The following is a 112,147-nucleotide window of genomic DNA, read 5'->3' on the forward strand; positions in this document are numbered from 1 at the left end:
GGATAAGCAGCTAAGAAAATTGATGGATGAACCTTTCTCCTAATCATCATGTCAACCAACTCCTGGGCTTTTCCTGTCATATTCCCAACATTCACAGTCCCTCCAATCAGTTGTAGGCTGTTTCAATTCCTCTTCTTTTTCTCCCAAAAACTCCGCTTTCCTCTTCTTCTTTGTCTTCAACCGACAGTAGCTGAATTTCTACTGACGCCCTGCTGGTTAACGGTGCTGGGGTCAGATGTTGTTAACCCGGGCAATGGCCGATCCAGTATGGGATTCTTCAGATGAACTTTCAGATTGATTTTTTTGGCAACGTTTTAAGACAGATGCTCTTCCTGATGCAACCCTCAGCATTTATCTGGGCTTGAGACCAGCCTAGAGATTGCACTGGGTTGTGCCGCCATCGGGCTGCAATGTGCATCTAGAAGCCTTCAATTTTCTGAAAAGCTGACGGTGCACTTCATAATCCAACGCACCTTATGTATGGATCAATATTAATTCCTCATGGCTACCGTAGTCAGGGGGCGGCCTTGAAGTACAGCGGTTATAACTGGTAAAAACGAATTCCAATACCACACCAATTGTGTGAATGAAACCCCCAAAATGGCTCCTGTCAAGAGACACGGCTTACGACACTGAGTTGAAATTCAAGGTTATCAGTCACGCAATAGAACATGGCAATGATGCAGCAGCGAGAGAATTCCATATTAAGGAATCAATGATCCGTAAGTGAAGGAACCAATAAGATGGTCAACGCCGAGCAAAGAAGACAAGATAGAGTTTCGGAGATCATGAAGCAATATGACCACAGTTAGAGAACAAACTTGAACAGTGGGTTGTTGAACAGAAGAGCAGCAAGAGAAGTGTTACAACAGTCACTATTCAAATAAAGGCTACAGCACTGACATGCAAACTTAACAACGAATTTAGAGGTGGTCGTACTTGGTGCTTTCGGTTTATGAAAAGATGTACTCTCTCCATCCACACACGAACTACTGTTTCAGAGCAACTGTCAAAAGTACGGAAGCGCATTACTGACACACCCAAAAAAAAAAGGTTGCGTTTTACATAACAATGTGAAATGATTCACGTTATGTATGTATGTTTTTTTGGTGTGGCAGTAATACGCTTCCGTATACTGCAAAAACAATATCACTGGGGAAAAAAAATTGTCCGGAGCACATCATCAAAATGGATGAAGTTCCAGTCACCTTTGATATTCTTGTGGAACCGCACTGTGGATAAAACGTGAACATGTACAATGAATGTGTGCACCGCAGGGAATCAGAAATCATCCTTCACTGTAGTTCTCACATTGCAGGTTAATGGCCAGAAACTTCCACCCATGGTTATTTTCAAGAGGAAAACCATGACAAAAGAAAACTTTCCAGCCAGTGTTGTCACCAAAGCTAACTCAAAGGGATGGATGGAATAACCGAATGGCCGAACACTTGACACAGCAGATTAATAAAATTTTCTTGGCAACAACTGTTATTTTATTGTCATTTCAACACAAAACCTCCTCTTACATTCAAGAGTAAGCAGCAGACTTTAGAAAAACAGATATGTAATGGGCACATAGAGAGGAGAAGCAAGACACAAACAGCAGTTTAATATTTGTACCAGACATTTATAAAAAAAAAAAAAAAAAAAAAAAAAAAAACACACACACACAAGACCTCATGGAATTTATATTCAAGTGGATTAACCTGCGATGTATGAGATTGCACTGCACATGCCGTTCAAAACACTTTAAACATGAACAATACGGTTCCTCTCAAACAGTTTTCACACTTCTGGATGTCCACAACTCAGTGTAATATGTAAACAATCCATCAACAGTCTCCTCTTCTCATTCATGATTAACACGTACCTCATGGGAGGTGTTGACATGCTATCTCATACATCACTGCACTATTCTGTGTAAATGTATGTGCAAGAAAGTTCTTCCTCTTTCCAGTTCCACGGTAACTAAAGTGAGAAGCGTGTTTCTTCCTCTGTTCAAAAGATAAAATAAAGTTATTCCATGCGAGATAGCTGCGCCAACAGGAGGCTAATTAACTGCTAATTTTTGTAGCATTTAAGGGATTTGATAAAGGAAAAACACCATAGTATTTATACGTACAAGTAAAAAGAACAAAAACATACACAGTGTTATTCTCACTTTAAATGTCAAAAGTGTTTGGTGTCTTCCGTTTTTTGTTTTTGTTTGTTTGTTTCTCTGGGAGATAAACCAAATGGCTCTCTCGGTATTTAAGGTTTCCTAACCCTAACCCTATGAACAAAATAGTAGAACCAGTGATATTGTCAGTCTCAGACTTCCCAAAACCATAAAGTGGATGTTTCCTATTTGTGTATTCTTGTGGAAGTGGACTATGAAGAGCCATATTGCGGACATGGCATCAATCCAAGGCTCACAAATAGTTGCTGAAAGCTGGGTGTTGGCAAGGTGTTGAAAACTGTGGCCAGCAAATGCACTCTGTACCAGCGTGGGAAGTAGACCACATTGTTTAAGAATGACAGGATTGTGTCACACTTCCGATGCACAGTGTCAAACAAGTTTATCTTTGGCACATCAAAAAATGAGAGACAATAGTGCAGGGCAAACACTTTCGAGCCCAACCACCAGGGTGACATTCAGGTTCAGCAGCCAGCCATGGGTACTCCTTCCCAAGATAGATTATATCTGCATAAAGTAATGGCTCAGCGTAAAATCTTTGTTCATTGATGATGCATTTTGAAAGTGGAATATATTTTCTTTTTTATAAAAGAAAAAGGAAACATCTAATTCATACACATTTTTACCCAACTTGCCATACTAGTCATGTGCCTTTCAGTGTGTCTCACAATGACACAATAAAGTGTGGCTTTAAACAGTTTTCGAAATGCGTGGGGGGCAAAGTCCCTGATCTTTAATTACGTAAATTCAATTCTGTCACGATCCTGCCACTCCAGCCCGGGCTGTGCGGGTGCCCACGCGCTCGCGCTAATTGGGAGGCACACACCTGCGCCTCATGCGGGCTGATTATCCCATGTATATATAGGACCCCGATGACGAATGGTGCTCCGCCAGATCGTTGAGGTTCATCTCCCGTTCCAGCACTCTAGTATCCCTGATTGTCAACCCGTGTGTACCGACCTTCGCCTGTTCTTCGACCGACCCCGTAAGCCTGACTCCCTGGACACTTCTGCCTTCCTTGATCGATCTCCTGTGTACCGACTCCTGCCTGCCTGCTCGCCTGCTCTCTTCGCCCGACATCCCAACTACCGCTGCTGCACCTGACTGCCTGCCCGATCCCCGACCATTTAATTATATACGTTTTTCCCCGAACTACCTTGCATCTGACGAATCCTGCATTTGGGTCCTACCTTCGTTCCGATGGGTTGTAACACATTAATTAATTCATTCATTTTCCAAATCGTTTATCTTTATGAGGGTTTCGAGCCTGCTGGAGCCTGTCCCACCAGACTGGGTGAGAGGCCGGGTACAACCTGGACTGGTCGCCAGTCAATCACAGGGCACAAATACTGTCAACAAATAACAATTTGCACTCATTTTCACAGTCACGAAAATTTTTTGTCTTCAATTACCTACTATGCCTGTTTTTGGAATGTGTGAGGAAACCGGAGTACCTGGAGAAAACCTACACAGGCATGGGGAGAACTTGCAAACTTCACAGTGGCAATACCGGTCGAAACTGTGTTATGTTATTTTAAAAAATAAAAAAAATAAAAAATTAAATATATACAGTCATTGTGTGCTACTAGTCTAAGCAGATTATTTGTTTAGTGTTGTCATTTAAATAGATTATCAGAATACAGTTTATGACCAATTTGTGCAGAAATTTAGGATACTCCAAAGAGTTCATATATTTTTTCTTCCCACTGTTGTTTTTTGTCAGAAAACGGTGGCATGCCCTCTCCGGGTGAGGGATGAGACCATCCCGCAAGTGGTGGAGTTCAAGTATCTTGTGGTCATGTTCATGAGTGGGGGAAGAATGCAGCGGAAGATCGACAGGCGGATCGGTGCACCATCTGCGGTGATGCGAACTTTGTATCAGTCCATTCTGGTGAAGAGGGAGCTAAGTTGGAAGGCGGAGCTCTCAATTTAACAGTCGATCTACGTTTCTACCCTCACCTATGGGGATGAGCTATGCGTTGTGACCGAAAGAACAAGATCCCGGATAAAAGTAGCCGAATTGAGTTTCCTCCGCAGGGTGTCCGGACTCTCCCTCAGAGATAGGGCGACAAGCTTGGTCATCGGGGAGGGGCTCAGTGTGGAGCTGCTGTTCCCCCGCATTGAGAGGAAGCAGCTGAGGTGGCTGGGGGCATCTGATCCGGATGTCTCCCGGGACCCCTCCCTGGTGATGTGTTCCAGGCACGTCCCACTGTAAAGAGACCCCAACCCAGAACATGCTGGAGAGAATATGCATCTCGGCTGGCCTGGCAATGCCTTGGGATCCCTCCGGAAGAGCTGGAAGAAGTGCCTGGAGAAAGGGAAATCTGGGTATCCCTGCTGAAGCTCGTGTCCCTGTGACCCAACCCGGACAAGCATTAGAAGATGGATGGATGTTTGCACTTTTTGAAGGACATTTAATAATTGGAAATTATATTGTGGACCCCAAGCAATGGTCCACAGACCTCAGGTTCAGAACCATTGCTCTACCTAGAACAGTGCTACAATACCTTTACTGTGGCAAGGTAGATAATTGACATAATCACACTCACAACACAACACCAGAAAAAAATGTAAGACAAAAAGAATACACAGGTTAATTATGTACCTTCTGTCTTTAGTGGAAGACCATGAATTGTTTTACCTGCATAGGTATTTGGATGAGGACATTATTTGTATCGGATAAATAATTTTAAAACAATTAAGTGTTTTTCAAATATTTCCCACCGAGCACATGATTATCCCTTACAGTGCATTAATTGTGCCACGCAGTGGTGTCCTTAGGCCAAGTTTTCCCAGGCTTTATCCCCCCTAATATGTTATTAAGCAGCTAAATTAATCGGTTAAAAGCAATCATTGTTTGCCACCTATAATCCATAACTCTTTTTGAAGACAAAAATAAATTGTTCACCAAAGACACTACAAGAGTAGAATGCTGATAAAGCCTATACATATTGCTATATTTTTTATATATGCTGTTTTTAAATGTTTGCTTTTATAAATTTAGTACGTATCCCATACATTCCCAAACTGGATCACTTTGTGACACTAAAATGACAGCGAAAATTATGTATTTTACCTACAAACAGGCAGGAGCGTGCGCAGGCGATACAGAAAGGAGAAAACAATTGAAGTGACATGTGAGAGAAGAACCCCAAAATACGTCCAAGACGTGTCATTAACCTGATCAGTTCTTTAGTCAATTTGTCTCAATGTATCTTGAAGAGGAAGAATTCAGTCTTGCAGTAATGTCAAACTTTAGCATATGATTCACAAGAGAGTGATGGACTTCAAGTCCAGGCTGCAATGTGTTTTGAGCCCTGTTATGTCTACGTGGTATTTTCCGATATAGAAGCATATTCAACCACCATTGTTTTCCTTGATAACGTCGTAATGCAATCTGCTCAGTGTAGTTGCAACCCGGCAAACATCACAGCACCACGGGAGAAGCATTCACAGTGTCACATCCCCATTAAGTACAGGACAGAAGAACGTGCAAAGTTTTTACTGGTCTTTGGTGAAAATATGAAGCTCATCCCTTTTGTTTACTAGAAAGCATATCCTATGCACCACCTGGGGGTGAAGTTCCCCACCACGACCCTAAAAACCAAGTGACATCTCTGGTGCCACGGTACAATGGTTGAAAATCACTTTGCTACAGTCGATTAATTTAATTTATGAAGGGGGAAGTTTGAAACCACATCCACATGCATGACTTGGGAGTTCAGTAATTCCATTGGATGATTGTTTTCTATCAAGCAATGTTAGAGACTAATCTTTTCAGTTAGTATGGACTGACAACCATGATACAATGTTTATTGATGATTAAATTATATATTTTTGGTGGTCATCATTTTTGAGGAAAGTTTAAATCAATACACAGCCACATTCATTAATTCTTTTGTTTTTTGGCAGTGCATGGTCAACGACACCAGGGGTATTTGGATAACCTTGAAAGGGCATGGTGACCAGACGTAAAATCAATATCAAATAAATCTCATTCATTTAAATAACTAGTTGTGTCCTGTTCATTTCCTGTTTGCCTTTTAGGCAGTGATGCCTGTTATTTGTTTTGTTTGCCTCATGTCTGTCCTTTCAGACAGGTCAATAGTGCTCGCAAACTGTCTACCAGTGACCAAGCCAAACAAGTACTTTCGAAAGTACAGTTAAAAGGGCATTGACTAAAGTGGTGCACAAATTAAATCTGAAAGAATTTAACACCACAAAAGACCAATGAAACACACTACATAAAAGTAAATCATAAGAAAACAAAACACAAAACTACTAACTATGCATGGAAGTGGGTCCTGAGAGGGAATGTAAAAACTGCACAACACAACAGAGGCTTTTTGTCTCCTGGGAATGACTGGAAGACATTTTCCTTTAGACTTCAATGATTAAGACAAAACAGGGGTTTATGAGCACTCTCGTGTTCTGCTCTGAGTTTCGGCAAGAGCACACCAAAGCGAATAACTACATAAATGGCATTATAATAATAGAACCTCATAGAGATAAAAGGATGAGGATACACATACAAACCCTCTTTTTATGTATCTAAAAAAGCAATATGTTGTTCCATTTTAAAATATTGGTCAAGTATTACACAAGCTTTAACACTGAACAGCTTTTGTCCTAACTGAGCTGGGTAAGTCGACAGTCTGTGCCATGAATCTGAACAGGCTGAACAAAAAAGAAAATGGATATATAAAGAAAGGCTGGAAAACTTTTATTTAATTTATTTGTCTACAATTGATGTTAAGAAAATTTTCTAATTTTAGTCTTCAACACTTTGGCAAAATCTTTTTTCTGACACCATAGGTAAGAAAGTAATCTGTTAGCACTAATATTTTATATGAAATACATGAGATTTCCAACGCAGCCCCCCCCCTCATTACCCAATCAATCCACAATTATGCAAAATAAAATATCCAAAAGTAATCAGGCTAAAAGTCAGTATATGCAGCTAAAACATATTGCTAAACACGAATAATTGAAGTTAAAACAAAAACATTAGGGCAGGCATGCCACAAATGTAGACTGAGAAATTTGAGGCAGAGAGGATTACGAAACATGGCCCATCATCGGAGTCGTCAATGACATCAAGGCAGCTGGACCGAGGGAAGAGTTAAAAAAAATGTTCCTCAGACAATGAACAGTTTTGGTTGACAAGAAAAAGATGACAAGCTGTGGAGACCCCTAACGTGACAAGCCGAAAGGAAAAGAAGAAAATCCATTTGGTGACTATCATGCGTTTTGAGGTCAAACTGAAAGTTATTTTCACAGGAAAGCTTTCAAAGAAATGTAATAAGATTCTGAGAATAATTTGTTTGGTCAGTTGTGCTATGCCACTTTCAATTCTTTCAGAAACATGTCAACCAGACCGTTTTTTGTAGGTGCCTCAATCATCTTTTCATAATATATATTGTCAGGTTAGTGTCAATATAATTCAGCCTTTTGGGGGCACAAACCACTTCTACCGTGAACCCATACATATAAAAACCTTGTGTTACTGGGCAGCTTTTGTCTTCTTCTTTGGCTATCCTGCCAGAAGACACACGTCTCGGTGCGACAGATACCTAGATAAGACCCGGACGTCTGTACTGCACATTCCTTTGTAATAAATCCATTAGCCGTTAACTTTTTCTAATCATTGGTCATATCTTCCTTGACTCGTGAACACGCGTAGGGTCCAAACTCGCAAACCCTATATTGGTCTGCTGTTTTAATACTCTATTCTCAGCAGAATATAAATAATACTTTAATAGAAGGTGTGGTACTGTTGCTTGCTCTATTTTTACCCAAAATACATAGATGAGCGTAGTTCAGCAGACCAGTAATACCATTTAAAGTTTGGAAATTGTAACCCTCCAGTTTCATAAGGCATATAAAGCAACTGTAGTCTTAATCTGGCTTTCTTATTATTCCAAATAAAATTCAGGAGCATTCTGTTGAGTCTAGTGAAAAAGAAGTCAGGTAATGGAAGAAGTATGGTTTGGAAAAAATATAAACATTTCGGCAAAACGCTCATTATAACTATGTTTATACGTCCCAACATTGAAATTGGCATAATCATCCATCTGTCTAGTAACTGTTGTACCTCCAAGATTAAAGGGTCATAATTAACCTGAACGATATTGTTAACTTTTAACAGGATTAAGTCTGATGACTTTGTATCATTAATCACATAACCTGAGAAACTACCTGTCAGGTTCACCAATCAGACATTCATTAAACAGGACAAAAAAGGAAGCAAAGACACCAGTTCAAGTCTCGCGAGGAGAGAGGAGAGGAACTGTCTCGTACAATTCACCACTGCACTCTCTGATTATCCTCTCCCCAGCACCTCTATTTATTTAGTTTTGAGACGCCCCTTATTTACATGGATGTTACAAAAAGGAGACGGCAAGCAAAACAGAAACAAGGTGTAAATGTTTGTTCATGTCCATGTGCATGTGTGGAAGATTGCTGAATACACGTGTGGTCATCATTTCTTTAACAGGCAGCAGTTCTAACAGTTCTGATTAGATGTTTTTGTTCTTGCTATCTCCTGCTAGGAGGCTGCCACGTTATCTAGGGCAGAACAAAGCATTTCTTTATTGGACGCAAATGTATGATAATTATGATCACAATTATTCCTACATTTCCCCCCTGTTTATCCTACATTTGCTACCACGTTTTCTTGAGCAGAGAAAAGCACAACTTTTGTCCCAAATTACGGAGCACTGAGATTTTCCAGACAAGACCACTTGTAAATCCAGTGGAAAATTGGTGAGTACAAATTTTTAATGATCTTGGAATGCGAATGGGCTATGTCCAAAGTTTACCAAAAATGCGAGCTTATTTTTTTGAGTACGGCGTAGGCCAATCTAATGGTTTTTTTATATCTGAAATATCAAATGATAAAACAAAATTTTGGGACTTCCCTAAAGTGATAACACGTATAAATCCTTACATTATTTTATATTGTGCGTACATTAACACCAAAAGGAATATCTACAAATATTTATCATTACTTGACAGCTTCAAATGTAATTATAGTGCCAAGCTCTATTTCAAATTAATTTATACCCTATTTATGGAAGATTTTAGATTAATCTAGATCAAGAGGTAGGCTCCAACATTCCCATGATTGTCGTGAAGATAAGTGGCTAAGAAAATGGATGGCAAGATCAGGGGGGGGGGTCAAATTACTAACTCATTTTGTAATGAAATGTACACAACATATATGTGTTAAAGATTTCTGTTGGTATCTAAAAATGTTTATTTAAATCTATTGACAAGTCTAACAGACTAGCAGTATCAGTTTACCTATTGGATACATGGAAAGCTTGGACCAAAGAATAGGATCCCAATCCCATCTTGTGTGGTGAATAGCATTCGAAAAAGGTTCCCTGAAGAAGATGGTGTTTACGAAGGATATCACAAAGCCATATATTGATAACTTATCAACATGAAGGCTAATACTGTGTTAGATCTGTGTTTTTTTTGCTTGGATTTGTGATAAATGTGCAATGTGTAACTGTAAACTGTGTGCATGAGCAACCAAAGCTATACTCAGATACTCATGACTGAAGTTTAAAGTTCAAATGAACCAACTTTTACATACGTGCAATTCATGTCCAAACAATATTGGTTTTGTAGCGGTTACATGACTACTTTGCTCGTTTGGTGCAAAACATGTACAGAGGCATCATAATGACATTCATATTATAGGCCAACATTCAAAACTTCTGTAATCACATTACGACTTCAGGAATAATTTGATGCATTATAGTAAAGAAAGTGTGTATTTGAACACCCTGCTATATTGCACGTTCTCCCACTTAGAGGGGTCTGAAATTTTCATCGTAGATGCATGCCCACTGTGAGAGAGATAATCTAAAAAGAAAAATCCAGAAATCACAATGTATGATTTTTTTAATGATTCATTTGTGTGATACAGCTGCAAATAAGTATTTGAAAACCTGAGAAACATGGAGTTTCAGGTCCTCCAAAGATTTTCTATTGGGTTTAGGTCTGGAGACTGGCTAGGCCACGCCAGAACCTTGATATGCTACCAAGACTATAGGCTAGTAATGTTTAAAAAATAAAACTGTGTGATCTTCCCCACAGACTGAGTTCAACAAAGGCTTGTCTGACACGTCAAAACTCTCATCTCATGCAACACTAAAATACTCAAGATTGAAGGTTTGAGTGCAACTGTGAATCAGTAGCCATGATCCAGCCATCCATTTTCTTACCTGCTTATCCTCACAAGGGTGTGTTGGAGCCTATCCCAGCAGTCATCAGACAGGAGGCAGGGTACATCATGAACTGGTTGTCAGCCAATTGCAGGGCACATGGAGACTGACAACAGTCGCACTCACAATCACACCTAGGGGCAATTTAGAGTCTCCATTTAATGCATATTTTTGGGACGTGGGAGGAAACCCAAGTGCCCAGAGAAAATTATGCTCTGGATGCTTCATTTTTTTCCTTGAAGTGCATCTGCATTTATGTGTGTTTTTTTTCAAAGCGGCTGACTTTTGACTGCAAAGTTCAGTTCCTTTTGGAAATTCCAGGTCGATGTTAGCGTGGAGTGATCTGAAATGTTGCTGAAGACAAAAGACAGAATGGCTGGATGTTGCGCTCAACAAAACAATGTGAGCTCTCCTGCTCTGGTATAAAACCTTCTATGTTCATCCACATGTTTTTCATTTAACTGCGCATTTTTTCCTGACATTTTGAGAGCAAATTTAATAAACTATTTTCTCCAAAGATCACAGTCCAACTAGGAAACTTTCAGCTATTTTCATTTGAATGCCCATGACAATTTCCAGAAATACTGCAATAAACTCCAACATATTGCGCACGCAAATACTGTGATCAACTCGTGCAAAGGGCGCACGCAAATACCCTTATGAACTCAAATAAAGCGGGCATGTACACTCATTAAATAGACATTATATGCTTCTGTTAAATGTCTTTGTGTTATGAACGCCCTTACTCAATATGTCCTGCAGAGGGCAGTGTTATCCTGTTATTTGGATTGTATTTTACTTGTTCCGTTTTACCGGTCAGTAAATAAAGGAGTGTTGTGAAGCTAAGTGGAACGCGAGTCCGAACGTTATTTTCCCTACCGAAAATAAATGCGGCTGGATAAAGCTCAATATAAGAAGTTCTCCAAGAGCTGTTACAAAATCTACCGCTGCAAGACACTGCGTTCAATAGGTTATGGGCCCAGGAACGACAGGCTAGAGCAAGGGTGCCCAGACTTTTCATACCACAAGATCAACTTGGGGGGTGCTGACGTCTTTTTTTTTTTTTTTTTTTTTTTTAGAACGACCAATAATGAAATAGAATGACCAAGCCACAAATATCTACCAACCACAAAAATACAAGTATATTGAGGATTCTTTGTGTAAACATATGTTTGTTTGCCTTGCATAACCGCATGAGCCAATATTGCGCAATACAACATAATGAACAATAAACATTTTTGTAACTATCTGAGTTCACGTTGATGATCACTAAACACCATGTGAATGAAAATGCACACCTGGGCTGTCTCACTCACGTCAGTGGATTCGTCCAACTGCAGTGAGAAGCACTCACAATCTCTGATGTCCTTCCACACTTCAGCCTTTGTGTCTTTACTCCAGCATCCATATTCATGTTTGATAAGATTTCTTAAGTGAGGGCTTAAAATAGTGGAGAACTCGGTGACTAGCGTGTCATGCATGGTGAGCTAAAGGTCAGAAAAAAATGGCTGATGTCTTTTTTTTTTTTGGTCAGCCCACCGTTGCAATTGACCAAGACTGCCTTGCAATCGACCGGCCGATGCATTGAGCACCCTTGGTCTAGAGCAAGGTAACGGAAAAAGAGAACTGTTAGCAGCCAAGAGAATGTGGAATGTAAACAAAATGGTGACAGCAGGAATGCCCAGGCAGATGATGTTCCAGGGGACAGATGATAAGTATGACCTGTAGGAGACAAGATTCCTTAGCCGGCTACATATTATAAAGCTAAAGGACACCGTCCTACGAGTACCAACAAGCGCAGAAGCATTAGCTGTAGACCCAGAGAAAAATGCAGACTGTTATGCTCAGATGGTTAATGCGCTCGACGATAAAAGCCAATCTTTGATAAGACATGAAGCTTCAGAAGATGGAAGGAGAGCACTCAAGATATTAAGTAAGCATTATTCTGGAAAGAGCAAACCCAGAATTATGAACCTATAACACTTCATTGACCACTATTCAAATGGTAGAAAATGAAACGGTCACAGATTACATCATAAGGGCCGAGAATATAATTTCAGCCCTCTGTGATGCAGGAAAGACAATGAGTGATGGGCTGCTTGTAGCAACTATATTGAAAGTAATGCCAGAATCTTTCAGACCGTTGGCTGTCCATGTTATACAAAATGAGGACAATGTTACATTTTCAGACTTCAAGAGAAGGCTGAGAGTCACTGAAGAGTCTGAATAGATGAAGGTGACTAGTTGTATTGACAGCGTCATGAAGACTTGCTTGATACAAAGCAGAGGAGACACTAAAACGCACAAGGATGAAGAAGCCAGTCTGATAGGTTACAAGTATGGACAAAAAGGATGTATCAGAAACAAGTTCAACTAAAATGTCTGATGCAGATTCTGCAGAAACAACACACACGCTGAATCGGTATGCAGGAAAAAGGGAAAAGAAGATAGAGAGAGAAAAATTGTTAAAGATGAAGAGGAAGACAAATATTACTAGGATTAATGTTTCACGGCCAAGCGAGCAAGCAGCAAGAGGACATCTACCAACATAAAAATGAAGGGGATGATGGTGGATACTGGAGCAACAGCTCACAATGTGAATTATATTACAAAGTTCAAGAACTTCGACAACTCTTTCCAACCCGATACCCATTCAATCAAGCTTGCAGATGGGATAAAGTGCAGCAGGATGGCTCAACGCTGACATCGCTGGACATCGACAGACACCAACATAGAGCACAGCCAACATACCCACATGACATCTTCTTGGTGGCAAGAGGGACAAATGCTGGAGCTACAGTCACCTTCAAGAAAGGGAACAGCTACATGATCCCCAAAAATATCCACAGGTTTGATTTTCATAAAAGTGAAATCTATTCTACTTTCCAAGTACTGAGAAAATTGTTCGCGATGATAAGTGTAATGTGTGTCATGACATGCAAACTTGGCATGAAATCCTTGGTCATTGCAATTATGAGGATGTATGAAAATTACAATGTGGTAAATGGTATGGAGATAAAAGGCAGTACAGCCATGCCGGCGGAGCTATGAGAAATATGCACAAAAGGGAAATTTGTATAAACAAGGAATAGGGAGCCAGACAGAAAATCCACAGCGCCATTGCAATTGGTTCACACTGACTTAGCTGGTCCTATGAGAACCGCAAGGTTAGAGGGGCACAAATATGCTACATCTTTCACAGACTATTCAGGTGCAGTATACTGTATACTTCAAAAAATCCAAAAATGATATCATATATGCAGCAGAGAGATTATTGCCAGAGTCAGTGTATGTGCAAATATGTGTGTATGGGCAAATAAAATGTATCCACTCAGTCAATGGGAGTGAATACCTAACAGAGAATTTAAAGCCTGTTAACTAAAAACGAGATTAGGCACAAAACCTCAGCACCTTATTCGCCCCATCAGAACGGGACGGCTGAGAGGGGGTGGCAAACACTTTATGAAATGGGCAGATGTATGTTATTTGGATATCAAATTACCAGACAGATTTGGGAATTATGCTATACAAACAACAGCCTATGTAAGGAACCAGTGTTAGAGTAACCACAAAGGGAAAACACTGTATGAGATGCTGACAGGCAAGAAACCAAACATGTTGAAACTTCAAAATTCAGATCTTAGTGTTTTGCCTACAACACACTAGAGAAAGGGAAGTTAGAATCCAGATGTGTGGAAGGTCTTTTAATTGGGCATGACAACTATAGCCTATAGCATTTAGCTATTATGCTGCACACAAATGGATTAAGTTGCCAACAGCGGTGACGTCAGCCCCAGGTTGAAAAACTCTTTGTTTTTCTCATGCTTTTTAGAATATATCCACTTTTTGATCAGATTACTTGCACTGTATGCTGTTTTAATGGTCTTTCTTTATATTTTGACATTTTTATTGTTTTTATGCAGTTTTAAATGTTTATCTCTTTGTTTTCAAATGCCTTTAATCATGTAAAGCACATTGAGTTACCTTGTGTATGAAATGCACTATACAAATAAATTTGCTTTGCTTTGCTTACCCGAGTCATCCTACACACCACCATCCCATGCTCTCAAGCTACACTCTCCCCCACCACTACCTTACAATCAGTAAACTCCTTCAGATTACATTGTCTGCACAAAATACAGTATAATCCACCTGTGTGCTTCTCCCTCCGCTCTTGTAGGTCACTCTATATTCCTGTCTCTTCTGGAAATAAGTATTCACCACTGCCAATGCCATCTTTTTGGCAAAGTCCACCACCCTCAAAGTTCTTTGCTGAACCCATCACTTCTTCACCTCCCCCATTTCCTTCGCCAACATGTCCATTGAAATCTGCACTAATCAAAACTGTCTCTCTTTCTCTGGGATGCTCAGGACTACTCCGTCTAGTTCTCTTCCTTCCCTCCCATTTTCTGCATTCATTAATTTCTCAAAGTTCCGTTTCCATCAACTTAGCGCACTAGTGGCACCAGTCAACACGTTTCCATCTCTGTCCTTAATCACCCTTACCTGCTGCACATCCTTCCCATCTCTATCCCTCTTTCTGGCCAACCTGTAGAGCTCCTTTTCTCCTTCTTTCATATCCAACCTAGTGTACATGTCGTCATATGCCTCTTGTTTAGCCTTCGCCACCTCTACCTTTGCCCTACGACGCATCTCAATGTATTCCTTTCCCCTCTCCTCAGTCCTCTCCGTGTCCCACTTCTTCTTCGCTAATCTCTTTCCTTGAATAACTTCCTGTATTTTGGGGTTCCACCACCAAGTTTCCTTTTCCCCTTTTCTACCAGAAGACACCCCAAGTACTCTTCTGCCTGCCTCTCTGAAAACCTTGGCAGTAGTATTCCAATCTTTTGGGAGGTCTTCCTGTCTGTCTCACCTCTTCCCAAGAAGCTACACAACATTCTTCCTTTCTCAACTTCTACCAGCTGATTCTCTGCTCTACCTTTGCCTTCTTTATCTTCCTCCCCACTACCAGAGTCATCTAAATCCAGGTTGACAACTCTTCTTTTTTCTCATGCTTTTTAGAATATATCCACTTTTTGATCATATTACTTGCACTGTATGCGGTTTTGTCTTTTTTTAATATCGTATTTGTCATTTTTATTGTTTTTATCCCGTTTTAAATGTTTTATCTCTTTGTTTTCAAATGCCTTTAATCATGTAAAGCACATTGAGTTACCTCGTGTATAAAGTGCACGATTCAAATAAATTTGCTTTGCTTTAATTAGGCTGAGCATATAAGTCTTCTGTGTTCTATTGTCAGTTGCTAGTTCGTTGTGTTTGAAACTGGATCAATGTGTGTGTATGTACGCAAGCGTTTTGTTAGTAAACCTCCCTCGTTACAGCGTTCCTGTGCCACTTTAGTCAAGTCTTGTTTTTGCTCATGTTCCAACTTTTGCCTCGTTGTTGTCGGACCTCGTTTCAGGATTTATGGACCTTGCCTTTTTGCCACATGTTTTTTGTGCTTCTGTCTTTTGAACTGCTTACTTGTGTATGTATGCTCCCTGAGAAGGGTTGCGTCAGGAAGGGCATCCGGCGTAAAAATTGTGCCAAACATATGTGCGTTCATCTGAGATGACACGCTGTGGCGACCCCGAAAGGGACAAGCCGAAAGAAACTTACTTACTTGTGTATGTATGTATGTATGTATGTATGTATGTATATGGCAAAATTAAACTACCCTCAAAAATCATGTCCCTGCCTTGGAGTCCTGCATTTGGGTCCTACCGCATGTCGCTTTCTCGTGACATGCAATGCTGCAGGTGAGAGAAATTAAAGCCTCCACGAGTCTCTCCCTCACTGTGCGTTCGTGTGTGCATATGCATTCATGTGTGCGTGTGTATGTCTGTGTATGTACCTCCCCTGGGTTTCCCAACCACGGTCAGGCGACTGTTGCAGGAAAGATTAACAAAGGTTTTACAATTAAAGATTTAAGTGAATATGAGTAGTGTTGTAATCTTAGTCTCAAATGTGTAAAGTATAAACACTGTTTACATATTTCAATCATTCTGGTACCCAGATACTTATACATAACAATCCCGGGGGTGTGTGTGTGTGTGTGTGTGTGTGTGTGTGTGCGTGTGCGTGGGGGGGGCAGAGGGTCCTACTTTGCGGTTTTTCACATTTCACCGGGAGTTCTGGTCCCTATTAACCGCGAAAAATGAGGGATTACTGTATGCTGTATATCAGGAACATATACACATTTTTTCTTATAAAAATTGAACAATTGAAAATAGTTTTTCCAATAACTCATGCGACAATAAATAGTGTTTAAATCCTTGAGCCATTTGACAAATAATCCTCAACGATAAAACTCAAGATGTCAAATCCTCAAATCCGTCTGAATCCATTCCACTATCATTTTCGCAACTTCTTTACCTGCGTCCAAAACAAAAGCATGACGGAATCCATTTTCACACAGTCTGAAATCGCCTGTTGGGAAGTCCTTCTTGATCTCATTGTAAAATTGGACAGGACACCAGTGATCTGTTGCTCCATAATAAAATATAAACTAAAAAAAAAAAAAAAAAAAAGTCAACAGATTAGATAAGTCTCTAATACGGCACAAGGTAAACACTGACAAAGTATATATAGTAGGATAGTTTATACAGTGGAACCTCTATTCCAGGAGACTGGCTTGAATGTGGAATTAAAAACAATTGTTAAGCATTTGTGAAATTTTAAGAGCAGATAAGGCGATTATGAAAGCTGCCTCACAGATGTGCATAACACATCTTGTTTTTCCCATAAACTGTCACACAAGTGTAATTAGAAGTTACCCACTTATATGAACTATGAAGAAGGCAAATGATACTTTTGCAAGTGCTTGATATGTAGCTCTCATCTCATTATCCAAGCCGCCTATCCTCACAAGGGTTGGGGGAATGTTGGAGCATATCCCAGCTACCTTTGTGCGATGAGCGGACTACACCCTGAACTTGTTGCCAGTCAATCGCAGGGCAGATATCGACCCCATCGCTGAGCAGGAATTGATCCCACGCTGCCTGTGCCAAAGGCAGGTGTGTGTACCAGTACACCATCAGCGAATCCTGATATCTAGATGTGATGTATATGGTTTTCTCTGAATGTGTGTAATTTTTAACTGTATAACTTTTCAATGTAAAATTTTATTCAATGTGAAAATATATTGATTGATTTTTAATATCTAAAATATAGATTGATTTGATTCAATATATGAAATCAGATCTTGTTTCATATATTAATTCATGATACTGGTTCCTTACCTTTTCAAGATTTCTCTTAATGGTCATGTTATCTCTTGCTAAAACTGTCCTCATTTCCTGATTCGCCATGTACACAGCGTTAGCTGCAAAGAGAAAATACATACATTTAGTCATCAAGGGTGTTAATATCAATTTCATCATGGGCTACTTTTGCTTAGATTTTCCTCGGAGGGTCGTTATTATTATGAATATCTTATCGTATCATTACACAACATTTGGTCCTGCATTTTATTATACTTTTTTAACAACAAAATTGATGACCCATAATTTTTTCATTAAAAAATAGCATGCTATGCATGCTAACAGTGAGCAGACAGTCTTCTCCCAATTCTACTACACTAAGAATATTTGAAGACAAAATGAAATTTAGAAGGTGGTTTCACAGTTACAACTGATGATCTCAGGACTATCCAGCCAAACCAAATTATTTTAGAACAGCACCTAAAGTGCTTCTTCAGTGGCAAAAAAAAATCCTCATTTGTTTCAGTTTGAAAATGCAACTGTAATAGGCTTGTGTAAAGCGCTAAGGCCGAAGCTGTATTTTGTCTGGTGCTGAAACTTTAGCACTCAAAAGAAGTACAGTACAGTATCGTGTGAACTGTAAGAACACGATGGATCTTCACTGATGGGTGTTCACCGATTGAATGCCATGCTGCATTTTTTTTTTTTTTAAAAAACACACCCCTTTCAACAAATTGCCCTGTTGCACAGCCTTAACAGTGTACAGTATATCATGAGTGCTGGGTCTCGTTGGTTTACTGAGAATCTACTGGTAACTTGTTTGACATATAGCAATAAAAAATATCGTGAACACGTGGATTAATCTGGTTAGTCACATTGGACAGCTATTATTTTGAACACCACTGTACAATACATAATTTTTTTTTCTGTCCTGCTTCCATTCTATTTCTTTCATTTCCTTTTCAAGGTATTACTGCTAAAACGATGAAATTTTTCCCATTGAAGGAGTAAAAAAGGTTCTTATATTTTCTTTAGAAAAAAACAGAAAGGTTACACAAAAATGAGCTCTTTCATACTAACGTCAAGAGACTCTCTTCCCACACACAAACATCAGCCTCTGCACATTTGCGATCATGTTTTATCAATATCAATGTGTGAACATGACTTATTGGGTTCATGTTTTTAAAACTGAGAACCATTTTTCACACTTCCAAGATATTAATAATCTGCAGTTAAGCCCCTTCTAAAAAACAGAGCACTGGACGATTCCATGTTAGCAAGCTATAGACCCATCTCAAATCTATATAAATCCATAAAGCTGACTCAATTTCAGCAATTTTACCTTTCCTCCACTTACCTACAAGACAAAAGAAATTCCTTCACATCAAGCTTTAGGAAGTCAGGATGTAGAACACAATGTGCATTGATATGCTGTTAAAAAAAAAGCCTGCTACACTAAAAAAAAATTACCCCCCGCCAAAAAAATAAAAAATAAAACTAAAATCCGTGTAACAGCAGGGCTGCATAAAGGGAACCAGATTGTAGTGAGGGAGCACGGTATTTATCATGACAAAGTATTTTTTATTTTTCCCGTAAATATACTACTACTATAGACTAAAAGTGAATCCCATTTACAATTTTAAGATTGCGGGAGTTTGATACTGAAACACAAATTATGAAAGTCTCAACGTACAACATTTCTTGGTTACAAACCTGGCACATCAAACTACTAAGCACCACTTCCAGTGTGCAAAAACCACAGGAAAGAAAGCACAAAATAGTTACATTGCAGTTTTTCATTTTATTATATTTTATTTATTACTAGAAAATGTTTTTCATTTAAATGTTTGATGCCATTATGACTTTACTACTGCATTAGGAGAGGATAGTCGTGTTGGTGTATTCAAATGTATGTACAAAATCCTGTTACATTGGTGTCGTATAAAGTGATTTCTGGATTAAACTGAGGACCCTTGTATTTAAATGTTCAATATATTCTTAGATATTTTTGTTTGAACAAAAGCCAATAGTGTTTCTCACCACTATTAACACACAAAGGAAAATAAGAAGAAACCCCAAAACAATATAGACATCAGCATGAAATCATTAAAGAATTACCTGCAGAGTCTCCACTGAGTAGGCCTACAGTTGGTTGGACAACTGAGTGATCCAGAGCACCAATGCCAGCAAAAACCAGTTTGACCAGACGGGCTTTGAGTCTGTCCGGCAGGAGCGAGAGCAGGAAGATTGACAGGTAGGTGAGGTACCGCATGTGACACAGTAAAGGCGTAATGACCTTCCCTTGGGGAGTCAGGGCCATGCGTTCAATAGTTGGGAACAGCATGATAGCTTTCAGAATCTGCAGGGAGGAAAAAAATGTATCCTGAAAGGAAAGTTATAATCTAAGAAAGAGAGTCTGTGTGAAATAACAATTTGCAGATTGTCTAAATTTAAACATACATACATACATACATACATACATATATATATATATATATTATATATATATATATATATATATATATATATATATATATATATATATACATATCTTCTTCTTCTTTTCCTTTCGGCTTGTCCCGTTAGGGGTCGCCACAGCGTGTCATCTTTTGCCATCTTAGCCTATCTCCTGCATCTTCCTCTCTAACCCCAACTGCCCTCATGTCTTCCCTCACCACATCCATAAACCTTCTCTTTGGTCTTCCTCTCGCTCTTTTGCCTGGCAGCTCCATCCTCAGCATCCTTCCACCAATATACGCACTCTCTCGCCTCTGAACATGTCCAAACCATCGAAGTCTGTTCTCTCGAATCTTGTCTCCAAAACATCCAGCTTTGGCTGTCCCTCGAATGAGCTCATTTCTAATCCTATCCAACCTGGTCACTCCGAGCGAGAACCTCAACATCTTCATTTCTGCCACCTCCAGTTCAGCTTCCTGTTGTTTCTTCAGTGACACCGTCTCTAATCCGTACATCATGGCCGGCCTCACCACTGTTTTGTAAACTTTGCCCTTCATCCTAGCAGACACTCTTCTGTCACATAACACACCAGACACCTTTCGCCAGCTGTTCCAACCTGCTTGGACCCGTTTCTTCACTTCCTGACCACACTCTCCATTGCTCTGTATTGTTGACCCCAAGTATTTGAAGTCGTCCACCCTCGCTATCTCTTCTCCCTGTAGCCTCACTCTTCCCCCTCTACTTTTCTCATTCACACACATATATTCTGTTTTACTTCGGCTAATATTCATTCCTCTCCTTTCCAGTGCATGTCTCCATCTTTCCAATTGTTCCTCTGCGTGCTCCCTGATTTCACTGCATATGACAATATCATCTGCGAACATCATGGTCCAAGGGGATTCCAGTCTAACCTCATCTGTCAGCCTATCCATTACCACTGCAAACAGGAAGGGGCTCAGAGCTGATCCCTGATGCAGTCCCACCTCCACCTTAAATTCCTCTGTCACACCTAAGGCACACCTCACCATTGTTCTGCTGCCATCATACATGTCCTGTACTATTTTAACATACTTCTCTGCCACACCAGACTTACGCATGCAGTACCACAGTTCTTCTCTTGGTACTCTGTCATAGGCTTTCTCTAGATCCACAAAGACACAATGTAGCTCCTTCTGACCTTCTCTGTACTTTTCCACGAGCATCCTCAAGGCAAATAATGCATCTGTGGTACTCTTTCTAGGCATGAAACCATACTGTTGCTCGCAGATACTTACTTCTGTCCTGAGTCTAGCCTCCACTACTCTTTCCCATAACTTCATTGTGTGGCTCATCAACTTTATTCCTCTATAGTTCCCACAGCTCTGAACATCCCCTTTGTTCTTAAAAATGGGAACTAGAACACTTTTCCTCCATTCTTCAGGCATCTTTTCGCCCGCTAGTATTCTGTTGAATAAGTTGGTCAAAAACTCCACAGCCATCTCTCCAAATTGCTTCCATACCTCTACCGGTATGTTATCAGGACCAACTGCCTTCCCATTTTTCATCCTTTGTAATGCCTTTCTGACTTCCCCCTTAGTAATCATTTCCACTTCCTGGTCCTTCACTCTTGCCTCTTCAACTCTTCCTTCTCTCTCATTTTCTTCATTCATCAACTTCTCAAAGTATTCTTTCCATCTATTTAGCACACTACCGGCACCAGTCAACACATTTCCATCTCTATCCTTAATCACCCTAACCTTCTGCACATCCTTCCCATCTCTATCCCTCTGTCTGGCCAACCTGTAGAGATCCTTTTCTCCTTCTTTCGTGTCCAACCTGGTGTACATGTCTTCATATGCCTCTTGTTTAGCCTTTGCCACCTCTACCTTTGCCCTACGTCGCATCTCGATGTACTCCTTTCGCCTCTCCTCAGTCCTCTCAGTATCCCACTTCTTCTTCACTAATCTCTTTCCTTGTATGACTCCCTGTATTTTGGGGTTCCACCACCAAGTCTCCTTCTCCCCTTTCCTACCAGATGACACACCAAGTACTCTCCTGCCTGTCTCTCTGATCACCTTGGCTGTCGTCGTCCAGTCTTCCGGGAGCTTCGGTTGTCCATCGAGAGCCTGTCTCACCTCTTTCCGGAAGGCCGCACAACATTCTTCCTTTCTCAGCTTCCACCACATGGTTCTCTGCTCTACCTTTGTCATCTTAATCTTCCTACCCACCACCAGAATCATCCTACATACTACCATCCTATGCTGTCGAGCTACACTCTCCCCTACCACTACTTTACAGTCAGTAACCTCCTTCAGATTACATCGTCTGCACAAAATATAATCTACCTGCGTGGTTCTACCTCCGCTCTTGTAGGTCACTATATGTTCTTCCCTCTTCTGGAAATAAATGTTCACTACAGCCATCTCCGTCCTTTTTGCAAAGTCCACCACCATCTGCCCTTCAAAGTTCCTTTCCTGGATGCCGTACTTACCCATCACTTCTTCATCGCCCCTGTTTCCTTTACCAATATGTCCATTACAATCTGCACTAATCACAACTCTCTCGCTGTCTGGGATGCTCAGAACTACTTCATCTAGTTCCTTCCAGAATTTCTCTTTCAACTCTAGGTCACATCCTACCTGTGGTGCATAGCCGCCAACCACATTATACATAACACCCTCAATTTCAAATTTTAGTCTCATCACTCGATCTGATACTCTTTTCACCTCCAAGACATTCTTAGCCAGCTCTTCCTTTAAAATAACCCCTACTCCATTTCTCTTCCCATCTACTCCGTGGTAGAATAATTTAAACCCTGCTCCCAAACTTCTAGCCTTACTACCTTTCCACCTGCTCTCTTGGATGCACAGAATATCAACCTTTCTCCTAATCATCATGTCAACCAACTCCTGAGCTTTTCCTGTCATAGTCCCAACATTCAAAGTCCCTACACTCAGTTGTAGGCTCTGTGCATTCCTCTTTTTCTTCTGATGCTGGATCCGGTTTCCTCCTCTTCTTTGTCTTCGACCCACAGTAGCTGAATTTCCACCGACGCCTGCAGGTTAGCAGTGCCGGGGGCGGGCGTTGTTAACCCGGGCCACGACCGATCCGGTATGGGATTCTTTAGATGAACGCTCATATTTGTTTGGCACAGTTTTTACGCCGGATGCCCTTCCTGACACAACCCTCTGCATTTATCCGGGCTTGGGACCGGCCTACAGATTGCACTGGTTTGTCCCCCCATAGGGCTGCATTATATATATATATATATACATATATATATATATATATATATGTATATATATATATCAACATTTGAGTACCCAGTTATAGTAATAGTAATACTTTGTTGATCATTTCGACTGATGGTTACCTCGGTACCTTGTTTTTTTTTTTATATATCTCTGAGTCAGTCAATAGATTCTTGGCGCTGAATATTTTTAAAGTGACCTGTAATTTTAAGTCATAGTGTATACACAGTGCATCGAAGCCATATTTTTTTTTCTACATTCCTGTGGGCTTTGGAGCATTGCTGAACTCGACTCGAATTCCACCAGCAAGCCTTTCAATGAGAGACAGTGGAATCTGAGAAAATTGTGGACACTGAGATGGGATCTTCTAAAAGCAACGAGCTTTCCCAAAAATAACTGTCAAAATGCTATGCCCGATTGTAAGCGCCACTTCAACTTGTGTACAAGACACCAACAATTGTGAAAATCAGATGGGATCTCAGGAAATTCACTTTTATTCTATGTCTGGGGGGTAGCCATTTGAGAATTTTTTGTCTGATTTTGTCAGTAAAAAATATGGTCAGAAATGTTTTCAAATTAGGGTAAACCTTCATATATCATCTCAGTGATATTAAAATCGGTTTGATTTGATGATTTGAAACCTGTGTGAGATATGAAAAAGGAAAAAAAAAATCAGGAAGGTGGCGAATACTTTTTTCATGGCACCATATGGAAATTTTAGAGGCATCACTTTATTCTACCATGTATGTTTTTGCGATATGGGAGGAAACCTGGAAAAAAACCCACACAGGCATGGAGAGAACATGCAAGCTCCACACAGCCGACGCAGGATGTGAACCCAGGTCCTCAGAACTGTGAGGCAGATGTGCTAACTAGCCATCTACTGTTCCACCATTACTTTTATTCTTGAATAATTTATTTTCAGATAACATTTGTGTCTGCAGATGGGGAATTTGGGTTTTTTGTTTGCTATGAGCTATAATCAAAATCATTGTATATAATAAATATGAAATATTGCACTCTGCGTGTGCAGTGGATCTCTATCATGACTTCAACTTTTTGAACAACCACTTAAATAAATTAAGATCAACAATATAATTGACCTGCGCATGAGCGTGCTTGATATGGCATGTGAATGCTATTGACGTGTGCCTCAGCACCAGTGCCGTGTGCATGAATGTGATTGATTGGATGGCTAAGTGCCAGTGAGATGAACGGTTGAGCGGATATTAGATGCGTGCATGAGCCCCAAAGACATCTGTGCCCAGTGCCAGTGAAATGTGCGCATGAACTTTATTGCCACGTGTGCATGAGCACAAGTGACGTAAACAATTGACATGTTTGTGAAGGTCAGTGGCATGAACATATGAGCGTTGCAGTGATATGGGAAAAAAAAACTGAACATCTTGCGACATGACAAACCTTGAGACTGGGATCTTTCCTCATTATCTCCAAAATGATATAGCAGCCAATGGAATGTCCCACCAGGATAAGGTTTGTCTCTTTTGGGACATGCTTCCTAAGGAAGGCCAGCTTGTGTTGTACCTGACCATTTAGACCAAATGTGTCCAAGTCAGCTGCTGATGTGGCATCTGTAGAAATAATAACATATATAGAGTATCTCACAAAAGTGAGTACAGCCATCATGTTTTGCAAATATTTTGTTTTTTGTGGGACTTTCATGAGTTTCCTATAATGTAGTCAATGTAAAGCTTGCATAACAGTGTACATAGGTATACTAAACCCTTAATATTAATCAACATTAATATGTAAAATGGTGTAAAACACCATTGCTTTGGCAAGGACCCCGGAAAATGTCATCTATGAAGAGACAGGCTTACAAAGCACAGTTTAAACTGCAAGCTATCAGTTACGCAGAGGAACATGGGAATCGAGCAGCTGCAAGAGAATTTAACAACAAATCCATCGTTCACAAGTGGAGGAAGCAGGAAAACAAACTTCGCCAAGTCAAGAAGAAGAGGCTGAGTTTCCGCAAAAATAAGGCGAGGTGGCCAGTGTTGGAAGACCAACTTGACCAATCAACAACTTGACCAATCGATTTCTGATCAAACAACAGATAAAAGAAACGTCTCTGCAGTCACCATTCGACTCAGGGCAATAACGCTTGCAAAATAAATGAAAACTGAACATTTTCAAGGAGGTCTGTCTTGGTGCTTTTGTTTTATGAAACAATGGCATCTATCCATCTTGGCATGGACTACCGTGGCGCAGCAACTTCCAGCGTTTTACAAGGAAAAGCTGGCCATCTTCCGCTCCTACTGCAAAAATAAATAACATTGCTGACAAACAGATCCAGCCTAATAAAAGCACCAATATAGACAAGGTGCCGCTCACTTACGACATCCCGGTGAACAGCACTTGAGAGAAGGCGATCAGCACAGTAGCAATACGCACAACAGGGGATGAAAAGTCGGCTTTTACTGTTATGCTTGGCTGCCATGGTAATGAATAGTGGTGATTTTTAAGAGGAAGACGCTGCCTCAAGAAAATTTTTCAGCCGGAGTCATCGTTAAGACCGATCAAAAGGGTTAGATAGAGGAAGAGAAAATGAGAGAATGGCTGATTGAGGTGTAGGTAGGGACAGGATGTTTTTTTTTCCCATGCGTCACCATCATTGTTGATCTGCAACTCCATATTAAAGCCACTGTGAAAAAAAACAAGTGCAGCAAATGAACTTGTAACTCGGGTCCCTAGTGGCTCAGTTCTTAGACCCTTTCTGTTCAGTCTAATTAGGTTCCCCTTGGGTCAAATTATTCAGAACCTCAATTTTTACAAATGACAGCTACCCCCTTTTATGTCAGAACTTTTTTTACTGTGACAGTGGAGTATTCAAACTACCGCTGTGGTTTCTTAGTATGCCAAATGGATATTTATTGAGAATCAGAGTCGATCAGTCGAACAGAATAAGCTTTCTAAAGGGCAGTGACAAAAGAAGACACCATAAGACAAAGCACTAACTGGAAACGAAATGAGAAAAGTAAATCCATTTACATCTACATTACATATGAGCGTTGTATGGGGCAGTAGTGCTACCCCAGGGGTGTCATTTTTGCTCAGCCTTATTGTAGTTATGATTTTCCTAAGAGGGCCGTAAAATTTCCAAGAAATTTTTAATCACAAAATCATAGTATTACCATCACACAACAAATTGACTAATTTTGTAATCAGAAAAGGACAATGGTTTCTTCCAGTAATGTTTAAGTTACTGTAGAAAAAGGGTTTGGTAACAGTCAAATGCAATATCTTAACATTATTATTACAGTGAAGAAAATTGGAATTTGAACACCCTGCTATATTGCAAGTTCTTCACTTAGAAATCATGGAGGTGTCTGAAATTTTCATTGTATGTGCATGTCCACTGTAAGACATAATCTAAAAAGAAAACTCTAGAAATCACAATGAATGAATTTTTAACGATTTGTGTGATACAGCTCCAAATAAGTATTTGACCACCTGTCTATCAGCTAGAATTTCTGACCCTCAAAGACCTGTTAGTCCCCCTTTAAAAGTCCACCTCCACTCCATGTATGATCCTGAATCAGATGGGTTAGGGTGGAGGGTAGGGTGGGAGTGGATCCCGATGCAAGATATCCCCTCGTGGGGTCTCAATGATCCTTATAAAGGTGAGGAATCAGCCAAGGACTACACGACAGGACTTGGTCAATGACCTGAAAAGAGCTGGGACCACCGTTTCCAAGGTGACTGTTGGTAAGACACAAAGACGTCATGGTTTGAAATCATGCATAGTACAGAAGGTTCCCCAGCTTAAACCAACACATGTCAAGGCCCGTCTTAAGTTTGCCAATGACCATTTGGATGATACAGAGGAGTCATTGGAGAACGTTTTGTGGGCAGATGAAACCAAAATTGAACTTTTTTGGTCAGAATTCCACTAACTGTGTTTGGGGGAAACAAATGATGAGTTCCATCGCAAAAACACCATCTCGACTGTGAAGCATGGGGGTGGTAGCATCATGCTTTGGGGGTGTTTTTCTGCAGATGGGACAGGACGACTGCACTGTAATAAGGAGAGGATGACCGCGGCCACGTATTGTGAGATGTATGCTCTGAATAATATGGTTATTGTCAGAGCATTCAAGATGGGTCGTGGCTAGGTCTTTCAACATGACAATGATGGATCAAAAACACAGCAAGGAAAACCAAGGAGTGGCTCCGTAAGAAGCATATCAAGTTTCTGGCGTGGCCTCGCCAGTCTCCAGACCTAAACCCAATAGAAAATCTTTGGAAGGAGCTGAAACTCCGTGTTTCTCAGCGACAGCCCAGAAATCTGTCTGGTCTAGAGAAGATCTGTGTGGAGGAGTGGGCCAAAAAACCCTTCTGCAGTGTGTGCAAACCTGGTGAACAACTACAGGAAACGTTTGACCTCTGTAATTGCAAACAAAAGCTACTGTACCAAATATTAACATTGGTTTTCTCAGGTGTTCAAATGACATGCTTTGTTGTGAATTCCCAACCACTGAAAAAAACCCAGAAATAATATAACGCATGCAGCCAGACCAGCTGACCCACGATGCGCATTTTTGTGAATTCCCAGCCGCCGAAAAAAAACGGAAATAACATAACGCGTGCGCCCAGACCAGCTGACCCACTACGCACTTTGTTGTGAATTCCCAGCCGCCGCAAAAAAAAACCAGAAATATCATAACGCTCACGGCGCAACCAGCTGACAAGTTGGAAGAACAACACGAGCAATGGATTAGCAAAGAACAAACATTCGACGTGAAAAGATAAAACTTCAAAACAACTTAATTCACTGGACATCGCCATGAATAAAATAAGAACAAAATAAGTGAAGTTGGGAGCGATGTGGGAGCGATGGATGACAAATGACAAACACAACGTTATTAAGAGGCAGTCCTTGAGCGAGTTACGCCACAATTTTTGAAAGGTATGTGGATGCTTGAGCTAACGTGTCTGCTTCCACTTAAGGAAGTAGGAAAATGAGCTTTGCCAAGTCGAGAAGACCAAGCTGAATTTCTGTGGAAACAAGATGAGGTGGCCCAAGTTGGATGAACGACATGAGCAAAGGATTGATGAACAAAGAACAAACAATCGCCATGAAAGCCCCTACCACCCGGAGTAAAAGTTGAGATTGGTTGTACTTTAATGAAGTATTTAACATTGTATAGAGTGAACTTGGTTGTACTTTAGTATTTCAAAACCGTGCATACATGCTACCATATGGTTTTGGCTAGTATATCTATACAGCTATACTGTATAGCTACATGGTTAAATACTTAATCTCACGATTTACAATGTTAAATATGTCAGTAAAGTACGTACAACTGAACTCTGTTTCCTATCCGGTACCTTTTTAAATAGCGTGCATGGATGCTTTAAGCTAATGTTGCTATATAGCTATATCCTTTGCGGCACTAAACATGTTGTACGTTTGAAGTGCATGGTTTGTCTCAATTATTTCTTCGCTCATCGTTTTGTTGTCTTTTGGTTGTGCTGTTCTGTTTGTAAAGATTTTAGTTTGGTGTGAAACCGTGGGTGAGGATGGTGTGTTGACTCATGACTCGCTCAGGGGGGGGAGTGTAGGCTTGTTCTTCTGCTTACAAAAATAAAGGTGCAATTGTGCCTCACTGGCTTGCGAGCGCCACCCTGCCTGCGCCGAATAATACAGTGCGCCTTGTAAGTGTGTTAAATATTGGAATTTCACCCGCATCTGAGGATGAGCCTTTTAACATGGTGTGCCTTATCGCTGCGAAAATACGGTCCTGAATATTTTCACCTATCATTATTGTAGTAAATGAAAATTTCACAAAACAATGTAGGCTAGAGAAATTTTATTTTATTGGAAAAAATTGTCTATTTCAAATGTGATTTTGAAAATATATGTAGTACAAAGAGATGGAAACATAAAAAGAAAGGGAGAATGGATTTACCCTTCATAAGTTTGCAAGAGACCCGGTTCGTCGTGAAAAATGGATTGCACGGGTGCAAAGGACGAGAGCTTCGTCGATTCCAAATGACAGGTAGGTGTGTATACAGCTTCTAAAAAAAAAATAATAGTTTAGGGCGGACCAGGTAATCGTGAATTTTTTCATATAGGCATTTAAGTGAATAATGTTAATGTATTTTTCATTACAATATCTATTTTAGAATGTTTATAGGGATGACCTTTAAAGTTATTCTGCACTTTTGTTAATTAAAAAAAAATGTTAAAAAAATGCAATGTTAACCCTATGTTTCATTGAATATACTACAAAGACAAGACATTTAATGTTTAAACTGATAAAATGGGTTTTTAGCAAACAGTCATTAATATGGAATTTAATGGCTGCAACATGTTCTATAAAAGCTGGGACAGCTAAGGAAGACAAATTTGAGGAATGCTCATCAAACACCTCTTTGAAACATCCCACAGGTGAATAGACTAATTAGGAACAGGTGGGTGCCATGACTGGGTATAAACTAACCTTCCTTGAATTGCAAAGCAAATATGGGGTGAGGTTAACTTCTTTGTGAACAAGTGCGTGAGATAAGAGTCAAACAATTTAAAAATAATATTCCTCAAAATACAATTGCAATGAAATTAGGGATTTCATCATCTACAGTCCATATCGTCATCAAAAGATTCAGAGAATCTGGAGAAATCCCGGCAGGTAAAGTCTGAAAAACAACATTGAATGCCCATGACCTTTGATCCCTCAGGCGGCAGTCCATCAAAAAACGACATCAATGTATCACGGATAACACCATATGGGCTCAGGAACACTTTAGAAAAAGTGTCAGTAAGTACAGTTCAGGACTACATCCGTAGGTGCAACTTAAAACTCTGGGATCCAGAAGCAAAATCAATTTATCAACAACAGAAATGAGGCCAGCTTTCTATAGGCCACGGCTCATCTAAGATGGACTGATTCAAAGTGGAAAAGTATTCTGCGGTGCAATGAATCAACATTTCAAATAATTTTTGGAAATTGTGGAGATCGTGTCCCCGGCCAAAGAGGAAAAGAACCACCCGGACTGTTATGAACGCACAGTTAGAAAGTCAGAATCTGTGATGGCATGGGTAGCTTCCACATGTCTGAAGGCACCGTTAATACTGAAAGGTGCATACAGGTTTTGGAGAAAAATATGCTGCCATTCGAGTAGTGTCTTTTTCATGGACATCCCTGCTTATTTCAGCAAGACAACACCAGAGCACATTCTGCATGTGTGATAGAACAGCGTGGCTCCGTAGTAAAAGAGTGTTGGTACTAAAATGGCCTGCCTCCAGTCCACACCTGTGTGGCGCATTATGAAGCGTGAAATAAGACAACAGAGACCTAGACTGTTGAACTGCTAAAACCTGTACACATTCAAATTCATTCAGAGGTGAGAGAGTGAGTATGTTGGTAGAAGGGTGCCGAGGATGGAGCTGCCAGGCAAAAGAGCGAGTGGAAGACCAAAGAAAGGGTTGATGGATGTTGTTAGGGAGGACATGAGGACAGTGGGTGTTAGAGAGGAGCATGCACAAGATAGGCTTGGATGGAAAAAGATGACACACTGTGGCGACCCCTAACGGGACAAACCGAAAGAAGAAGAAGAAAAAATTGGGGAAATAATTACATCGCTTTTTCATGAAAAACCGTCAGAGAGTAGAGAGTGAATTGTGACCAAGTGAATTACATTCATCAGAATATAAAAATCCTTTACAAACAAACTTGTAACAGTCTCAAAGTAAATCTAACTTACCTGTGGAATATTTTGTCAGAGCCACAAATATACCGATTAACGCACAGGTCGGCAAGGTTGTTTTGGGAGTATCAAGGTGGCGGACATCTGGGAGGCCCCATTCCTCAGTGGTTAGAGCATTGGTTTGGTAAACCAGGGGTCGTGAGTTTGTATCTCACTGGGGCCTCTACTCCCCAAGAGGGGTTGCGTCAGGAAGGGCATCTGATGTAAAAACTGTGCTGAGTTGACAGGCAAAAGAGCGAGAGGATGACCAAAGAAAGGGTTGATGGATGTTGTTAGGGAGGACATGAGGACAGCGGGTGTTAGAGAGGAGCATGCACAAGATAGGCTTAGATGGAAAAAGATGACACGCTGTGGCGACCCCTAACGGGACAAACCAAAAGAAAAAAATTTAAGTTTATGTTTTTCTGCTCAATGTACACACACCACCCCACACTGATGGTTAAAGGAGAATTCCAGTGCTTTGCATGAACAGTGTATCCAATAGGTCATGTAATATGTACCCTATTTTAACTGTGATGTTAAATTCTCTCTCATTTAATGGTATTTTGAGAAGAGTTTTATCAACAATTACGAATTTTCAGGGTCGCTGCCATTTTCGCGAGTCACATGACCTATGTGCGCAGATGTAACGTGTACCGTGCCGCAACAAAGGCTCGATTACATGGGACACCATTTATGCCCAGCGCCGATTTCTAGTATTTATCCTCATCTGGTGAAGAAATGGCAGTATCGGTCGATCGGGAAGAAGGAGGAATATTTTCATACAGATTTGAACCTGTGGCTGTAATTAATTTTGAATATTCAGATGGTTCATCAGGCAGAATGACGTGGAGTCTGACTACTCGGACATCGGTGCGACATAAGTATAAACAAAGGCCCCCTAGAGCTCCGGGCCGGCAGCCACGGATAGTTCTTCGGACAGGAATGACACGGAGTCTGCCAGGCGACAGAGGTCGTTAGCCCCGGATGCCGAAGCTCGAATCGCGGCCTGCTTTCGGCGATGGCAGAAGCCTTTAGCCTAGCTGGCGTGGAAGCTCAGCTCCCGGCCCGCCACCGGAGCTGGCTCATCAGACTTCGCCTCATTCCCATCCAAAGAACCATCCACGGCTGCCGGCCAGGAGCTCCGCGGGCCTTTGTTTACACACTTATGTCCCGCGCGTAGGCCTTAGAGTATTCAGACTCCGCGTCATCCCACCCGAAGAACCATCCGAATATTTAACATTTACAGTCACAGGTTAAAATGTGTTTTCAAATATTCCTCCATATTCCCAATCAAGCGATACTGCTATTCCAGATGCAGATAAATCAGATAAATCAGCTCTGGGCATAAATGGTGTCCCATGTATTCAAGCCTTTGTTGCGGCACGGTACACGTCACATCTGCACACGTAGGTCATTATACTTGGAAAAATGGCAGCACCCCTGAAAATTCGTAATTGTTGATAAAATCTTCTCAAAAGACTACTAAATGAGAGAGGATTTAACATCACATTGTCAAAATAGGGTAGATATTACATGACCTATTGGATACACTGTTCATGCAAAGCACTGGATATCCCCTTTAAATAATGGAATTGTTGACAATTTTGAGTCTTTTTGGGAATAAGGCTACATGTTTTTCTACACCTTGATTTGGGTATCCTGTATCAATCCTCTTTGCAGATTCTCTCCAGTTCTGTTTGGCTGGATGGTGAATGTTGATGGACAGATTTTCAGGTCTCTCCAGAGATGCTCAATTGGATTTACGTCAGTGCTATGGTTAGGCCATTCCAGAACACTCACAGTTGTTCTGAAGCCACCCCATTATTTTAGGTGTGCGCTTAGGGTCATTGTCTTGTTGAAAGAGGACCCTTTGGCTCAGTCTGATGTCAGTCACTGTGACTTGACGGGCGCGATCGTGCCCATGAGCCATCGCACTTGCAAATCTGCACAGTCGAGCATGAAAAATCAAGCGTGTAGAATTTGTTACGAGTAGAAATACATAGACATTCTCAGCACCCATGTAAACCAATCCAGCGCAGTGAACCACAGCCTGACTCTTTTTTTTTTTCCTCAACACGGAAGTATATGGTCTCCTGCTTGTTTAATTGACTCTGCACCCCTTTGGCTCTTAAAGGAGTACACTCATAATTACAAACACCATCCACCCACACAGTGTGGGCAACGTAGAGCTAAAAGAGTTAGACATGCTGCTCATGTTTACTCTCGATAATAATGGTAAAACAAAAAGTGCTGTTGCTTTAATGAATATCGGGGTATGTGAATAAAAGAAGAAAAAGTGGTGAAAGTGGATGAGATTTTCTCTTTTTTGAGTAAAAAAGGTCTGGTCTGAAGCCAAAGTAGAAAGTACAGGATGAGATGGTGTATAATGTTAAAATTCCACCTTGGCACAGCCTGATTGAGTATGAAAGCACAGACAATACAACCACAATAAAAAGCTAATTCTGTATATTAAATATAGGAGGCAACCTAAAATTAACATTAAAACTATTTGGGAACATCATTCAGCATTCAACATGCATTGCTAAAGATATTCTGCAAGCAATAATGCAGTTTTACACCAAGAAAACTAGACATGGATATCATTGTGGGTTAAAAAAAAATGAAAGTTTCAAGTGACCTTTCAAATTTATAGTTCATAGTTGGCTTGGTTTATTTAGCAATGTATTTTTTTGTTTGTTGACATTTTCATTGAAAGTTTGCAAAAACACAAAATTGTTCTTAAAAATGTTCTGATGGGATTGTGAATGCTGTAATCTGAATCTTTGAATGAACCATGTAACTTCAATGGATGACACTGATCTGACCACAGTGCATAAGTCTGATGTTGCTCACAGTGGTTAAAGGGGGGCACTCACAAGGTTAGTGTGTTTGCTCAGGCACGTAAAAAATTAGAGGGAACGTTGGTCTTGACATTAATTTGTTTATTTCATAAACGTTGCTAACAAAACAAGCCTGATCCTAAGCAATCAGTATTCGCCCGGGAACAGGAAATGCAAGTTAACCGTACTGAGCACGTTCGGAAGTTATGGCAAAAGCACATGTTCCAAGATGTTTCATGTACTATAAGCGCATTTTCATCGAAAGTCATCAACATCATGAGCCATGTGAATGGAAATTCAGTTACACTGCAAAAAAATCTGGGATATAACCCAGGTAATGTTTAAGTATCTAACTATAACGAGTATGAGATTGTGGGTTACTTTCACTTGATCTAAGTTCTAACATTAGCCTAGTCTGTCCATATATCTAAATGCGAATGATCATTTTCTCACGTGGTATCGCGTCGTCTTGAAGCTGAAAACCTTTCCCCTTTCCATGCTTTAGGAAGAGATAGATCATCTACTGCTATTTTTCATCAGTGGATTGACAAATAGATAATGCCGTAAATTATGATAGATAACAATACATCATGATGTAATAAAATGATTTGATTATATGAATATTTAGTTTTGAAATTGAATATATATTGACATCTTTAAAAATTTCTGTCTCAGTGCAATGTCAATAAATTATGATTATGGTATTAGCTAACAACTACATACTCTGGTATAACAACTCAGTAAGTTATTTTAAGGTCTTGAGATTCCATCCCTAACCACACCTCACACCTATCTGCGGTCATGACTTACCACACCTGTATATTTTTCAAATGTGAGTGACTGTAATATCCTGAGCACTCTTGAGGTTTTTGTTAGACGTTACACTGATTCGATTGGCCTGAAAGGACCGGCGGATAGTTAGGATTTTTTCCTTATCAATTTTGTCATAATTCATCATAATTGATCAATGACGCTATTGATCAGCTGTGAGAAAGACAGGTACCCCACGTCACCGTCGTGGACAGTATATCTGAAAGCTAAAAAAGCTAATTTATTTTTATTTGATAGTATTTAAAGACTTGTTGTTAGTGCCTATGTGGTACTATAAATACCTGGCACCTAAAAAAGTTAGACTTAAAAAAAAAAAAAAAAAGAAAAACGACACAATGGGAGAGACAAGGCCCCTGAGAAACGGCACATGATGTGCGGATCAGACCAAGACAGATTTGCTCTTTCACGATTGTATTATGTCAGACTACAAATAAAATCTTAACTAACACCCGTTACCACGAGGATGACAACACAAGTGGATCACGCCAACTACTATAAAAAAAAAGGGGGTGGAGGGACGTGTGTTGTTGGTCACCGGTGCTCAGGACAGGAAAGGAGTTCATGTAAGGCTTACTTGAGGTTCATGTATTTTTAAATGATATACGGCTTGCAAGCCATCAAAAGCAGAAGATACCATGAAATAACATCATGCTGCCACCACCATGATTCACTGTTTTGTTTTCGCCACACACACTGCTTAGAATTAATGCAAAACAGTACTATCTTCGTCTCATCAGAGCAGAGAATCTGAATTCTCACCATCTTGGAGTCCTTCAGTTATTTTTTTCTTCAGCAAGGTCTGGGGACAAGGTCATACCACAGCATCTCGATTGGATTTAAATCCGGATTTTAACTTGGCTACTCCAAAACCTTAATTTTCCTTTTTTTTTTTTTTTTTTTTTTTTTGGAGCTCTTCAGAGGTGAAGTTACTGGTGTGTTTCGGATCACTGTCCTGCTGTATCATACAAGAGCGCTTGAGTTTGAGGGCACAAACGGATGGCCGGACGTTCTTCTTCAGTGGCCGGACGTTCTCCTTCAGGATTTTCTGGTACACCACAGAATTCATTGTTCCATCAATCACAACAGGTTGTTCTGGTCCTGAGGGAGAACTGCAACCCAAGACCATCACAATGTCACCACCATGCATCACTGTTGGCACAATGTTCTTTTTATTAAATACTGTGCCATTTTAACACGAGATGCAATGAGCCACACATCTTCCAAAAAGTTAAATTTTTTACTTGTCGGTCCACAGAATGTTTCTCTAAAAGTATTAAGGATCATCAAGATGTTTTGGGGGCAAATGTGAGACGAGCATTTGTATTCTTTTAACCTGGATAGTCTCCCATGGATGGTATTTTTGGTCAGTGTCTTTTTTATAGTAGAGTCATGAACATTGACCTCCAGGTGTTTAAATGTTGTTCGAGCTTCTTTTGTGACCTTCTGGATGAGTGGTCATTGCACTCTTGGAGTAATTGTCGCTGGTTGTCCACTCCTGAAAAGGTTTGGCACTGTTCCCAGTATTCTCAATTTGACAATATTGCTCTCACAGTGGTTTGCTGGAGCCCCAAAGGCTTGGAAATGGCTTTGTAACCTTTTCCAGCCTGACTCACTTTTTTTTCCTCATTTCTTCTTGAATTTCTTTGGATAGTGGTATGATACATTGGTTCTTGAGATCTTGTAACCGACTTCCTGTTCTCTGACAGATTCAATTTAAGTGATTTCTTGATTTAACAAGTATAATGGTAATCAAGTTTGGGAGTGGTTTGTGAAATTGAGCTCACCTTTCCCAAATTTATGGTTAGTCACAGTGACTGGGATTTAACGGGGGGGGGGGCAATTACATTTTCACAGAGTAGAGATGAAAGTAGACTTTCGTGAAAATTCCTGAAAATACAAATGTTAGTACAAGGGAGGACCGGGGTCATGCCCCCCCGGGAAAATTTAGAAAAAATGGATGGCTGTGGTGCATTCTGGCGATATCTGTTAACAAAATTCAGACAAAATTTGAAGGTAAACTTTCTAAGTCTTCTTCTTTTCCTTTTGGCTTGTCCCGTTAGGGGTCGCCACAGCGTGTCATCTTTTGCAATCTTAGCCTATCTCCTGCATCTTCCTCTCTAACCCCAACTGCCCTCATGTCTTCCCTCACCACATCCATAAATCCTCTCTTTGGTCTTCCTCTCGCTCTTTTGCCTGGGAGCCCCATCCTCAGCATCCTTCTACCAATATACTCACTCTCTCGCCTCTGAACATGTCCAAACCATCGAAGTCTGCTCTCTCGAATCTTGTCTCCAAAACATCCAACTTTGGCTGTCCCTCTAATGAGCTCATTTCTAATCCTATCCAACCTGGTCACTCTGAGCGAGAACCTCAACATCTTCATTTCTGCCACCTCCATTTCTGCTTCCTGTTGTTTCTTCAGTGTCACCGTCTCTAATCCGTACATCATGGCCGGCCTCACCACTGTTTTGTAAACTTTGCCCTTCATCCTAGCAGAGACTCTTCTGTCACATAACACACCAGACACCTTTCACCAGCTGTTCCAACCTGCTTCGACCCGTTTCTTCACTTCCTTACCACACTCACCATTGCTCTGGATTGTTGACCCTAAATATTTGAAGTCGTCCCCCTTCGCAATCTCTTCTCCCTGTTGCCTCACTCTTCCCCCTCCACGTTTCTCATTCACGCACATATATTCTGTTTTACTTCAGCTAATCTTCATTCCTCTCCTTTCCAGTGCATGTCTCCATCTTTCTAATTGTTCCTCTGCATGCTCCCTGCTTTCACTGCATATCACAATATCATCTGCGAACATCATGGTCCAAGGGGATTCCAGTCTAACCTCATCTGTCAGCCTATCCATTACCACTGCAAACAGGAAGGGGCTCAGAGCTGATCCCTGATGCAGTCCCACCTCCACCTTAAATTCCTCTGTCACACCTAAGGCACACCTCACCATTGTTCTGCTGCAATCATACATGTCCTGTACTATTTTAACATACTTCTCTGCCACACCAGACTTACGCATGCAGTACCACAGTTCCTCTCTTGGTACTCTGTCGTAGGCTTTCTCTAGATCCACAAAGACACAATGTAGCTCCTTCTCACCTTCTCTGTACTTTTCCACGAGCATCCTCAAGGCAAATAATGCATCTGTGGTACTCTTTCTAGGCATGAAACCATACTGTTGCTCACAGATACTTACTTCTGTCCTGAGTCTAGTCTCCACTACTCTTTCCCATAACTTCATTGTGTGGCTCATCAACTTTATTCCTCTATAGTTCCCACAGCTCTGAACATCCCCTTTGTTCTTAAAAATGGGAACTAGAACACTCTTTCTCCATTCTTCAGGCATCTTCTCGCCCGCGAGTATTCTGTTGAATAAGTTGGTCAAAAACTCCACACCCATCTCTCCAAATTGCTTCCATACCTCTACCGGTATGTCATTAGGACCAACTGCCTTTCCATTTTTCATCCTTTGTAGTGCCTTTCTGACTTCCCCCTTAGTAATCATTTCCACTTCCTGGTCCTTCACACTTGATCTTCAACTCTTCCTTCTCTCTCATTTTCTTCATTCATCAACTTCTCAAAGTATTCTTTCCATCTATTTAGCACACTACTGGCACCAGTCAACACATTTCCATCTCTATCCTTAATCACCCTTACCTGCTGCATATCCTTCCCATCTCTATCCCTCTGTCTGGCCAACCTGTAGAGATCCTTTTCTCCTTCTTTCGTGTCTAACCTGATGTACATGTCTTCATATGCCTCTTGTTTAGCCTTTGCCACCTCTACCTTTGCTCAACGTCACATCTCGATGTACTGCTTTCGCCTCTCCTCAGTCCTCTCAGTATCCCACTTGTTCTTCGCTAATCTCTTTCCTTGTATGACTCCCTGTATTTTGGGGTTCCACCACCAAGTCTCCTTCTCCCCTTTCCTAACAAAAGACACACCAAGTACTCTCCTGCCTGTCTCTCTGATTACCTTGGCTGTCGTTGTCCAGTCTTCCGGGAGCTTCGGTTGTCCATCGAGAAACTCTCACCTCTTTCCGGAAGGCCGCACAACATTCTTCCTTTCTCAGCTACCACCACATGGTTCTCGGCTCTACCTTTGTCTTCTTAATCTTCCTACCTACCACCAGAGTCATCCTACACACTACCATCCTATGCTGTCGAGCTACACTCTCCCCTACCACTACTTAGAGTCAGTAACCTCCTTCAGATTACATCGTCTGCACAAAATATAATCTACCTGCGTGGTTCTACCTCCGCTCTTGTAGGTCACTATATGTTCCTCCCTCTTCTGGAAATAAGTGTTCACTACAGCCATCTCCATCCTTTTTGCAAAGTCCACCAACATCTGTCCCTCAAAGTTCCTTTCCTGGATGCCGTACTTACCCATCACTTCTTCATCGCCCCGGTTTCCTTTACCAATATGTCCATTACAATATGCACCAATCACAACTCTGTCGCTGTCTGGGATGCTCAGAACTACTTCATCAAGTTCTTTCCAGAATTTCTCTTTCAACTCTTGGTCACATCCTACCTGTGGGGCATAGCCGCTAACCACATTATACATAACACCCTCAATTTCAAATTTTAGTCTCATCACTCGATCTGATACTCTTTTCACCTCCAAGACATTCTTAGCTAGCTCTTCCTTTAAAATAACCCCTACTCCATTTCTCTTCCCATCTACTCCGTGGTAGAATAATTTAAACGCTGCTCCAAAACTCGACTTACTACCTTTCCACCTGCTCTCTTGGATGCACAGAATATCAACCTTTCTCTTAATCATCATGTCAACCAATTCCTGAGCTTTTCCTGTCATAGTCCCAACATTCAAAGTCCCTACACGCAGTTGTAGGCTCTGTGCATTCCTCTTTTTCTTCTGACGCTGGATCCGGTTTCCTCCTCTTCTTTGTCTTCGACCCACAGTAGCTGAATTTCCACCGACGCCCTGCAGGTTAGCAGTGCCGGGGGCGGGCGTTGTTAACCCGGGCCACGACCGATCCGGTATGTGATTCTTTAGATGAACGCTCATATTTGTTTGGCACAGTTTTTACGCTGGATGCCCTTCCTGACGCAACCCTCTGCATTTATCCGGGCTTGGGACCGGCCTACAGATTGCACTGGTTTGTGCCCCCATAGGGCTGCATTGTGCCCCCATAGGGCTGCATTTCAATGTTATCAACTAATATCCGGATAAATTTTAGGAAATTTTTCATCAATTTTCCGGAGCAATTTTCATGAAAATGTAAAAATCCGGAGGACTTCCATCACTGACAGAGGGTCAGAAAGGTTTTTTTTTATTATTTTTATTATTATTTATTTTTTTATTTGAAAACTGCATTTTGTATTTATTTGGGTTTTGTCTGAGTGATGTTAACATTTGTTTTATAAAAACATTTTGTGTGAGAGATGTGGGGGGGGGGAAAAAATCAAATCAGAAGAGGGCAAATACTTTTCACAACACTGTATACGAGTCTCACAGAAGAGTGTCTGAATACGTATGGCTGTGTAATACTTTTGTTTTTTTAATAAATCTATAAAAATTCCTTTTTTCTATCAATATGGAGTGCTGTGTGTAAATTAATGAGGAGCAAAAATTTTATGATTTTAGGAAGTGGTGTTAATATAACAAAAATTTATGGGCGTCTGAATACTTTTCGCACACACTGTAACTGGCAATATAACAAATCCTTCAAGTTTTGAGTTTACTATCTACTACTGATGGTTTCTACGCTTGAACATTAATGAATTTGTACTGAGATTGTACCTTCTATCATGTCCATGGATGCAGGTGGCACGCAGTGACCAGCGTGGCTTACGGCCCACACCGGGTAGTGGCAGCCAAACATAGCATAAAGCGTTTGTATGAAGGTTCTGTAAAAGCCCACTACACCAGGATTACCTGTATTGGGGGGGTGCATAAATGCATACTTGAAAACAGATTTTAGCAATGTGCAGTAAATTATAAATGAAATAGCATGGAATAGAAATGTATACAGTAAACCTATTATCGCTCTATAGTTTAGTGCAATCACTGGAAGAAACTGACTGATTTATTGAACAACAATCACACAAAGAACTGTTGGCCATAGGGAAGGATTGCTGATGATGCCTACTCACCAGGAATGACTAAAACGAGCAATTTTTGTCCATTGTGCAAGTCAAGAGGACCACATCTTTGAACCTCTGTAATGGCTCCATAGCAGTAAGTGAAATCTGTTTGGGCTTCATCCCTGCTGACTGTCACTGCACTTTCCATCTCAGTTTACAAAAGGGGAGATGGGATTCCCTGTCCAAGGAGCAAATTTAAAAATCACAACATTAAAACATAGGTGTACAGTTAAATGGATTAAATAAAGCCTTCAAAGTACTCGTAGACTGCAGTTTGACAGTAAGGTGCAAAAGGTTCGCTCCACGTCGAAGGTAGACGATAAATGCACGAGCAACAATATAAATCATTGATTCCGAATTCACAGTTGGAATACTTCGAGTTATCATTTTTGCGATTGATGTTTTATCGTAAGAAAGGTTGATATGAGGTTGCATTAAATGTAAAATTAAATGTACAAAATAAACAGATACCTTCATGTGATATCCGTACGAGTACATTACAGATAAGCGAAGAGATTAGATAAATCAAAGTGCCCATGTTGCGGCCATGTTTGAGAGGTCGACTGGAACGTCTCGGCAAATACATTTAAATTAATTCGTTACTTTCTCGTTTTATTTATGATTTCTATTATATTTATTTTGTCAGCATCAAAGCGTGTTCCACAAATATACCAAATCTGAAACACCGTAAAAAATGTTTTCAGTGTACCTGCTGCGGTGTGATTGTGTTGACGTCAGCAGGCCGCGACGGAGAGTGACGACAAGGAAGTGAGTTAGACTGAGAGTTGGCGGTTGAAGAGCAAAATATCACCTACGTTGAAAGACACAGTTGGATTCACGTCTATGTTATTTAATAACACGAAATGGTGTCAGAAGCGGTGTAGTTAGGGTGGAGTGGACCTAAGGAAGCTTCTTTTGGACGGTGGTAGAGAAAGGAGGAAACATGACCAGCGGAGCCATCGCTCCCGCCGGGGGGACAATTGTAGCGACCGCTATGGCCGCTAGAGGCGCTGTCGGCCTGGTTGCGTGAGAAGTACTACATTTTTGGTTCACAAAACACTTGTCCCCTCCTTGATTCGTCACCTTATCGTGGTGGAGGGGTTTGCGTGTCCCGATGATTGTAGGAGCTAAGTTGTTTGGTGCTTCATGCCCCTGGTTGGGTCACCTATGGCAAAAAGGTCCTACGTGAGGGACCAGATAAAGTACGACTGTAAAACCCCTTTAACGATCTTGGTTTCCCTTGCCTGGACGCCGGTCCCCAGGCCCCCCCTCTGGAGCCAGGCCAGTAGGTGATGCTCGAAGGCGAGTGCCTGGTGGCGAGGCCTGCACCCATGGGGCTCAGCTGGGCACAGGCCGAAAGGGTAACATGGGTCCCTGATCCCATGGGCTCACCACCTGTGAGAAGGGCCATAGGGGTCGTGCGCAATGTGAGCTAGGCGGGGACTTTGGCAATCCGATCCCCAGCTACAGAAACTAGCTCTAGGGACATGGAACGTCACCTCTTTGGCAGGGAAGGAGCCCGAGTTGGTGGATGAGGTCAAGAGGTTCGTACTAGGTATAGTCAGACTCGCCTTTACACACCGCTTGGGCTCTGGTACCACTCCTCTTGAGAGGGGTTGGACTCTGTTCCACTCTGGAGTTGCCCACGGTGAGAGACGCCGAGCAGGTGTGGGTCTGCTCATTGCTCCATGGCTCGGGGCCTGTACATTGAGGTTTACCCCGGTGGATGAGAGGGTAACCTTCAGGTAGGGGGACGGGTCCTGACTGTTGTTTGTGCTTATGCACCAAACAGCAGTTCAGAGTACCCACCCTTTTTTGAGTCCTTGGAGGGAGTGCTAGAAGACGCTCTATCAATTCTGCTGGGGGACTTCAATGCTTACGTGGGCAATGACAGTAAGACCTGGAAGGGTGTGATTGGGAAGAATGCCCCCCCCAATCAGAACCCGAGTGATGTTCTGTTATTGGACTTCTGTGCTCATCACAGATTGTCCATAACAAACACCATGTTCAGGCATAGGGATGTCCACATGTGCACTTGGCACCAGGACACCCTCGGCCGCAGTTCGATGATCGACATTGTTGTCGTGTTGTCGGACTTGCGACCGTATGTCTTCGACACGGGAGAAATGAGGGGCGGAGCTGTCAATTGATCACCATCTGGTGGTGAGTTGATTCCGATGGTGGGAGAAGATGCCGGTCCGACGTGGCAGGCCCAAACGTATTGTGAGAGTGTACTGGGAACGCCTGGCAGATTCCCCTGACAGAAGGAATTTCAACTCTCACCTCCGAAAGACCTTTGCTCATGTTTTGGTGGAGGTAGGGGACATTGAGTCCGAGTGGACTGTTAAGGTAGTTGGTGCCTGTCGTGGCGGCAACCCCAGAACATGTTGGTGGACACCAACAGTGAGGTATACTGCCAAGCCGAAGAAGAGTCCTGGCCATGGAACTGTGGACCAGCTCTACATCCTCGGCAGGATCCTCGAGGGTGCATGGGTGTTTGCCCAACCAGTCTACATATGTTTTGCGGGCTTGAAGAAGGCGTTCGACCGAGTCCCTCTGGGAGTCTTCAAGGGGTCTTTTGAGAGTATGGGGTACCAAGCCCCCTGATATGGGCTGTTCAGTCCCTGTACGACCGTTGACATAGTTTGGTCCGCATTGCCGGCATTTCCAGTGAGAGGTAGACTCCGCCAAGGCTGCCTGTTGTCACCGATTTTGTTCACAACTTTATATTATAGACAGAATTTCTAGGCGTAGCTGAGTCATAGCGGGTGTCCGGTTTGGTGACCTCAGCATCGCATTTCTTCTCTTTGCAGATGATGTGGTTCTGTTGGCTTCATCAAGCCGTGATCTCCAACGCTCACTGGAGCAGTCCGCAGCCGAGTGTGAAGCAGCTGGGATGAGAATCAGCACCTCCAATTCTGAGACCATGGTCCTCAGTTGGAAAAAAGTGGTGTGCCCTCTCCGGGTCCGGGATGAAATCCTGCCCCAAGTGAAGGAGTTCAAGTATCTTGGGGTCTTGTTCACGAGTGAGGGAAGAATGGAACGGGAGATCGAGAGACTGATCGGTGCAGCGTCTGCAGTGATGCAGACTTTGTATTGTTCCGTTGTGGTGAAGAGGGAGCTAAGTCAAAAGGCAAAGCTCTCAATTTACCAGTTGATCTCCGCTCCTAGCCTCACCTATGAGCACGAGCTGTGTGTCATGACGGAAAGAACAAGTTCCCGGATCCAAGCGGCTGAAATGAATTTCCTCCGCAGGGTGTCCGGGCTCTGCCTAAGAGATAAGGTGAGAAGCTCGGTCATCTGGGAGGGGCTCAGTGTCGAGCCGTTGCTCCTCCGCATCGAGAGGAACCAAATGAGGTGGCTGGGGCATCTGACGCCTCCCTGTTAAGGTGTTCCAGGCATGTCCCACCGGAAAGAGACCCCATGGGCGACCCAGGACACGCTGGAGAGACTATGTCTCTCTGTTGGCCTTGGAACGCCTCAGGATCCCTCCGGAAGAGCTGGAAGAAGTGGCCCGGGAAAGGGAAGTCTGGGTATCCCTACTGTTTTATTGAAAGGATCGGTGCTGGTCGGCGCTCAGGAGACAAAGACGACACTCAACAAAAGACCAACGTTCCCAAATGCTATTTAGCCTCAATAACTGGCATATTTATTTCGACCAAATGCAAGTTCTCAAAACACAGTTGACATTGCATGAAATCAATCATATGAGCCCCTTACCTATGCCGAGAAGGTGGAGAGCCGTTCACCCTGGTAGAGCTCCGCTTGTCAATCAGCTGGGCGTACGTACGAAACCCGCAGCAGACTCTACCTGTTTGTACTCTGCATCTCTCTATTATACTTTTCAGTTGCGTGCGAGAGAAAGGGCGGGTGGCCTACCCGTCCCACCTGGTGCCGCAACGTTTGTTTCCTGATTTACTATTGACACCTAAGTGTGTTCTTCAGGCTCTGAAAAACATCTTACGCAGCCATAACTGTCAAACATCCCACAACAATGTCCGTCTTTGGTATGCATGCGAACAAGATAGTGAAACGGTCCAGACGTCTTGACCAGAAAAACAAGTGAGTGAAAAACAAGTGAGTGATGCGAAAAACAAGTGAATGAAAAACAACTTATATAACCGTGGTTGCACCATACATTCGGGTATTCAACGGTTATGGGAAGCGTCACTAATTAACACTCCTCTCACCTACTGAAGTGGTAGAAAATGGATGGATGGATGGATCGATGAAAACACTTGTTCCATTTGGGCATCTGACAAGAAATTACGCCTTTTGAATGATTCGAGACCTGGCGCAATGCATTGTGGAGAACCTCAAGGCCATGTGTATTCCACTTTAGAGGGAATGTGACAAGAAGAAGGGTTTTTTCACGCGAAGTGAAAGCTTAAAGATCATTCTATTTTTCGTGATTTTCAGTGTGAAACACATATACGGTAAGTATTTGATGGATTATGATGTTATCTTTCATAATAACTTATTATCTTCGTAATCTGTTACGTTTTTGCAGCGTATGGAACATGGCTGCTCGAGGTGGTCTTGAACAAAGATGAGCGATAAAAAGGAAATGTTATAAACTGCATCCAGGCTTTTTACTGGTTAATTCTACTTAAAATTCCTGCTCATGGCCTGAAAAAATGTAAATTATATTCATGCCTGCATTAAATGTGATACAGTGATCTCACTTTACCTGTCACTCTGACTTGATAAAATGCAATACCGCTAGGCGATAATTGGGGATGTTTATATACTGTATGCTTATGTTGCCAGGTGTGTTTCAGATATGTTGAATGCTGTTGGGTCAGTATGTTGAGAGTGTTTAAGGTGCAAGTACTGCTAAAGATTTGCTGCAAGTGATCAAGAAGGTGTTACTGTAGCAGCTAAAGTTACATGCTTAGTAGTTGTTTTTTTAATCAGAGGTTTTATGTTTTTTTTTTTTACACCGTGCACTTGCCAAAGTAATTGTTCATTGCATTTTGTGCATTTGATTATGCATATTTTTAATATATTGCACAGAACACTTTGTTATTGATTTAAGCTTCTTTTTTTTCATAAAATTGTGTTTGGTAAAATCTAGATTAATGTGGAGGTTACTTTCGGCTTGTCCCTTTCGGGGTCGCCACAGCGTGTCATCTCAGATGAACGCACATATATGTTTGGCACAATTTTTACACCAGATGCCCTTCTCAAACCCACAACCCCTGGTTTACCAAACCAGTGCTCTAACCACTGAGCTACGGGGCCTCAAAATCTAGATTAATGTAAATCCCATTAATTATTCAATGGACTAAAATTCATTTAATATTCAATGAAATTCTATGGCTACATGCTAAATCAATTTAAATACACATTTTTCTGCCACACTAGATGCTGCATTGCCAGTTATATCTCACTGTATTTATTTCTTTTGCAGCATCGTGTAGTGACAGTACTGAAATTTGGACAAACAGTTGGTGACTTTCATCTAGTGGCAACTTTCAAATCTTAAGGAAATCTACTTTTTGCTTAGTTTTCGTAGGCATACTTAAAGGGGAATCCCGGTGGTTTGCATTGACAATATATCCAATAGGTCATTTAATATGTTCTCTATCTTGACAGTGAAGTTAAATCCTTTCTCATTTAATAGTGTTTTGAGAAGATTCTCATCAACATTTGTGAATTTTCAAGGGTCCTGCTATTTTCACGAGTCACGTGACCTATGTGCGCGGATTTGACGTGAGCTCCAGGGCTTGGCGGGGAGGGAACTTACAGCTCCGCCGCTTGGCGGCATTATTTACAACCACAGGTTCAAATCTGTATGGAAGTATTCCTCCGTCTTCCCGATCAACCGATACTGCTATTTTTTCATAAAATGAGAATAAATCCGAGAAATCAGCGCTGGGCATAATGGGGTCCCATGTAATCGAACGTTTGGAACGACACGTAACACGTCACATCCGCGCACGTAAGTCATGTGACTCGCGAAAATGGAAGCGCCGCTGAAAATTCACAATTCTTGTATGTCGGTATTAAGTACAACAGGCAGTGATAAGAGGACCCAACGGGTGTGCGAGGAATTGCACAATTAACATCCACCAGCAGCCCGTGGGCACAAAAAAAAATCAGCACCGAGGAGAGGGAATAAGACATCGGCAGTGACAAAGTCCCATGTGAAGCGCTGACTCCCGAAACACAAGTCCACAGTCCTAATGCCATAAGAGCGGATGGGGAGCCATTAGCGGACAGTAGGGGTGGCCCATGAGTCCCGCCAGTGTCGTCCTCCGCAGTGGCCGTCAGGACGCTCCTCTGGGCGCCGGTATCGCAGAGGAATTTGTGCCCGGAAAGGGTGTCCTTGACGAACAGCAGCCGGCTCTTCGCGGCCACGCTCACGGCCGCTGCGAAGCGTGGGGTTTGGCGTTTCCCGACGCATCGTAGTTGCAAGGGGTGCGGCACCTCTTCGCTTTCGCACCGAAACGGGCGTGGAAGTAGCACAAGCCTGTGCCAGCACGGCCGTCGGTGGCGATGGGGCTCCTGCTGGATGCCACCCCCGCGCCCGTAGGCGAGTAACTGCGCGTCGCGGCCAGCATCTCAGGGGAGAAGCGCTGGGTGGCCAGGAAGAAACGGTCGGCCTCCTCGGCCAGGGCCCGGGGCTCAGTGACAGCAGTGTTAGCGAGCGCCGTCTGAACATGCGGTGGCATCTGCCTGAGAAAGACTTCCATGAAAATTAAATTGGGCTCTTCCAGGTTTAGCATCATTTCCATGAGTTCGGAAGGTTTGCTGTCCCCCAGTCCATTAATAGCCAACAGACGTCGGGCACGCTCCGGCCGTGAAAGCTCTAAAACCTTGAGAAGGTGAGCCAAGGTGAGCCTTGATCCCAGCATACAAGTCCTCAGAACTGTGCGACCAACGCTCTACAGCTGCACAACTGTGCCGCCCCATTTCCCATTTTTTTCAATAGAGTATAAAATGTTGAATACAAAATAATTTGTTTTACATTTCAAGATGTTTCAAAATCAGCTAGCTGGTTACATTGACGTTGGTCTTATTGTAAAACTTTTATTTTGAAGGTGGTTCGACGCTGACAAGTAAGTCAAGCTTTGTATGAGTAAAATGAGGGTCGGCTAGCTTGAATGCTACTTTCCGATTAGAGGGTAGCCTCACCGCAGTTTCATGTACAATCCTGCCAGAGATACAGTGAAGGAACGTGGTGAATTGAGTTTGTAACCCAAGTGGGTGGTTTCGACGAGGGGAATCATTGTACTCTTCTGAAAGCGAATTTGCATCGGGGCAAGTATTTTCAAAATACTGTACATGCATTCATTGTCCATGGTTGTGATATTTGCAGTGTTGAAATTTGTTACACTTACACGCTCGTAGGAACTATTAAAATCCGTGTTTTAAAAGTTTTGTTCTTTCTTATAGTGCATGTAAACACGTTGAGCGTCTAAGAGCATTATTTTGACACACCTGCAGTACAGTAATGGATTTCTCTAATAGTGTTTGTGACCAGTAAATGTATATTCCCCAAAATTAGGGTACTTTGTGGCAAAAAAGTGAACTAAAATTCTATTTTTCTGTACCAATGTTAGATAAAGCATGCTGACTGTTGCAAAAGGCGCAACACTTTCCTTGAGACTCTTCAGGCGTATCTGTGACAAAGGTAAAACACATACTATTGATAAGTGCATCTTCAATTGACACTCCCCCCCCCCCCCCAACCAAACACAAGCTTGATTTCAAACATGACCGACGCTGTAACTGCATAGATGGAAAGGTGGGGCATCTGGTAAAGCGTTGGCCTCACAGTTCTGAGGTCGTGGGTTCAATCCCGGACCCGCCTCTGTGGATTTTGCATGTTCTTCCCGTGCCTGCGTGAGTTTCCTCTGGGCACTCTGGTTTTCTCCCACATTGTAATAACATGCAACATTAATTGCACACTCTAAATTGCCCCGAGATGTGATTGTGAGTGCGGCTGTTTGTCTCAATGTGCCCCGCGATTGGCTGGCAACCAGTTCAGGGTGTACCCCGTCTCCTGCTTGTTGACAGCTGGGATAGGCTCCAGCACTCCCCGCGACCCTCGTGAGGATAAGCGGCAAAGAAAATGGTTGGATGGATGTAACTCTATATAACTGTTTTTGTTTCATGGCCTGTGTCTGATCGAACCCCAGAGGTTCAGTGAAGGTTAAGACATATTCTAGAGCAGGGTTCATCCATCCAAGCCATCCATCCATTTTCTTAGCTGCTTATCCTCTTTCTTAGCTGCTTATCCTCACAAGGGTCAGAGAAGTGCTGGAGCCACTGATCTAAAAAAAAAAACGGAAAAAAAAAGACTGAATAGCTTATTGGCCACCAAAACTGAACTCGCTGAAAGCAGATATTCGCCATTTTAGAGTAAGTTTCTTTCAGCTTGTCCTTTAGGGGTCACCACAGCATGACATCTCAGAAGAACCCTCATATTTGTTTGGCACAGTTTTTACATCAGATGCCCTTCCTGACGCAACCCCTCTTGGGGATTAGAGGCCCCAGTGAGATACAAACTCACGACCCCTGGTTTACCAAACTAATGCTCTAACCACTGAGGAATGGGGCCTCCCAGATATCCGCCACCTTGATACTCCCAAAACAACCTTGCCGACCTGCGCGTTAATCGGTATATTTGTGGCTCTGAGAAAATATTCCACAGTTAAGTTAGAAAGATTTAATTTGAGACTGTTACAAGTTTGTTTGTAAAGGGTTTTTTATATTCTGATGAGTGTAATTCACTTGGACACTTTTCACTCTCTGCTCTCCGACGGTTTTTTCGTGAAAAAGCGATGTAAATATTTCCCAAAATGTTTCTTCTTCTTTCGGCTTGACCTGTTAGGGGTCGCCACAATGTGTCATGTTTTTCCATCTAAGCCTATCTCATGCATCCTCTTCTCTAACACCCACTGTCCTCGTGTCCTCCCTCACAACATCCATCAACCCTTTCTTTGGTCTTCCTCTTGCTCTTTTGCCTGGCAGCTCCATCCTCGGCACCCTTCTACCAACATACTCACTCTCTCACCTCTGAACATGATTTAAGTAAATGGCTGCGATATCACCAAGAGTGAAACATTAAAGTGGTTCTGAATCCTTTACATTACCCACTGTCATTTATCCTTCCATTCCTGTACTGCGTGTTCCCTTGAAAGTTGCTGTTGAGCATGCCATCAATCCAAGCTGATTTTGGGTGAGAGATGATGGTAGACTCTGGACTGGTTGCCAGTTTGCCTTCCGTACATAGAAAAACAATCATTCACATTCACTCTCGGATAGTGGTTTTTAAACTGGGGCTGGGGAAATTTTGGGGGGGGAATTTCAAGCAGAGGTGGGAGCGGCATTGAAAAAGTCAATCTCCCGAAAAGTGGGGCATGCCCAAAAAGTTTGAAAAACGATGCTTTATGGGAAGTTGTGCGTTTTCATTAACTCTTTATGCTTGTTTTTGAATGTGTACAGGTTTTAGCAGTTCAACAGTCTAGGTCTCTGTTGTCTTATTTCACGCTTCATAATGTGCCACACAGGTGTGAACTGGAGGCAGGCCATTTTAGTACCCACACTCTTTGACTACGGAGCCATGATATTCTATCACACATGCAGAATGTGCTCTGGTGTTGTCTTGCTGAAATAAGCAGGGATGTCCATGAAAAAGACACTACTCGAATGGCAGCATATTTTTCTCCAAAACCTGTATGCACCTTTCAGTATTAACGGTGCCTTCAGTCGTGTGGAAGCTACCCATGCCATCCCAGATTCTAGGTTTCTAACTGTGTGTTCATAACAGTCCGGGTGGTTCTTTTCCTCTTTGGCCTGGGGACACGATCTCCACAATTTCCAAAAATAATTTGAAATGTTGACCCAGCTTTTATAGAACATGTTGCAGCCATTAAATTCCATATTAACGACTATTTGCTAAAAACCCATTTTATCAGTTTAAACATTAAATGTCTTGTCTTTGTAGTATATTCAATGAAACATGCACAAAGTTGCAGAAGTGTCATTCGACGACATCCAAGTGGTCGCCTATTGGCTGCATCTTCTGTCCGTGACGTCACCCTGGATATTCGCCGTTGAAAACATGCTGTGGCCCCTACTATGGGACACGCCCTTCTGACACAGAAGCTCTTTTCGAAGAAGAGAACATCACACAACCTAGTGAAGTTACCAGGGCAATATTACCCTCTAACCTTGCCGACCTGTGCATTAATCGGTATATTTGTGGCTGTGAGAAAATATTCCACAGGTAAGTTAGAAAGTTTTACTTTGACACTGTTGCAAGTTTGTTTGTAAAGGGTTTTTTTATATTCTGATGAGCGTAATTCACATGGTCACTATTCACTCTCTGCTCTCTGACGGTTTTTCGTGAAAAAGCGATGTAAATATTTCCCAAAATGTTTCTTCTTCTTCTTTCGGCTTGTCCTGTTACGGGTCGCCACAGTGTGTCATCTTTTTCCATCTAAGCCTATCCCATGCATCCTCTTCTCTAACACCCATTGTCCTCCCTCACAACATCCATCCACCTTTTCTTTGGTCTTCCTCTCGGTCTTTTGCCTGGCAGCTCCATCCACCCTCAGTACCCTTCTAGCAATATACTCACTCTCTCGCCTCTGATCATGTCCAAACCATCTGGCAGAATGTATAAAAAGAAAGTGACCCTGTATGAGTTGAATTTGGTGGGGAAAAACAATTAATCAGTTCTTCTTCTTCTTTTCCTTTCGGCTTGTCCCAATTGGGGTCGCCAAAGTATGTCATCTTTTTCCATCTAAGCCTATCTCGTGCATCCTCCTCTCTACATACTGTCCTCAACAACAACATCCATCAACCTTTTCTTTGGTCTTCCTCTCAGTCTTTTGCCTGGCAGCTCCATCCATCCTCAGCACCCTTTTACCAATATACTCACTCTCTCGCCTCTGAACATGTCCAAACCATCTAATTCTACTCTCTTTAACCTTGTCTCCAAAACATCCAACTTTAGCTGTCCCTCAAATGAGCTCATTTCTCATCCTATCCAACCTGCTCACTCAGAGCGAGAACATCAACGTCTTTATTTCTGCTACCTGTAGTTCTGCTTCCTGTTGTTTCTTCAGAGCCACCGTCTCTAATCTGTACATCATGGCTGGCCCCACCACTGTTTTATGAACTTTGCTCTTCATCCTAGCGGAGACTCTTCTGTCACATAGAACACCCGACACCTTCCGCCAACTGTTCCATCCCGCTGTACCCGTTTCTTCACTTCCTTACCACAGTCATTATTGCGCCATATTGTTCACCTCAAGTATTTGAAATCATCCAGCCTCGCTATCTTTTCTCCCTGGATCTTCACTCTTCCTCCTCCACCCCTCTCATTCACGCACATATATTTTGTTTTACTTTGGCCAATCTTCATTCCTCTCCTTTCCAGTGCATGTCTCCATCTTTCTAATTGCTCCTCTGCATGCTCCCTGCTTTCACTGCAGATCACAATATCATCTGTGACCATTATGGTCCAAGGAGATTCCAGTCTAACCTTGTCTGTCAGGCTATCCATTACTACCGCAAACAGGAAGGGGCTCAGCGCGGATCCCTGTTGCAGTCCCACCACCTTAAATTTTTCTGACACACCTATCGCACATCTCACCGCTGTTCTGGTGCCCTCATACATGTCCTGTACTATTCTAACATTTCGCCACACCAAACCTGCGCATGCAGTACTACAGTTCCTCTCTTGGTACTCTGTCATAGGCTTTCTCTAGGTCTACAAAAACACAATGTAGCTCCTTCTGACCTTCTCTGTACTTTTTCATGAGCATCCTCAAGGCAACTCATGCATCTGTTACTCTTTCTAGGCATGAAACCATACTGATGCTCCCAGATATTTACTTCTGTCATGAGTCTAGCCTCCACTACTCTTTCCCATAACTTCATTGTGTGGCTCATTATCTTTATTCCTCTATAGTTTCCACATTGCCACCTCTACCTTTGCCCTATGACTCATCTCAAAGTATTCCTTTCACTTCATCATTGGATAAACAAGAACCACATTTTCTGTGAAATTTCTGATGAATATCATAATACTGAACTCTCCCAATTCAATTTGATTTTCAAATGCGAGGAAACAAGTTTAAATTTTCTGTCTGAAATAGGACGTCAAATAGACAACAAATGAAGAATCCTTTTTGCATGTATTTTCCCATTGCGAGTCCTTGTTTCCAAAACTATATCTAACCGATTGACTTAAAATTTTATGTTTTTATGACAAAAAATTCTTAGTTTTTTTCTATGTTATGAAGATAGTGCTTCACAGCGTATTTTGGGAAAAGTTAACGTCACGGAAATCGGCCCTAGGTAATATGCAAGGTTTCTTAGTAGTTGCAATTTTATATGTCTTTCCTTTGCAATTAGCCATTTTTGGCTTACCAAGTCGAATTAAAAATCCTTCATGTCACCAGAACTGAAAAAATGTCAAGCGCACACGACCAGTTTTAATTCTACATGCTAAACTTTGAGGAAAAAATCCAACCTGTAAGCCATGTCCTCCACACGTTTTGGGAGTACCAAGATTGCGGACAACTGGCTTCAACCAATCGACACACTGCTAGATACCAGTCTTTTTTTTTTTTTTTTTTAGATCAGTGGCTGGAGCCTATCCCAGCTATCAACATGCAGGAGGCAGGTTACTCCCTTACCTGATTGCCAGCAAATCGCAGGGCACATACAGACAGACAACAGTCACACTCACAATCACACCTCGGGGAAATTTAAAATGTGTAATTAATGCATGTTTTTGGGATGTGCGAGGAAACCAGAGTTCCCGAAGAAAACCCATATAGGCACAGGGAGAACATGCACACTCCACACAGGCCGACCCGGAATTGAACCCGGGTCCTCAGAACCGTGAGGCCAATGCTTTACAGCTGCTTCACCGTGCTGCCCCGAAAGAGCCATATTGGACCAAAAAACAAACAAATATATATGGCGCTGCAAAAAAATTAATCAATCAATAACTAACTTTATATTAGCCTTATGATGAAGGCAACACATGGTCTATGTCTATATCAGCCCACTATCCAAATCACAATGAACATTCATGATTCAGGGTTTATTATTCCTTCAGCGCATCCTGGAGAGAATGACGCACCAAGTGACAACTGTGCTGTATGATGGCGTTTTAACTTTAATTTCCATTATTGATCCATTATGTTTTGTTGCATTGATAAAATTGCAGAAATGTAATAAAATAATTGTCATTTTGTCAAAATAGAACATGCCTCCTGTAATTTCAGACCTTACCACGGAAATAAAATGCAGCTTGCAATTATAAAAATAAAACCGCAGCCTTTTCAAAAAGTAAAGTATATAAAAGCAGTACATAAGTTTGATTTCTGTGCATTATCCTCTTTAGTTTTCGATGAATGCTGAGTGCAAAGTAAAACGCTCCATCCTCTTTTGTCATGCACACTATGACTCGGCCATCCTCAGACTTGAGAAACAAAATAATATTCCATTTTATTTCAAATATATACTGACCAAAAAAAGAAGCCACCAAATAAACAGACACTTTGTTGCTAAATATGTGCCTATGACAGAACTGTATTCTTAGCCGTTGAATATGAGTTCTGTTTTCTGACATCACTGGACAGCTTCTCAAAATCATGCATGTATAATGTTAATATTAATCTTAACTCATGATTGCAAGCTCTTGTCTGTGAGGCGATTGCTAATACTCCAAATGTATATTTCTTCATGTTCCTATAACTGAGGAAGAGCATTCCATAATTAAAAAAAAATTCTCGGTTTGATGCGAGGCTTTCAATTTTGCTCCATTTGTGGTTTTGGGCAAAATGGACTTTCTGGTGAGTGACGTTTTAACTCCCAACACAGTTGCAGATGTAAGCATATCTTTCTTGGAAATATCTTTCCCAATTATTCCTCTCATGACTGGACAATTTCTCATTATAATGCAGACATTTAGGCAAACCATCCATGTTGGCAGTGAAAGCAAATGAACTGTTGAATCCGCTGTTCTCGTCAGCTGTCTTTCTGTTTCTCCCTTTGCAATCCATAACTCATCACACGCCTGCCGGTATGTTTGCGGCAGCCACCTGCCACGCCAAGCTCAAAGAAGCAGGTGTTGCAGGCTATGATGTAAATCTTCATTGACAGAAATGTTGACATTTAATATGTATTCCACACATTTTTACAGCATTGTAAAACATTAAGAATGTTTGTGTCATGTTTGTCCTCCTACAGAAATCACATTAAAACAAAACATATGTTTTCCTCCCCCATCTTTTCCGATTTTCATATATTTTTTTAAAAAGCTCTAGGGAGTCACTAGGGTAGCGCCTAAGAGCCGCATGCATTTCAGGAGCTGTGGGTTGCCAACCCCAGATTTGGCTAGTTCAAAGGTTCAGGAAACTTTAAACAATCCTTGAGATACTTTTTTTGACAGCTTTGGGTTCTTGCTTGGTGAGTGTGCATTGTTTTCTTTGTGACATTACATGCCAATTTCAGGTCTTTATGAAGGTCTCCACTGGTGGTCCTTGGTTCTTGGATAGCTCTTCTGATTATTTTTGGCACTCCTGTCAAAAATCTTGTGAAGAGCACCTGATCGAACCAAATTTGTGCAACTTGTGCATTTGGCGTAAAAAGAAAAGGGAAAAAAAAAGCTTGTGATTCCGATTTACCGATCGACCCTAAAAATTCCTGCTAACCCTAACATTTTTACACCATGTAATATGTCAGGAGCGTTGTTCTCCACACTCCACACGCACTCGTGCTGCTGTGAAGATCAGAGTTAAATCGAATATTTCACAGCAGCCGCGGTGGCCGCCGGCGTGGCCGTGTGCCATTTCCTCATACACGCCGATTACATTGTATTTAAGCCTTGTTTTTTTTATGCGACTTGTTACAAGCGAGGATCAACTAGCATAACTGCCTCGTCCCATGTCATGGTGCGACTGACCCATATCAAGTCAAGTTATGTTTTCATGTTATGCCATGTCCGATTTTTGACATTGTTTCATGTTTTTGAGACCAAGCCTTTATTCATTTTGATCTCGTTATGTACGAGGGAGTCTGAATTAATGAGAACTGACAAGGAAATCATGGCACCATGTGCTGGAGATGGAGTAAAAATATTTTGTTTAAAAAAAAAACGACCTACACTGTATACCGACCCTAGTTCTGAAATGTAGGAAATTATATTGTTTGGCATTATGACCCCAACCGTGGTCACTGGACCATTCGGAAGCTTCGATATGCGCATGTAACCAAAGCCATCATTATATTTCGCAACAATTAATTTGCAGTGGTCTTGAGACAGCTCTTTGAGCTTACCTGTCATGAGATGTACAATTACTCATGCATTGGCAATGAGAATCTTTTGGTAGGCCATCAATTAGGAAGGAACCACATCATATTCAGTTGCACTGACAAGGTACTGGATTCCTGCATCCCCATAAGCATCAGCCTTAGCTAGGGAGCAGAGTCAGCGATGCCACTTGGTCTGGAGTTTGGGGGATACAGTGCCATCTGGCAAGAGCAAGCACCCAGAGCGAAAAAAGTTCTGCTAATGAACCATCAGTTGTTCCTCTCTTTTTGTAAGTCGGTGGAATGTGTGATCCTCACTCAGGCTTCATTGCACATTTGAGAGTTGAGATCCTCATTAATATGGCTGTGTGAAAACTTCCCCATCACTTTCTCAAAAGATCGATGAGTGGGGAGCTAGCAACATTGCAATTCAGAGAAATAAGAGCCAGCAAATATGTTTGAGAGTTCTGGTAGTAAATGATAGATAATTGTTTTTAAATGGTTTTGTATAAAACATATTTTCATTGGGTGTTTGGGTATTTAGAAAACACAAACAATGCTGCTGCAACTCGGGCTTGTCTCATCCATTTTCTGAGCCGCTTATCCTCACAGGGGTTGCAGGAGTGTTGGAGCCTATCTCAGCTGTCCTCATGCTGGAGGCGGGATACACCCCAAACTGGTCGCCAGCCAATCTGCACTTGTCTCATCCAAATTGTAATTGACAAAAAGGAATAATTTAAAGGGCAGAGGTCCAGTGCCCATGCCACTACCTATGGGACTGCTCGGGGCATTTCGGTTGAGGTAAGAACTGCCCTGGCTCCTGGAGTGTGGGTGGCGTCCTTCTGATTGGTTCCCATGCTGGATGGGCTCGTTGGCCCCCCCTTGTGAGTGGAGGGAGCTTGACCCACCCATCCTCAATTTTATGGCTCAGCGACTCTGTACACTAGTTGACTAGTATGCATGCGGTATAGTGTTTATTCAGTAAGTTCAATAGACACACTAGAGGTTTTTATTGATTGTGCTCAGACCACTAACAACAGCACAGTTTATCAAAACATATACATTGAAGAAAATCAGTACTTGAACACCCTGCTGTATTGCAAGTTCTACCACTTGGAAATCATGGAGGTGGTATGAAATTTCCAGAAATCACAATGTATGGTTTTTTTAACGATTTATTTGTGTGATACAGCTTCAAATAAGTATTAGAACACTTGTCTATTAGCGAGAATTCTGACCCTCAAAGACCTGTTCGTCCGCCTTTAAAAGTCCACCTCCATTCCATGTTTTTTGCAGAATCAGATGCACCTGTGTGAGGTTGTTAGCTGCATAAAGACACTTGTCCACCACATGCAATCACTAAGACTCAAACTTGTAACATGACCAAGACCAAAGAGCTGTCCAAAGACACCAGAGACAAAATTGTACAACTTGACACGGCTGGAAAGTGCTATGGAGAAATTGCCAAGCAGCTTGGTGAAAAAAGGTCCACTGTTGGAACAATCATTACAAAATGGAAGAGGCCAAACATGACAGTCAATCTCAATTGGAGTGGAGCCCCATGCAAGATATCACCTCGTGGGGTCTCAGTGATCCTTAGAAAGGTGAGGAATCAGCCCAGGACTACACGACAAGACTTGGTCAATGACCTGAAAAGAGCCGGACCACCGTTTCCAAGGAGACTTGCTAATACACAAAGATGTCATGACATACACTAAGATGCGGCGGAGGCTGGGAGTCGAAGCTTGGCAACAAAGGCCCCCGGAGCTCCGGGAAGCCTTTGTTTACGCACTTATGTCCCGCGCGTAACCCTCCAAGTAGTCAGACTCCGGCGTCATTCCACCTGAAGAACCATCCAAATATTCAACATTATTTACAGCCACAAGTTCAAATCTGTATGGAAGTATTCCTCCGATCCTTCCCGATCAACCGACACTGCTACTTCTTCATCAGATGAGGATAAATCTGAGAAATCATCGCTGGGCATAATGTAATCGAGCCTTTGGTGCACACCTTACACGTAACATCTGCGCACGCAAGTCATGTCACACGTGAAAATGGCAGCGCCCTTGAAAATTCGTAATTGTCAATAATAACCTTTTCAAAACACTATTAAATGAGAGAGGATTAAACATCACATTGTCAAAATAGAGTATATATTACATGACCAATTGGATACATTGTTCATGCAAAGCACTGGAATTCCCCTTTAAGGAGAAGATGATCACGGCCATGTCTTGTGAGGTTTTGGGGAACAACCTCATTCCCTCAGTCAGAGCATTGAAGATGGGTTGTGACAAGGTCTTTCAACATGACAATGAAAACCTAGGAGTGGCTTTGTAAGAAGCATATCAAGGTTCTGGCGTGGCCTAGCCAGTCTCCAGACCTAAACCCAATAGAAAATCTTTGGAGGGAGCGGAAACTCCGTGTTTCTCAGCGACAGCCCAGAAACACGTCTGATCTAGAGAAGATCTGTGTGGAAGAGTGGGCCAAAATCCATCCTGCAGTGTGTGCAAACCAGCTGAGCAACGACTGGAAACATTTGACCTCTGTAATTGCAAACAAAGGCTACTGTACCAAATATTAACATTGGTTTTCTCAGGTGTTCAAATACTTATTTGCAGCTGTATCACACAAATAAATTGATTAAAAAAAACATACATTGTGATTTCTGGATTTTTCTTTTTAGATTATCTTTCTCACAGTCACACTTGCCTATTCAACTCTTCCTTCTCTCACATTTTCTTCATTCATCAACTTCTCAAAGTATTCTTTCCATCTATTTAAAACGGTACTGGCACCAGTCAACACATTTCCATCTCTATCCTTAATCACCCTTACCTGCTGCACATCCTTCCCATCTCTATCCCTCTGTCTGGCCAACCTGTAGAGATCCTTTTCTCCTTCTTTCGTGTCCAACCTAGTGTACATGTCGTCATATACCTCTTGTTTAGCCTTCGCCACCTCTACCTTTGGCCTACGTCGCATCTCGATGTACTGCTTTCGCCTCTCCTCAGTCCTCTCAGTGTCCCACTTCTTCTTCGCTAATCTCTTTCCTTGTATGACTCCCTGTATTTTGGGGTTCCACCACCAAGTCTCCTTCTCCCCTTTCCTACCAGAAGACACACACAAGTACTCTCCTGCCTGTCTCTCTGATTACCTTGCTTGTCGTAGTCCACTCTTCCGGGATCTTCTGCTGTCCATCGAGAGCCTGTCTCACCTCTTTCCAAAAGGCCGCACAACATTCTTCCTTTCTCAGCTTCCACCACATGGTTCTCTGCTCTACCTTTGTCATCTGAATCATCCTACCCACCACCAGAGTCATCCTACACACCACCATCCAATGCTGTCGCGCTACACTCTCCCCTACCACTACTTTATAGTCAGTAATGTCCTTCAGATTACATCTTCTGCACAAAATATAATCCACCTGCGTGCTTCTACCTTCGCTCTTGTAGGTCACTATATGTTCCTCCCTTTTGAACATTTTGAACACAGTGAGCAGCTACACATAGACAGCCGCAGGTAAATAACTAGAACATAGATAAGGGACCCAACCACAACACCTAGGAGAGATGTATGCCCCTACTCGGCATAGTGACAAACAACCAATAATCTCCAGAATGCTCTGTAGAAGAGATCGAAACTGAAGGGGAGGAATTTTCTTGGGCCTCCTGCCCATTGACAGTTGGGAAAGGCTCCAGCACTTCCATGACCATTGTGAGGATAATCCCAGTTTTCAATGGTTAGGAGGCAGGGTACACCCTGAACTGGTTGCCAGCCAATCGCAGGGCACATAGAGACGAACAATAGCCGCATTCACAATCCCACCTATGGGGAATTTACAGTGTCCCATCAATGTTACATGTTTTGAGATGTGGGAGGATAATGGAGTGCCCGGACAAAACATGCAAACTCCACACAGGAAGGGCTGGGATTGAACCCTGGTCCTCAGAACTGTGAGGCCAATGCTTTCCAGGTGCTCCACCGTGCCGCCCAGAATAAATGTAAAATAATCAGGGACCATTTCAAATTCTGCTGTTACAGACCAAAAATGCACATAAGGATTACAGATCCACCATTCTGCAAGGCCATGCAACTGAATCAGACATCCATCCATTTCCTACACTACTTAGCCACACCAGGGTCAAGGGTCTCGCCCCAGCCATCTTCAGCGAGAGGCAGGGTTCACCCTGAACTGGCCAATCATAGGGCACATATAAACAAACCACCATCAATCAAATTTGAAAATTATTACTTCCTTAAATGCAGAATTAGTGTACGATGTATAAATGCCAACAAAGGAAATAATTTTGTGAAACACTTTTGTGTTATGTGTATATTTACTACGGTAAAGGTTAGGAGGGGTGGCACACCGCACACCAGCTGGTAAAGCGGTGGCCTCACAGTTCTGAGGACCCGGTTTCGACCCCGGCAACGCCTGTGTGGAGTTTACATGTTCTCCTCGTGCCTGTGTGGGTTTTCTCTGGGCACTCCGGGTTCCTCCCACATCATAAAAACATGCAACATTAATTGGACACTCTCAATTGCCCCTAGGTGTGATTGTAAGTTTGGCTGTTTGTCTCTATGTGCCCTGCGATTGGCTGGCAACCAGTTCAGAGTGTACCCCGCCTCCTGCACGTTGACAGCTGGGATGGGCTCTAGCACTCCCTGCGACCCTCGTGAGGATAAGCGGCAAAGAAGATGGATGAATGCAAAGAGTAGGAGTCTGGTCATTTGCATACGTTTTGGTTATCTAAGACCCTGCCTTTCTTCTTCATTTGGGCAAATGAGGCTTTATTTTTTCAGTTCTTCATGTGAAAATTGCAACAATCTTAAATCAAATCCTGGCCTTTCATCCTCACGCTTACAAGAAAAGTGACTGGCTGAAGCTGTGATACCAAGAAGTAGACACCAGGTGGTGCTTGGATGAATGTATATGTAATTAGTGGATGTAAGAGGGAGGCAGTTCCAATGACGATCATGTGTAGAGCGAATGAATTATTCACAACAGACCGAATGTCTTCTTATGTCAAATTCGTCCAACTACCCCATTTTGTTCGATGAGTTAGATTTTTGATTATTTTCTCCACTGCATGTGACATAGTATTTTCTCTCTGATGGCAGTGTCAGATAATTTACATTCATTGGATCCTGCGGAATTAAGGCTGCTCATTAGAAATGAAGATTCCAGAATAACCACGACATCAGGATTAGCCAATGGTAAGAATGTTTGCATTACATTCATATGGATATTATTGTACACTCTGGGAAAGCTTTATCTTCATTGATTTTGTAACACTAAAAAACATTATAAAACTAAAAGAATAGAAACTAATAGTCACTATAAGCTCTGACTTTTTTCAGTGAGTGACTAGTTATGTTGTTAGATCCAATCCGCACTATCACTGTAAACCAGGATAAACTCATTATACAGTGCGAAATATTTGGAAATTGGCAAGAGAATACTGAATACTAAAAGCTACAAAGGCCAAACTGTCAAATGCTGATGACCTCATACCTGTTTGAATGATATATGAAAGAAAATGGAAAAAACTGTATAGAGTAGTGACTTTTGGGAGACCGTGTGTATATGTGTGTGTGTGTGCATGTGTCTCTACATAAGGTGTGTTAGAAATGCTTTTAATGGAATTTTAGTGATATGTTGTGGATCCATTGTGTTTGTGTGCTAGGATACCAGCAGGCAAATGTTGTCATCTTGCCCAAACATCTGGCCAATGATTTTGAAGTGTTTTGCCGCAGCAATCCTGCACCTTTGCCACTCCTCTACTGCAGCCAACCAGGAGAGACTTCTTGCCCAATTCTGGCAAAAGATGCTGACATCAGGTATCAGATATTTTTGGTTATTGTCTTTATGGTTAAGTATAAGTAGCTAATGGTGTAAGTTGAGCTGAGCTTGAAGTCCTGTGAATTTGAGTTTCAATATAAAAGTTTCAAAGTGAGACACTCGTTTTTTCTTGGGAAGTTGAATTGATTCAATCTCCACTAAAATTTGCAAAAACAGAATTTAGAAATACACTGATAATCCTGGGACCTAGGCACCTTAATCTATTATAAAGAGTGCACACATTTTTCTGATGCATTCATTGTCCTGTTGCGAGTCATGATCTTTGTCCTTCGCAGCCCAGGAATGAACTGTCTGGAAGGGTGTTGTCTCCTCTGCGAGAGACAGTACAATAACATTCCATTGTTTTTCAATAAAAGAAGAACAACTGAACAATCAAAGTTGGGATATGTGTGGGATATCATGATAGTTGTGTATAGCATGTGAAGTTGCTTGCTTTTTGTGTTTCACCAGAACAGACATCTCACAGTACCGAGTGTATCAGGATGGCGTTCTGGTAAAAAGTGTCTCCAGCCTGCAGAACTACAGTGATTCACTTAGGTAACCTTGCAACAAACAAACACAACAAAGGCATTTTGAGTACTGTAATTTTTTTGAAAATAATGCACACATTTTTCAAAAAATATTTTCAAAAAGTTAATAGAGTGCATTATATTTAGGTATGAATGAAAAATAAAAAATACTATCACATTATAGTCACATACAGGTACATAGAGTAATAAAAAAGGTATACATATACATTTCAATATGATATTCAATGTCTTATGTTACACATTTTTATATATATATAATATATATATATATATATATATATATATATATATATATATATATATATATATATATATTATGGTAATGTGCGCCACCAACCTGAACTCTGACCTTCTCGTGGCAGATTGCCATTTTACGATCGTTAGCGTAGCATATTCGTTGCCACTGCAGCAAACATCAGAAACTGACGGGAGGAACCCGGAAGCATCGCAGCAGTCCAAAACAAGAGCTCAATGGCTTCAGGACGTTATCAAACCAACGTGAGCTGAAACTAAGTAGTATGAGTGTAATGAGTACATAAAAAAAAAAAAAACTGGAGAGCGCACACAATTGAAATGCTCGCTTTTTTTAAATGTGCCCATTACCCTTGTTTTGACGTAGATTGAGCTCACGTTGTTTTGATAGCCACTAGACGCCATAAGGAAAGCTGTTACAGATTGTAGCCTTTGTTGCTAAACCAAAACTCTTGGGATTCAAAAAATGCTTCTTCACAAATGCCATGGATGGGTCAGAGGATGACATGCTGTGGGAGCAAGATGGGATGTTCATGATGCAATGGAGGAGGCATCGTAACTGGACCAAGTAATCAATGATGAGTTCGACAGTGATGCACCAAAGCTAGCTACGATGGATATTTTTCAGATTGGAGATGTCAGTCAGATGCTTATTTTGAAGTCTTCACCAAGAATGTGTAACGTAGTGGATAAAAACTGCACTATGCCCAAATGTTTTATGCACAAATATTTCATGCAAAAAATGTTTAAGTTAAACAGTATTAAATAGTTTATTTAGGAATGTACTATGTATTATCAACAATATTAATGAAATGTTATGCGATCATTGAGCATTTATTTTAGTTGGTTGATGGATTCTGTTCTGACAATTACAGGGAGCAGGAAAAGTGTGTCCTATGGCGTGTCCCAAGTTATATGTTACCGTTACATAAGCTCAAGCATAATGATTATTATTAATGATTGTTGTAGTTTTTGAAAAACAATACAAGTACAAACAAAACGTAAAAAAGTATAAATGCAGATAATTCCTAATGTTTTGAGCATATTGGTAACAGCAAATTGGTTTGCACGCAGTGTACATTGGTCGAAGGAATTTCCTGATTTTTGAAGGTCAACTTTGGGGGTGTGCATTATACATAAGGACGCATTATACTTGAGAAATTATGTTAATTCAGATCGGTTACACTTGGATCTTCAGATCTTATCAAGATAACTATGCAGAAGATGATTCATTTATCAAATGAATAATTAGACCAATGAAGCATGTCTTTGTTTAGTTTATTCCAGATTTATAGACTCATATCCTTTTTTGTTTCCTCTACATTTAAAGCAATATGTAATAGCATATAAATATGATTATATAATCCTTAATCTGTGTAATAGGTGAAATTCTTATTTATCAGAGTTCACACTTGACATGTTTTCTGTTTTTAGGACTGTATCACAGAACCAGTTGGTGCCTTGTGTCGAGTGGTCAGACATGGTTTGTTTCTATCTGGGCTGCAGTTTTGGTTTTGAGGGCAGCCTGAAGAAAGCTGGAGTTGTCGTCAGGAATGTGGAGCAAGGCAGAAATGTCAGCATGTACAAGGTGTGAAACAACTTTGTCAAGGTCCCATCTGTACAGGACTAAGAGGTCCTGCCTGTTAGTCACGTAACGTCACATACTAAGAAAGCGGGACTGGATTGGCTGGGTGTTGGGTTCTGACATCATTTGCTAATGTCTGTGACTGAAAATAACCCTGCGTTTTTTTACACTGAATTTAGACATTGAATTTCAGAATGCGAATTTTAGCCAGTGGAATCTCAGGTGGCTGAAAATAATGTTTAAATTTTGAAAGGTTTTTTTTTTTGTGCCGAATTTGTTAACATTGAAAAGTTAAACAGAAATACAGCTATTGAAAATGTGATCACTTTGAAATAACAATGTGAATTTTGAAATGTAGTGGTACACATTTACTTCCATATACTGTATATCAGCTGTACCCCGACTTAAGGTCCTGGATGCTAGCTCCTCATTCCTCGATGGTTGTTTAAGACATTTGAGACACTTGCTCTTATGGTGGTGTGACAGCAACTTCGAGTTCGCATTCAGTGTTTTGAGGAAAAAGGAGCTAGCAATGTTGCATTGAAGGGATTTGAGATACACTCATAGTCTCAAATCTAAAAAGATCGATGGTTGAATTGGCCTCATTACTTCCTGACAGCCCTTCAGAACTGAATTAGGATGCTAAAATGGCCACTGCCTTTATCAAGTGATTACTTGTTTCTAGACTGCTGTTCCATGTATTCGAGCTGGTGTTTTCAATTCACCTCTCGTGGTGTCGATGCGCCCAGTTCCATATCCCGTGCTGGATGCAGCAGTCCAGGTCACTCACCTTAACCCACAAGCACATGGAGCCCCAGTGCACATTGGGGATGCAGGTACAAAAATAATATTGTAGAGGGTATTGCCTTTTTATTTGAAGTAAATGTGAACTTGGCTTTTGCATGTTTAGCTTTCCTTGGAATACAGGACTTGTCCAAACCAGATTATGGGGATCCAGTTGATCTGCACCCTGGGGATGTTCCAGTCTTTTGGGCCTGTGGAGTAACTGCCTTGGAAGCCGTCGTCAGCACCAGTCAGTCTCACTTGTTTAAAAATATTTAGTATTGTAATACTGTTATTTCAGCATGTTTAAATATGGTTACCTTCAACATTATGGAACATTTACCGGTGAGGTCAACATTGTGTCACATTCAAAGAAATCCACTATTTTTTTGTTTTACAAATATCACCCAAAAGTTTGAATGTTCTCTCTGTGCCTGCATGGGTTATCTCCAGGCACTCCGGTTTCCTCCCACATCACAAAAACATGCATTAATTGGAGACTTTAAATTGCCCATAGGTGTGATTATGAGTTCGACTGTTGTATGTCTCCATGTGCCCTGCAATTGCCTGGCAACCAGTTCAGGGTGCACCCTGCCTCTTGCTCGATGAGAGGTGGGATAGGCTCCAGTACTCCCATGAACCTCGTGAGGAGAGAATATGGGCCCATGTGTTTTTTCACCACAAAACATGATTTTGACGTATACAGCTTTTTGTAACTCCCGCCATGAAAATCCAAAATGCTGGCACCTTGCATTGCTGGACATTGCTTGAACACACGGGAGAATGGATTTACCCGTCATAAGTTTGCAAGAGACCCGCTTCGTCGTGAAAAATGGATTGCACGGGTGCAGAGGACGAGAGGTTCGTGGGTTCCAAATGATAGGTAGTGCGAAATGTGTTGATGTGCGCGTCAGACGGCGTCGGGCTGCTGCATCGCTTCGCCAGCGAAGGCTGCGTTTCGGGCTCGCGAACGTTGACGGCTCTGAAGAACGCAGCCGACAATGCCTCACTCAGCTGCGTGCGATGACAACGCAGTAAAGCGCCGGTGTTGTTCATCGCGTACTGTGGCGGCTATGAATAACCCCCTAAAGCAGCATGGCTTGACTCCATGATAAGCCACCTCGGCGCCGAAAATGAGCCACACCGGCCAGCTGCGATGAGCCGCAATGGCTCATCTGCGCCGTGGAAGTGGCTCGGACGGGAAGGCGGTTTGGCTGTGATCGCATATCATCTGAATATGGCTAGAAACAATCGTATAATATTGCTCCGGTAACTTCACTTGGTTGCATGGTGTTCTCCTTTTCGAAAAGAACTTCCACGTCAGAATGAGCGTGTTCGTCTCCCATAGTAGGGTGCACTGCGTGTTTTCATTGGCGAATGTCCAGCTGATGTCACGGACAGAGGATGCAGCCATTATCTCGCTCTCTGTGGACATGCACCTTCGATTAAAATTTCAGACCCCTCCATGATTTTCTAAGTGGGAGAACTTGCAGTATAGCAAGGTGTTCAAATACTTATCTTCACTGTAGGCATGTGCTTGTGCGCGCGTGTGTGTATGCACCTTCTAAAGTAGTACATATTAACATTGAATTGGATTTAGGGAAATTATAAATTTAACGATAAAATAATAAATATAGGTAGAGATGTAATTAAATTCATTTGTTCAGGTACTAACTGGTATGAGAGAATTTGTAACATGATTTCTCCATCATGCAATTTGCGTAGTTCATTACCCCACAGGGCCGCAGGCCTATACAACCGGCTATAAAAATATATTTCAATCTGTTTTTTTCCTGATATTTTATTTATTTATTGTAAAATACAGCTGGCAATCATCTCATGCAAACCATGGTCAAAATAGACTCATATTGTTTGATTTCCAGAGCCATATTTGGCATTCAGTCATTCACCAGGCTGCATGTTCTTGACTGATCTGCAAGACTCCTTCCTTGGATGCCATACCTCTGACAGCAAGAAATCTCAACCACCAAGCCTCACTCCAGACGTGATCCCCCTCTGTGTCCAGATATCACAAAATCCATTGTTCTACAGTCTGGCATCACAGACAGCTGTTGAAAAGATCAGGCAGCTGGATGTTATCATAGGAGAAGATCCAGGTACTATAGATGATTTCTTCGACTGCACTACAGTATATCATTGATGTACTTGCAGTATTGCCTCTTCCAACATGTCTTGGGGTTTTATTGTTCAAACATCACATGGTCTCAGTATCAAGTTTATGTTAATTTCAAATATACATAACATGCTGAGTAGAATTGAGTTAAATGACAAAATACAGTTCAACAAGTTGTAAACATTCTTTGTCTTTTCTGACAAGGACTGTACTTTGACTTAAAAAATATGTCCTCATGGGCAGGAAATTGATTCTCACTTTGTCAAACAGGTCTACGGGGTATAAAAGCTTTGTTTATTCAAGATGAACTTCTACGCTCTTGCCTTGCACTCTCTCATTCGTCCTCTGTTGCCATAACAACAGGTTTCCCCACACACTACATGTACAGGTACGCAGTACGTGCACCTTCCAAAATTCTGGATATTAGATATTATAAGTCTCTGAAACAAGATAATGATACTGTATTTTATGAGCTGCATAATTTGTTAAGGTGACTCTTCGCATCACACCACAAGACTCTGTCACACTAACATTCTTTTGACTTGTTTCACCTTCAGTCCTCCTGATGAGACTGATGGCCCACCTGGCGCTATTGCCATGGCAACCATGCTGCTTTCCCTTGGCAAGCAAGTTACAATGGTGACAGACAGGAGAGCCTTATCAATGAATCAGGCAATCATGGATGAAGCTGTAAGGAAAGGTAAGACTTGCGCTGAAGCTTGAGGTGTTTTTTTTTTTTTCTAAGCCAGTTGCTCTACCCTTGGAAATAACATGAATTCAGACCATGTTGTTATTTTGCCAAAATTGACAATTTGTTATTGTTCACAATTTTTGTTTAAATATGCCATTGCTGACAAGCGGAATCCTCGCACCTCCAAAATGACAATTTTTCACAAAAAAAAATAAAACACCATCTTGAGTGAGTTCCCAAACACCCCTTCATTGAAGTTGGTATGATACCATATAGAGTACAACCTCAGTTCTCGACTACAATCCTTTCCAGAAAGTGACTTGAGAAGTGATTTATTCGAAATCCGAATCATTATTTGCATTCCAAGCCTAAAAACGGGGTATTTAAACCATTTTTTTTTTAGATTTTCCTGAAAATAAACTGCATAGTAGAAATACATGTATAAGTTAAAGTGTATGGAATGTCTTCATTGGACCTTTTTGCTCATATTATACTTTTTTATGCAGAATTTGAATCAGAATTCCATTATGAATGAAAAATGATCGCACGTTGCTGGATTCGCCTAAAAAAGACAAAAGAAGCAGAAACAGCTGAATAGGAGCATTACGTCGTAGCCGGTGTCAACAATGCTGAGCATTGGAATACATTGTGAGAACGCATATGAATTTTCCGATATTTTGATGCGATGAACACTATTCTTTGTCCTTCGAAGACGGTGAAGAATACGAGCTTTATAAAGGCGTTAAAGGTTATCAATTTGGGCCAGTTAGACAGCACACACGTTTGAATGCAGACGAAATGGCTGGCCATAGAGAGCAAGCAGTCAGGCGCATGTAGCAGGATATGCGTCATGTTGGAAACAACAACTGGTAAGCAGTTGTGAAATTCTTGTTTGGTTTACTTAGTCATAAACTGATAAATAGTAAAGGCTTCAATATCCGGAATGTATTCACAAAATTTTCAGTCTTGTTTTAAAATTATGCAAACGCTGTGCATTTAGTAAATAGCTATGCAACCACCCGGCCATTCATTGTACAGCACGATGGATCTATGGTGAAGAAAATAAGTACTTGAACATCCTGCTATATTGCAAGTTCTGCCACTTAGAAATCATGGAGGGGTCTGAAATTGTCATCGTAGGTGCATGTCCACTGTGAGAGAGATAATCTAAATAGAAAAATCCAGAAATCACAATGTATGATTTTTTTTTAATGATTAATTTGTGTGATACAGCTGCAAATAACTATTTGAACACCTAAGAAAACCAATGTTAATATTCGGTACAGTAGCCTTTGTTTGCAATTACAGAGGTCAAACTGTTTCCTGTAGTTGTTCACCAGGTTTGCACACACTGCAGGAGGGCTTTTGGCACACTCCTCCACACAGATCTTCTTTAGATCAGACAGGTTTCTGGGCTGTTGCTGAGAAACACGGAGTTTCAGCTCCCTCCAAAGATTTTCTATTGGGTTTAGGTCTGGAAACTGGCTAGGCCACGCCAGAACCTTGGTATGCTTCTTACGGAGCCACTCCTTAGTTTTCCTGGCTGTGTGCTTCGGGTCATTGTCATGTTGAAAGACCCAGCCACGTTCCATCTTCAATGCTCTGACTGAGGGAAATAGGTTGTTCTCCAAAATCTCACAATACGTGGCCGCGGTCATCCTCTCCTAAATACAGTGCCGTCGTCCTATCCCATGTGCAGACAAACACCCCAAAAACATGATGCAACCACCCCCACGCTTCACAGTAGTGATGGTGTTCTTGGGATGGAACTCATCATTTGTCTTCCTCCAAACACGGTTAGTGGAATTATGACCAAAAAGTTCAATTTTGGTCTCATCTGACCACAAAACTCTCCTATGACTCCTCTGTATTATCCAAATGGTCATTGGCATACTTAAGATGGCTCTTGACATGTGCTCGTTTAAGCAGGGGAAGCTTCCGTGCCATGCAAGATTTCAAACCGTAACGTCTGTGTATTGCCAACAGTCACCTTGGAAACGGTGGTCCCAACTCTTTTCAGGTCATTGACCATATTCTGTCGTGTATTCCTGGGTTGATTTCTCACCTTTCTAAGGATCATTGAGACCCCACAAGGCGATATATTGCATGGGGCTCCACTCCAATCGAGATTTTCATGTTTACCTTCTTCCATTTTCTAATGATTGCTCCAACAGTTGACCTTTTTTCACCAAGCTGCTTGGTAATTTCTCCGTCGCCCTTTCCACCCGTGTGAAGTTGTACAATTTTGTTTCTGGTGTCTTTGGACAGCTCTTTGGTCTTGGCAATGTTACAAGTTTGAGTCTTACTGATTGTATGGGGTGGACAGGTGTCTTTATGCAGCTAATGACCTCACACAGGTGCATCTGATTCAGGATAATACATGGTGTGGAGGTGGACTTTTAAAGGCGGGCTAACAGGTCTTTGAAGGTCAGAATTCTAGCTGATAGACAGGTGTTCAAATACTTATTTGCAGCTGTATCACACAAATAAATGAATAAAAAAAATCACACATTGTGATTTCTGTGTTTTTCTTTTTAGATTATCGCTCTCACAGTGGACATGCACCTACGATGAAAATTTCAGACCCCTCCATGATTTCTAAGTGGAAGAACTTGCAATACAGCAGAGTGTTCAAATACTTATTTTCTTCACTTTAGATGGACGAATCACAGCCAAACCACCTCGATGCCCGATCCACCGCGCGGCGGTGATAAAAACAACGCCGCCGGCCAAACTGCCTCCCCGTCCGCGAGGTCCTTGCATAAAGACACCTGTCCACCCCATACAATCAGTAAGACTCAAACTTGTAATATGGCCGAGACCAAAGAGCTGTCCAAAGATACCAGAGACAAAATTGTACAACTCCACATGGCTGGAAAGGGCTACGGAGAAATTGCCAAGCAGCTTGGTCAAAAAAGGTCCACTGTTGGAGCAATCATTAGAAAATAGAAGAAGCTAAACCCCATGCAAGAAATCAGCTTGTGGGGTCTCAATGATCCTTAGAAAGGTGAGTAATCAGCCCAGGACTACATCACACAATGACCAGAAAAGAGCTGGGACCACCGTTTCTAAGGTGACTGTTGGTAATACACTAAGACATCAGGGTTTGAAATCATGCATGGCACCGAAGCTTCCCCTGCTTAAACCAGTGCATGTCAAGGCCCATCTTAAGTTTGACCATTGTGTCCAATGACCATTTGGATGATACAGAGGAGTCATGGGAGAAGGTTTTGTGGTCAGAGGTGACTAAAATGGAACTTTTTGGTCATAATCCCACAAACCGTGTTCGGAGGAAGACGAATGATGAGTTAATCCCAAGAACATTATCCTTACTGTGAACCATGGGGGTGGTAGCATCATGCTTTGGGGGTGTTTTTCTGCACATGGTACGACTGCACTGTATTAAGGAGAGGGTGACTGTGGCCATGTATTTTGAGATTTTGGGGAAGAATCTCTTTCCCTCAGTCAGAGCATTGAAGACGGGTCGTGGCTGGGTCTTTCACACGACACGACAATGACCCGAACCACACAGGCAGGAAACCAAGGAGTGGCTCCGTAAGAAGCATATCAAGGGTCTGGCGTGGCCTAGCCAGTCTCCAGACCTAAACCCAATAGAAAATCTGCGGAGTGATCTGAAACTCTGTGTTTCTTAGCGACAGCCCAAAAACCTGTCTGATCTAGACGATCTGTACGGAGGAGTGGGCTGCCAGTGTGACCTCATGGACAGTAGATGCAGCCAATATGGCAACCACTTGGATGTCGAATGACACTTTCGCAACTTTGCGCATGGATGATGTGCTCTCTACTCATATTTATTTTTTCGTATAGACATTGAAATGAATAATGTTACATATTTTTTTTCATCACAATATCTATTTTAGAATGTTTACAGGGATGACATTTGGGCTTTTATTAAGCAATAACGAGGGGGGAAAAAACCAAAGAATTTGTTTTTTATTTTTACAAAAAGTTTGGAACTCAAGTTAACGAAATCATTGAAACAAAATAAAAAGCAAAAATGCTAATGGAGAGTGAGACCATTATTAAAGTTCACAACAAAAAAAGCAATGCAAAACTATCAACTATCAAATCTCTTCAGTGGGGGTGATTCACCCTCTGGAAGTTCTTTTCTTTTCCCAAAGAACTTATCTAGTGTCACTTCTTTGGAGCCATGATTGGGGGTTAACAGTCCTCAATAAGAAGAAAAAACAGTCGGTAAATGTAGCTACCGGGACACGTCTGCGTACAGAGACTGCGTTATATGGTCGGGCGGCGCACTCTCTATTATTTCTGTTTTTTTTGGGGGGGTTTTTTTTGCGGTTGCAATTCACAATAACAAAGTGTGTCACGGGTCAGCTGTTCGGGTCGCGCGTTATGTTATTTCTGTTTTTTTGGGGGGGGCATTGCAATTCACAATAACAAAGCGTGTTACGGGTCAGCTGTTCGGGTTGCGCGTTATGTTATTTCCGGGTTTTTCAGGGGCGTTGCAATTCATAATAATAAAGCGTGTCACGGGTCAGCTGGTGGGGACGCATGTGTTGTTATATCCGGGTTTTTAAGGGGGCGTTGCAATTCACAATAACAAAGTGCATCGCGGGTCACCTGGTCGGGCCGCGCACGTTATGTTATTTCCGTTTTTTTTCGGGGGCGTAGTAATTCAGAATAACAAAGTGCATCATGGGTCAGCTGGTCAGGCCGCGCATGTTATGTTATTTCCGGGTTTTTTCGGGGGCTTTTTTTCGTTCAAATGCAGAAGCAAAAAAAATCTCTAAATTTTGGTTCGAAAACCAATTTGTTTGAGAATGGGGACGTTCAAGATCTGAGTATTCACTGTAATGCTATCATATACCATCATACACTCACATCAACACCTCATCCCCTATTCATGTTCCAATGCTAAATAAATTCACTAATTTATTATGCTCTAATGGATTAAAATGGTATGAACATGGCTCCGGCACCAGCCATGCACATCACAAGTTGTGGACACATAACAACACTGGCCATATAAAAAAACTTTAACTTCATAATAGCCTTTGTGACCGTATGTCATCTTCCCAAACTATTTTTCAAAGGTCTTATTGGCATGAGCTCTGCAATAAATACAATGCACTCACTATACCCACGTCCATCACATCACAAGTATTGTGCATAAATGAATCTGCATGCATCTTACAGCAATCCATTTTACCCCCAAAAAAACCCTCACTATTTTCACTAATGGCTGTCCGAAAAACGTCCTCACTTTAAATACTGGCAACAATTATGCTGCATGGCTTCAGCAGAATGAGGAAATAGGCAGCATTACAGCACTTCTCAGACATTTTGAGTATTCAAGTGTCAATACATTTGTTCTCAAGCTATTTTTCACTACTTTGAATTGGTAAATATTACAGAAATAACAGAAAGTAGGGACAGACAAATGGGATTGATTTGTGAAAAAATGTAAATTTGACCAATGTTGGTTTTCACCCAACAGCGACAATAGGGTTGTGTATTTTATTTTATTTTGCTTTTTTTTTTTTTTTTTTGCATTTCGTTGTAAATTTGCTTTACAGTCAAAGGCAGATTTTGGAAATATTTGCGTACTGGCATTTTGGCTATTGCTCGCCCTATGCACACAAATTTGAATGTGAAAAGTGCTGCCGACTTATCACAAGGAGGGAGATACATGCATGTTACCCTGGACAATTGGGCACTAATACAAGACTCCAAGCAGTAAACTCCAGGCTTCTCGGGAATTTTATGCTGAACATCTGATCGGTTTTAATGTCATAATTCACCAATCCGATCAATGATGCCATTTATCGGCTCCACAAAAGACATTTACCGTGTTTTTACGACTATAAGGCGCACTTAAAAGTCTTAAATTTTCTCCAAAATGGACGGGGTGCCTTATAATATGGAGCGTCTTATATGTGAACCGACGTCCAAAACTTGTAACTGACTGGGAGTATTTCCTGCTAAAAAAGTACTTATAAAGAGGAAAAGTGGAAGTGTGAGAGGACAGCATGCGGATGTTACAGGGGGAAGTGTGGGCTTGAGAGAGAACCCTAAAGACACGCTCCCCAGAAGGTACATAATGCTGGTATGCGTTTTGTGCTCAACAACTTCACTTTGGCCAAGGACCCCCCAAAATCGCACCAACCAGGAGATACACTTACAAAGTACAATTTAAACTGCAAGCTATTAGTTACGCGGAGAAACATGGTAATCAAGTAGCCGCGAGAGAATTCAAACTCAACGAATCCATGGTGCTAAAATTGAGAAAGCAGTAAAACGTACTTCTCCAAATCAAAAATACGGAGCTCAGTTTCTGCGGAAACAAGGTGAGGTGGCCCGAGTTGGATGACCAACTTGCGCTATGGATTAATGATCAAAGAACAAACAACTTCCATGGAAAAAAAAAAAAAACGCAGCAAATGAGCTTGGAGCCTACTATTTTTCCAGGAGGCTTGACGAAGCAACTTCTACCATTGGACATAGGTGTAAATAGGTTGTACAGCGTGAAGTTGTAAGTGGCGTGTGAGTGATGGATAACAAATGGCAAACACAGCTTTATTAAGAGACAGCCTTGGGCGAGTTACACCACAATTTGTGAATGGATTGTGGATGCTTGGGCTTCGGTGTCTGCTTCCACTAATGTTCAAAAAGCCGGACTCATATCTGAGGAGTTGCACGGCAACGATGAAAATGATAACGATGAGATGGAACCTGGCGTGTTTGATGGAGAACTTAAGCAGCTGTTCATTTTGGATACAGAAGATAAGGACATGGATAGATTTGTGGATGCGCGTTAATCAAAAAAATAACGTGACTACGTACATTGTTAAAAAGGCATTGGGAACAAAACTGAGTTTGGTTGTACTTTATTTAAATATTTAACAATGTAGCTATACAGTGTAGTACGATAGCGACACCATCATAAAAACATATGGTAGCATGCATACATGCTATTTAATAAAGGCACCTGCAGCAAAACTTAGTTTGGTTGAACTTTATTGAAGTATTTTTTAATGTAAACACTGAGTTTGGTTGACCTTTATTGAAGTATTAAAAAGCGTACATGAAGGCTACTGTATGTTTTAAGCTATTGTTTGGTTCTCTTGTTGTTTGGTTGTGCTGTTCTGTTTGCTGTAGTGTAATGATTTGAGTTTTGTGTGACGCTGTGGGTGAGGATTGCATGTTGACGGGTGACTTGCTTCCACCAGTTGTAGTGGGGGAAAATGTGTAAGCGTGTTCTTCTGATACTAAAAATAAAGGTAGAATTTTGGCTCACAATCTTGTGAGCGTGACCATGCCTGCGCCTAATAATACTTAATACGGAAATTGCACCCGCAACAGAGACTTCGCCTTTTAATATGGTGCGCCTTATGTTCACGAAAATATGGAACTCTGCGTCACCATCGTGCACAGTATATATGAATCCAAAAGCAAGTTTATTTTTATTTAGTAGTATTTATTGCTTTTTGTGTCTTTCGACATAGTATTGTAAATAACTGATGGCGAATAAAATTATTATAAAAAAAAATTCATAGGTGGCATGGGGGAGACAAGATGGTCGAGACTGACGACACGGAATGTTACACTTTCTTAGTATGTGAAGTCACGTAAGTAAGAAAGTGTAACTAGATTGGCTGGGTGTTGGGTTCTGACCTGAAGTAACCCTGCCTTCTTAATACTGAATTTAGGCGTGAATTTCACAGAGCGAATTGTAGCCAATTGAATCTCAGGAGACTGAAAATATTGCATTTGATTTTAAAGGTTACATTTTTTTATATAGCGAATTGGTTAACATTTAAAAGTTCAACTGAAATACAGCTTTTGAAAACGTGATCACTTTGAAATAACAATGTGAATTTTACTGCATAAAAATTTCAGTGGCATTTTTAATTCAAATCCCGGTGGCACATATTTAATTCCAATTTCCTGCAGAATAGTATAGATGCAGTGACTTTTAAAATACAGTAATTGGAAAAAATAATTTGGGACACATTTGCTTTAGTTGCAACAGATTCATTGATTGTCAATGATTTTGTAATTCCATCCTTAGGTGTACTGAAATCAAAAATTCCACTGGTCATCTTTGAAGAAATTGATTCTCACTCTGCACTTCATTTTTTGTGTCACCATGGAGACCCCACGAAGCCAAGGTCAGTAACACTGCCATGTGCGCCAAAGCATGTAACCTAAATGGCAAGTAATCAGTGATTTGTCCTCTTCTGGTGTGAATGATTGACAACTGAGTGGAGAGATGTGACAAAAAAAGTTTTAAGGTTAAACTCAATGACCACACAAAAGAGACGTTGGAATGGCAGACGACCTCCAGTTTCCAGTTTGAATTGTCTTTGAGGTGACAGTTGCTCACCTGGACTCTGGATTCGAAATTAGTCATAGTCCCTAACCCTGTTACAGAAAAAAATTCATTGCTTTTTATTGAAGGGATACAATATGCTTCCGAGCTACTAAGTGCCCTTATGTGGAACACCTCCAGACACAGCTCAAGAGTACAGTCACCAGGATTTGACATTAACACCCATCAAACGCAAGTGAATTTCAGGAGTAGCAAGTCGCACGATCAATCCCACCAACCACTTGGCCGAATTGTCTTTTGATTGTGAAAGGTTTGTCAATACGACCCCCACCTCACCACCGACGAATGTATATAGATGGAAAAAATGTTTACTCAACAACCACCACCCCCCCCCCCCCCGTTAATGGTTGTATTTCAATCGGGGAAAGGTTCATCAGGATATTTCTTTTCTCATCATCGCTCACCAAGATGCCTAAAAATATACGGATTAAAAAAATCTTTAAAAATGATCAAGTCTCTCTGACAGTATCGTTACTGTCCCGGTTTGACAGTTATTCATGAGCATTAATGTGAACTTTCCCATACATCTATCCATCCATCCATCCTCTGAGCAGCTTATCCTCACGAGGGTCGCGGTAGTGCTGGTGTCAATCCCATCTGTCATCGGCAAGAGGCAGGATACACCCTGAACTTGTTGCCAGCCAATTGCAGGGCACATGTATACTGACAACAGTCGCACTCACAATCACACCTTGGGGTAATTTAGAGTCTCCAATTAATGCATGTTTTTTGGGATGTGGGAGGAAACTGGAGTGGCAAGAGAAAACCCACATAGGCACAGAGAGAACATGCAAACTCCCCACAGACGGGGCCAGGATTTGAACCCCGGTCCTCAGAACTGTGATTCTAAAACTCAACCCACCATTCCGCCCTATTCCACTAAACTTAAAAAGAAAACATTGAAAGAAATTAACCCAATAAATTTAGGATAACAACTGGCAGCCACTTGAATTGGGTAAATTTAAATCACATGGGGCGGCACGGTGGAGCAGCTATTGTGTATCAAATAACATAGACGTGAGTCCCTTGTGTCTTTCAACGTGTGTGATCTTTATTTTTCTTTACGCCTGGCAACTCACTAACTTACTTCCTTGTCGTCACCCACTGTCGCACCCTGGTGACGTCAACACAATCACACCACATCTCCCCTTTCTAGAATCATTGGGTGGACTGCCAATGATTCAACAGACCTTGAGGGTTATTCTGCCTCGTGGTTGGAAGGTCTGCTCCTGTCTGTACCTGTCCCGGACAGACAAGCACACACACAACATTTTACCCTTAGCTTGAACAATTCACCTCAACAAATCAATAACTCAACCAACAATCCTGCAGCTAACTAAACATTTATATTACAAAAATATAGCATGAATAACATCACATTTCACCATTTTCTTTTTTTTCTTTTTTTTTTTTTTCTCGAGTTCCTGCATTGTCTCTATCTCTAAACAAAATCATAAATCCAACCTCGCTGGCTTCCTTACAGCCCTCCTGGACCTGGTTCTGAGAGTATGAGTAGATGGTGTCTCTGGAAGGTTCTGCGGCGTCGGTTCCTCTGTCAGTTGATCTGAACTGTCCCACTGGGAAGGCTCCACCGGGGTGGGGCAACACTGCTCCGGCGAAGCTCTCATGGGCGTGAGATGACGATGGTTCCATCTCATGGTTCCGTGGGATCCATCCACTAGATACGACCGTGGGGTGGCGTGACTACTGATGATGGCCCCTTATGTTTCTTGATCCTTCATCCACACCTTGCCTGGCTCCAGTGCGTTGAGGTTCCGTGCACGATGCTGCCGGTTATAGTATCGCGCATCTTTCACTCGCTTCTCACTTTCCTTCAACCGAACAGCTTCAAGCTTTGGAATAGCTGGACTCAGCCAGGCGGGAAGAACAGGCACTGCACTTTGTCCGAAGCCTCCTTGCCATGAGAAGCTGAACTGGTCTATACCCATTCTCCAAAGGGGTATTTCTGTAAGCGAGTAAGGCCAGATAGGGGTTGTCTGCTTTCTTCAAGAGACCTTTCACGGTCTCTGTGGGCTTTCTCCGGCCACTCAGGTTTCCTGCCCCTTCCCAAAAACATGCAGTGATTGTAAACTCCGATTTGCCCTTAGGTGTTATTGTGAGTGTGAATAGTTGTTTGTTTCTGTGTGCCCTGCGATTGGCTGCCGACCAGTTTAGGGTGTACCTTACCGCCCGAAGATTACTGGGAGAGGCTCCACCACTCTCACGGCCCTTGTGGATGAGCAGCTCAGAAAATGGATGGATGTATAAAAAAAAACATGATTATCTCTTGCCAGGTATGACCACTTGGTGGCAATAGAGCGCAGTGGACGAGCTGAGGATGGAAACTACTACAACATGAGGGGCGTAAACATCAAACATCTGGTAGATCCCATTGATGACCTATATCTTGCTGCAAAGAATATCCCAGGAATTACCACTACAGGTAGTCAATACATTTGAGTGACCATGAGAAAAAACGGAGCAGCTGATAAAACGTTCATTTTTTTCCCGAACAGAAATTGCCAATGTTTATGAGCTCAGTTGTACTTTATTTTTGCACTTTATTTAGCTTGAAAAACATGATGGTCAATGTATTTTCTGTTCATTTTTACAGGTTAAGGTTGTTTCAAATGTATGGTTATCATATGGGAAAAATAGAAAATGATTGGATCTTGAGCCGACCTAAAACACCGTGGAGGAGCACAATGATGGTCAAGAGCTCTAAATCAAAGTGTAGGAAAGCAGAAAGTGGAGAAAAACTAAACTCGTAATAGAATATGACAGTGTCTCTGTAATTTTAACCAAGAGGTAGTCAGGGCTAGACAGCAACATTTTTCTGAAATTGTCAGTAAGAAACTCAACAATACTCGCACGCTGTTTGCTGTGGTTGACAAGCTCCAAAAAATCAGATAGCTCCACAACTGAAAACAGCTGAAAAATGCAATAACTTTGCCTGGTATTTTAGTGAAAAAATACAATCCAACAGGTTAAATATCAGCACAAATCAGATATTGTATACAATGATTTTACATTTGAAGCTACCCTGGGAAAGCTCAATTACCATGTCAGAATTTGATACAGTTGAGCAAAAAACTGTCGAGAAAACTGTTCAGCAGCTGAAACCATCAACAAGCTGTATTGACTCAATACCATCTGACTTTTTCAAAACTATTGTGAAATTAGTGCTAACTGATTTGCAACAAAAAATCAATTGCTCACTTCAGTCTGGCGGGTTTCCTAAAGCTCTTATAGTCCTCCTGTTACGCTTCTTCTAAAAAAAGAGAGCACTGGACGAATAAATGTTAGCAAGCTATAGACCCATCTCTAATCTCCCTGTCATAGTCAAGATGGTTGAGAAACTTATTTTTAATCAACACATCCGTTTCTTGAATTTAAATGGACTTTTTGACAAATTTCAATCAAGTTTCCGAAGTTCTCACAATACAGACACTGCTCTTTCAAAGTGCTAAATGATATTAGATTGAATACTGACTCAGGAAAGGTGTAAGTTTTGGTCTTGTTGAATCTCAGTGCGTCTTTAAATACCATAGATCACACTATGCTAAACAGGTTTGAAACGTGGGTAGGACTAAATCAATCAATCTCAACAAATGGCAATGACCTATGGGGTCCATCAAGGGTCAGTTCTTGGACCCCTTCCTTTTCAACCAGTATATGCTATCCATCCATCCATCCATTTTCCACTGCTTCACAGGGTTAGGTCGCGGCGGAAGTAGCTTCAGCAGGGATACCCAGACTTCCCTTTCCCCAGCCACTTCTTCCAGCTCTTCCGGAGGGATCCCGAGGCGTTCCCAGGCCATAGTTCCTCCAGCATGTCTTGGGTCATCCCCGGGGAGATTTTCCGGTGCGACATGCCCGGAACACCTCACCCGGGAGGCATCCGGATCAGATGCCCCAGCCACCTCATCTGGCTCCTCTCAATGCGGAGGAGCAGCGGCTCAACACTGAGCCCCTCCCAGATGACCGAGCGTCTCACCCTATCTTTAAGGGAGAGCCCAGACACTCTACTAATTTCTAATTTCTGGCGCTTGTATTCGGGATCTTGTTCTTTCGGTCACGAGCCTTATCTTGTGCCCATAGGTGAGGGTAAGAACGTAGATCGACTGGTCAATTGAGAGCTTCGTCTTTCCACCTAGCTCCCTCTTCACCACCACGGACCGATACAAAGTCCGCATCACTGCTGACGCCTGTCGACCTCCTGCTCCATTCTTCCCTAACTCATGAACGAGACCCCAATATACTTGAACTCCTCCACTAGGGGCAGGATCTCATCCCCGACCGGGAGAGGGAAGACCACCCTTTTCCAACTGAGGACCATGGTCTCAGATTTGGAGGTGCTTATTCTCATCCCAGCAGCTTCACACTTGGCTGCGAACAGGTCCAATGATCACGGCTTGATAATGCCAACAGAACCACATCCTCTCTAAAAGTTATTACAAAATCGGTGACAAGGGCAGCCTTGGGCGGAGTCCATCTCTCACCTGAAACGAGTCCAACTTATTCCCAGCAATGCAGACCAAACTGTGACACCAGTCGTACAGGGACCGCACAGCCCGTATCAGGGGATTTGGTTCCAGCACTCTCTCTAAGGACTCTGAAAATGGCAGGTACTCTGAAGTGCTGTTTGGTGCATAGGCACAAAAAACAGTCAGGACCTGTCCCCCCACCTGAAGGCGGAGGGTGGCTACCCTCTCTTCACCGGGGTAAACCCCAACATAGAGGCCGCGAGCTGGGGGCAATAAGTATACCCACACCTGTTCAGCGCCTCTCACTGTTGGCAATTCCAGAGTGGAACAGAATCCAACCCCTCTCAAGAGGACTTCTACCAGAATCCAAGCAGTGCATATAGGCAAGTCTGACTACATCTAGTCGGAATTTCTCAACCTCACGCACTAACTCAGGCTCCTTCCCTGCCAAAGAGGTGACATTCCATGTCCCTAGAGATAGTTTCTGTAGCCGGGGCTCGGATCGCCTTTGGTCCTCGCCCAGTTAACATCACACCTGACCCCATGGCCCCTCTTTCAGGTGGTGAGCCCATGGGAAGGGGGACCCATGTTATCCTTTCCGACTGTGCCCAACCAAGCCCCGTGGGTGCAGGCCCGGCCACCAGGTGTTTGCATTCGAGCCCAACCTCCAGCCCTGGCTCGAGAGGGGGGCCCCGGTGACCTGCATCTGTGCAAGGGAAACTGAGATCCAATATTTGTACTCATGAAAGGTATGCTACCCTTGGGTCAAATTTTCCAGAACTTTAGTTTTGACTATAATAACTATGTAGATGACACACAGTTCTATTTAGCAGTGTCTCCAGATTGCGATAGTTCAAATTGAGGTTTTGTGCCATTGTCTAAAACAGATGAATAACTGGATGAGCCAAACTTTCTTTCCACTAAACCACAACAAAAGTGAGATAATTGTTTTTGGTAATAAAGAAAAAAGGATTGCTGTTCGTAAATACCTGGACTTGTTATCCTTAAAAAGCAAAGACCAAGTCCGAAACCTTGGTGTTCTGATAGATTCTGACCAGACTTTCAACAGTCATATCAAATCAATTACATACTAAAACTGCCTTTTAAACATACCTAGAGTGAAGGCTTGCATGTGTCAACCAGAACAAGAGAAGCTCATCCATGGTTTTATCTCGAGTATATGTGACTATTGTACTCGTATTCTGACAGGGCTCCCCATAAAGAGTATTAAACCGCTCCACCTTATTCAGAATGCTGCAGCGGGGGTTGTGACCAGAACAAAGCGGTCAAAGCATGTAACTCCAATTGTAAAGTCTTTACACTCTCTTCCAGTCAGTTTTAGAATAGAATTCTCTTATTGGTTAATAAATCAGGAAATGGTTTAAGTCCTGAATACATGGAAGAACTGCTAATGAAATAAAAACCCAGTAGGGCTCTGAGATCGACTGACTCATGTCTAATAATGGAGTGCAGCGTCCAAAGCAAACATGATGAAGCAACATTTAACTATTATGATGCAAAAAAAAATTAATAAGTTCCCAACGGGAACGAGTGTTTTCGAATCCAGATTAAAGTGCCACTGACACCAAAATATACATTAAAATTAAAATAGGTATAGTTATCAAAACTTCATATAATATTAATCACTTTGATGATAGTCCGAGTGGGAAAAAATGAGCTGGGAGGGTTTTTTTAAAGCGCAAAGTTGGGACAAAACTGACTCAACATCCCAGTGGCGGCCATATTGTCTGTGACGTCATTTGACATCTCATGTAGGGATCGCACTGGGGCAGTCGCCATTGACACTGTGCCAAATGCAATGGCAAATGAACAAGAGTGATTTTCAGATTTTTCTGATGCCCCTTGTTAGACTGAAGCTCTTTTTGAGGAAGAGAACATCTCAGAAGCAAGTGAAGCGACCTGGGCCATTTTACCATATTGTTTCGAGCCATATTTATTTAAATGCAGCCCTATGGGGGCACAAACCAGTGCAATCTGTAGGCCGGTCCCAAGCCCGGATAAATGCAGAGGGTTGCGTCAGGAAGGGCATCCGGCGTAAAAACTGTGCCAAACAAATATGAGCGTTCATCTAAAGAATCCCATACCGGATCGGTCGTGGCCCGGGTTAACAACGCCCGCCCCCGGCACTGCTAACCTGCAGGGCGTCGGTGGAAATTCAGCTACTGTGGGTCGAAGACAAAGAAGAGGAGGAAACCGGATCCAGCGTCAGAAGAAAAAGAGGAATGCACAGAGCCTACAACTGAGTGTAGGGACTTTGAATGTTGGGACTATGACAGGAAAAGCTCAGGAGTTGGTTGACATGATGATTAGGAGAAAGGTTGATATTCTGTGCATCCAAGAGAGCAGGTGGAAAGGTAGTAAGGCTAGAAGTTTGGGAGCAGGGTTTAAATTATTCTACCACGGAGTAGATGGGAAGAGAAATGGAGTAGGGGTTATTTTAAAGGAAGAGCTGGCTAAGAATGTCTTGGAGGTGAAAAGAGTATCAGATCGAGTGATGAGACTAAAATTTGAAATTGAGGGTGTTATGTATAATGTGGTTAGCGGCTATGCACCACAGGTAGGATGTGACCTAGAGTTGAAAGAAATTCTGGAAGGAACTAGATGAAGTAGTCCTGAGCATCCCAGACAGCGAGAGAGTTGTGATTGGTGCAGATTGTAATGGACATATTGGTAAAGGAAACAGGGGCGATGAAGAAGTGATGGGTAAGTACGGCATCCAGGAAAGGAACTTTGAAGGGCAGATGGTGGTGGACTTTGCAAAAAGGATGGAGATGGCTGTAGTGAACACTTATTTCCAGAAGAGGGAGGAACATATAATGACCTACAAGAGCGGAGGTAGAACCACGCAGGTAGATTATATTTTGTGCAGACGATGTAATCTGAAGGAGGTTACTGACTGTAAAGTAGTGGTAGGGGAGAGTGTAGCTCGACAGCATAGGATGGTAGTATGTAGGATGATTCTGGTGGTGGGTAGGAAGATTAAGAAGACCAAGGTAGAGCAGAGAACCAGGTGGTGGAAGCTGAGAAAGGAAGAATGTTGTGCGGCCTTCCGGAAAGAGGTGAGACAGGCTCTCGATGGACAACCGAAGCTCCCGGAAGACTGGACGACGACAGCCAAGGTGATCAGAGAGACAGGCAGGAGAGTACTTGGTGTGTCATCTGGTAGGAAAGGGGAGAAGGAGACTTGGTGGTGGAACCCCATAATACAGGGAGTCATACAAGAAAGAGATTAGCGAAGAAGAAGTGGGATACTGAGAGGACTGAGGAGAGGCGAAAGGAGTACATCGAGATGCGACGTAGGGCAAAGGTAGAGGTGGCAAAGGCTAAACAAGAGGCATATGAAGACATGTACACCAGGTTGGACACGAAAGAAGGAGAAAAGGATCTCTACAGGTTGGCCAGACAGAGGGATAGAGATGGGAAGGATGTGCAGAAGGTTAGGGTGATTAAGGATAGAGATGGAAATGTGTTGACTGGTGCCGGTAGTGTGCTAAATAGATGGAAAGAATACTTTGAGAAGTTGACGAATGAAGAAAATGAGAGAGAAGGAAGAGTTGAAGAGGCAAGAGTGAAGGACCAGGAAGTGGAAAGTTATGGGAAAGAGTAGTGGAGGCTAGACTCAGGACAGAAGTAAGTATCTGCAAGCAACAGTATGGTTTCATGCCTAGAAAGAGTACCACAGATGCATTATTTGCCTTGAGGATGCTCGTGGAAAAGTACAGAGAAGGTCAGAAGGAGCTACATTGTGTCTTTGTGGATCTAGAGAAAGCCTATGACAGAGTACCAAGAGAGGAACTGTGGTACTGCACGCGTAAGTCTGGTGTGGCAGAGAAGTATGTTAAAATAGTACAGGACATGTATGATGGCAGCAGAACAATGGTGAGGTGTGCCTTAGGTGTGACAGAGGAATTTAAGGTGGAGGTGGGACTGCATCAGGGATCAGCTCTGAGCCCCTTCCTGTTTGCAGTGGTAATGGATAGGCTGACAGATGAGGTTAGACTGGAATCCCCTTGGACCATGATGTTCGCAGATGATATTGTCATATGCAGTGAAAGCAGGGAGCATGCAGAGGAACAATTGGAAAGATGGAGACATGCACTGGAAAGTAGAGGAATGAAGATTAGCCGAAGTAAAACAGAATATATGTGCGTGAATGAGAAAAGTAGAGGGGGAAGAGTGAGGCTTCAGGGAGAAGAGATAGCGAGGGTGGACGACTTCAAATACTTGGGGTCAACAATACAGAGCAATGGAGAGTGTGGTCAGGAAGTGAAGAAACGGGTCCAAGCAGGTTGGAACAGCTGGCGAAAGGTGTCTGGTGTGTTATGTGACAGAAGAGTGTCTGCTAGGATGAAGGGCAAAGTTTACAAAACAGTGGTGAGGCCGGCCATGATGTACGGATTAGAGACGGTGGCACTGAAGAAACAACAGGAAGCTGAACTGGAGGTGGCAGAAATGAAGATGTTGAGGTTCTCGCTCGGAGTGACCAGGTTGGATAGGATTAGAAATGAGCTCATTCGAGGGACAGCCAAAGCTGGATGTTTTGGAGACAAGATTCGAGAGAGCAGACTTCGATGGTTTGGACATGTTCAGAGGCGAGAGAGTGAGTATATTGGTAGAAGGATGCTGAGGATGGAGCTCCCAGGCAAAAGAGCGAGAGGAAGACCAAAGAGAAGGTTTATGGATGTGGTGAGGGAAGACATGAGGGCAGTTGGGGTTAGAGAGGAAGATGCAGGAGATAGGCTAAGATGGCAAAAGATGACACGCTGTGGCGACCCCTAACGGGACAAGCCGAAAGGAAAAGAAGAGTTTCGAGCCATATTTAGATGATATGTGGATCACTTCTAACTAACAACAGACTCCCCGACAGACAGACGAGGAGGACGTGGAACCCGATGAAATATTCAAAATGACTGGCCCATAATTGTTTGATTTCCTAACTGTTAGGTTTATCACCTTATTTGCTGGAATAATTGCACAAATAACGGACAAGAAGTCGTCTTTCTTCTGATCAGGAGGACATGAGAGAAAGGCAAGTTACAGTCTTCAAACACGTTCTGAACCAGCCTCTCGCGTACTCTTTCTTTATTCCCAAAAACACACAAGGTCAAAAGGAGGAGTGAGCCAGTAAATAAAGGCACATTCTTTGATAATTATGTGTGTGCGTTGATGACGTTGTCCTTGGCCACTTCTCGGAGTTGCATCTGTGTGTTGGGGGGCTCGTCCTGTGAACAAGACTCTTCGAAGCAAGGATGATACTTTGTCTGGCTGCATTCCTATGTGTAAGGACTCTTTGAAACAAGGATGATTCTTTGGCTTTGTTGCAAGTCCATCATCAATATATTAACAATAATTCTAACAGTAACCCTTTTACAAATCTTGTGGCTGTAGTGTACTCAGGAGGACCCATGCCGTGCGAAGTAAATATGTCGGGGGTGCCCACACACTGGTGACCCGAGGGGGGTAGAGCTCCTTTCGCCTCCCCACCCAACCCACCTCAGCACCATCACTAACGCCGGCCCTCACCACCGCTAACGCCAGCCCGCGTCACTGCTAAAGCCGGCCCACGCACATCGGCACATTGAAAACCGTGGACTTACGTACTCTCAAGTTATTTTTATGTGGATCTTTTGTTATGTTCTGAGAGAAGGATTACGTCGTGGGACGCAGAGTTCTAGAATGTTCCTATCAGGATGAGGATGGCTGTCAACTGAGTTTATTATTAATACTGCTGCTTTTGGATAACTACACATGTACACGGAAGCCACACTGCCTTTTTGACATTTCTGGAATATTCGCTGGAAATAACATTTGCCTATTTGGAACATTGGATTCGACAATGGTGACTATGTCTTTGTACTTCGATTTTGTTATTGTTTTGTGTTCTTGTATTGTGTGTGATAAAATTCTTAAACGCAACACAAGTGTTTTTTTATATTTTGCTAACCAAGGGGATTTATTCCAAATTCACACGTAACATATGCTATAAATAAACTGTGATAGAAATTAGTCCCCCCCCTCGAGCTATTGTTGTTGTTTTTTTTTAATACCTCTATACACATCTACTTGTCATTTGGAACCCACAAATGTCTTGTCCTTTGCACCTGTGCAATCCATTTTTCACGGCGAACCTGGTCTCTTGGAAATGTGTGAAAAGTGAATCCATCCTTCCGAGTGTTCGAGCTAAAGCACGCAGGAAAAACAAGTAATTTCTCGCCGGTATAAGAGTTAAAGACACTCGACTCCACTCCTGTAGCTGTCTGCAAAATACGTCACTTCCGGCTTCTTCTTCAACCCAATACCCTCGAGAGATTTTTCGTGGTGGGAGATGAAAAAATTGATCTATGGCAACATTCTGACGTGGTGTGAACAAACGGATGAGTTCATTCCGGCAGATTTTATTTGGTTAACAACAATCTAAATTTTCCTGATTCATTACTACCAATATGGCACCACAAAAGCATATCTTCTGCCATCGTTGATCTTGTCCAAAAGTTTTACTTTTTTGCCGTTCGTCATCAGCTTCCTCTTCCTCAGTCACCGGGCCATTTGTCTGCAATCTGCTGTCCACAAAGCAAAGACAGCTCCTTTTTAGAACCATCCTCTTATTTTGCATCTTTCTCTTCAGCTTGGGTGCTTCGGCAGCTGTTTTATGATCAAGCACGAGCGCTTTGGAGACAGAGGATGTAGGAGGGAGGGAGAGATTTGCTGGGTGGAGCTTCGATGATGCAGCCAATAAGCTCCAAAAAGCCGATCTGGCTTTTTATTTTACTTTATTTGTTTTGGGGGTGGAGCTTCTTAAAGTGATCTATGTACTGTAAGCCAACCTGGCTGTTTTTTTGTTTTGGAGGGACCGGGGGGGGAGCGATGCACTGAATCTGCAAAAGGTGAAGCGCAAAGTAGAGAGGGATTACTGTACTATGTTTTGAGAGCGACCTGGCACCATATATTTGCAGAACACTTTTTGGAGAGGCTGCAGTAAAAAAGCTTGAAAACATCCTACTTTTGGCAACCAGAGTAAGAAGAATAAATGAAATAGCTGAGGACATTGTGGCAGTTACTTGAGAGTATAACGCATAACGGCTATGCATTATAGTGAGTTAATTTTTCACGCGTTTAACATTCATTTTTAAGACAATCGAGAATTTATTTTTGCTGTTTGTGTGTGTGTGTGTGTGTGTGTGTGTGTGTGTGTGTGTGTGTGTGTGGTGTGTGTGTGTGTGTGTGTGTGTGTGTATACAGTGAAGAAAATAGGTACTTGAACACCCTGCTGTATTCCAAGTTCTCCCACGTTAAATCATGAAGGGGTCTGAAATTTTCATCGTAGGTGCATGTCAACTGTGACAGTTAATCTAAAAAGAAAAATCCAGAAATCCCAACGTATGATTTTTTTTTTACCAATTTATTTGTGTGATATAGCTGCAAATAAGTATTTGAACACCTGAGAAAACCAATGTTAATATTTGGTACAGTAGCCTTTGTTTGCAATTACAGAGGTCAAATGTTTCCTGTAGTTGTTCACTGCAGGAGGGATTTTGGCCCACTCCTTCTCACAGATCTTCTCAAGATCAGAAAGGGTTTTGGGCTGTTGCTGAGAAACACGGAGTTTCAGCATCGTCCAAAGATTTTCTATTGGGTTTAGGTCTGGAGACTGGGTAGGCCACGCCAGACCCTTAATATGCTTCTTACGGAGCCACTCCTTGGTTTTCCTGGCTGTGTGCTTCGGGTCATTGTCATGTTTTAAGACCCAGCCACGACCCATCTTCAATGCTCTGACTGAGGGAAAGAGGTTGTTCCCCAAAACCTTTTCCAGACATGGCCGCGGTCATCGTCTCCTTAATACAGTCCAGTCGTCCTGTCCTATGTTCAGAAAAACACCCCCAAAGCATGACGCTACCACCTCCATGCTTCACAGTAGGGATGGTGTTCTTGGGATGGAACTCATCATTCGTCTTATTCCAAACACGGTTAGCGGAATTATACCCAAAAAATTCACTTTTCTAAGAATCATTGAGACCGCATGAGGGGTTATCTTGCATGGGGCTCCACTCCGATTGAGATTGACCGTAATGTTTAGCTTCTTCCATTTTCTAATGACTGCTCCAACAGTGAACCTTTTTTTCACCAAGCTGCTTGGCAATTTCTCCGTAGCCCTTTCCAGCTGTGTTAAGTTGTACAATTTTGTCTCTTGTGTCTTTGGACAGCTCTTTGGTCTTGGCCATGTTACAAGTTTGAGTCATACTGATCGTATGGGGTGGACAGGTGTCTTATATGCAGCTAACAACATCACACAGGTGCCTCTGATTCAGGATTATACAAGGAGTGGAGGTGGACTTTTATAGGCGGACTAACAGGTATTTGAGGGTCAGATTTCTAGCTGTTAGACAGATGTTCAAATACTTATTTGCAGCTGTATCACACAAATAAATCATAAAAAATTACATTGTGATTTCTGGATGTTTCTTTTTGGATTATCGCTCTTAAAGTGGACATGCACCTATGATGAAAATTTCAGACCCCTCCATGATTTCTAAGTGGGAGAACTTGCAATACAGCAGGGTGTTCAAATACTTATTATATATAATAAGTAAGTAAATAAGTACAAAAACTGTATGTGTGTGTATATATATATATATATATATATATATATATATATATATATATATGTATATGTGTGTATATTTTTTTATAAATATATATATGTGCCACACCTTGACAGCCGGTCCGCAGTGCAAAAGGTTTGGGGACCACTGATGCGTTACCCTCTGTATGAAATGCGATCTATAAATGAATTTGCTTTGTTTTGCTTTGCATAAATGATGCAGACAGTGAAATTAAGTTGTTTGTATTAAATAAAATTGCAGCTATTACGTTGATGGTGCACTTGCATCAATAAATTGCTTCCCTTTTAACAACCAGGCAAAATATGTAGGACGCTGCTACTATACTCAAATACACATTACCCTACCAATGTCATCCTGTTTGATAAATACATCTCATCCACTGCAGGCATTGGTGATGGTGGAAATGAGTTGGGGATGGGTAAAGTGAAGGAAAAAGTCAAAAACCTGATGCCAAAGGGGGATCTCATAGCATGTGATGTGCCTGCTGACTACGCCATCACTGCAGGTTTGGATTAGCAGACATCCTCAAATTGCACAGTCACCACAAATGTTTTCCCTTTTTATTTGCAAACACCCATTTATCTGGCACCGTAAAGCAGAGAGCTTGGAGCAATGACATTTTTTTTAATCCGTCAAAGCCCTACATGGTTTTTTTCTGACACTCAACTGCAACAACAATTGGCAAATATACGTAATTCCAATCCAAATGCTGTAACAGAAGTAATTCCTTCAGAATATATATATATATATATGTTCACATCCCAAAGACATGTATTAATTGGACACTCTGAATTGTCTTTAGGTGTGATTGTCAGTGCGACTGGTTGTTTGTCCCAATGTGCCCTGTAATTGGCTGGCGACAAGTTAAGGGTGTACCCCGCCTCCTCCCCGAAGATAGCTGGGATAGGCTACAGCACTCCTGCGACCCTTGTGAGGATAAGGGGCCCAGATAATGGATGGATGGAATGTACCTGTATTTAATTAAACTCCCTATCCTAAAGATTGTCTCATGCCAGTTTGACATTGTCAATGATATTCCATTCTCAATTGCCTCAATAAAGGGTTAGTTTTTAAAAGAATAAGACTTAAAACAAGAAATCAAAAGCTTGAAAAACCATCATTTTTGTGGATCCAGTCGGTGACAATAATGAGCAGCATCAGGCTCAATTGCTTAAAATTAATTAATGCAAGCGAAACACACGACACAGTAAGTTTTTGCTACTATCAATCCTGCTACCAGGAACTCAAGGTTCCTGGGCTGGTAGGTGGAAAAGCCACTATTAATGTATGTACAAGAGGGGCCAAAATCAGACACAGCTCATAAATGTATAAAAGGCTAACTATACCTTGGACCATCATCATAAGACGATAATGAATAAGGCGTTGCATGGACACACTCGTACATAAGTATTGTGATGGATCATTTGTTTTTTCACTCTCTATATCACATGCAGGGGTTTCTAACTGGGGAGGTTACGCTGTAGCTTGTGGTCTTTACCTGCTCAACACCTGCCCCGCCCACCAGCGATACCGAAAGAAAGGCCTGGGATTTGATCACCAAACTCCCACAGAGCTGCAAGACTGGACTGCTAATCTGCCATCTGTGGACAAGGTTAAATTCACATTTACATCGATCTCAATCCATCTAACTGAATATCCTTGTCAAAATTGATCTCTAGGAGGAGTCTATCTTGTCAACTCTAGTGAATTTTGGCATTCGAAGTGGGAAAACTGCGCATCTGGCCATGGAGGTGGATGGTTTGACCTTCCGTCCTACACATTCTGATATCATCACCAGACTACTAGAGGTTACTCTTGGCTCAGCCAAATGTAAGACTTCATTGCAAATGCAACTTTGTTTTTTTCTTTCATTGAATGTTGCTGTTAGCTAAAACAAATATTTGGTTTATAATGTATTTTTGCGGTGAACATGGTTTAGAATTGTATCGGTCATGTGTTGACTCTCTCCCCCTAGAGACAACTCATGCTAAGAGTAGAATCGTGGAGTTCGAGAGTGTGAAGACCTCCTAAGATCTTAAGAGTCAGTCTCCTACTTATATCTATTCTATCATTTAGAGTATAGAGTATTGTTCAGTGAGAAATTTGAAAAAATATATAGCCTAACTCATGGCTGTTTTTCTTGTGTCAAATTATAATCAGTAAATTGGGCCTACAGGGAAAATGTAATAACACTTTTGCAATCCATAATCTGATTCATGAATGGATAAACATACATTTTAGTTTGGGATAGGCTAAATGAAATAAGTGAATCTCTTGTTGTACACTGGATAACCCTAACCTCAATAAACCATGTTAAATGAATACCCGTATGATGGTGTCAATCAAAACAGAGCATTATTGATTACTTTATTTTTTATTACATTACATTACTTATTACTTTTTACGGAACCATTAAATAATGCATTTGTACCTCATGTTTTTGTCAGAACATCATAAAAGGGTGGCACAGTAGCGCACCTGTAGAGCATTGGCCTCACAGTTATGGAGACTGGGGTTTAAATCCCGGCCCTGCATGCATGTTCTTCCCGTCTCTCTGTGGGTTTTCTCCGGGCACTCCGGTTTCCTCCCACATCCCAAAAACATGCATTCATTGGTGACTGTAAATTGTCCCAAGGTATGATTGTGTGTGTGACAGTTGTCTGTCTCAATGTGCCCTACGATTGACTGGTAACCAGTTCAGGATGTACCCTGCCCCACCGAAAAGACACCCTGGGGACGACCCAGGATACGCTGGAGAGACTGTCTCTCGGCTGGTCTGGGAACGCCTCAGTATCCCTCCGGAAGAGCTGGAAGAAGTGACTGGGAAAGGAAAGTCTGGGTATCCCTGCTGAAGCTACTTACCCCGTGACCCGACCCGGAGAAGCGGTAGGAAATGGATGGATGTATAGCAGTGGTTTTTATCTTGGAAATCTGCCATGAATGCAATTTTTGCCCAGTCTCTTCCTTATGGTTTTGTCATGAACACTGAAGTTAAAGGGCTCCTGTCATGAAATGGATGATTTTTAGTATGTTATTAATGAAAAAACGTCAGCCAATACAGGCCTATGCGTTTTTTCACCATAAAACATGATTTTGACCTATACCGCTTTTTGTAACTCTCCTCATGAAAATCCTCTCGAAGGATTTGTTTTCGAAAAGAAGCAGGAAGTGGCGTTAAGGACAGCAGCACTCCCAAGTGGACTCGTTTGTGTTGTTAGTTTTACCTTCGGGTAGGTAGCTCTTTGTTCCTTCGTGTTAGCCAAAATGCCAACTTATTGCATTGCTGGGCATTGCTTGAACACTTGGGAGAATGGATTTAGCCTTCATGAGTTTGCAAGAGACCCGGTTTGTTGTAAAAAAATGGATTGTTCGGGTGCAGAGGACGAGAGCTTCGTGGGTTCCAAATAACAGGTTGGCAGTAATGTGCCCCGGCTCGACGGTGTTCAACAAGTACTGCCTTGAACATCCCCCTAAAAGCAGCATGGCTCGGCTCCATTATATGTCACCACGGCACCGAAAATCAGCCACACCGGCTGAGGCGCCGCGTTCGGCGGTCACTGCTTCTGCGAAGGCTTCACGTCGGACTTTTGGGACGGGGGCGGCTCTGAAGAACCCAGCCGAGAATGCCTCACTCCTGCCTGTGTGCATAAAGCACCCTGGCTCGACTGTTTTGCTCAGTACTGCTGCGTCTGTGAACACCTCCCTAAACCAGGACAGCTTGGCTCTGTCATAAGCCACACCGGCCAGCTCATCCGCAATGGCTCATCTCTGACGCGGAAGTGGATCGGACGGGGTTGCGGTTTGGCCGTGATCACATATCATCTGAATATGGCTCGAAACAATAGTGTAATGTTGCCCCAGTAACTTCACTTGATCGTGTGGTGTTCTCCTTTTCAAAAAGAGCTTCCGTGTCAGAAGGGGCGCGTTTGTCTCCCATAGTTACGGTGAACCGCGTGTTTTCATTGGCGAATGTCCGGGTGACGTCACGGATGGAGGATGCAGCCAATATGGCGACCACTTGGATATCGTAGAATGACACTTCTGCAACTTTGCGCATGGATGACGCACTCTCCGCTCACGTTTTTTTTTTTTTTGTATAGACATTCAAGTGAATAATGTTATATGTATTTTTCATTACAATCTCTATTTTAGAATGTTTATAGGGATGACACTTGGGCTTTAACTGAGGCAAGGGCATCTTGCAGTTCTTTACAAGTTGTCCCGAGTTTCTTTATGGCCTCCAGAATGTGTCATTGCTGTTATCTTGGGGTAATCTTTGCCAGCCAACCACTCCTAGGATGGTTAACCACTGTTCTACATTTTCTCTATGTGAGGATAATGGCTCTATGTATGGTTTGCTGGAATCACAAACTTTTCTAAACTGTTCTGGAATTTATTTGGATCAGATCATTTTGTTGCAGAATTTAAGTTCTTTCGTCTGACTTGATTTTGTCAGGATGGATTCTTTTTTAGCGGTCCCTTGATTTACCAGTTCTGGAGGTAGTCAGAATTGTGTGTGATCAATGAAAATTAACCCAAAATTGTAATTAGCCACAACTAATGAATAATTTGATAACTGCTAACAAATACTATACAATAAAAAAGTAATTGCCAAGCTATTAAAGCTTTTAGACCCAACTCCACTTTCAAGCTCATTGTATTCTAACTGACACCTTGGGGACGAACGGCGCATACTTATATTGAACCAATCACCTATATCAAAGAGCCATTTCAACCTGGTTTTTGTGGAAAAGACAACACTTGGAGCCACAAACACCTATTGAGATCTGAAATGAAGATGTTGGCCTATATATTTAATGTGTGGGTCATTAGAATCTCTAAAGAATGTATCTCTCTGTCTTTGTGCGTGTGTGTGTGTGTGTACACACACACAGGGTACCTGTACTTACGAATATCTCGCAAGGAAAAATTCAGGTTACGAAAAGCCTCTTTGGAAAAATATTGTCTCTAGTTACGAAAGAAATTAAGGATATGAAAGGCAAAAGTAGCGCTGGATTCCCAAAATTCCACCGAACGTAAAAATCCTGTATCTTGGTTTGTCTGGTGCGATAGAGCTGCTCTCCCATTGGCTATCGCCGGAGCATTTTCCTGGCATCCCATTGGCTAGGAGGGACGTCTATATTCCCATGACTGACGTCTTGTATCTTGGCTTGTGTGGTGCGATAGAGCTGCTCTACTATTGGCTATCACATAGCATCTTCCTTGCATCCCATTGGCTCGGAGGGACGTCAGTTTTACCCATGATGTACTTCCTGTATCGGGCAGGAGGCAGGGTACACCCTGAATTGGTTGCCAGCCAAAAGCAGGGCACATGGAAACTAACAACAATGATACTTACAATCAGACCTAGGGACAATTTAGAGTGTCCAATTAAACACATGTTTTTGGGATGTGGGAGGAAACCGGAGTGCCGGGAGAAAAACCCACGCAAGCACATTGAGTACATGCAAACTCCACATCGGTGGGCTGGCAATTGAACCCCGGTCCTCAGAACTGTGAGGTCAATGATCTACAATTGCACCACTGTGCCACTAGGGTTTACCGTGATACACAAACACACCTGCATCCAACACTCATTCTCTGCAATGAAGAAACACTTGCTACTTATACATTGCATGCTGAGATTCAAGATAAGATTATTGCTTAGAGAAAGGAATTGCACCTTGTTGATTTGGGAAATTCAAATTCTGTGATAATGCCCTCCGAACCCGTTGTTCTTGCTCCAACCAAACGATCTTGTTACTCAATTTGTGCAAATGAAAGTCTAACAGAATAAAAATGTATGCACCCTGCTTCATGTGCATTGCATGGATTTGGGCCAGATGTGCTATTTAAAGGAGGACTTTGTTGAAAAAAAAATAGGAATGGGAGCACACATTAAAAGTTAGTAGATGAGGGTTTGTATTTCTTTTACAGGGAGTCCTCGGTCTTCGACAGAGATCCGTTCCTACAGTAGTGACTTAACTTGAATTTCGACTTGAGTCCAGATTCCACCATTAAAGTCAGAAATTACATCAAAATACTTTGTATAAAAACAAATACATTGAAATGAACCACATGATGTACTTGGCATTACTGCTGAGAGGTGGATAGAGAAGAAGAAGGGGAGGCTGTGCTAAGCTATTGGGAAGGAACATGGTCCTTAATCCTCTCCATCTCAACAAGTATCAAAGCACCTTGTTTTGTGGTCATTGTATCCAACATATGAACGGAACCCTTCCATGTGCTAAAAAAAAAAAAAAAAAGCTTTGTCTTTAATAATTGTCACTACGGTCGACCAACTTAAGCCTTGGTGGTATTGATGTCTCTCCTTTCTCCAAACATTTTATGATCTTGAGCTTCGTTTCCGTGGTAATGGATTTTCTTTTGGCTGCAGAAGCATTGCTAAAAGACACAGCTTTCTTCTTTGACGCAATAATGTCTAAAAAGGAAGGCGAAAAATGCGAAGACACTCCCGTAGCACAAGCACGGACAAGCATTAGCCAGACAAAATGGCGGATGGGCGACGGGCATTGTGAAGTTGAAACATTTTAGGTGGAGACTGTCTTAATCCGAGGACTCCCTCTATTGCCAAAATTATCCACCGGTTTCACCAATAAACATCTAAATTGGAAAAGTATTATAGGAATTCCTCTCTCGGTTAGACATTCCAATGACCCCGGCTAGAAAAGTGACAGCCAATGAGAGTTTGCCACGTCTGCAGTGCTTCCTGTTCTGACCCCCCATTGCTTGTGGATACGTTTCACCGAACAAAGAACATCCACTATCTGGCATTTTGTGTAATAGCAATAAATAAATTATAAATAATTACAAACCAACAAAACAAAAATAACATACTGTACAATGTTCAAGCCTCTGTGTTTGAGGCAGAATGTCATATATTGTGTCACAGAGCGCTCTGTTCATTAAACTTCGAAGTGTTTGTCACATTTCATGCCTCAAGAGTCCAGTTATTGACTGAACCTGGAATTGGACGAACACGTGGAAGGACCCCAAAAGGCCCTTCTTCCAAGTGTCCCATCTTGTGTGGTGAATAGCATTCGAAAAAGGTTCCCTAAAGAAAATGGTGTTTTACAAAGGATATCATGAAAACTAATACCTTGTTAGATCTGTTTGTACACTCATACACTCATGACTGAAGTTTATTTAGAATGAACCAACTTTTACATACATGCAATTCAAGTCCAAATGATATTGATTTTGTAGCACATACATGACTGCAGGTTTGGTGCAAAACAAGTATACATTATGACATTCATAGTGGGGGCCAACATTCAACACTTCTTTAACCACATTACTACTTTGGAAATAATTTGACACATTATCTGGACTGCATCTTTCATTTCAAAATTTGAGATTGTACATGAATGGAGAAAAAGCGAAATAAAGAGTGTTGGAACAACCCCTAGATGTCACAACCACATTATTATCTTACAAGAAATAAAAGAATACTAGAACCTAGTTCCATTATTGACTGATTTTTGGCAGTGAACCGGGACAAATGTTTTTTCACAACAAGGTCCTTTTCTGGTCGCTCCTTTGATGCAATATTCTGCGGTATATTCTGAGGCAGACAGAGGCTTAGCCCCAGTGAGATCACAGGGCAGGGTCAAGGATGTTTCTTCCAGGTCTGGTTGTAAAGCTGGCACATATCCAGATTTTGCTTGGATTTCAAAAATGTTCTTTCTTTTCAAATTTTTTTCAATTAATGTCCAAAATATATGGAATAATATTTCTTCAGATTGGAGAGTTTATTGTACATAGAACTTTGGGACAAAGTACTCCTTTAAGCATCAGTTTGTGGTGTCATCCACATGTCCAATCAATCTGTTGGGAAGGGATCTGATAAAATTGAGATTGGTACTGACATCCACTCCTAACGATATTGAAATTACAGTTCTGGTAGATAATGTGGAGTTATCATTTGTCATCTTGTGTCCCAACAACTCACAATACATTTATCACTGGGGAATCAATAGTCCAATTAGCACCTATCTGATGAGATTTGCAGCTCAGTTCATTTCTCACGATTCTGACCGGAACACCCAAAATTGCATTGTATGTCATATGTGCATGACGAATCTAACCGTGAGGAAACTTTTTACAGATACCTAAATTACTTGAATATCAGTGACCTTTGTTTTGACAAAAACGTTTGAACAGCATCTGTCTCACCAAGAGCAGCGCAGCTGTCTTTGATGTTGTCTGTTCAGCACCATACATTTCTTTGGCGAAACAACCTGCAGCAAAATGGCAGGATGTAGGCCTGTTTGTTGATTGATGTTAGCCCACAAGTGATTGGGCACCAACATCAGATTGGACAATGTGTTTTTCAGAATGTGTTAATGCGCACAGAAAGGTATTTAGAGCGCACACACGTGCCCTGTGCTCCGTTTATCTCACAATGAAGACGACCTTGTTCCAATCTCAGTCATTTCTTACACAAACTCCAATGGACATTTCTCCTCTGCTGGAGGATGTCTCATGTAAATTGTGGGCTACCAGTCAGCATGACATTGGGCTCATTAAAACGTTTCCAACTGTTCAGATTGAGCCTAAATCGTTTTATCGCCCTGTGCAGTGTCAATACCCATTGCGCACAGATGCTATTGACAGTATTCGACTGGTATTTTAAGCATTGCTCTAAGCTTGAATTATTGTACAATGTGATAAATCGCCAGATCAAACGCTGATATTTCCGTTGAAAAAGATCAGAACTCAGGGTCAGCCAATCAAATGGCGTTTTGTTCAAGATTTGGAAGATTTTAATGCCGCAATAAATTCTCTGGCTCCTTGTGTGCCAAACCCTTACACAATTTTAAGCCAAATTCCACCTGGCAGGAAGTGGTTTTCAGTTTGTGACCTTTTTAATGCATTTTCCTCTTTGCCAGTTCACAAAGATTCGCAATTTTGATTTGATTTGACTTTCAAAGGGAAAAAGTACACTTGGACAAGCTTCAGCCAATGCTGACATGAAGACCCACCCTCTTCTACAAGGCACTCACCCACAGTCTTTAAACTTTGACACTCACACCGGGCACAGCTTTGCTACAATATATTGATAATTTGTTGATTGCTGCTCCCACCAAAGAACAGTGTGAGAGTGATATAGTTGCTTTGTTAAAACACCTCACGTCAGAAGGCCACAAAACATCCAAACTGCAGTTTGTATCACAAGAGGTTAAAGCCCAAGTGTCATCCCTATAAACATTCTAAAATTGATATTGTAATGAAAAATACATATAACATTATTCACTTCAATGTCGAGCGGAGAGCGCATCATCCATGCGCAAAATTGCAGAAGTGTCATTCTACGACATCCAAGTGGTCGCCATACTGGCTGCATCCTCTGTACGTGACATCACATGGACATTCGCCAATGAAAACACGCGGTGCACTCAAACTATGGGAGACGAAGACGTCCCTTCTGACACGGAAGCTCTTTTAGAGAAGGAGAACACCACACAACCGAGTGAAGTTACTGGGGCAATATTACAGTATTGTTTCGAGCTATATTCAGATGATATGCGATCACGGCCAAACTGCATCCCCGTCTGATCCACTTCCGTGGCGGAGATGAGCCATCGCGGCTCATCCGAGCCGGCTGGTGTGGCTCATTTTCGAGGCCGAGGTGGCTTATGACGGAGCCGAGCCGTGCTGCTTTTGGGGGTTGTTAATAGCCGCCGCAGTACGCGATGAACAACACCGCCGAGCCGAGGCGCTTTACTGCGTTGTTGTTGCACGCGGCTGAGTGAGGCAGAGCCAAGTTGTGCTGCTTTAGGGGGTTGTTCATAGACGCTGCAGTATGCAATGAACAACACCGTCTAGCCGGGGCGCTTTACTGGACGCACGCGGCTGGGTGAGGCATTCTCGGCTGGGTTCTTCAGAGCCGTCGCTGTCCGCAAAGCCCGACACTCAGCCTTCGCTGGCGAAGCGACGCAGCAGCCCGACGCCGTCTGACTCGCACATCGACATATTTCGTACGCAGAGCTTTTGTTATGTTATAAGGGACCGATTGCATGGTCGGCCCCAAACTATTATTGTTTTTAGTAGCTGTATACACACCTACCTGTTATTTGGAACCCACGAAGCTCTCGTCCTCTGCACCCGTGCAATCCATTTTCACAACGAACCGGGTCTCTTGCAAAATTATGAAGGGTAAATCCATTCTCCAGAGTGTTCAAGCAATGCCCAGCAATGCAATGAGCCGGCATTTTGGCTAACACGAAGGAACAACGAGCTACCTTCCCGGAGGTAAAACTAATGGAAACAAACGAGTCCACTTGAGGGGGCTTCTGTCCTTTACGTCACTTCCTGCTTCTTCTCGAAAACAAATCCCTCGAGAGGATTTTCATGGCGGGAGTTACAAAAAGCTGTATATGTCAAAATCATGTTTTGTGATGAAAAAAGGCATGGGCCTACATTGGCTGTCAATTTTTCATTAATAACATACTAAAAATCATCTATTTCATGACAGTAGCTCTTTAGGTTTCTAGGACACATGCTCACTCCTCAAGGGAAAATGCTTTCTCCAGCTCGAATATTACGATATTGTTGACATTTCCAAGCCACTCACAAAGAAACGGGTGTTGTCGTTTTTGAGAATGTGCTCTTATTGTAGACATTTCATCCCAAATTATTTGGATTATGACTCTGTCATGTATTCTCTCACTCTGGATAGGTCACAGACTTCCTCATTGCATGTTAAATAGACACCTGAGGATACCAGTGCCTTTGAACACCTCAAGTGTGCCTTGCAATCTTGCCCGAATCTTGGGATCCTGGACTCATTCAAATCCTTTTATTCAGTTTGTAGATGAACGCCATGGAAACATGACAGCAGTGATGCATCAGCGCCTTGGCAACCGTCTCTGACCAGTGGGCTATTTCTCTCATCGACTTAATCCAGTGCATCTGTGCGCTGCTCACTCAGTATGTCCCCCAGCGTTTAAGTTCTATCTTGTAAAAGCTCATCACACTTGACTGCTGCACGTTGGCTCAGACAGAACACAGTGTTGTTGGGCCTTCCTCATGTATCACTACAACGTTGTAAAACTCTCAACCCCACTACTCTCATGCCACTCCCTGATGAGGGGGAGCCACACTCTTGCGCAGCAGCATTACTGCACTTATGTACAGCTCGTGTTGAAATTTTCCTTATACTCTTGCAAAATCTGGATTTGCTGTTTTATGTAGACGGCTCAACTTTACAAGATCCTGATACTGGTTCTTTCCGCAGTGGGTTTGTGGTGGTTGTTGATTTTGGAGTCATGTCTTCGTCCCCACTCCCTTCACATTACTCATCACAAGCAGCTGAGTTGATGGCACTCACAGAGGCCTGTCGTTTAACATATGGAAAATCCGTCACCATTTACATAGACTCTTACCATGCTTTTGGAGTGGTCGATGACTTTGGCGTCCTCTGGTGCCACAGAAAATTTTTGAAATCTGATGGCAAACCAATTCTTGACCATGACAAGGTTGCAATTCTCCTTGACCCTGTCCTTCTGCCATCTCTGACGGTGCGTAATCCATGCAGTTCCACATTTCGATTACCTCACCCTTATCCTGGTCCCCAAGAAACCTCCGATGTTAGGTCTGAATGACAACAAGCCTGTTGCTATGACATCTGTGGTCATGAAATCCTTTGAACATCTTGTGCTGGACATCCTCAAGAGCATCGCAGGTCCGTGGCTGAACCTGTCATGATCCTGGATTCCAGCCAGGGCTGGGCGCGGCCGTCTAATCGGAAGGGTCACACCTGCGCCTCATGACCTCCGATTAGACCCAGTACATATAGGACCCGGGGGACGACAGAGACTCTGCTAGATCGTTGCCTCTCATGCCTCGTTCCCGCACTACCGTACTCCTGACGTCTACATCCCGTGTACCGACCAACGCCTGTCTCCCGACCTACCCCGTAAGCCTGCCGTTACTGATCTTGCTGCTTGTTTGGACTGACTCCCGGGGTTTTTTTTTGTCAAGAAGAAGGACTCCACGCTGCGACCCTGCATCGACTACCGAGGACTGAACGACATCACAGTCAAGAACAGGTACCCTTTGCCGCTTATCTCTACAGCATTCGAACTCCTCCAAGGAGCCCGGATCTTCACCAAGCTCGACTTGCGCAGCGCTTACCATCTGGTGCGGATTCGGGAAGGGGACGAGTGGAAGACGGCGTTCAACACCCCCACAGGGCACTATGAGTATCTTGTGATGCCCTTTGGACTGACAAATGCTCCGGCCGTCTTTCAGAACTTCATTAACGACGTGCTCCGGGAGTTCCTGAACAGATCTGTCTTTGTTTACCTGGATGACATTCTCATCTTTTCAGCAGACCTAGCCTCTCACATTCAATAAGTCCGAGAGGTGCTCCGGCGTCTGCAGCAGCACCAATTATACGTGAATATCGATAAGTGTGAGTTCCATCAGGCATCCGTGTCCTTCCTGGGCTTCGTCCTGGCTGAGGGAGAGATACGGATGGATCCCGGGAAGGTCGACGCGGTGCTGCGGTGGCCTACCCCCACCAACAGGAGGGACGTGCAGAGGTTCTTGGGATTTGCCAATTTCTATAGGAAATTCATAAGGAACTTCAGTTCCGTGCCCGCTCCTCTGCATTTGCTCACTTCGCCAAATACCACCTTCGACTGGTCCGGGACCTGCCAGGAGGCCTTCGCCAGGCTCAAGGCAAGTTTCACTACTGCGCCCGTTCTCATTATTCCGGATCCCGATGACCAGTTTGTGGTGGAGGTGGATGCATCGAATTCAGGAATCGGAGCAGTCTTGTCGCAGAGGAGTCCCAGGGATGGAAGGATTCACCCGTGCACGTTCCTGTCTAGAAAGTTGACCCCGGCAGAGAGGAACTACGACCTGGGAGATAAAGAACTGCTGGCGGTCATGAGCGCGTTGGAGGAGTGGCGGCACTGGCTAGAGGGCTCGCAAGTACCGTTCGTTGTCTTCACGGACCATAAGAACCTTGAATACCTGGAGTCCGCGAAGAGGTTGAACGCCCGTCAGGCCAGGTGGGCTCTATTTTTCACCCGCTTCCACTTTAAGGTGTTGTACCGCCCAGGCTCCAAAAACGGCAAGCCGGATGCACTCTCGCGGATCCACGAGGGAGGGCGCACTGATTCAGACGCCGCTACTATCCTGCCAGCTGGGTGCTTCGTGTCCGGGTTCACCTGGGCGATCGAGTCGCGGGCGAAGGAGGCCCTGGAAGAGACACCGCCACCCGCGGATTGTCCGTCGGGCCGTCTTTTCGTCATTCCATCTCTGCGGGGAGACGTCATCAACTGGGCCCATACCAACAAGACGGTCTGCCACCCGGGTATGGCGAAGACACGGTCAGTGGTCGAACAAAGGTTCTGGTGGCCTAACCTCAGCAAGGATGTAAGGGAGTTCGTCAACGCCTGCCCGGTGTGTGCTGCCAATAAAACTTCCCGCCTACGGCCCGTTGGTGAGTTGCAACCCCTGTCCATCCCCTTTCGTCCGTGGTCACACATCGCGATGGACTTCGTTACCGGCCTGCCGCCTTCACAAGGGAACACAGTGGTGCTGTCCATAGTGGACCGTTTCTCCAAGATGGTCCACTTCATGCCGCTCCCGAAGATCCCGTCGGCCAAGCAGACAGCCCAGTTGGTATTAGACGAGGTCGTCCGTTACCACGGTCTAACCCAGGACATCGTTTCGGACAGGGGTCCGCAATTCAGCGCCCGTTTCTGGAAGGAGTTCTGCAACTTCATCGGCGCTTCAGCAAGTCGGACATCAGGTCATCACCCAGAGTCTAATGGCCAGACTGAGAGGATTAACCAGGAATTAGAGACCGGTCTTCGATGTCTGGTATCCAGGGACCAGAGCACGTGGAGCCAGCACATCAGGTGGGTGGAGTATGCCCACAATTCCCTACCCTCCACTTCAACAGGTATGGCTCCACTCCATGTCGTGCATGGGTATCCTCCGTCCCTGTTTCCTCCACTGGTCACAGAATCCACAGTTCCGTCGGCCCTGGCCGTGGTGCGACGCTGCAAACGGACCTGGGAAGCAGCTCGGAGGACACTGCTGCGCATGAGCAGCGCCTACAAGGCCGCAGCAGACCGCAAGAGGAGGGCCGCACCAGAGCTCAGAGTGGGACAGCGAGTGTGGCTCTCCACCAAAGATCTCCCGCTGCGGACGGAATCCCGCAAACTTGCTCCCAGGTTCGTTGGCCCGTTCCCTGTTTCCAAGGTTATTAACTCGGTCGCCGTCTCGTTGAAACTGCCCAGGTCGATGAGGGTGCACCCTACGTTCCACGTCAGTAGACTTCGCCCGAATCGCACGTCGTCGCTGGCTCCTCCGCTCAAGTCCCCCCCGCCCCCCCGCATGGTCGACGGTGGGTTGGTGTACACCGTGCGCCGGTTGCTGTCTTCCCGCCTAGAGGGAGGGGGGTCCAGTACCTGGTGGACTGGGAGGGATATGGCCCGGAGGAGCGCTCTTGGATCCCCTCCCGCTTCGTCGTGGACCGCTCCCTCATCAGGGACTTTCACGCGGCTCACCCTGATGCGCCTGGGCCGTCCAGAGCCGGCCGTTGAGGGGGGGGTACTGTCATGATCCTGGATTCCAGCCAGGGCTGGGCGCGGCCGTCTAATCGGAAGGGTCACACCTGCGCCTCATGACCTCCGATTAGACCCAGTACATATAGGACCCGGGGGACGACAGAGACTCTGCTAGATCGTTGCCTCTCATGCCTCGTTCCCGCACTACCGTACTCCTGACGTCTACCTCCCGTGTACCGACCAACGCCTGTCTCCCGACCTACCCCGTAAGCCTGCCGTTACTGATCTTGCTGCTTGTTTGGACTGACTCCCTGGTGACCGACATTGGAACGAATAAAGGCTTATTCCGCACTGCTTACCTCTCACCTGAGTCGTGCATTTGGGTCCACCCCCGAGTCTCGTCCGTGACAGAACCCACTGCAGTTTGCCTACCGAGCAAACAGGTCTGCGAGTGATGCAGTCAATATGGCTCTGCGCTTCATCCTTAAACACTTCAACAGCATGAGAACCTATGCAAGGATCTTGTTAAGCTATAAATAAGGAATTTTATGAACAAAATCTGTTTAAAAAGTTGCCACGTTAATTTGAGAGCAATCGCTGGTCATAAATAACAGATAAATAACGGGATGAGCTCAAATTTTATTCAACCAAACCAAAAATAAACGGAAACGATTGTTTTTGGCAATAAAAAAAACAAGAAAATTGCTGTTAGTAAATACCTGGACTTACTATCTTACTATCTACCAAAGACCAAGTCCAAAATCTTCGATCGATTCCGACCTGACTTTCAGCAAATCAAATCAATAATTAAAACTGGCTTTTCTTATCTGAAGAACATATCTAGAGCAAAGGCTTGTATGCCAAGCAGACTTGACTACTGTAATGGTCTTCTGACTGGACTCCCCAAAAAGAGAATTAAGCAGCTACAGCTCATTCAGAATGCTGTAGCTCGAATTCTGACCTGAATAAAGAGGTCTGAGCACATAACACCAATTGTAAACTCCTTTCACTGGCTTCCAGTCATGTTTAGAATATATTTTAAAGTTCTTCCTTAAATTCTTCTGACACACCAACGGCACATCTCACTGCTGTTTTGCTGCCCTCATACAAGTCCTGTACTATTCTAACATATTTTTCCGTCACACAAGACTTGCGCATGCAGTACCACAGTTCCTCTCTTGGTACTCTGTCATAGGCCTTCTCTAGGTCTACAAAGATAGAATGTAGCTCCTTCTGACCTTCTCTGGACTTTTCCATGAGCATCCTCAAGGCAAATAGTGCATCTGTGGTACTCTTTCTAGGCATGAAACCATACTGTTGCTCGCAGATACTTACTTCTGTCCTGGGTCTAGCCTCCACTACTCTTTCCCATAACTTCATTGTGTGGCTCATCAGCTTTATTCCTCTGTAGTTTCCACAGTTCTGAACATCGCCTTTGTTCTTAAAAATGGGGACTAGCACACTTTTCCTCCATTTTCTGGCATTTACTCTCCCGCTAGTATTCTATTGAATAAGTTGGTCAAAAACAACACAACCACCTCTCCAAATTGCTTTCATACCTCCACTGGTATGTCATTGGGACCATGTGTCTTTCTATTTTTCATTCTGTTCAGTGCCTTTCTAACTTCTCCCTTACTAATCAAAGCCACTTCCCGGTCATTCACGCTTGCCTTTTCTACTCTAACTTCTCTCCCATTTTCTTCATTCATGAACTTCTCAAAGTACTCTTTCCATCTACTTAGCACACTACTGGCACCAGTCAACATATTTCCATCGCTATCGTTAATCACATTTACTTGCTGCACATCCTTCCCATCTCTGTCCCTCTGTCTGGCCAACCTGTAGAGCTCCTTTTCTCCTTCTTTCGTATCCAACCAGGAGTACATGTCGTCTCATGCCTCTTGTTTAGCTGTCGCCACCTCTAACTTTGCCCTACAACGCATCTCAACGGATTCCTTACACCTCTCCTCAGTCCTCTCCGTGTCCCACTTCTTCTTCACTAATTTCTTACCTTGGATGATGTATTTTGGGGTTCCACCACCAAGTCTCCTTATCCCCTTTCCTACCAGAAGACACCCCAAGTACTCTCCTGCCTGCCTCTCTGAATACCTTGGCAGTCGTATTCCAGTCTTCTGGGAGCTCTTGCAGTCCATCTAGCCTGTCTCACCTCTTTCCAGAAAGGCCACACAACATTCCTCCTTTCTCAACTTCCACCACCTGATTCTTTGTTCTACCTTTTTCTTCTTAGTCTTCCTACCCAATTCTAGAGTGATCCTACACACCACCATCCAATGCTGTCGAGGTACACTCTCCCCCACCACAACCTTACAGTTGGTAACCTCCTTCAGATTACACTGTCTGCACCAAATATAATCCACCTGCGTGCTTCTATGTCCGCTCTAGTAGGTCACTCTATGTTCTACTCCCTTCTGGGAATAAGTGTTCACCACTGCCAATTCCATCCTTTTTGTGACGTCCACCACCATCTGCCCCTCAAAGTTCCTTTGCTTCATGCTGTATTTACCCATCACTTCTTCATCGCCCCTGTTTCCTTCGCCAACATGTCCATTGAAATCTGCACCAATCACAATTCCACAACTCCATTAAAAAATCATTTAAACCCTGCACCTAAACTTCTAGCCTTACTCCCTTTCAACTTGCTCTCTTGGATGCACAATATAGCAACCTTTCTCCTAATCATCATGTCAACTAACTCCTGAGCTTTTCCTGTCATAGTCTCAACATTCAAAGTCCAAAGTTTCCCTGTTACCGAGATCATCAATCTTCTGCAGTTAAAGCTTCCTTAGTCTTTGAAGATTAATCCGACTTTCCACATCTCTTTGTTGAAGCCTATCTCCATCTGCGCCCTGAGCCCTCTGGCTGATTGCCCTCCGTCTTCCTGGATTATTGATGATTATCCAGTGTTCTTGGTGTCACGCATCCTTGACGTGCAGCCCAGGGAGCGGGGCTTCCAGTACCTAGTTGACTGGGAGTGGTCCTAGATTTCTTGGAACCTTATCCTCAACCCCACTCTCCTAGATGACTTCTACGTAACTCACCCAGAGAAGCCTGGTAGGACACCAGGAGGAGCTGTCATGTTCTACCATGCAGTTCTGCATTTCAATTACTCATTACCTCCAGTGTATATCAGCCTGCTTGTTCCCTGAGATGCTCACCAAGTTATTGTAGATCCTCCCAGCGGTACCAAAACCCATGTGGTTATGTAGCTCTCTCCACTCCTCATCCCCTTGGTAAACCCTCGTGTCTTCTTTGCTCCAAGGGCTCCCCTGTGTTCCAGACCCTCATCATTTCTGCCACCAAGCCAGCTACCTGGTCAGTCTGCTACCTGCCAATGCATCCAGAATGACCTTCATTACCTTTCCCTCAATAACCTGTTCATCTTCTCTCATGTGCCTTCGCCTGCTTTTGGGTCCAGCTCCTATATGTTCATGACAGTTTTTATGAATGACTGGAAGTATAATGAACGTTGTGCATCAATGTTTTTTTTTTCCCCAAAGCTGATCCTCATTATTTTTCATACAAATGGTGTAAGGGTGTTATTAATTAATTTGCTGAGTATGAACAAAACCACAAACAATGATAAATCAAATAATTGAGTGTTAAATGTATGTGCACATACATTTATGCTTATATTGTGCTTACACAGTAAATGAGGACTATTGGCACTGAGACGTTTGCTTAGCTGCTCTTTTCCTCACGATCAGCTTTGGGGAAAAAAATTCCAAGATGCACAACATACAGTGAATAAAATAAGTATTTGAACACCCTGCTATATTGCAAGTTCTCCCACTTAGAAATCATGGAGGGGCCTGAAATTTTCATTGTAAGTGCATGTCCACTGTGAGAGAGATGATCTAAAAAGAAAAATCCAGAAATCACAATGTATGATTTTTTTAATGATTTGTCTTTGATACAGCTGCAAATAAGTATTTGAACACCTGTCTATCAGCTAGAATTCTGACCTTCAAAGACCTGTTAGCCCGCCTTTCAAAGTCCACCTCCACTCCATGTATTATCCTGAATCAGATGCACCTGTGTGAGGACGTTAGCTGCATAAAGACACCTGTCCAGCCCATACAATAAGTAAGACTCAAACTTGTAACATGGCCAAGACCAAAGAGCTGTCCAAAGACACCAAAAACAAAATTGTACAACTCCACACAGGTGGAAAGGGCTACGGAGAAATTGTCAACCAGCTTGGTGAAAAAAGGTCCACTGTTGGAGCAATCATGGGAAAATGGAAGAAGCCAAACATGACAGTCAATCTCAATCGGAGTGGACCCCCATGCAAGATATCACCTCGTGGGGTCTCAATGATCCTTAGAGAGGTGAGTAATCAGCCCAGGACTACACGACAGGACTTGGTCAATGACATGAAAAGAGCTCGTACCACCGTTTCCAAGGTGACTGTTGTTAAAACACAAACACATCATGGTTTGAAATCATGCATGGCACGGAAGGTTCCCCTGCTTAAACCAGCACATGTCAATGCCCGTCTTAAGTTTGCCAATGACCATTTGAATGATACAGAGGAATCATGGGAGAAAGTTTTGTGCAGATGAGACCAAAATGGAACTTTTTGGTCATAATTCCACAAACCGTGTCTAGTGGAAGACGAATGATGAGTTCCATCCCAAGAACACCATCCCTACTGTGAAGCATGGGGGTGGTAGCATCATGCTTTGGGGGTGTTTTTCTGCACATGGGACAGGACGACTGTACTGTATTAAGGAGAGGATGACTGCGGCCAACAACCTCTTTCCCTCAGTCAGAGTATTGAAGATGGGTCGTGGCTGGGTCTTTCAACATGACAATGGCCTGAAGCACACAGCAAGGAAAAGCATATCAATGTTCTGGCATGGCCTAGCCAGTCTCCAGACCTAAACCCAAAAGAAATCTTTGGATGGAGCTGAAACTATGTGTTTCTCAGCCACAGCCCGGAAACTGTCTGATCTAGAGAAGCTCTGTGTGGAGGAGTGGGCCAAAATGCCTCCTGCAGTGTGTGCAAACCTGATGAACAACTTCAGGAAACGTTTGACCTCTGTAATTGCAAACAAAGGCTACTGTGCCAAATATAAACATTGGTTTTCTCAGGTGTTCAAATACTTATTTGCAGCTGTATCACACAAATATATCATTAAAAAAAATCATACATTGTGATTTCTGGATTTTTCTTTTTAGATTTCTCTCATCGTGAACATGCACCCACGATGAAAATTTCAGACCCCTCCATGATTTCTAAGTGGGAGAACTTGCAATATAGCAGGGTGTTCAAATACTTATTTTCTTCACTGTACATTATACTACTGTCATTCATGAAAATGACAACTGGGAAAACATTATTATGCACGCAAGGTCGTAGGAGGTTTGCTGAGTACCAACATATGGATAAATCAAAAATGTATATGTCAAATGTGCACACTCACAATTTTAGGACAATTGGTCTGTACATAGCTAGTAAATGAGGACCATTGTCACTGAGCTTTCTGACTGAGTGCTCTTCTTTTCACCTTTTAAACTTTGACCCTGTTATGACCCAAATTTAATGTGGCTTCCTGCTGGATGACAGCAGCACCTTCCAAGATTCCAATATTAATACACATTTGCAAACTCTCACACACACAGATATGCTGATAACCCGTTTGGAGGCAAGATGCACCCTCATACACGTCATCTCTCTTCAGATCTGCTGTCTGTTTACAAACACACATAAATTGAAAAACGACAAAAAACGTCCAAAGGAAGGATTCAATTACACAAACAAATACAGTGACATCCAAAAAGCACTAAATATTTTCCAAATTCACCTGCCCCCTGTTTTATTATTTTTTTTAAAATAATAAATGTTTCCTCACATTCAGCCAACTACAACATTGCATCATTACACAAATGTCCGGTGCCTAAGCATGGGTGTTATTGCTCAGTATTTCACGCAAGAGTAAGAGTATAGAAATCTGTGAATCAAATGGTTGAATGTCTAATAAAAATTTTAAATAAACGGGAATGAAATTAACTAATCAGAATTCTTTATAACAGGCAGTGTCCATGGCTTTGTGTTCACACAATCCAACTATCCAAATGCAGGTGGACTTCAGCATTGGCTCAGTAACATTGGCTTTCTCATTGGTCACTTTAGCAGATGAAATTTTACGTGAATTATGGCATGCACCGTTCAGTTTACCGAAAGGGACTGTGACTTTATATTGATTGATATTCTTACCTTCAAAGGGAATGACAGGCATTATCTTTTAAACTGCACAAATATGAAACAACAAAGCAGGTTATTAATCACGAGACAAAGCTCATGGCGCTTGAATAAATGAACCAACAGTTAGTGAACAATAATAAAATAAACAAGTTGCATGAACATATATGTCTACTACTACTACTACTACTACTAGGGAATGATTATTACATCCAACATCAACAATAAAGTCACTCAATGACTCAAGTATTTATGCAACACTGTTTGGCATTCTGTGGATTCCAACATAAACTTCCTCAATGCTACAATGTATTTAATTCTAATTGAAAAACAGGAACAGATATAATAAACCATCTTATTTAACTAGCAGTCCCTATGGAATTTCAGACGGCCTGCTAGACATTGACTATTTTAAATTGACGTAACGCATTGTAACGTGTGTGTTGGCGTGTGTGCGTGTGCGCACACGCATGTGTGTGTTTGTAGTGATAAATGAAATCATGGCGGTAGAAAAACACATATTTTAACAAGTTTGGCCAAGTGGACTTGTCACAAAAAGCTGCTCCGAAATGTGCACAAAGGATTTACTGGATTTACACACTAAACGAGATAAAACCAAATTGCTTTTTACGATAAACAAGACTGGGTTCAAAATTTCTCCCTTCAAGGGGGAAAAAAAAAACCGCAAAGTGGATGTTGACAAGACAATAGACTGATGTATATATGTTGTCTGCCAACTGCAACAACAATTAAACCAGTGCCCTTGTGATATTGATATCAGACACCTTTCATCAAGTCAGAAAACAGTGAATAACTGCACACCTGCTCTTTTTGATTGAGTTGGCAACAAAACTAAGCAGCATAATACGTAAAGTCTTTAATGTGGTGGTTAGAACTCAGAGGTCTGTGTGGTGGATCTTATTTATGTAGTGTTCTTTCGGTTGTGCACAGGAGTCAAATACATTTAAAAGGGTTGTAAATCAGGTTCTTTAAAATAGCTATAATCATACATATCGAACATCAAAACTGTGGCTAATGAAATCGCTGAATGGGTGGTAACTCTAGGAAACCACGAGCTACAGTGCCTGGTGAGCAAAAGATAGAGTTTTGTGGATTGTATGAAAGAGCCAATAAAAATTATGAAATGCCCCCTGGCCCTTTTCCTCCCTCCTGTATTGGTAGGAAAATGCGGAAGGTTCTAGCAATGACAGAGAGACAAGAAGAAATCATCTTTTTGGACCCACTTGATCAGACCCTTAGATGGAGGCAGAATATTCTGTGCCAAAGGCCCAGGGCAACAAGGTTATTGATATTGAGGACATTGTAAAAATGCCCATGTGCAATTGTGGTTTTATCACATGGTCATAAACTTGAAAGAAAAATAAACTCAGACCAATTCCAAATTATGTGAAGTGATTATGTAATGATTCAGCAATAACAGGGGTGGGAAAATTATGGTTGGCGGGCCACATCCAGCCCGTTGATCATTTCAGTCCGTCGAACCAAAGATTGGAACAGAACCGCCCAACTCATATCAAAATAGTGACTGCATTCACAGAGTAATAAGTACAGAGACATTGACTTGACTATGGCTTTTTTGGTTTACCTTCTTCAACCATGACTGGGCCAAAGAAAAGAAAAGTCGACAGTGAGTCCCGAGTGTTTAATATACAAAGCCAGATCCAATGAAATTGGCACATAGTGTTAAACGTAAATAAGAACAGAATGTTATATCAATCTATATTTAATTGTATACACTACAAAGACAAGATATTTAATGTTCAAATTGATTAACTTTTCTTTTGCAAATAATCATTAACTTGGAATTTCCCCCCAAAAAAGATGAAGCCATGTTTACCACTATGTTAAATCACATTTTCTTTTAACAACATTCAATTAAGGTTTGTGAAATTACCCTTAATTTTT

General features: G+C 42.5%; 2 protein-coding genes across 21 annotated transcripts; one reads left to right on the plus strand and one right to left on the minus strand.

The window, feature by feature from the left end:
* Positions 1–1,656: 1,656 nt before the first annotated feature.
* On the minus strand, positions 1,657–42,069 carry ldah (lipid droplet associated hydrolase). 13 transcript variants are annotated; one of them, XM_061842793.1, is made up of 8 exons: positions 40,465–40,600; positions 35,446–35,795; positions 29,236–29,344; positions 24,725–24,894; positions 19,734–19,974; positions 17,655–17,737; positions 16,789–16,921; positions 1,657–4,528 (listed from the first exon to the last, which is right to left on the minus strand). In XM_061842793.1, exons 2-8 carry the CDS (start codon positions 35,446–35,448, stop codon positions 4,149–4,151), a joined length of 1,119 nt encoding a protein of 372 aa, XP_061698777.1. In that variant the 5' UTR covers positions 35,449–35,795; positions 40,465–40,600; the 3' UTR covers positions 1,657–4,148. The 13 variants fall into 13 exon arrangements, with proteins under 13 accessions (XP_061698777.1, XP_061698776.1, XP_061698779.1 ...); XM_061842797.1 differs by lacking the exons at positions 29,236–29,344; positions 35,446–35,795 and adding exons at positions 40,818–40,986; positions 41,518–41,818 and having other exon boundaries at positions 1,664–1,994; positions 40,465–40,599; XM_061842790.1 differs by lacking the exons at positions 29,236–29,344; positions 35,446–35,795 and adding exons at positions 40,818–40,986; positions 41,624–42,062 and having other exon boundaries at positions 3,954–4,528; positions 40,465–40,599.
* Positions 40,782–91,792, plus strand: dglucy (D-glutamate cyclase). 8 transcript variants are annotated; one of them, XM_061842784.1, is made up of 17 exons: positions 40,782–40,902; positions 48,377–48,447; positions 61,224–61,319; positions 61,790–61,943; positions 62,416–62,502; positions 64,182–64,335; positions 65,018–65,168; positions 65,243–65,365; positions 66,999–67,232; positions 67,520–67,637; positions 67,807–67,949; positions 75,994–76,093; positions 78,609–78,757; positions 89,829–89,948; positions 90,898–91,055; positions 91,123–91,273; positions 91,419–91,792. In XM_061842784.1, coding segments are annotated over exons 2-17 (2,004 nt in total). In that variant the 5' UTR covers positions 40,782–40,902; positions 48,377–48,383; the 3' UTR covers positions 91,421–91,792. The 8 variants fall into 8 exon arrangements, with proteins under 8 accessions (XP_061698768.1, XP_061698769.1, XP_061698766.1 ...); XM_061842785.1 differs by lacking the exon at positions 40,782–40,902 and adding an exon at positions 41,536–41,576; XM_061842782.1 differs by lacking the exon at positions 40,782–40,902 and adding an exon at positions 45,753–46,752.
* Positions 91,793–112,147: the final 20,355 nt, after the last annotated feature.

Source organism: Syngnathoides biaculeatus, chromosome 15 (genome assembly GCF_019802595.1).
Source record: "Syngnathoides biaculeatus isolate LvHL_M chromosome 15, ASM1980259v1, whole genome shotgun sequence".
Taxonomy (NCBI): domain Eukaryota; kingdom Metazoa; phylum Chordata; class Actinopteri; order Syngnathiformes; family Syngnathidae; genus Syngnathoides; species Syngnathoides biaculeatus.

Bases quoted from the DNA above. Each gene is read 5' to 3' on its own strand.
- ldah (XM_061842790.1), bottom strand. From the start codon at position 40,956: ATGGAAAGTGCAGTGACAGTCAGCAGGGATGAAGCCCAAACAGATTTC. The intron at 24,895-40,464 runs GTACAATCTCAG...TTATTTCTACAG, and splicing joins ATCCATGGACATGATAGAAG to ATGCCACATCAGCAGCTGAC. The intron at 17,738-19,733 runs GTAATTCTTTAA...TTCTCTTTGCAG, and splicing joins ACTCAGTGGAGACTCTGCAG to CTAACGCTGTGTACATGGCG.
- dglucy (XM_061842784.1), top strand. From the start codon at position 48,384: ATGCTGACTGTTGCAAAAGGCGCAACACTTTCCTTGAGACTCTTCAGG. The intron at 48,448-61,223 runs GTAAAACACATA...CTCTGATGGCAG, and splicing joins CAGGCGTATCTGTGACAAAG to TGTCAGATAATTTACATTCA. The intron at 67,233-67,519 runs GTACTATAGATG...TTTGTCAAACAG, and splicing joins TATCATAGGAGAAGATCCAG to GTCTACGGGGTATAAAAGCT.